This window comes from Camelus dromedarius, chromosome 19 (genome assembly GCF_036321535.1).
Source record: "Camelus dromedarius isolate mCamDro1 chromosome 19, mCamDro1.pat, whole genome shotgun sequence".
Taxonomy (NCBI): domain Eukaryota; kingdom Metazoa; phylum Chordata; class Mammalia; order Artiodactyla; family Camelidae; genus Camelus; species Camelus dromedarius.
The window spans coordinates 40,231,149-40,375,327 of NC_087454.1; the positions used below are offsets into that span (position 1 = coordinate 40,231,149).

At 42.3% G+C, this 144,179-nt stretch overlaps 1 protein-coding gene across 1 annotated transcript; it reads left to right on the plus strand.

Moving 5' to 3' along the window:
* The first annotated feature begins 18,581 nt into the window (after positions 1-18,581).
* On the plus strand, positions 18,582-112,637 carry LOC135318643 (trafficking protein particle complex subunit 9-like). The gene is made up of 7 exons (XM_064476617.1): positions 18,582-18,850; positions 103,031-103,216; positions 105,699-105,923; positions 108,952-109,123; positions 111,120-111,305; positions 112,063-112,262; positions 112,565-112,637. Exons 1-2 carry the CDS (start codon positions 18,591-18,593, stop codon positions 103,083-103,085), a joined length of 315 nt encoding a protein of 104 aa, XP_064332687.1. The 5' UTR covers positions 18,582-18,590; the 3' UTR covers positions 103,086-103,216; positions 105,699-105,923; positions 108,952-109,123; positions 111,120-111,305; positions 112,063-112,262; positions 112,565-112,637.
* The last annotated feature ends 31,542 nt before the right edge of the window (positions 112,638-144,179 follow it).

The window sequence follows — 144,179 nt, forward strand, 5'->3', positions numbered from 1 at the left end:
TGGGCAGGAGGCCTGCCCTGTTCACCTATGGGCCGTGGTAGTGGGGACACCTCCATGTCCAGATCCACCCGGAGCCTGTGCTGGCCCTCAGAAGTGTGGCGCACCAGCCCTTCACTCGGGGATGTGGAATGGGTGTCCTTGTCCACCAGCTCCTGTGGTGTCTGGCTCTGCAATGACAGTGACCAGCAGCCACCCTGGCCCAGAGGTCTCAGAGCCCTGCCCGGCCAGGACCACCCCTGCTTCTGCCCACTCGACCCTCTGCTGCCACATCAGACTGGGACCTTGGTCAGCTCAGACAGTCACCCGGGAGGGAAGAGACACACCCAGAGGGCATGGGCTCCACCTCGGGCATCAGGGCCCTGCCCTGGCTCTCCACATCCCAGCCAGCCATCTTGGACCCGAGTTGTGGACGTGACCGGCCTCACAGGCCTCTGACTCTTCCTCAGCCTGTTCTTGCTTGAGGCAAGACCCTCCCACCCCAACATGACGGCCCCATCTGCACCAGCCAGGAAAGGGCTGTGGGGCTACCCAGGTGGGATCTGAATGGTCACACAGCCTCGGTAAGTCTGCCCTGGGGCTCCCTGTTTTACCTTTGGGTCCCTCTGGCCAAAAGGCCAGAGGCGCCTGGGGTGAAGATTCACCCAGTGTCAGCACCGATGATACAGTCCCTTGTTGCAAGCATTCCACAGGCCGCGCCTCGGGTGTTGAGATGCAGCAGAACATCTCTGAGTTGCATTGAGTTGACCAAGTGAGCTGAGTAGGGTGCTCCCCTACAAAGTCGGTGTCTTGGAACTTGGAACTAGGTTCCAAGTTCTGTTGAGCTCTATTGTGAGGTCACTTCCTGGGGTCCCCTTCCCCAAGCTTCCTCCTGACACAAAGCTCCCCAAGGGCATTTCTGGGCTTCCGATGGCTCACTTCCCACCCCATGCCATGTCCACACACAGTGACACCAACTCAGCTCAGCCCTTAGCCCTGGGGAGACCTGGATGCAGCCAGGACACCAGCTCTGGACACACCTCTGAGGACACAGCTGGGTTCAGACCCGGCTCCCCTGTCACCAGTGCTGTCACCCTGGACAAGCCACGTGCCTTTCAGTGTCTCCCCAGTCCCCCATCAGTGCAGAGAGCATCATTCAGGCCCCTGATTCCTAGGTAAGCCATAAGACTGTAGACACATAAATGTCCACTGCATATGTCACCCCCATGGGCTGGGATCACAGGGAGCTTGTGCACAGACCTAGCAAATGAAGGACACCACACAGGGCTGGCAGAGCACAGAGCACACCCTACACAGGCTGGGGTCTGCCCTGAGGAATGGGGAAAGTCACCCTTCTTGCCGCCTGCTTCCCAGCTCCCTGTCCCCACGTTGAAATTGTCCACTCTGGCATACAACCTCCTAAGTCATTCTTTCATGTTCAGACTCAGGCTCAGTGTCTCATCTGGGCCTCTAGGTTGAACTGCCCCACAGTGTCTCCCTGCTTGTTTGCCTTCTGGTCACACGTCCTTGTGTGATCCCCACACCCTCCCCTGCAGGGTGGATGAACATTGGGACCAGGTTCTGACATGTAGACTGACTTGTGAAAACGTGCATGACTTCCACACATTCCCAGATCCAGTGTTCATTCTTTCTCTGTCTCTCAGTGCTCTCTGTCTGTTTTGTCTCTGTTTCTCTCTCTCCCTCTGCCTCTCTGTGTTTCATCCTGTCTGTCTCTTTCCTGTATGTATGTGTGCATATGTTTACGTGTATATGTGTGTATTCGTGTGTGTGTTTTTTTAGGACCCAGGGCAGATCACTTCTGAAAATGCCTTGATGACATAATATGTGGTATTCATGTTACTGAAGAAAAAAAAAATCTTTGAAAGTTGTGCAAACACTTTGGTGGGATCAGCTCTAAGAATCAGTACCGCTGGGGAAGGGATGCATCTGTGGCCCTTTGATGCGTCCTGCACACTGTTCCCCCAAAGAGGAGGGTCTGTTCGCTCTTCCCTCCAGGGGACCTGCTGGGGACTCTGCCTCCTCACGTTGTCACAAGGCTAAAGACATGCCAGTGCGATGGTGACCAGTGCTGCCTCCACAGTGTGTCCGTCTGCCTGTGTCCTCACCTGAGAGGTTGAGCATCTCGAGCACACTGGCCACCTGCACTCCCTCTCATTGGAACTGCCTGTGTGAGTTCTCTTTCTTTTTAGAACACTGGGTTTCATGAGGTTTTTGGCCCACAAGGATATGAAATCTTTCTCTGACCTTGGGTCATGAGGAAAGCTTTTTCCACGTTGTGGTTTGGCTTTCCAGCTGTCTTTCTTGGCTTTTGTTTGTTTTTTGGTTTTGTTTGATTTGTTTCACCACAGGAAAAGCGAAGCATCTCCCTTTTGGCTCTGGTTTCATAATTAGAACAGCAGTGCCTACCCCCAGACAATGCACAGAGTTATTAAAAGGGCTTTATTTTGTACATATCATCTTTAATTCATCTGAATTTTTCCTTTCAAAATACAAACATGCTAATTCATGTAAACACACACAAAAAAATCACCAGTCCCCTCTTAAGTTATGTGGGAACACACAAAAAGTCACCTTTTATATGATTTCATTAACAGGGAACCTCTAGGATAGGTAAAGACACAGAAAGAGAAAGGGGATTGGGGTTTTTCATGGGCTGGGGGAGGGAGGATGTGGGCTGTGCTTTGAATACAAGTTTTTACTTTAAGGAAGGAAATAGTCTGAAACCAAACAGTGGTGTTGGTCTCACAGCATTATGAGTGCACTTAATGTTCCTTAATTGCAGAATTTTAAATGGGAAAAGGCTAAACTTTATTCTTGTAAACTTAAAACATATAACTAGATGTTACTCTAATAGAAAAGAACAAACCTGACTCCATATTAGATCTGTTCTTTTGTCTTTAACCCTGTACCATGTCTTCTAGGCTCAGTCTTGCTGGCTCTGCACCTTTTGTAAAACAATGTTGCCTTTAGCCTCTCTGGTAAATGAAAGAGATTGTTCTCAAGGCTCTGACCTTTAAGCATATTAACACTTTTGCACTGATATAAAGACAATAAGTTGCCAAGTAGAAAATAACTTGTTTTGTTAGATGTTTTGCAGGGGCGGCATGACCTGACCCACGTGGACAGCTATAGACCAAGAAAATGGTAGACTATGTCCTGGAGAACCATCTTCCCCATGTCAGACTTCAGGTTCCTTTTCTATTGAAAAGGGGAGGGGCTGTGGTTCATTGCTGCAAACTTCTTGGCGTAGGATTTCTTTGTAGCGGTCCACGTGGGTCGGATCATGGTATACCTGTAAAACCTCGAAGAAAGCAAAGGTTATGTTCTATCCTGCAACTTGTTATCTTTATAGGAGGGCAAAAGTGTTAATATCCTTAAAGGTCAGAGCCTTGAGACTAGGCTCTCATGCATATTTCAGGCTAAAGGCAACATTGTTTTACAAAAGGTGCAGAGCAGGCAAGAATAAGCCTAGATAACAGAAGACAGGTTTAAAGGAAAAGGAACAGACCTAATATGGATTCAGATCTGTTCTTTTCTATTACAGTGCCTTTTGTTGAGAGGTAAGAGGATGTTTTCAGGTGGGTCCTCCTCTGCCCCAGGCTGGGGTTCAGGCAGGAGTCCTTCCAGGTTCACCATGAATGTGGACTTGATCTCCTGCAGAGAAAGTAACAATTATTGGTGATTAAAATTGCAGTGAAAGTCCCTTCAATTGCCTGTAAACCATACCATGGCAAGAGACATCTCATAGGCCAATGGTCAGTCTCCCCTGATGCAAGGGACCAGCAACATGGCGGGTTCCATGGTGGCCTGGCCATCGAAGCTGCCTGCTTTGTTCTCCAGCCTTGGCTTCCTAACATGAACAATTTAAAAGCTCCCATCCCTCTTCCCTTTGGCCCAGTGTGAATGAACAAGGTCCCTGCACCCACATGGGCTGAGCCCACGCCATGCACACAGCCCTGTGCACACAGCCAACTGCCTGCTCTCCATCTCTGGGCTTAGCTGCAACCTCCAAACTCCCAAATCCCTGCAGGTCTGCATTCCCAGTGCTTCTGCCCTAGGGGTCTGGATCACCATCAGGATCATCAACCACCCCAGGTCCACAGGCGAGTTGCGGGCAGCCAGATATCACCCTGACACTCAGACTCAGATGAGGCACAGCGCACAGGGTTCAGGACACCAGGGCGGGAATTGTATCTGCCTCCAGCTTGGCCCGCCTCACCCTGTAGCCTCAGACACTAGCTATGCAGGTGCACGCTAGGCCAGAACCCTCGTTGGTGGCAGTCACCATGGGGACTGGAGTCCGGACTACCAAACCCTAACCACGGGGTTAGTGCTGAGAGAGTCATCTCCAGGTAGGGATGCACTAGGAGTGAGGGGGGAACCCGCGGTGAAGGGGATACAGGCTGAGAGGTGACAGGCTGCTCAGAAGGAACTGACCCAATTGAGGGGTGAGGGGGACCACTTCGGGATGTTGGAGGTCCTGTGGTGAGGCATGAAGGGTGAAGTTGGGGTGTAGGGGCCATAAGTTAGGACCTAGCAGGATGGAGTATGTGGCAGGGACCTCAGTGTGAGGAGAAGGAGCCCCATCTTCGGGGTCTGGTGGGAGACTGGGCCTGTCCAGGATGGGAGGAGAGTATCGGGAAGGGAGAGGCTAGCAAGGGGAGTGGGGCTGGGGCTGTGGCCCAGCCCAGGGCTGTCATGGTTTTGAGCGCCAGGACCCCATTGGTGGCGGTATGGGGGCACTGGGGATGGAGATCTGGGGAATGGCGGGCAGCGGTGTGGCGGGCAGGAGGGTAGGCCCGCAGGAGAGTGGGCCTGCAGAAGGGTGGTGTCCCAGCCCACCACCCAACTGCAGGGCCCCACCCAGGTCCTCCTGGCCCCAGCCGCCACTTCCGGTACAGCAGGACCTCCAGCCGAAAGTCCCCGATGCCAGCGGGACGGGGTGGGGGAGGGCGCGCATGCGCAAACGCACAGACGCGCGGACAGCGGAACCCGCGCAGAACGTGTGGCAGCCAGGTGGGAGACGGGTGTTCCTGGAGCAGCTCCCTGAAAAGGAGCGCGGCCTGGAGTCTGGGCCAACGCTTACAGTCTCCTCCGCTGCCGCCGCCTGGGAGGTGAAGGGGCGCTGGATGGGGCACGGAGCCGGCGAGTGCGTTCTGAGCTGCGCAGCTGGGGAGGCGCATGGGTAGGGGTGCTTAGTTGAGTCCCGGGCCACGAGGCCCATTAGGACCCTGAGGAGGGTCTGAGGCCGCCGCCTGGTTCGTGGTGCTGTCCCCTCTCCTTAGTAGTCCCTGAACCCCGAGTCTGCCCTGACTCTTATTCCCGGGTTTGGGAAAGCGTGTGTGGCCCCGGAACATCTCCAATTGGCCCTCAGACCGTGGCCTGCTCCCTGGAGGCTGGTGCGGTGCAGTCAGTGGGTGGCGGCTGAGAGGAGGGGTGCCTGTCCTCAGGGGGAGAAGGTGGACTTGCTCCCATCTCCTCCAGGGCCTGTTCTCCGGGAGGCCTCTGCTGCCCCGGGTTCGGAGACACATATTCATGCAGCCCGCTCCTGGGAGGAGGGTACAGTGCTGTCTAGGGCAGCGTCAACAGCGGGCAAGGACTTGTGGAGGACCGGGCTCTAGCCCAGGGTAACTCACTCTCCTTTCTTCTCTTGCTTCCTCAGATGGTGGCAGTAGCGGCTTTTCCAGTATAGGTTATTGCCAGATATTGAATGTAAGTTTGTGTGCTATAGAGAAGAAACATTTTTTAAAAATCTATTTTCATATATAGTGGCTAACATTTGTAAGTCTCAAACTCCTAAATTTATCCCTTCTCACCCCCTTTCCCTGGTAACCATGAGATTGTTAACTATGTGTACGAGTCTGTTTCTGTATTGTAGATGAATTCATAGTGACCTTGTTTCTTTCTACTTTTTCTTTAAGATTCCACATGATATCATGTGGAGTGATATCATGTGGTATTTTTCTTTCCCCTTTTGGTTTGCTTCACTTAGAATGATATTCTCTGGGTCCATCCATCTTGCTGCAAATAGCATTATTTCATCCTTTATTTAATGGCAGAGTAGTATTCCAATGCATAAATATACCACAATTTCTTTATCCTGTCATCTGTTGCTACATTATAGGATGCTTCTATGTCTTGCCTGTTGTATATAGTGGTGCTGTGAATATTAGGGTACAGGTCCCTTTTCGAATTGGAGTTCCCTCTGGATATATACCCAGAAGAGGGATTGCTGATTCATAGTGTAAGTCTATTTTTAGTTTTTTGAGGCATTTCCATACTGTTTTCCATAATGGCTATACCAAACTGCATTTCCCAGTGACAGTGTAGGAGGCTTTCTTTTTCTCCACAACCTCTCCAGCATTTCTCATTCATGATGGCCATTCTGACTGGTGTGAGGTTATACCTTATTGTAGTGTTGATTTGCATTTCTCTGATAATGAGAAGTATTGAGCATTTTTTCATGTGCCCATTGGCCTTATGTCTTCATTGGAGAAATGCTTGTTTATATCTTCTGCCCATTTTTGGATTGGGTTGCTTGTTTTGTGTTACGAACTTGTGTGAGCTGTGCATATACTCAAGAAATTAGGCCTTTGTCAGTCGCATCATGGGCAGATATTTTCTCCCATCCCGTAGATTGCCATTTTGTTTGCTTAAGGATTCATTTGCTGTGCAAAATCCTGTAAGTTCAATTGGGTCCCGTTTGTTTATTTTTTGCTTTTATTTGCATTGCTTGAGTAGACTGCCCTAGGAGAACATTGCTGAGAAGTATGTGAGAGAATGGTTTGCTTATGTTTTCTTCTAAGAGGCTTGTACCGTCTTGTCTTATATTTAAGTCTTTAAGCCATTTTGGATTTGTTTTTGTGTGTGGTGTGGGGGTGTGTCCTAACATCATTGATTTGCATGCAGCTGTCCAGTTTTCCCTGCACCATTTGCAGAAGAGACTGTCTTTACTGCAGTTTGTGTGCTTGCCTCCTGTGCTGAAGACTAATTTACTGTAGGTCTGTGTTTATTTCTGGGCTCCGTGTTCTGTTCCATTGATCTATATGTCTGGTTTCATGCCAGTACCACACTGTTTTGATTATTGTATCTCTGTAGATTCATCTGAAGTTGTGGAAGGTCATTCCTCCAGCTTTATTCTTTTTCTTCAATATTGATTAGGCAATTTTGGGTCTTTATGAGTCCATAGGAATTTTAGGATTATTTGTTCTAGTTCTGTGAAAAATGTCCTGGGTAACTCGATAGGGATTCCATTAAATCCGTCGATTGCCTTGAACAGTATGGCCATTATAACAATATTGATTCTTCCAATCCAAGAGCATAGTATTTCTTTCCATTTCTTTAAGTCATCTTTAATTTCTTTAATCAGTATTTTGTAGTTCTCAATTTATAAGTCTTTCACCTGCTTGGTCAGATTTATTTGTAAGTATTTTATCATTTATTGGTTGTGATTTTAAAAGGGATTGTTTCTTTACTTTCTTTTCTTACTATTTCATTGTTAGTGTAAAAAATGCAACTGATTTGTTCATGCTAATGTTGTATCCTGCCACCTTGCTACATGTTTTTGTAGTTCTTCTCTGTCCTTCTTTCATACTCTTCCCTTATGGGTAGTTGATTTTCTTTATTGTTACATTTGTTCTTCTCACTTGTTTTTGCATATCTAATGTAGGTTTTTGATTTATGGACACCATGAGGTTCATATAAGTTGCTTTGTTACAATATCTGATTGTTTTAAAGTGATTGTCATTTAAGGTTACATAAGTTCAAAAAAGATCTGCTCTTTTACTCTCTCTCAACTCCTTTTTTGATTGTATTTTTTCCATCTTCATATGCATCCTATAAGTGTTTATTGTAAGTATAGTTTTTACAAATTTTGTCTTTTAGTCTTTGTAGTAGCTTGTTTAAGTGTTTGATTCACAGCCATTGCTCCATTTTTGCCTTTAAAGTGGGATTTCCCCCTTCACATAAGTTCTTACTTCTTGTTCTTTTTCACATAATGAAAACTTTTTAATACTTCTTGTAATGTCAGTTCAGGAATGATGAACTCTTAGTTTTTGCTCATCTAAGATGATTTTTAATTCTCTTTCAATTCTGATTAATAACTTTGCTGAGTAGGTGGCCTAGATTCCAGGTTTTTTCCTTTGAGTACTTTAAATATATCATGGCTGTTCCTTCTGGCTTGCAGTGACTCTGCTGAAAGCCAGGTGATAGGCTTCCACTATTTGCCTCTCCTCATGACTACAGTGAAACTACAACTGACTGCTAAACAAGCATCAAAAAAAAAAAAAAAGAATGGATCCTAGCAAAAGAAGATATTCAGTGGAAACACAGAGATGGAACCACAGCAGAATGGTAGGAGGGGCATTCTCATGATATAGGTGGACCCCATATCCCTCACTGTGGGCAACTCACAAGGTGAAGAATAAGTCACAACGAACCTCCAACAGGAGTGGGAATTATAAGCCCAGCATCAGGTTCCCCAGCCTAGGGTTCTGGCATTGGGAGGAGTAGGGGACCCCAGGACAACTGTTTCTTTTTTTAAAAAATTCTTTTTATTTTATTTTTTTTATTGAGTTATACTCAGTTTACAATGTTGTGTCAATTTCAAGTGTAGAGCACAATTTTTCAATCATACGCTTATTCATTGTCACATCCTTTTCCACCATGAGCTACCACAAGAACGTGTATATATTTCCATGTGGTATGCAGTATAAACTTGTTTATCTATTCTATATAAACCTGTCAGTATGTACAAAATTTGAACTCCCAGTCTGTCCCTTCCCACCCTCCTCTCCCCTGGCAATCACAAGTTTGTAATCTATGGCTGTGAGCCTATTTCTGTTTTACATTTAAGTTTATTTGTTTTTTGTTTTTAAGATTCCACATATGAGCAACATATGGTATTTTTCTTTCTCTTTCTGGCTTACTTCATTTAGAATGACATTATCCAGGGACATCCATGTTGCTGCAAATGGCATTATATTGTCATTTTCATGTCTGAATAGTACACCATCGAATAGGTATATCACATCTTCTTTGTCCAGTCATCTTTCTATGGACATTTATGCTGTTTCCTTGTCTTGGCTATTGTAAAGAGTGCTGCTGTGAACATTGGGGTGCAGGTGTCTTTTTGATGTCAGGTTCCTTCTGGATATATACTCAAGAATGGGATTCCTGGGTCATATGTTAAGTCAGTTCCTAGTCTTTTGAGAAATCTCCATACTGTTTTCCACAGTGGCTGCACCAAACTGTATTCCCACCAGCAGTGTAAGAGGGTTCCTTTTCCTCCACAGCCTCTCCAGCATTTGTCATTTGTGGACTTTTGAATAATAGCCATACTGACTGGTGTGAGGTGATACCTCACTGCAGTTTTGATTTGCAAATCTCTGATAATTAGTGATATTGAGCATTTTTCCATGTGTCTATTGATCATTTGTATTTATTCTTTGGAGAATTGCTTGTTTAGGTCTTCTGCCCATTTTTGGATGGGATTGTTTGTTTTTTTTTTCATATTAAGTCGTATGAGCTGCTTATATATTCTGGAGATCAAGCCTTTGTCAGTTTCATCTTTTGCAAAACTTTTCTCCCATTCTGTAGGTTGTTTTTTTTTTTTGCTTATGGTTTCCCTTGCTGTGCAAGAGCTTGTAAGTTTACTTAGGTCCCATTTGTTTATTCTTGTTTTATTTCTATTGCTTGGGTAGACTGCCCTAGGAGAACATATTGAGATGTATGAGAGATAATGCTTTGCCTAGGTTTTCTTCTAGGAGGTTTACTGTATCTTGTCTTATGTTTAAGTCTTTGATCCATTTTGAGTTTATTTTTGTGTATGGTGTAAGGGAGTGTTCTAGCTTCAGTGATTTACATGCTGCTGTCCAGTTTTCCCAACACCATTTGCTGAAGAGCCTGTCTTTGTTTCATTATATGTTCTTGCCTCCTTTGTCAAAGATTAGTTAATGAAAAGTTTGTGGATTCATTTCTGGGCTTTCTATTCTGTTCCTTTGGTTCATATGTCTGTTTTTGTACCAATATCATGCTATTTTGATTACTGTAACTGTAAAGTATTGTCTGAAATCTGGGAGGGTTATTTCTCCAGCTTCTTTCTTTTCCTTCAGTAATGCTTTGTCAATTCTATGTCTTTTGTGCTTCCATATAAATTTTATTATGATTTGTTGTAGTTCTGTGAAATATGTCCTGGGTAATTTAATAGGGATTGCATTAAATCTGTAGATTGCTTTGAGCAGGGTGACCATTTTAACAATATTGATTCTTCTACTCCACGAGCATGGGATATTTTTTCCATTTTTTTAAGTCTTCTTTAATTTCCTTAATCAGTGTTTGTATAGTTTTCCATGTATAAGTCTTTCACCTCCTTAGTTAGATTTACTTCTGATAGTTTATTAATTTGGTTGCCATTTTAAAGGGAATTGTTTCTTTACTTTCTTTTTGTGTTGATTCACCATTAGTGTAAAGAAATGCAACTGATTTTTGAATGTTAATCTTGTAACCTGCTACCTTGCTGAATTCTTCGATTATTTCGAGTAGTTTTTGTGTGGACCTTTTAGAGTTTTCTATATGTGGTATCATGTCATATGCATATAGTGACACTTTTACCTCTTCTTTTCCAATCTGGGTCCCTTTTATTTCTCTCTCTTGCCTGATTGCTGTGGCAAGGACTTCCAAAACTATATTGAATAGGAGTGGTGATAGTGGCCAGCTTTGTCTTGTCCCAGATTTTAGTGGGAAGATTTTGGGCTATTCACCGTTGAGTACTATGGTGGCTGTAGCTTTTACTATGTTGAGATATGTTCCCTCTATACCCACAATGGTGAGAGTTTTTATCATAAATAGGTGTTGAATTTTATCAAAAGCTTTTTCTGCATCTATTGAGAAGATCATTTTTGTTCCTTCCTTTTGTTGATGTGAGTATTACATTGATTGATTTGCTTATGCTGAACCATCCTTGTGTCCCTGGGATGAACCCCACTTGATCATGATGTGTACTCTTTTTAATGTGCTGTTGGATTCTATTTGCTAGTATTTTGGTATCGATTTTTGCATCTATGTTAATCAGTGATAATGGTCTGTAATTCTATTTTATTTTTGGTGGTGGCATTGCCTGGTTTTGGTATCAGGGTGATGGTGGCTTTATAGAATGAGTTTGGGAATACTCCCTCTTGTTCAGTCTTCTGAAAGAGTTTGAGGAGGACTGGTATTAGTTCCTCTTTGTATGTTTGGTAGAATTCCATTGTAAAGTTGTCTGGTCCTGGACATTTATTTGTAGGGAGGTTTTTTATTGTTAATTCAATTTCATTTCTAGTGATCAGTTTGTTCAAGTGGTTAGTCTCTTTTCATTCAATCTAGGTGGACTGTATGTTTCCAGAAACTTGTCCATCTCCTGTAGGTTATCCATTTTGGTCCCATACAGTTTTTCATAATATTCTCATATTATACTCTGTGTTTCCATGTTTATTGGTTGTAATTTCTCCATTTTCCTTTCTTATTTTGCTTATTTGTGCTCTCTCTTTTTTCTTCTTTGTAAGTTTGGCCAGAGGTTTGTCAATTTTATTTACTCTTTCAAAAAACCAGCCTTTGGTTTGATTGATTTTTTTCTATTTTTTAATCTCTATTTTATTTATTTTCTCCCTGAGTTTTATTATTTCCTTCCTTCTGCTGACTTTTGGGTGTTTTTGGTCTTCTTTTTCTAGTCCTTTTAGCTGGTGGATTATATTGTTTATTTGAGATTGTTCTTCTTTTTTAAGGAAGGCCTGTGTTGCTGTAAATTTCCCTCTTCGCATTGACATTGCTGCGTCCCATAAGTTTTGTGTGGTTGTGTTTTCATTTTCATTTGTCTCAAGGTATTTTTTAATTTCAACTTTGATTTCCTCAGTGATCCATTGGTTTTTTAATAGCATGTTGTTTAATTTCCATGCTTTCCTCTTTTTCTTCTTTGTTTCTCTGTAGTTGATTTATAGTTTCAATGGCATTGTGGTCAGTACAGATGCTTGAGATAATTTCTTAAAATCGTTGAGGCTTCTTTTGTGCCCAAGTACATGATGAATCCTAGAAAATGTCCCATGTGAACTTGAAAAGAATGTATATCCTATTTTTGGGGAGTGCAATACTCTGAAAATACCCAACAAATCTAATTTTTCTATTGCATCATTTAATTTCTCTGTTGCCTTCTTTATTTTCTGTCTGGAAGATCTGTCTAGTGATGTTAATGTGGTGTTAAAATATTCCAACAATGATTGTATTCCCGTCAATTTCCTCCTTTATCTCTGTTAGTAGTTGTTTTACCTACTTAGGTACTCCTATGTTGGGTGCGTATATATTAATGATTGTAATGTCCTCATCTTGTATTACTCCTTTAATCATTATAATATGTCCTTTTTATCTTTCTTTATGGCCTTTGTTTTAAAGTCTATTTTGTCTGAAATCAGTACTGCAACACCTGCTTTTTTTGGCTTTTCCATTTGCATGGAATATCCTTTCCATCCTTTCACTCTCAATCTATATGTGTCCTTCTCCCAAAAGTGTGTCTCTTATATGCAGCATATTGAAGATTCTTGCTTTATTATCCAGTCTGCCACTCTATGTCATTTGACTGGAGCATTTAGTCCATTAACATTTACAGTAATTAATGATAGATGAGTATTTATTGCCATTTTTAACTAATTTTTGCATTTGATTTAGCATTTTCTCTTTGTTACTTTCTTCTTCCTTTTGTGATTTGGTAAGTTTCCTGTGTATTATCTTGGATTTCATTTAGTTTGTTTGACTCACTTGTAAGCTTTTGGCTTGTGGTTACCCTTTTTTGTAAGTCTATTAACCTATTACTCTAAATGTTTGTACTAAACAGATAGTAACATTAGCTCAAACCCATCCTACCAAGAACACATACTTTTTTAAAGAAGAAAGAAAAACAAAATGCTGTATGTTTTCTTGCTTCCCTCTCCCACTCTTAATGATTTAGATGTCTTCTTTTACAATTTTGTATTTATTATATTTGTAATTCATGGCAGTCATCTCCTTTCCAGTTCTGAATTTCTCATTTTTGTAGCATCCTTCTTCTTTTCTATTTAGAGTAGACCTGTCAATATTTCTTTTAGCATGGGTTTAGTGTTGTTAAACTCTTAGTTTTTGCTCATCTGTGAAGTTCTTTATCTCTCCTTCTATTCTAAAGGATAGCCTTGCTGGATAGAGTATCCTAGGCTGCATATTTTTTCATTCAGGAATTTGAATATATCTTGCCACTCCCTTATGGCCTGTAGTGTTTGTGTAGAGAAATCAACTGAGAGCTTTATGGAGGTTCCCTTATAACTCACATTTGTTTTTTCTCTTGCTGCCTTTAGGATCATTTCTTTATCCTTGACTCTGGCCATCTTGATTAGGATGTGTCTTGGTGTGAGTCTGTTTGGGTTCTTCCTGTTTGGGACCCTCTGAGCCTCCTGTACTTAGATATCTGATTCCTTCTTTAGGTTTGGGAAGTTTTCAGTCATGATTTCTTCAAATACCTTTTCAATCCCGTTTGTTCTTTCTTCCCCTTCTGGAAACTCTATTATGCATAGATTAGCATGCTTTATATTATCCCATATGTCCCTTTATTGTTTCCATTGTTTTTTATTTGTTTTTCTCTCAGCTGTTCTGATTGGGTGGTTTCTGTTGTCCTGTCTTCTAGGTCACTTATTCATTCCTCTGCAATATCTAGCCTGCTATGTACAGCTTTTAGATCACTTCTCATTTCAGCCAATGAGTTTACCAAATATAGTTGGTTCTCTTTATAGTTTCTATTACGTTTTTGACATATTTTATATCTCTAAACACTATCTCTTTTAGTTCCTTCAGTACTTTGATCACTTCTTTCTTTGAAATCTTGACCTATTAGGCCATCAATGTCTATTTCCTTGATTGTGCTTTCAGGGGATTTCTCTTGCTCTTTTAATTGGGAGTGGTTCCTCTGCTTCTTCATATTGCTCATACCTCTCTGGCACTGTGACTTAAGGAGTATCAGTTATCTATTGTGGTCCATAAGGAGTGTATTTATTTATCTACCTAAAGCCTATGCAGGAATAAAACAGATTATTTCACTTCTTTGTCTTTCGAAGAAGGTGATGTTCTGTCTGCATTAAGCAGGTGATCTGGTTGGCTGAGTGGGTCTGTAGATGTGAGTTTTGGTGTATTTGTTGGAAAGAGTGAGCTACGAGCATTCTTCCACTCCTCCATCTTGCTTCTAAACTCCAATATCATGTGCTTTTATAGCGAGAGGTATTACAGTGTTGAAAGCAGGGCTTGGTTCAGTTAAAAATGAGCTGAGGGCATGAGGGATGAGACATCCTCCATCCTCTCCCCTCCTAGGGTGAAACATATGACTGTCAGTTTTGAAAAGATAGTCACAGTCCCTAACTAGCCCAGCTCAACTAGTGTATGTTAACAAGAGCAGCACCACCAGAGGCATTGGAGACCCAAGAATATTGCAGTCTTAAAGATCTCTTGGAAAATTTTTGTTCGGCTTTGGTTTTTTGTTTTTCTTAAAATGTGGGGCATACTACTAGTATAGAGGGAAAAATAGTTGTCAGGAAATGTTTTTTTCATATAACAGCTTCATTGCAATTTTGTTCACACACCATGAAGTCCACCCATTTAAATGGTACAATTTGGCGGCTTTTAGCATATTCACAGTGGTGCAACCATCATTATTCCAGAATGTTTTCATTGCTTCAAAAAGAGCTGTGGAAATGAATGACCCATCCAACCCTCCCCAGTTCTAAAGAAGTTTCTTGGCTGTTCCTGAGCATATATTAACTTGTTACATTCCATGAAAAATCTGGGGGGAATTCTAATCAGAATTGCATTGAATCTATATATTAGAATGGGGAGAATTAATGTCTTTATGACATAAACTTTTTCTGTCCATGAGTATATCTGGGACCCTATCTTTTTATCTCTGTAGAGCGTGGCTCATGGGAAGTCCTTACTAATTGTTGGGTCTGTGAATGATGAGATTATATACATCATTAGTTGTGACTGTAGCCTTTCACAGAAGAGAAAACTAACCTCAGTGAAGCCAAGTGCCTGATGGTCAGAAAGAGTGACAGCCAGTGCTGGAGTGATCCAGTGGACTTGGTGCTTGCAACCATTGTTCTCTCCCTCCTACAGCTAAGGAAATTACAGAGTTCTTTTAATTTTTTTAATGGTGTTGCTTTTATTTTTATTTATTTATTTGTTTCTTAAATTCTTATTTTTTATTGAAGTGCAGTCAATTTACAATGTTTGTTTCAGTAGTACAGCAGTGATTCAGTTATATTTATGCATATGTACACATATAAATTTCAGAGTGTTTTTAGTACAACTCATTACAAGAAATTGAATATAGTTCCTGTGTTATACAGTAGGTCCTTGTCATTTATTTATTTTATATATAGTTATGTGTATCTGTTAATCCTAAACTCCTAATCTGTCCCTCCCCCATTTCCCACCTGCTGACCACAGTTTGCTATGCCCATGAGTATTTCTAGTAGCATCCTTTTTGCTAGTAATATATGCTGGTTGGCTGCCTTCACTTTCATTAATTCCAACTTATCTGTAGGTGTTTTTCTTCTGGTGGGCCTGCATGTGGTTTGCACATGTGTTCATAGAGATCTGTATTTGGAAGAACTCCAGGCCTCGTGTAGTCCCTGGCACGGAGCTCCCGCTGAGCTCATGCTTCAACTGGGAAAAAACATAGTAAAGTTTGGAATTTCCAGTACAATTTAGACTTCTGGGTTTCTGTAACCTACGCTTAGCCCACCTTAATGTTGGCTGCACCTGTAGTGGATCATTTGATGGAACTTCATGGTATGGCAGTGTAGAGACAGGGCTTCCTTTTTTCTAACACTCACTTTCCTGGGCCTCCCAGATCCTCCCCCAGCAGCGCTCAGGGCTGGCTTGGTGCTGCACTGAGGCAATATTTGTTAATAAGTCCCTTTCCTCATCTCTTCTGAGACTCCAGTTCCTTCTCTGCACAGTGAGAGCTTGGACTAGATAAGTGCTTTTTGGTTTCTTTTAAACCCATGTCTCCTTTTGAGAAACCAAGAACTCAAACCCCTCCCCCACCCTAACTCTTCAGATTTTGATACGTCCTCCAAGGGGTGACACAGCTATTTCTGGAAAGTTGATGTGATTTTGGTTCTTTCCAAGTGGTGCAGAAAAGACTTCAGAGATTTATTTCAGGGAGGGGGCAGGAGAGGGACAGTATGTCAAACTTTTTGGTATAAGCGCTGGAGCAGGGGCTTTGGTTTAAATACAGCCTCTGACATGGCCTCTCTCTAATCTTGCACAATGTGATAAACCTCTCTTTTCCTCCGTTTCTTCATGTGTCAAGTTGGAATGTTATTATTTTAGGGTTTTCATGAAACAATATACACAGAAGTCATTAGTTTCTCAGTAGAAACATGACCTGTTAGAGAGTCAGGGATTTCTTAAAAAAAAAAAAAAAAAACTTGTCCATAGCATGTTGTCGATATGTATTTTGAAGTTCCTGGAGGGTGAGGGTTGAGTCTAAAGTCCATCATGGGACAGGTAGCGCCTGGGTCTGTGTGCCCCAGATTGCCCCCTCCTCCCCAGTCCTCTTCCTCTCAGTCCAGGATGAAGTTCCTGCCATTAAAATTACATAGAGTTCTTGTGGATATGGTTTTTAATTTTATTGTTTCACTGGGGAGGGCTGCTGTCATGATTTCCGTGGTCAGGTTTTGGTGACCTGAAGGCTATGCAATTGAAGGTTCGTATTTAAGAAAAAGAAAACAAAGTTACAAATACAACATTAGACCTAAGGTGGTGGCAGGGGCTCTTGAAAGTGGGGACAATTATCTCTGTTAGCTGCAGGTGCAGTGGCCTCTGGCCATGAGGACCCATCCTTGTGCTCTGGAGTTGGAGGGACCAGTAGGTTCAGTGGGAATATTTACTGAGAGTATATCATAGGCTGTGCATTGTCCTATTTGTACTGTGTGTTCCTTATTTAAGACAGTGAGCTCATTTAATCTCAATAGCCTCTTTAAAAAATTAGACTTTTTATCTTGAGATGTAATGAAGATTCCCATGCAGTTGTAAGAGCTGATACGGAGACAGCCTATGTACTCTTTGCCCAATTTTCCTTAATGTTTCCATCTTGCAAGGTTGGGGTACAATTCATTATTGACTTACTAACCCTTTGAGGTTTGTGTTATTACTCCCATTTCTATTCGTGATTAAAGTGGGGTTTAGAGAAGCACACAGGCCTGCCCAGGTCACCCACATGGTTAGTGTAGAGTCGGGAGGGAAACGGGCTTGGGATTTCCAGACAGTACCATTATGATTGTGGCAGGGAGCAGCATTCACTTGCTTGTTTATTCATTCATTCAACAAACATTTATTGAGTACACTCTGTGGGTCAGATGCTTTCATACAGTTATCTAATTCTTCAGCAGTACTGAGAATCAGCTAACGTTTTCTTTTTTCATCTGTGAAAATTAACTTTCAGAGGTCATAAAACCTCCCAAAGGAAATACAGCTCATAAAGGAGGGATTAGTAAATTTGTACATCCCCCCTTTTTATGCAGGTGGTAACCTAGGCGTTTTGCATTTGCAATCTGCCTTGATCTAGATATATTCTTGTAAGGCAAGGTTTGTTTTTTGTTTTGTTTTGTTTTGTTTTTAATTGAAGTATAGTCAAGTTTAGAATGTTGTGTTAATTGCAGTGTTTTTTCTTTTTAATTTTTAATTAATTTTTATGGGATAATTAAGTTTACTTTTTGTTTCATTTTTTTATTGGAGATACTTGAGATTGAACCCAGGACCTCGTGCATGCTAAGTATATGCTCTACCCCTGAACTGTACCCTCCTCCCCAGGGCGAGTTTTCTTATCCATTATTTTGCAGCATAGGAGTTCAAGTAAATTGGAGTTGAAATCCAGATCTTTCGATCCCACTGTGGTTCTTTTCATTATATTCTGCTGAGGGGTGTGGAAGCAGTTCCTTTGTTCATTCATTTATTCAGCATTTTTGAGCATCATTGCCTGGATAGATGTTGGAAACAGAAAACAAGAAATGACTCTTTTCTGCAGGGGCTGGAAGAAAGAGCAGGATAATGTGATCCTAGCTATGGTAGCCATGTGCAGACTCTGAGGACAGACTGTAACCCCAGGTTTGCTTGGGCTTCCCTTGCCTTCTGGCTGGTACACACAGGTCACCGCATCCCAGAGGGGCCTGCAGCCCACAGCATAGCGTGTACCTCAGTCTCCTCTCCCCTCTTGGCAGAGCCTGCAATATGAGCATTGCTGACTACGTGCAGTGTGCTGAGGACCACCAGACTCTCCCCATGGTGGTCCAGCACGTGGGGATTATCTTGGAGGAGAATCTCTTATGCATCTATAAACAGATATCCTCAGTGAGCCAGGTCAGGCTGTGCAGCTTCCAGCAGTCATTCTGTATCTGCTACAGGTACCACTACCCACACAAGAATGAGTGGGTAGACTTCAAGACCCACCGAAGGGTCATGAGCCTCATCACCATCACTGACCGTTTGGCCAAGGACTGGCTGCAGATCGAGGAGCTCCCTGTTCAGAGGAGATGTGTGGCAACATGCAGGACGATTCGCGGCTCTTCGTCTTTGTGCTGAAGGGCGAGCTCGCCGAGCAGCTGCGCACTGATGTGGCCTTGTACCCCAGCTATGAGGACTGTGGGACGGTGGAGAAGAGGATCAAGGAATTCATCGAGTCGCTCTTCATCGTGCTCGAGTCCGAGCTCCTGGACAGGGCCACCAACAATTTTAGGGACAAGATCCCCCTCCTCTGCATCCCATTTGAGAATAAGGACTTGGTGGGACTGGACACAGACAGCAGGTAAGCCTATGTGGAGTCCTGGCCGCCCTGGCTGTGTGCCTGGGTTGCTTTCCTACATCCAGAAAGGGATCAGCAAGAAGGGGAGCTGTCTTGCAGCCAAGGGGGGAGGGAGATGCAGCCTGACGGTTTTCATAGTTTTAAAAATGAATTCATCTTTAGTTCAGAGAGATCCATTTAGGGTTAGTTTGGATACTTACTCTCCCTTTCCAACCAAGACCCCTGGTGGGACCCCTGGAGTTGCTGTCCAATAGGGTAGCCACAGCCAAAGAGGCTGGGAGTGCTGGGGAGGAGGCTGCTCTAAGCTGAGAAGTGCAGAAGGTTAAATGGACATCAGACACTGAGACTTGTCTAGAAAAAAGAATGTAAACTATCTTGATAATTTCTATATTTACTACATGTCAAAATGATATTATAATACATATTACATTAAATTAGATCTGTTCTTAGAATCACTTTAAAGTATTTGTTTTTCTACTTTTTTAAAAGTGGCAACTGGAAAACTTTTTTTGTGTGACTCTCATTGCATTCCCGTTGTCCTGGTACAGTCTCGTCCATTTGATGTATAGGTTAGGGGCTGAATCCCTAGACGCAGCAGATCGAGGCACTAGCTGAGCTGGGTCTGGAGCCCATGTCTCCTGCCTCCCAGGCTGTTCTTCCTGCCCGACAGCCAGCATGCCAGGTAGGACATCAGAAACACCACCAGGGATTTCCGAAGGAGCTCCTTACACAGGGGAAGGCGTGTCATGGAGTATGGGACAGAGTATGGAAAAGTTCATTCTTACTTTGTCCCTGTGATTAGGTCAGTGGCCCCACTTTGCCCCGGAATTGCAGACGAGCTCTTCTGGGCCATCTGCCCCCTCCGCCACCCTCTGCTCTGCTTCCCTGTGTGGCCATTGTGCCGTCCCTCGGGAAGAAGAGGGCGAGATGCCTTTGCTGAGAGGTGGTCCCCCTTTGCTGCAGAGAGCGAGGGAAGCTGTGTCCTCCGGCATCGGGCCTCGGGCCCTGAGTCTGCTCTCCCCACGCTGGAGAGCACGCAAAGCGGTCTCATAGGTGACAGTTGGTGGTCCTTGCACATCCTACCGGGCCCGCTGTGGAGTCGAGGCTCCATAATTCTTGGACTTATCTAAGGTCAGACCATACTTTCTGGGTTTTGGTAAGTTAGAGGAGAAGACACCAGAGAACTGACAAAAAGAATGTCCCGGCCAGCCCTGCGAGTGAAAGGCACAGGGGACCAGAGTCCCAACTGCGTGTGGTGCCTGGCGGGCTCTGGATGAATTTTCAGTTCCTCCCCGGACATGCCTCTATGGCTTAAGGAAATGGCGAGACATGTTGTGGCCATGATGTGTACTTGTCCTAGCAGGGCTCTGTGATCTACACATCTAACTCCCTTCTGCTCCTTGGGGATGAGGTGTCACTTTAGGGTCCTGGGCACTGCTGAGGGCACAGCTGCCAGTACCAGGCCACTACCAGGCTGGCTCTGTCCACCTCACCTGTCACCTCCTGCCGAGCCCCCAGACGTTAGGCGAGAGAGGTACATCGGTGATGCATTAAGGTGGGGCTGCAAGTGCGCACAGTGCTGCAGCGTCAGCATAGACCACCTTCTCCCCCTGGACAGACTGGTGGGTGAGCGGTGGAAGCCTGGAGCCCTGCTCCAGCCCCCTGGCCAGTGACTCCTCTTTTGTCATAGGAAGCACTGGTGACATTTTTGCTCAGCAACTGCTTGGCTATGAGTCTGCGGACCCACCGGAAATTGCCAGCTTGTTTTTGCCTTTGGAAGTCTGTCCTCGGGATTTGGCGGAGGAACTAGTTTCAGGACAGTGTGCTTAGTGCATAGTGATTGACACTGTCACCATTGTTTACCCAGAACCTCGTCTACCAGGCACAGCTCTGGGCATCAAAATACAGCAGCACATTAAACCTCCCTCCTGTTGGATCTGTCTGTTCTGGTGCCAGAAGCACTCGGCCAGCATCTGAACGTCAGTGAGATAACGCAGCCAGTGAGCTCCAGTCAAACACGTTCTCCTCCCATCACTTTTACTCCATTGTTGCTTTTATTCCATAGTCACCGAACTTTTAAAACAATGCTTTGTTGCAGGAGCAGAGCCTAATTCTCTCCTGCTACTCTTGGTGGGAGTGAGCAAAACTGTCAAGCCTGAAATGCGACCAAGTATTGTAGATCAAAAGCTGTCGAGGTGCATGTAGGTGGAGTTTTTGTTTGGGGCGCTGACGACGTTGGGGTCCCCATGGCAGTGACGCTCCCCTCAGGCCCCTGGCTTCCCCGGAGCAGGAGGTGAGGGTAGGTCTCACTCTCCCCCGTCTCTAGCCTCACCACACTCACGTAAATTCTTATATTCATGCTGTCAAAATTATTTTGGTTGTTGTGTATTTCTAACTTTTGCTTGTTCCTCTTTTCCTTTTACTCTCGTACCACCCTGTGAGCGTGCTGTTGGGTCTGAAAAGGTGGGTTGTGCACACCCTGCATCGGAAATACCTACATTTCACTTCGTGCTGCCTCCATCGCTTTAAAAAGCAAAAACTTAACAGCAGCCTTGATCCATTTATTATCCTAGTCATCCTATTATTTTCTAAAATTTTGGAATTTTTGCTTTGTTAACACATCATGCACTGGTGTTTGATACCTGTTAAAATCCTTGCTTAGAGGAGCCTGTTTGGACCTCCTTATATTGGTGACAAATGAGCCATTAATAATTTTGCTTCTTTGTGTGTTTTGAGGAAGTGAGATGCAAATTTATTTAGGTGGCTTCTGAGGGAAGTTTTTCATGGGTATTTTCACTTGGAAAGTCAAAGTCTGCAGTACCTTGCTTGATTCTGGCTTTTACTCACACGCGGTTCCTGGCCGTCACTGTGTAATGAATCTGACTGGGCTTCTGGGCCGGCGGTCAGTGGAGAGGACGTGGCCGGCTGGTGGGGTTAGCAGCCCACAAGGGGCGCTGTTGGAGGAAGCAGTTTTCTTTTGCTTTTGCCTTCCCCATCCCATTTATTTTACTTTGCCTTCATAAAGGAGCAGAAGTTCGTCTAAAATCCTTGTCACTCTTTTGTTCCCTTTATGACACTGGTTTCTCTGAGAATCAGGAAAATGTGGCCTTCTGCTAAGTAGCTGGCTCACTTGGATCTGGTAGACACAGGGACCGCTAACGGGGACCGTAGCTTCCTCTCTGCTTCAGCCAGTGGGCATTCAGAGCCGGGTCTGTGGTTTGCTTAAGCAGCTGTGCAGGCCTCCCTGCACCGGCCTTTACTTTTAACCCATGTAGGCAGTAAATAGCTGACTCTGTTTCAGTTGATGTCCACCACTGACGGCCGTGTCATTAGTTTGCGGTAGTGAGACAACAACACCACAGTCAGCCGTGAAGGGAGATGCTTTGACCGACCTAGGACCTTGGATTCTCACCCCCACCCTGGTTCATCTCAGCCGGGGGAAGGGTTGGGCCACCACTGTCATGCTGGCCATGAGGCCTTGTTTCTCCTTTCATGCTCTGGTCCAAATGTGGACACTTCATCCTTCACTGATTTGGTCTCGCTTGAGACAGGCCAGACTTTCTGAAAGAGTCCATCACATTCTCGGGGGGAACAGAACAGAAGTGAGAGTTGCAAGTAGAAGGAGTCTAGGCTGTCCGGGTTGGCAAATGCAGCCTGGGATCTGTGATGGGTGGGCTGTGCCCTGGACACAGGCCTTTCTCGTGGCTCCTTAGAGCCCAGGGGTTGGAGTGAGAACAACCTTGCCTGGGTTCCTCCATCCTCATCTGTTCACTGGCAAGTGTGTCTGCTTATTAGGAGCTCCCCCAGACCTCGGGTCCTTCAAAGTTCAGACCACGGGAGAACCTTGAGTCCCTTCTCCTGGGCCTCCTGTGTGAGAATCCAGTGCCTTCTGAGGTGACCGGTGGCAGGAGATGCCTCCCCCTCCAGGGAGCTCCCTTCGGAGGTCTGTGACTCAGTGCAACTTGCTGTGAGCTTGTGGGGTTCCAGCCACGGTCTCTGCAGAACCACACTTGAGATGGGCTTAGCGACAGAAATGACAAGACTAATATTCCAGCCCAGGGCTGGAGGGAGGGAACAGGTGAAATTGAATGTGACTTCAAATATCTAGGTGGGTGCTGGGTCTGTTACTAAAATGGGGAGCCTGCGAGGTACCTGCCAGGAATCGAATTCCAGAGTAAATGGTGGACATGAGGCATTTTTAAGATGCCATTTGTCATCAAAGTTAGGACTTCAAAGAGGCACTCGGGTCTATGAACCTGGGTCTGAGGTGAAGGAGCCGGACTAGAGATACACGTTGGGAGTTGTCATTCTTAGCTGGTGTTCACAGCCGTGCACGTGGATTAGCTCATCTTGAGAGGTGCAGGCTAAGGCTGAGGGGGGACAGGGCTGTGCCTCGGTTGGAGTAAAGCCCAGACCATGCAACTTTGGTGTGTCAGTCAGTGGCGTTTCCGATTTTCAGAGCAATGCCATTTATCCTTAAGGGGCCGGGGGGTGGGCAGGGCCAGCCAGGAAGAAATCTGAAGGGAGGGTTGTGGCCACGTGTGTGCATCTTTGGACGATGTAGAGGCTGCAGGGTCCGGGAGGGGAGACTCATCAGAAGCTAGAGTTGGAGTGGGGAGTGGGGAGAAGGTAGTCACGCTCACTTGTGAGGGAGGGAGGGATGCCTAGGGAGTCCCCACCCTACTGGACTCGCTTTCCCATGAACAGAAGGCAATCAGACAGAGGATCTGAGGTGAGAATATATGGGCGCTGGGAGAGGAGCCAACCTGGAGAATGGTGCTTGGACAGTTGTGGAATAGTCTCCCTGCAAATAGAGTTAAAAAAGTCAGACTCTTAGGAACAGTGATAGTGACTGGGGAGGAGACAGTTCTTTTTCTGGCCTCCTAAGGGTAAGGCATGTATCCGGGGATATACAGAAGATTCGGGCAGTCTATTCTGGGGGCTTGATCCTTACCACGGGGAACAGTGCAAGTTTAAAGGGGGAGAAGGGCAGCGGAGGGAAACTAGCCAGGCCCCGTGTCAGGTACCAGTTGGCAGCCCTACTTGCGTGTTGCATTCACCCCCATGCCTCCCAGGTGGGCGGTGGCAGCCCCCTTTTGCGGATTGACAAGCCTTCTCAGAGGGGTTAAGGAATTGGTCCGTTTAGCGGCTAGTAAATGCTGTAGCAGGATTCAAGCAGGGCCTTGTCAGACTTCAAGGGCATGTTTTCTCTACTAATTCTGTACCTCCTTGTTGTATGTGGAATGGTGAAGTGGGTCAGTTTTGGAGCCTTTCAGAAAAAGTGCGATATAACTGCCTCAGGACTGTTTCACAAAGCTCAGTGTTTTTGACGGTTCGGAAGCACCGCAGTGCTTTACGCCCCACAGAGGTAAGGTCTTATTCCTTGACGATGACGTGGTTGCAAATGACGTACAGGTGCAAAACCAGACTTAGCCTCTTCTGAAGGTAAACTCTCCAGTTCTCCCTTTCTTCCACGGTATGTAACTGTGCTGCAGCGTAGGCCTGAGCTTTCCATATGGACTGAGGGTTTGATATCCAAAGTTAGCATAAAATGGTCAGATGAAGAAAATCGAAGTTGACAATTTATTTTTGGGTTTCATTAGACAAGATATACTATCATTTAATGGTCCATATAGCGAATGAAATTGAGTACAGAACATTGCATTTGTTACTTTCTATTTAGAGTTCTCTTACAGCATAAGTTTGCCTGCTTTGGAACATCAGCTCCACCACCAGGGCGCCTGTCTTTGTGTTGGTGTGATTGCATTTACACAGTGAATGTAATCTGGGCTTCCTCAGCCCCAAACACTCCAGTGCAGAATCACGGGCTGTAGCCATCTCTTAGTCACGCAAATACTTCTAAAATTATATGATGCCAGAAAAGAAAGAAGAGAGAGATTGCCGTTATCAAAATTCCTTTCAATTCTAACTGCAAACTGTTGTTGAGCAGCTCTGGTTTCCTTTGGATATGAATATATACATTTCTTTGCATGTAACCTGGGTTTTGGACTAGAACACCAAGCCCTTGCTTTCCGCAAGCCACAAAAATAGTAGCCAAATTGCACAAGTGTGAAATATTTTATTCTTTTTCTGAGAAAGAATCCTTGAATTTGGGATTTGGGCTGTGATTTTTGCTTTTTGCTTCTCCCACCCCTCTTGTAATGTCTCACTCCTTCTCACGTGGCCTCCAAGAGGTCGTGGTCTCAAAGGAGCGGGCAAACACCCAGTTTGTCACCATGCAGTGCTGCCGAAGAGGGAGACCAGCCAAGACCTAAAGGACATTATGAGAGAGGACTTCCTGGAAGATATGGGTTCTGCATTCATTTGTGAGTACAGAGTAAGTGTCAGCCAGGAGAAGGAATCAAGAGGGTGGCTCAGGTGGCAGAAGCAGCCGGGCAGAGGCCTGGAGGCTTGTGGGTGGGGACTTGGGGACAGTGCCCTGTGTGGTCCAGGGTGGAGGGTGCCCTGCTGGGGAGGACACTGGGGAGGGCCTGGGGTGGAGGGCTTTGGAAGAGCTTGGGTTTTACTAGAACTGACACAGGAGTCAGTGAAGGGTGTCAGCAGGAAGTGACCCTCAGGACTGGTACTCCTGGTTTTGCTTCTGATGTTCTACAGAATGAAGAGTTCGGGACAGGAGATAGCAGCTCTGTCCGTCCCTTTGAGACCCACCCCTTCATTAATTTATTCATAACATGTGCCCTTCTGAGTGTGTAGGGGAGAGGGATGGACCCACTGTAGTAAGCAAATCGTACTTGCCTCTTGCCAGCTTAGATGTTTCAGAAGTTGACCCAGCGTAGAATGTTCTAGGAACACAGCAGGGACACCTAACTAAAAGTGCGGGGGTTGGAGGCAGGGAAGGCTTCCTTTACATATAGTGAAAATGAGCCTGGAGGCGAGTTGGAAGAAACAGGTGGTCAGGGGGGCCCTGAGGTCACTGGGGACTTGGGTACTGCAGTGAGGCTAGGCAATTAGGGGCAGGGGGGGCTAGAACTCTACTAGGGAACCCTTGAAGGGCTTGAAGCAGGGGTGTGATGTAATCAAATTTGTGTTTTGGGAAGGCTGCTCTGGCTGTGTCTGTGTGTGTGTGCAGTTGGGAACAAGGGGAGGGTGCCACCAAGTGAGAGGGTCATTAGAATACATTTCACAGGCTGGGAGATGAACAGTGGGAGAGGGGTATCGGGGTTGCCTGGGGACGGCAGGGGCAGTGCAGATGCAGTATCTCCTTATGGGGAAGGCTTGTTAGAGGGGACGCCCTAGCGGCCCCTTGTGGCTGGAAGAAAACAGATGGAGGCCACCAAGTGGACTTTTCTCTTCTCTCCTTCCCTGCCTCCTGTGATGATATTTCCTCAGCCAACATTTGGAACAGAAGAGCTAAGTTCCAGGGTAGCCCAGGAGTTTGTTGAGCTCGTTCGAGTGAGATCTGATAGGATTTATGTGTGTGTTGAGATCTGCACGTTCACTTAGCTAGAAATGCCCCGTCTTTTGGATTTCCATAGGGGTTTTTATTCTTGATAAAAATTGCTTTCTTGGTGAGAAGAAATTGAATACAGCTACTGTTTTTCTCAAAAACAAAATCTTATCTTTAAAGAAATTTTATATTCAAATAATAGGAATATTTAAAAATGGTAAAGAAAGGTTTTGGTGTAATTTCTTTGGTTTCTGAGTTAATGTGGAGTTAGAGCCTTTGCATTACTTTATAGCACATCCTTGTCAGTATTTAAAGAGCCGTTAGTGAGCGCCCCAGGCCCCACCTCTCAAAACATCATTAAAGTTTGCTCTGAAATAGTGAGGTCATAAAGGTCTTTTTTGCAGAATCCAAAAAGTTGGTTTATAATATGCAGCATAGCTCTCTTTATAAAATAACAAAAGGCTCAAAATTAAGAAATTGGAACATACTTGATTTTTTTTAAAAGCTGAAACATAAACATTTTTGTGCTAATGTTGCGACTGGAAATTTTGGAAAGAAAACTCCTACAGTAATATTATGTATGTGAAATACATATATGCCTTTCATGTTTGAAAAATAACTACGCAGTATTTTTCGAAGTCAGGACCATTCCAGCTCAGATACTGGCAGTGATGGTTGCTGGTTTTCAATGGCAGAGTCTAAATTTGCCTTCTTTGCTTTTTTTTTTTTTTTTGTAGTGAGAGGGTTGAGTTGTGCTTTGCCAGCATGCTTTCAGGGCAATTTTGGGGCAGACGTCGTGCACCAGCAGTGAGACATTTCTGTGCATTTTACTTTCTGGACATCACCTGGCCGGGATGCTTTAGGACTCCCTGGTCCATCACCATTTGTCCTGGAGCTGTCAGAGACAGTGAATGACTTTCTGTGGCTTGGAGGTAAGGTGATCTGATGCAGATGATCAGATGTGTAGTTAAAGTGCTGTTACTTGAAATAAGAGGAAACCTAGAAAAATGGCTCTAACATACAGGATGAGGGAGGAGAATTGTCTGAGCTGCCTGCAGTGGGGAAACTTCTCAGGTGACTCCCTCACTATTTATCCTGTCACACTCCCTCACAGCCCTGCACAGCAGTCCTTCTGAAGCAAGCATGCACTTTCTAAGAAACACGCTGAATTTCCTTGTGCCTCTGTTTGTTGGCCTTTTTTAAAAGCACATCTTGCCCTTTGCTTAAATGCCATCCCTGTTAGTCACCTCTGACACATATTGTTCCAGACCTCATCCATATATAGCTCCTAAATTGATGAACAGAATGTAGTATCTCCATGTAGTGGAATATTATTCAGATATAAGAATGAAAAAAATGAAAAAAAAAAGGGGGGAAGATGAAAACAGCCACCTGCTCTTGGAACTCCACCCTGACTGCTCAACCCGCTCTTTTCCCTTTGAATCCCCACCCCTTATGCTCCACTCTACTCTTTTTGATAGTATTTACCACCTTCTGATAAACTTTAATATTTTCAAAAAAAACAAAAGAAGAAGATGCAGGTACCACTTCAACATGGACAAGCCTTGATAACAGCATGTTAAGTGAAAAGAACCAGACACAAACGGCCACATATTGTTGATTCCAGTGATCTGAAATGCCCAGAATAGGCACATGCAGAGGCAGAGAGCAGGTGTTGCTTGCAAAGGGCTGGGTGGAGGGGGGGTGGGGAATGACTTCTAGTGGACAGGGGGTTTCTTTTGGGACGATGGAGTGTTCTGGAAATAGATGGTGGTGAGGACTGCACAACCATGAGTGTGCAGAAGACTGCTTAGCGCTCTCTCTGGGAGTGCCTGTTGTTGGGGCTGCTTTATTTTGTTCTCACCCTGCAATGTGAAGGGTCATCTTGTGCTGAGGCCGTTCTACTCGTGTGAGTGGTGAGGGTCAGAGACTTTGCAGAGTCATGTTTCTTTTTCCCCCTTGCTAAGTGTAGGCAAAAAAGGTTTAAGCCTGAGAAAGTGCTCCATCTGCAGAAATGTCTTTCAGTTTGTATGGTGTAAAAGACTTGAGAGCTTTTTAATCATTGAAGACAGTCTGTGGGGGGGAAATAGCCCGTGAAGCCTGGGTGAGACCAGGAAGAGCCGCACTTCCCTCCCTGACACGGGTGGGGATTTCACCCCCGTTCAGGCATTGAAGGGCCCTGACCCGTGAGAGGAGTTGACAATCGTGAATATTTATGTGTATCCGCTGCTTCATCTTGGATATTAATTACAAGCTGAGTCAGTTTGTGGCGGCAGCCTCATCCTACATCAGGAATTTATAGTATCTGCTCTTTGAGGTGAAGACCAGACAGACTTGATTATTTAAGTCTCTCTTGAATTGTATCTCAGATTACTTTGTCAAAAGCAAAACAGCAGAAATACAGACGTCCTTTAATGCCGATGTGACCTAAAGCAGGTTTAGTCTCTGTGCCTCAGTGGCCTTATCTGCGGGTGGGGAAGATGATAACAGTGCTTCCCTCAGAGGGCCTGGTGAGGGGGGAGTGAGAAGCACAAACGGAGGACTTACACAAGATGCTCATGAATGACTGGATTTAATGATCTCAGCCTGGTGAGGCCTCAGGGGCAGAGATGTCAGAACAGAGCAGTCCCAGCCAGAGCTCGATCCATGTTGGCAGCTGTGATTATGATCCGTATCACCACTGTGGGTTATCAGGTAGTTTTAAGACTTGGTAATATGAATTCATGAATAATGTTAAAAGACTAGACATCTCAGATCCGGTTTACATAGTTTTCAAGATTTCCTCTGAGAAAAGGGTGTCTTTTTTCCCCAACTTAAATCTGAGTTGAGTCTGCAAAAGAATTCTGTAGTCCTCCATCTTTGTGCTTTAATTCTCCATTTCTTCAAAAAACGTTTTTAAATGGAGTTACTGGGGACTTAACTGAGGACCTCATGCATGTTAAACACATGCTCTCCCAACTGAGGTATAATCTCCCCCCTATTTTTTTTAACTTTACTTTCTTAGTATTCAGAGTTTAGAGGCCTCTAATTCTTTTTCTTGAGACTTGTTCATGAACCTGGAAGTCTATAAATAATGGGCAATACTTGGCTTATTAAAAAAAATCAATAGAACATTCTGCAATCCACCCAATAGGAAAAGCTCATTGACTTAAAATGTTTCTCCTTTATGGTGATTTCTACTTTTTGATCTAGCTTAATTTGTTAACATCCATCCTCATCATCATAATGACCAAATTCGCCCTGAATGGGCACCGACCAAAGAGTAAAATGCTTTCCTCATGTTTTACTTCATAGCAGGTGTTTGAGGGTAGGTACCAGTGTCTCCTTTTTTGCAGCTGAGGGATTGAGATATGGGGCAGCTTGTCCCAAATCACATGCAGCTGGTGGTGGCAGGCTCAGGGCTGGAACCCAGGCTGCACAGGATGCCTTCTCAATTGCTCCTCTAATCAGCCTCCTGATGAGTGGTTTCCCAAACCCCTGTGAGTCCATAAATGGCCAATTTTAGTGATCTCAGCCTGATGAGGCCTTCAAAGGAGAGACACCAGTGAGAATGTGAGACAGAGTGGCATAAATTAAAATTATACATTTTCACAAATGTTTTATTCTCGGCTAATGACTTAAAAAGTTAGTGTTATTTATTCTAGAGTTCTGCAAGCACTAAAAACAAAATATTAAAAATGATTATAATGCAAAAGAAAAGTGAACTCTGAAAGTCCAACCACTGCTAATGACTCATTGCTTGTTTTTCTCTAGGGGCGCTTATTGAGAGAAAAATTTACAAAGTCTGAATTGGTTTTATGTAGTTTTAGTATGGAAGGAAAGATTGTCAGTGAATATTGAAAGTAAAATCTTGACTCTCTTCTTTCCTGATGATGAATATGTAAGTTGTTTTTCATGGCTTAAGTACATTTCCTCATTTGTAAAATTTGAGTTATGCTGTTTAACTTGTCTTGACTGTGAGAGATCGACGCCTTGTATACAAAGCACCCAAGCGGTGCTCAATAAAAAAATGTGCTGTCACAATGACAGTTTAGGAGAATCAGCTCTGAATACTAAAGAGGGTGGCTTATTTCTGATACATATTCGATATGTATATATATGATATATATGAATATGATTTACAGTAATAAAGATTCAGTTGTTTTTTAGTGCAGTATGAAGTTTTGATGAAATCAATGTCATTCTTGTAAGATAGGGACTAGTGACATTGCCTTAAACAGACGACCTTGAAGATTATTTACACTGAATGTGTATTTTTACAACTCAGAATTCATATTGCCGTGTAACCATCCACTAGAACTTTTAAATTTGTAGGAATATGACCAGAACCATTAATTTAGAAAAATCAACATTAAATATTTTCAGGAAATAAGCTTATCTCTGTTGTGATTGAATAAAATTTTGATTTTTTTCTGTACTCTTAATAGATTTTAAAATATCAAAACATTGATTTGACATGTCACTTTTTAAATGGAGAGAATAAAGCTCAAGCTGTTTTAATACATAAATTAATCTTTTTGCATTTCAACAAAATGATATGATTTCCTGACTCTTTGGGAAGACTATTTTGCAAGACACTTAGATTACCTACTTTTGGAAAAATGCAGAAGTGACTTTTATGAATATAGGCCTAGTACATATATGTTGGCATTTGACATAGTGCAAGAAATGAGGACTAGGAGAGCTTTGCTGCTGATTGCCAGGAGGACAGATCCCAGGTCTCAGTCTCCCCTCCTGTAAAATGAAGAGGCTGGACTGGATTGTTTCCTCTTTTAAGATGAGTTTCCATATGCCTATGTCTTTTGTTTATATTCAGGGGTATTATCAATTTCAGATTAAATGCTGAATACCACTCTCTTCCCCGAAGCACAATTCAGTAAATGCTAGATAAGCTTTCAGTTATCTGATTATTCTTTATTTCTTTTTTTAAATTTTATTTTATTGAGTTATAGTCAGTTTACAATGTTGTATCAATTTCCAGTGTAGAGCACAATTTTTCAGTTATACATGAGCATGCATAAATTCGTTGTCACATTGTTCTTCACTGTGAGCTACCACAAGATCTTGTATATATTTTCCTATGCTATACAGTATAATCTTGTTTATCTATTCTATATATACCTGTCAGTATCTACAAATTTCAAACTCCCCGTCGGTCCCTTCCCACCCTCTTCCTTCCTGGCAACCACAAGTTTGTATTCTATCTCTATGACTGTTTCTGTTTTGTATTTATGTTAATTTGTCCCTTTCTTTTCTTTTTTAGATTCCACATATGAGTGATCTCATATGATATTTTTCTTTCTTTTTCTGGCTTACTTCACTTAGAATGACATACTCCAGGGACAACCATGTTGCTGCAAATGGCATTATGTTGTCATTTTTATGGCTGAATAGTATTCCATTGTATACCACCTCTTCTTTATCCAGTCATCTGTCAATGGATATTTAGACTGTTTCCATGTCTTGGTTATTGTAAATAGTGCTGCTATGAACATTGGGGTACAGGTGTCATTTTGAAGTACGATTCCCTCTGGATATATGCCCAGGACTGGGATTCCTGGGTCATAGGAAGTCTATTCCTAGTCTTTTCAGGAGTCTCAATACTGTTTTCCACAGTGGCTGCATCAAACTGCATTCCCACCCCAGTGAGGGTGGTACCCTTTTCTCCACAGCCTCTCCAGCATTTGCCATTTGTGGACTTTTGAATGATGCCCATTCTGACAGGTATGAGATGATACCTCATTGTAGTTTTGATTTGCATTTCTCTGATAATTACTTATACTGAGCATTTTTTTCCTATGCTTATTGATCATTCATATGCCTTCATTGGAGATTTGCTTGTTTAGGTCTTCTGCCCATTTTTGGATTGCGTTGTTGTTTTTTTCTTACTAAGTCATATGAGCTGCTTGTATATTCTGGAGATCAAGCCTTTGTCAATTTCATCTTTTGCAAAAATTTTTTTCCCATTCTGTAGGTTGTCATTTTGTTTTACTTAGGTATCCTTTGCTGTGCAAAGCCTGTAAAATTAATTAGGTCCCATTTGTTTATTCTTTCTTTTATTTCTATTGCTTGGGTAGACTGCCCTAGGAGAACATTTCTGAGATGTATGTGAGATAATGTTTTGCCTATGTTTTCTTCTACGAGGTTTATTGTATCTTCTCTTATGTTGAAGTCTTTAATCCATTTTGAGTTTGATTTTCGTTTCTGATCCTACAGGCAATTTTTGTGTTGCATCTTTCCCGGCAACCTGGAAAGGCTTTTTAGCCATAGGTGGCGCTGTTGCACCTTCTTACAGTCTTAATTTTCCTGTTTGTAAAAGAAGGCTTAAATAACGTTATTTTATTTTGATTTCTTTGCTTAATGCTTCAGGATAGCACAATGTCCATTGTGTCTGTCTACCTGGAAAAATTATTCTACTTGGATCTTACTTTTATTCTGTCATCTCACTGTGAACATTTCAGACTTGCTGTGCAAACAATGGCAAAATCGGACTTTTTTTCCAGTGTTAGAAACCAGTGAGCCAGGATTTTATTAAACAGCTAGAAGCAGCCTCTGGGGCACCTTAAAGCTGAAAAGTGTACTGAGTTCCCTGAGTATTGACCCCGCCGCTGTGTGTTAATTGGGAGGTGATTTGGTATATATAGGAAGGGGTGTAGCTTTGTTTTCATGCACGCGCTGCCATTGAGCCACGTGAATCCGAGTGAGTTCGTTCTGTTTTTCCCTCGTCTGTGTGATGGGGATGCTCATATTTGCTTTGTAGAATTGTGAGAATTAGAAATTATGTAAAGAGTTTAGCACAGTGGGTATCTCAAGAGGGCTCATAAACTTTAGCTCCTGTTTTGTATGAAACCATCATTTTATAGTCTTTGGCAATTTCTAAGAAATAGGAAAATAAGAAAGCTGGTTTTATGATGAAAGATATTTGAAGAGGTTCCATAGTTCCTATACTCATAATTTAGCATCAGCAAAGTCAGGACCATTACACGGTCACCCTGAACCAACGTTAAGTCACAGAAATTTTTGTTAATTAGTATACATTGGGGCTTAAGGGAACCCAATACTTATACACATGTTTTCTCCAGCAGCCAACTGAGAGATGACACAGAAAAGCAGGCAGGCGATTAACATCTCCTATATTACTGAGGAAGCCATGTTCTCCATGAACTTCAGGGCTGTGGGAAAATGGGTGTCATGGTACTGTGTCCCAGAACTAGAGACTCACCCTGTCCCAGGTAGCTCTGGGCCACAGCGAGCCTTCCCTTGAGAGGATCTGCCCCATTATGCACAGGGCTGTCCTGCCTTGGAGTTGAGCATCCCGGGTGCTTCCAGAGGGTGGCCAACAAAGGAGAGAAAAGAAGGTTTTCACATGCCCTGCTTGTCTCCCGGATTCACAGCTCACTCTTTTAGTGTGACAAAGCCTAGCTGTGGGCCAGGGGTCAGGGGTATGAAGGGAGAAGCACTCTCCATGGCCCAGTGGAGTGGGGAGGAGGCATCCCCTCCCTCAGTTTAAACAGGTGGTGGTATGGAACAGAAGGGTGCTTGCTCCCCAGCAGTTTATAAAAGGAGAAATAAGGATTTCCTTTGGGACTTTGTCGAGCCGGGAAACACTGACGATGATTAGAAGGAAGACTTGTAAATCACTTTAATCTAAGTTAACATTTGTTGAGCACCAAAAATACGCTACATTCTTTTCTAAGCATTTTATAGAAATGAATCCTTCAATCTTCAAAACAAGCAAATAAAAAAGGTTTGATTGTTATCCCAGTTTTACAGTGTGGAAATTGAGTCGCACAGAGGGTAAGTAATTTGGCCAAGGTCACAGAGCTAGTAAGTGGCAGAGCTGGCATTTAAACCCTGGCCGTCTGGTTTCCAGGCTCCCAGAGATGGGCTGTGAGGGTTTAGAAGTATCTGCATGCCTGGGTCTCTGTAACTCTGTACATCAGTTACCCCAGAAAAGACAGGGGAAGTAGAGTTACACAGGGGCTCACAGTTGTGTCTCAGCCACTGTCCAGGAGAGTGCACCGTGATTAACGTTGTTTTCCAGGCAGCATGTCTGTTTGTATAACATTGAGTTAACCTAGAAGCCCTCCCTGCATGCTTCTGTCCATGCTTGCCATATAACAAACTGCCCATGATTGAGCTGTTGAGGAGAAAATGTACTGATGGTTGAACTCTGATATTTCAGTCTGGTACATAGTTTCATGTCTCCTGTTACATTAATAAGTTAAACGTCTGGTTTTCTTGCATCAGTTTGGTTAATGTGAGACCAGTCCATTGGAGCCCAGGGATGCTGATGGTATAATTTCTGAGCACGTTGTGGCACTTCTACCCATGCAGACCTGGCTGGAGAATGTCCCCCTTCCTCACTGATTTCTCCCGACAGCAGCGTCTTCTCCCAGCCCTGCACGTGAGGCTGGGAGCTCTCTGAGTAGGCCAGTCAGAGGCAAACTCTACAAATCAGAAAATGATGAAATACCTGGAAGTGGGTTTAATATATGAAAAGGGCTTCCAGGTCGTCTGATGGACTCTTCGAGGCCGTTTGTTGAAAAGCTGTCCACTGTTTGTGGTTAAGCTACCTCTTTGCTGTTGAAAAGTCTGGATTAGATGAAAGGATTATAAAAAGCAGAAAGGAGTGATTTCAGGTGGTCCATCCACACTGGTGAGAAGTGATGGGTGACCGCCTGTGTGAGGCATTAACAGAGTCTTACAAGCTTCATATAACAGTTTTAAAAGCTCTGCCATCTGAGTGCACTTCATTTGGGGTCTAGTTCATCACTGGTCGTGCTAAGAGAGCAAAGAATTGATGATGGCAGAAAGGACATGGAGGCATCAGAAAGGTCTCAGTCGTGTTCCCTGTTTAAAGGATGTGGCACAGTGTAATATATTTCAGCTGGTTATTCACTGAACAGTTTTGAGTGTTTTCTGGGACTCCCCAGTACCCCAAGGTTCCATGCAGCTCGGTGTCCCCTCAGTGCAGCTCTGTCAGTGCTTGCCCTGGGCTGAAGTGGTGTCACGGGGAGCAGGACGGTCAGTGTCCCCAGCTCCTCCGAGCTCCATTTCCTCATCCGCAGTGCCAGGTTGCTCATCCGTGTCTACTTAGTAGGGTTGCTGAGAACCACACGTGATGGTTGTCAGGTGTGATTTGTGGTTGTCCCTGTGTTCGGCATATAGTCAGTATTTGATAGAAACACTTGTTTTAGTTTTTTGTTTTTATTATACTTGTGGCTCCTAGATTGCAGTGGTTTTTAATCTGCATTTTTTATAACTTTATTCTTATATATAAATAAGCACTTACTTTTATTTATTTTTATGTATGTACTGGGGATTGAAGCCAGCACATTGTGCATGCTAAGCAGGTGCTCTACAACTGAGTAATACCCACCCTCCTTGTCTGCACTTAAAAATAAATATTGCAATACACAAAATAGCTCTTAAACACAATCATGGGACCTAGTCTCTGTATAGACAATTGAACACGTATTCTATTTCAATAAGAATAAATGTTGGGGCATACCTTTCTGAATCTGTTAATGGGCTTAAAAACGATCATAGCTAGTGATAAACAAGAGTCATGCATCCAGTACTTCTTAGGGTCTGCTTTGTCATCATGGGAAATTACATTCTACAGAGAAGGCAAATTGGGTCTCATTGATAATTGGATGATTTAGCAGATGATCAAGGCTTTCAAAACCTGACAGTTTTGTATTTTAAACTAACTGCAAAGTTATCTTCAAGAAGTTGGAAGTCCTAAGCTTGTGAGGTGCCCAGTAATTCAGTGTGTATGTGTCTGTGTCAGTGTCTGAGAGAATGTGTGTGTGTGATTTCAGGAAGGTACAAATAAGTTCCATATAGCCTTCTGATACATTTCTCCTCCAGTTTAAGGTGTAGGCATATATTTACACAAATAAACTGATATTCTATTTTTATTTGACATATTGGTGGTAATACGAGGTTCTCACACTTGTTTCAGAAGTGTTGGGGAGCATGAGCTTAGAAAACGGGAGGAGATAGAGGCAGGGAGGTTCTTTACTCTTTGTGCAGGATGAGAAACAGTAGCTTTTCTTTCTTCTTCTAAAGCAAATTGGCACTGAATTGTAACATACTATTACTCAGAATTGCTTTTCTGATCAGATACAAGTGCCTCAGATTTTTCAAGGCAACATGAATGATGAAATGTGTTTTAGCAGTTATCTTTAAAAGTAGTTTTATTTTTCAAGTAAAAGGCTACAGCCTGTTCCTTCTTCCAGAGGGACAAGAAGTTCTCATTGATCTATGTACATAATCTATGTGCTTAGTTTCTTTGGTTTTTTTTTTTTATTTATTTAAGTGCTTGTTTCATTGTGGTTTGAATGAATGTTTAAAATTTCTGAATTTTGATCTTTAGAACATGCTGATTTATCAGAACTGTTAAAAACCTGATTGGTCTTTGGTCCTTGTTTGGTGGGGCTCCCTATTGATTTCTGTTGTCTGTTAAAGAGGGAATTTTTTCCTCTAGCCTGCAGATCATTAAGTGAATGGTTTGCAGTGTGCCTTTAAAACTCTTTGAATGCATTGAGCATGTTTGTCCAGTGAATTTTGAATTGACTCATAGTAATGACTTTGCATTGATTCTTTGGCTTTTCCTCCTCTCCACAAGAATTTGAATTCTCTGTTGCATTTTGTATACGTGTTCTTCACAGGGGAAGAAATTTTGCTTTTTTTACAGAGGTGGATTTTCCTATCCCCTCTGAATGCCTTCTGTAATTAATACAGCAAAAAATGTGTTATTGCAGTGCATAATTATTTCATAAACTATTTTTGTCTTAATCAGAAACAATGACAAAGAGTGATAATAAAAAGTATGAAAACCTTCCTTCCTTTGAAGAATAGAAATCAGGTGGTCAGGCTCACGCATGCTTTGTGCCTGACACACTCTCATGTCATTGTGTATCATGATTTGGAGATGGAGCTGATTCAGGCTTGTAGATTTTTGTTTGAACATTTTTGTTGAATTCTTTCTCCAGGCTAATGTTTCCTGTTGGGTTTGTGGAAAGTGTAGAAGAAGGGAAACAAATGCTTTGTTTTGTTTTCAGGAAGCCTGAGTTGCTGATGAGAAAAGAGTTGAGGGTGGGCTGAGGAACAGACACTCCCTCTCCTCCCGGCTGAAATCGATGAACAATGAAATCAATTAGGTGTATCGGTATTTGACCAATAGATTTCAGCGAGCCCAAACTGGCTAGTTATGCCCAATGGAAAGTACTGAATTCACCTGCAGAATTAGGTGCTTTACCAAGTAGAAGCAGCTTAGAGGAATCAGAAATATCAGTCCTATGATGAGATATAAAAAGAATATAATATCTTTTATTTCTGAAACTTTTCTATGTTAAGTTGTGTAGAGATAAAATTAAGTTTCAAGCACCAGGAGTTAAGAGTGTGAGTGGTTCTGTGGGATCGTTATTCAGGGATGTGCCTAGACCCTGCTAGAGTGGCTGAAGCTGGCAGGAAAAGACCCAGACCCAGGATTTGTCATCTCAGGGTGTTCTCCATAATGGTTCCATGTGGGAGCTCATGATTGGGTTAACAATTTATAACAGACCCCAGCTGCCTGTCAACTTTAAGAAGAAAAAACTGTGCTTAATAACTGCTTTGCAAGCAGGCGCCTGTGCATCCTCATTCCTGTCTCCTTGCCTTAAAAAGAAGAGACAATCCTTTGCTTGCATAGTTGAGGTTTAAGATAGCACGCTGCTCGTTGCAAAGCAAGGACCCAGGCCCTCAGTTATAAACGCTGCGCTTGTGTGTTGTTAGATATTCAATTATCCCCAAAACAAGGACCTGGCTGGTCTGGTGGTCTGCTTTCTAAAAACATATTTGTAGAGTGTATCTTGTTCCCTTCACCCCATGACTTCCTTAAAGATAAACTAAGCCTTTGTACTCAGTTTGGATTCTACAATCTCTATCTCATTCTGCCTTTCCCCAAGTTCCTGCTTACTATCACACAAGTCTTAATGACTTTTTCCTTTGATTATACTCAATAAATATGAGAGCACTTGAGAGGCTCATGGAGTTGGCTCTCTACTCCCTCTCGCTCTGTTAACTTTTTCCACATTGTCTTGAGTAATTCATTCCGTGTTGGTAAGACTTCTGCCAGCCAGTACCCACAGTTCAAGTGAGAAGGATGCAGGCTTTATCTCTCCTACCCGAGGGAGAGAGAGGAGAGAATTGAGATTTGCTTCCCCGGTGGTCCCTTCCTGCCCCAGGGCCACTCCAGTTCACCTGCAGCCTTCTGGCCTCTTCTCACAGGGCCTCTGTCCCAGGACTGACTGCAGCCCGTTCTTCCCTTGTCAACATTTCCTGTGCCTTTCAGAAGTTGGTCTCTTGTCTGCAATTCAACCTTGGCAGATGTGATGGTGGCCAGCGTGCTGGTGGGCAGTCACCTGGGGACAGCCAGGAGCCATGCTGATTCTCCTGAGTCTCTCATTCGGGGTTACAGAACTGTCGAGCACCAGAGGAAGCCCATTCACGTGAGGCCAGCACAGCATTGCATCACTTTCATTTTATTTTTGAGATTTCAGTGGAGAAATTATTTGTAGCAAACTGTTCCAGATTTTCGGCGGCCTGCTTTCCTCACCACCTTGTTGGCTCTGGTGCTCGTTTTAAGAACCAGATTTCTTCTCTGGTCATTTGTAGCAGCTGGGCTTGCCGAATCCTTGATCTGCGTTTGAAGCAGAATTCTTCTTCGTGATGTCAAACTGATTTCCCTTGTCATTTCTGAATATTTCGTGTACACTCAGCAACTGTTTCAAGTGAACTGCTCTTGTCCAATTTCGGTTAACTCACATTTGCTGATCTGCTGCTTTCATGCTGAGGGCAGTTTCTTCTTCCTGTAATAAAAGTTAGCAATTTGCATTTACTATGGGAAGGTACTGGCCCAAGGTGCTTTTGTTCTTAACAGTTTTAATACAACTCACCAATTAAAATGTACTGCGGTTTTTACTCTATGCCGAGAATTGTGCAACCTAGTCAATCTTAGAACATTTTCATCCCCCCAATAGGAAGCCCCGTACCCATAAGCAGTCATTCCCATCTTCCTCATCCTCCCCCATCGCCAGGCAGCCACTCTTCTCTCTCTGTGGATTTGCCTGTGCTGGACATTTCATGTAAATGGAGTCACTTAATGTAAGTGGAACCGTCTATTGTGACTGACTTCTTTCACACTGAGTAACGTTTTCTATGTTTGTCCACGTTTGTCCACGTTCTGGCCTGTCTCAGTACTCCTTGCTTTGCTATTGCTGAATAATATTCCACTGTATGGCTGGGTCCCTCTGTTTACCCATTCATCACGTGATAGACATTTGGGTTGTTTCTGCTTTTTGCCTGTGATGAATAATCGTGTCATAAACATTCCTGTAGGAGTTTTTATGGGGACATTTGCTTTCAGTTCTCTTCCGTGTGTCCCCAGGAAGCAGAATTGCTGGGTCATTCAGAAACCAAATGTTCAACTCTCTGAGGACCTGCCAGGCTGTTTTCCAAAGTGACCACTCTATGTTACATCCTCACCAGCAACTGCTGTGAGCTCCTCTTCCTCTGTGTCATAATCTTTTTTTGATTATAACCTATTGTAGTGAGTGTGAAGCAGTTTCTACTAGTGGTTTTGACTTGGTTTCCTTTACAGCTGATGATATTGAACATCTTTTCTTTGTGCTTATTGGCCATTTTTACATTTTCCTTTAAAAATATCTTTTCAGATCCTTTATTCATTTTTTAATTGAGTTGCCTTTTTATTGTTGAGTTGTTGGAGCTTTTTTTATCTTGGAATTACAAATTCCTTATCAGATAAATGATTTCACAATATTTTCTCCTGTGTGTTGTTTTTTCACTTTCTGGATGGTGTCCTTTGGAGCAAAGTTTTAAATTTTGATGAACTCCAGTTTATCTCTGTTTTCTTTGTTCCTTGTGCTTTGGGGTCATATTTAAGATATGAGGTATTTTATTTAAACTTTTATATATAAAATAACTGAATTCTTTGGGCCATTCTAGGGATGGGTGCTGTTGTTGTCCCGAGTCTATGGATGAGGAGACTGAGATGCAGAAAATTTCCCTGAATATCAGTGTCACAGCTACCCAGTGGTGCTGTGGGAGTTCAGACCCTCTTGTTTGTCCCCAGCATCTGTGCTCTTCACCACCATGCTCTACTCCTTCCTGGAATCGTTAATGAAAGTATTTCCTTCTTTGATTTCTTGTTAGATTTTTCTCATTGGGGACCTCATCTTCTCATTTTCCTTGCAGAGCTCAGTGTAGGTTTATTTTAGGTCTCATGTAGGCAGAAGCATTGCTATCAGTTAACATTTTTATTACTCACTCTGCAGTGATGGCTGTTGCTAGTTGGCCTAATCAAGTCATGCTTAAGTCTTTCCTGCTCATGACACTAACAGCAGAGTCATGACTTAGAGAATGCTCAAAGAAGAAAGTACTTGATTGATTTTATTTTGCTAACCAACCAAATAAAAACCCCAGAGTTGCCATAGATTATAAGCCCTCCAGAATAGGGTCAGTTGTCTTCCTTGTGCTTCATTTGTTTGGTCACAGTTTCTGGTTAGTGCCTTGCTGTCCAGCAGTATTGTTAGGATACGGTGCTCGTGAATCATTGTAAGGACAGACTGTGTTGTTTTCCTAATTATTGACAACAGACTGTGTTGTTCATTTGACAAGGGAAAGGATAACATAAAATACTGCTCAGATCTATTTTAAAATTAAGCTTGGAAATTTGAGAAGAGTTCGAGGAACCATACAAAGATATTTTTCACTAATTATAGATCTATCTTTGACACATTATGGTTACATAGCAGACTCACTTATCAACTAGATTTGACAAGAGGGGTGTATTATTGATTATTTGTTTTAGTTGAAATATTCTACCTGGGATAAAGTAATCAGTGCCCATAAATGAACAAATGTAACTTTGTATTTCTATGCAACATGGGAGCAGACTTCATACATTTAAATATAATATATATGGGTGTGTGTTTTAAACTGTCTTTCAGTGTTTTTATAGCTTTTCAGCAATGTTCTACCTTTAGAATTCTTCTAAGAAAATCACTCCCGTATCTACTGCAGTTTGTACTGTGTATCCTGTCTTATGCATGGAATCCCACTGTCCCCTCAGTGAGGAATTTCCTCTCCTACTGAGTTAGTAGCAGAGCTACAGAGACTGGGATTTCTAGGCCTTTGCTCTCCATGTGTTGGAAGTTGTGTGCTATCACGATTTTCCCTTTCTTGGGTTTTCATTGTTCAATTAGAATTTTTGAAAATAACTATTAATATGTTGCAGCAGTCTCCCTAGATACTTGATGTGTTTGTGCTTTCCAGTTTTCAATTTATGAAAAATGTAAATGCACTCTTGTTTTTAAGTAGTCCTTTTTCACTAGGTATTTATTTACCTCTTTATAGTTAATTTTTTTCCTCAATGAATGAATCGGTGTGCATGTTTTAAAAGATACATTACTTTTTATTTTCTTATTGTTACAGTTATATTCATTGTAGAGAATTTACAAAATAAGGATAAACACAGTAAATAAGTTAAAAAAGGCCTGTAATCTCACCTGGAGATACAGTTGTAAGTTTTGAAATTGAGAATTACAAGTCCTCTCAAGTTGTTCTACTTTTTCAAGGTCACTTTGGTTACTGAGACACTCGAATTCCCATATGATTTGTAGCAGCAGCTAGTCAGTTTCTGCAGAGGAGCCCGCTGGGATTGTGATCGAGACCACATTGAATGCACGGATCACTCTGGGGAGAACTGCCATCCCAAGAGCATTGTCTTCTGACCCAGGAATATGCGTGGTGCATCTGTCCAGGTATTTAGGTCTACTTTAATTTTTTCAACAATGCTTTGAGTTTACAGAGTATTATTTTACTTTTTTTTTTTTTTGCCTTTATACTGAGTACAATTGTGTAAGGCACCGGGATCAAAAGTGTATTTGAGCCCCGCCCCTTGCTGCCACCATGGTCTCTGCGCTCTTGCTTCACCCTCTGTACAATCTAGCACAAATAGGACCTCAGTAACTCTCTCTTGAATGAATGATTATATGATTGTTGGATGATGCTTGAGAGTCCTTGTGATGATTTTTTTCCCAGCCTTTCCCCACTTCTTAATTATGCCCTTCCCCTTCTTAAACTCCAGCCTTTGTTTCAGACTGCCTGTGTCATTGATTTTTCTTGTTGTAGACTCTTCCTTTCACTGGTTCACGGTAATGTTACATGTGGGCTGTGGAAACTTGCTAGATGTCAAGAAAGAGCAAATCCATTGCATGCTAGTATTTTTAGAGTGTGGTAATCTTTTATCGATTGAAATTAAATCAGGGTGACCCCCTGAGCCCTCCCGTGAGCTCTTTTCGCCTTCTCACAGGTGATACTGCTCTGGTTGCTGCATGTGCCCTTACCCCAGCCTTGGTTTTGGAGTTGAGTAAGTCATCATCAGTGCAGCCCTCACTTTAAAAGATAAAGAGAACATTTGCTCCTTCTCCCTGGTTGGGGACTTGGATGAGATGAGGTACCAGATAAAAATGGAGCCCCACCTCATTCTGACCCCTGCTCTTTCCGTTACTTTCTCCAGAGGAAAAGAGTACAATTCAACAGTATAAAGATTGATTTTGAGCTAATGAGACAGACAAGACAATCGATCATTTATTAAATATCCTTTCATGCCAGAAACAAATGTATTATACACACAAAAAAGCACATAAAGCATGGTACTACTGTGGTTACAATTGTGAGTCCGAGTTCGAGTCCTGATCTGGAGTGACCAGTCCTGTGAGATGGAGAACTGGTAGGTCGGCTTAGCCTCTCCAGGACTGGTTTTCTGTCCTGCAGAGACAGGGCTCGCTATCCATCCACCCCCGTAGAAGTGCTGTGGGGTGTAAATGATGCGCATGGGCAGCCCGAGCACAGCTGCTCGTTCCTCGTAAGTGCAGGATAGCATAGCTTTTGCGGTGACGGCTTTATGACCGCCCCGTGTAGACTCTCAGTGCTCCAAAGGGATGCATTGTGGTTTGGAGGTGGGATTCTCATTTCTGTAAATACCGAAGGATTGTGTTATTGGGCCTTGCTGATTTGAATCTATTCTTTAGAAAGTACATATTGTAGATTTTTTTTCAAGCATGCATGATTTTTTCTTTTAATATTTATAGTTCTACCCTCTCATCTCTTGGTGTGACTTTTCATGGAATCCAGGAAACAGCCCAAAGCTACCTGCCTCTTCACTCTTCTCTGTGGTGGATTTCCTCCCTGACTGGAAGAGGGTTTTGCATAGGAAATTTACTTTGTTTCCCTTTTCTTGGAGTCTCTCTGTCTGTCTGCCCATCTCTCACCTGTCCATCTGTCCATTTATCTACCCACTCACTCTTCTGACTTGTTCCAGCAATCATTTCAGGCAGCTTACAGAAAAACAGATAGCAAATAAGCAGGTGAGAAAATGGAGCCAAGTTCAGACCGTGAGGCTAGGAGGCGAGCCTGTGTGAGAGTTGCAGGGTGAGACACAAGCCTCTACCCTGTGACTTATAAGATCGACAGCAAGAGTGTGCCTGAGGCTCCCAGCAGACACAGGGAAACAGGGTTTGTGGGAGATGCTCACTGGCTGTGAAATAAATAAGTGGCTTAGGAGTAGCCCAGCCTTTCCAGCTACTAAGGCTTAGGAGAATATTTTGAGTGTCTTCCAAAATCAGTATTGCATCGTTTCTTTTGTCACAGTTCTACGTGTAGTTGGTTACATTCTATACCTGGAAATTTCTCCAAAACTCCTTCCCACGTGAGTCCCATGGCTCGGGAATGGGGTGGTTCTGCTCATTGACAGGTATTGGCCAGAAACAGAAAATGACATCCTCAAAGGAGACTGGGACTATTCAGTCATGTTTTGTCAGTGCTGTTGACTTCACAAAATGCTTTCACACTTTCTCTCCATCTGAGGCGGCAGCGTGCTCTCTTACCAGCATCAGGAGCTCAGGGCCACGGGATGGTGGGGGTGACTGCATTGCCATCAAGGCAGATAAGGTAGTCACTGCAGGCGTGGTGCTTTCACGTAGTGCATTTTATGTTCTTTAATAGAAGGTTTCAACAGGAAGTTAAGTAACTGAGTTAATTAACATTTTATAAATATGATGCTTTAGTTGAAAAAACCATTATTGGCACATTGTAAGTTGTGAAGGATTTAAAAACGGTTTTATTACTGAAATTTCAATAGGGAAGATACACAGTTTATCTTATTTATGCCTCTCTTTTAAAGTAACAAAGAAACAAGACAGAAAAGGCAGAGGATGATTTCTGTTATTCCTCTCAGCTTGCAGGTGTCCTCACATCCAGTTGCATCCATCCAGACACCAACACTGACACTGGCCATGCTCAGAACTGCCTCAGCCCTGAAGACACAAGTGACAAATAGAAGGGGGCCATGCCCTGTGCCAGCAGGTGCTCTCACTTTGTGGGTCCTTATGTAACTGCGCGGTGTTATTAAGGATCGCCCGTTCTACATTGTGTGACGCTGCTGCCGTGTATCCTAGTTATTTGTTTCTGTAAGTACTCGTGTATTTTCTCCAATGCGTGGTACTAGACATCTAAAAATGCTTTTTTCAGATGAAAAATAATGTGTATTCAATATAATAAGTCTGAAAAAAGGGGCAAAAGAAGCCATCCTGGTCCCACTACTCAGAGATAATAATTAACATTTTAACATCTATTTTCTGTTCTTTTCATCAGTGTGTATCACCTCTGTCATAAAAACCAGCGAGCACTCTGTGCCTGTTTACTGTGAGGAGACCTCCATTTTCCATTCAGCTTATTACATGTTTTTCTACAATATTCTATCTCCCCTGGCATGATTTTTAATGACCAGTATAGCATTCTGTCTTGTGGAGGCATCGTCCATTTTACTTCGGACTTAAATAAACTTTTAAATTCAAGTATAATTAACTGAAATACTGAAAAGAGAGCTGTGGTGGTAACGAAAGGCCCCTACCTCCCTTCCCCTTATTTCCTGAGTGTAAAAGCTGTTGACAATATGCTGTATATATTTCATGACCTTTATGCCTATGACATAAATATATATATATATATATATACACATACATACGTACATACATACACGTATATGAGAAATCTATTTATATGTGTGTGTATATATGCTTTATTGAAAAATAAGGCCATACTATATGTTTTCTGCAGCTCGCTTTATTCACTCACGGGTATATCATAGACGTCCTCCCACTCCAGACTCACCCAGCCCTTTCAGATAGAGTGGAGGGGTCTCCTGATGTGCAGGTGTGGTCTCTTGTGCGAGGACAAATTTGGTGGGAGAGTGCTGTGGACAAGGCCCTGGACCACGCCGAAACGCTGGCCCCCTCAGAGCCCACAGCTCACCGTGATTTACCGCATCATTGTCTTGATGGTGGACACTTAAGTTTTCTCCACTTTCCACTGCCAGAAAGGATGTTTGACTGGCATCCTTCTTGTACAAACATTCCTCTGATCTTGTATGAGTATTCCTTTAGTTAAGTCTTCTGGAAATTTAGTCCCTGGATGTGACATTTACATTCATCACAGGCTCCTTTCAAGTGACTAGAAATTCCTTTTCCAGTGGGGAATGAAAGATGTAAAATTACTTATGTAACCAATTCTCTATCACTGGATATGATTTCACTTCAGATTTTCTTCCCACCATTGTAAATAGTGCTGTGTAAATGCCCTGATGAGTACATTTTTTTGAGCTGATTTCTTTTTTTCTAAACAAAACGATTCCTAGAAGTGGAGTTGAGTCAGTGTGTACGCACGTTTTTTAGAGTTTACATATTCATTGACATGTCATCCTCCAAAAAGTTTGCTCAGTTTTTTCTCCTACAGATGGACACTAGCTAGAATACCTTTTACAAATATTTGCCAATATGATGAGCAAAAGTTCTTTTTCAATGTTTTAGTTTGCATTTGATGACCAGTGAGGTACTGAGCATTTTTCACTCATTAGCCATTTGGCTTTTTAAAAATGAATGGTCCCTTTTGTTCTTTGTACACAGTTAAGTGAGGGAGCTTCTTGTTGCTTTGTGACAGCTCTTTGTATGTTAGGAACATTAACTTCTTGTCTTCATCAACACGTGTCACAGAGGTTTTTCTTGTCATTTCTTGCCTTTCATTTTGTTCAGTAGGTTTTTATCTTCATTGTGGCCCAAAATATTCTTAAGATAGTAAATGTCTTCATTATGGGTTTTATCTTCAGCATTATTCTTAGAAATACGTTCTTATAATGGAATAAATCTCTTCTGTAGGTTTTTTAATCTCTAAGATGGAGATGATAATAGTACTTGTTATAGTGAGGGTAAGTTGAGTTAATATGAGCAAATTGTTGTATTTACTGTTATTATTACTTTTTAATATTTACATCACTAACTGTAACTTTTCTTGTGGTCATTATGACAGGAATATAATTTATTCTTTCCAGGTGATTGTCTGATCTTCCCAGGAGAATTATTGAATTCATATTTTTCTCTTTGATTTGAAATCCCACCTATACAAAATACTTATGTACACTAGAGTCTCTTTTTGAGCTCATGGTTCCTTTCTATCAATTTTCCTCTCTTATTCCCGCACCATATCTTACATATTGAAAAAATTTATTTAATATTTTACAATGAGATTTGTTTTTTATTCTTTTCTTGCATCCCAAATTTTCTTGGACAGTATTATCACTTTATTATTCCTGAAGAATCCAAAAATATTTTGCTCAAGTTAAAAAAATTCAGATAAGAGTTTTCATGGGATTTTTTAGTAAGTCTTCAATTATCTTTAGGAGAACTTATATCTTTACAAAACTGCTTCCCTCCATGCAATATGTTGATGTCTCTACATTTACACCTCTTCTTTACCCTTCAGTACAGTCCTGTATTTTTCTTCATTTAGAACATGGGCATAATTTTTGAGTTTATTCCAGATTATTCTTGATGTTTTTGTTAATTTTGTAAGTGAGAATTGTTTGCTATTGTATTTTCTGGCTGCTTAAAACTGACACCTAGGAAGGCAGATTCGGTTTATAAATACTCACTTTGTAACTTGTCATTTAAAATTGTAATTATTAAGTACTTGTTCCAGAATCCTTTCTATTCTGTTTTTAAAAATTTGTTTCCAATATTATCAAAATGGTCATAGCTAAGTAGTACAGGTGGGGAGACAGATGGAGAGAGGTAGTTTGACTCATGTACAAACTGTGAGCAGTTTCATGGCTGCCTTTAGGCTGGAGAAGCCCCAGAAGAACCCAGGTTAGACCAGGGGTGGCTTTGTATGCACTTGAAAGCCAGCTTTCCTGCCTTTATGGTGAAGCCTGGTGGGCGTGGCAGGTAGGTGATCAAGATCCGATGAAGGTCATTGGCTGCACAGAGTGATGTGTCTGTGAGAACTGGAGACCTCTGCCATGGGAAATGCTTGGTGCCAGGAACACTGCAGGGGAGCTGGGGAGCCTGTGTGTTAAGGATTTTCCAGTCCTGGGAGTGGGAAGATCAGACTCTGCATTCAGATCTGAGTTTGAATTCATCCTCTCTTGTTTACTGGTCCTCTGACTTTTGTCGTTATCTACCCTCTTTGAACTCCTGTTTTCTTGTCTCTCAAAACAGGAGAATTACAGCCTGCTGCTAGCGTTTGTTCAGGGTAAATTATCTGTGTCTATAAGATGCCACGTATAGTCACAAGCTCAGTGAGAAATAGGCTGTCGCTTCTTCTGCAACTCAGTGCTCGACAAGACATCGGGAGAAACACAGTTCCTAATTTGTATGTTATGCCAGTAGGAACAAAATTAATGTTTTGCCTTTCCCTAGCAGTATTCTTACTCCTTTGCTTCATTTACCTCTCCTCCTTTCCTTTCCCTTCCTCCACCAAAAGATCCTGAGACTCTCTCAGAACACTAGATTCAAATTACTTTAAAAGTTGGCTCATCCCCTAGAAATGACAGTGACATAAAAAAATCTGTTCACATCCCAGACTTGACTGTATTTGATTTACATACACACACACACATCTGGCTACCTCTCAATTCCTGAGGGAGAAGGACCACTTTTTCTGAGTTTTCATTCACTGAGCATGAGAGCAAAGTCTCTTAAGCAGACTTTCTCCTGGCTTCATGTATGGTTTTTTATTGGATTTCTCTGTGGCCATAGAATTATTCTCCTACTAGAAGAGAGGAAGTGGAGACATAGAGATTCTGCTTAGATATTGGTGTCATCATATTTGAGTTGGAAAGGACTTAAGACAGCATAGAGTCATAACTTTTTATGGGTGAGAATCCATGATGGTGTAACTTGGACAAGAACCTGGGTCTCCTGCCATTGTGTCCACGTGGATGAAGAGGCAAATGGGTGTGGGATGGCAGGGATCCTTCTTGCTTGAGTTCCAGGGTCTTGCTAGTTTTCACTGCTCAGCTGCCTTTAGTTTATGTCCATGTGGCCTCTCATGGGAAGGTCACTCTATCCTGATAGTTTGAGTTTCTTATCAGCAAAAAGCTCTGGACCCACTCACATTGCCCAGTTTTTCTGCTGACCTGCTGACACTTTATGTAAATGAGACCTAAGAAAACTGCTGGATATAAAACCCTTATTTTTATCATTTGCCCTCGAATTCCATAGGAAAGGAGTGCTGTCTCAGGCTGTCTAAGGCTTGATCTGAACAAAGATAGGGTGATAGTTTGTGCTGCTGGACCATCACAAATGGAATGGGATTTCCACCTTAGTTTTTAGAATCAGGCAGATGAGTTCAAATCTTGCCTTTACCAGTTAATAGCTTTGTGACATTGAGGAAGAAAGTTTACTTTTTTGTGTCCAATTTTCTTTATCTGTATATAAGTTCAGTATTTATTTTAGGGTTTTTGTTTTAGAATTGAATGAGCTAATTCCCTCATTTATACCTAAAATACTGATTGCGTGGTTCTATGCTGGTGCCTTGGTAGTTGATTACTAAGGGAGCTGGCAATGAGAATGGGGGTGGGGGACCCCTGGATCATAGAGCTTATATTCCAAGATATGCTTGTAAAAGACTGGATGTGCAGTGGGTTTTTAGTAAATGTCTATTCTTTTCCCAATCCCCATTGATTATATATATATATTTATACTAATATATGAACTTTTTTGTTGCAATTTAAATCTCTTTGTAGTATTTAAAATATGTAGCTATAACAAAAATACGTGAAATAAAATGATTTGATTTTTATTTTCCTTTCAATTATGAAAACAAAAGAAAATAGAAAAGAAAGAAATTTTTGTAGGACTAGAAATAATTTTATTTCCATGGAATCAAGCCTCAATATTAAGTTTTTTGGTTTTGTTGTTAAACGGCATGTAAAATTAATAGGTTGTGACTTCAGTGTTGATAGCTAGGTGAGTTTCTTGTTATTGTTGTCTTTGATGAATTATTTTCACTAGATCATAAATGATGTGCATGCCACATATTGGAAATGAGGAAGAAGTGGAGACATACTAACTCCAATGTATTTTGTTACTGGGTCCAAACTCATTCTGCTTGCTGCATGACAGGCCAATAAATCGGGAGATGAGGTGTTGGGGCAAAGAATAGTGACTTTATTTGAAAAGCTGGCAGACTCAGAAGATGGCATACTGATATCCTGGAGAACCCTCTTCCCCAAGTCAGAATTCAGTCTCCTTTTAGACTGCAAAGGGGCGGGGGTATGGTTGGTTGTTGCAAACTTCTTGCTGTACGAATTGTTTGTTCTTGGAATCCTTTGTTCTTGCAGCTGTCCATGTGTGTCAAATCATGGTGCCCCTGTAAAACCTCCAAAAAAAAAACAAAGATTATTCTCTATTTTGCAACTTGCCATCTCTACATAAGTGTAGAAGAGTTAACATCCTGAAAGTTCAGAGCCCGGAGAATAGGCTCTCCTGGATATTTCAGGCTAAAGGCAAGTTTCTTTCACAAAAGGTTTAGAGCTAACTAGTCTGAGCCTAGAAAAAAGGGCAAAGGATTAAAGCCAAAGGAACAGATCTAACACGGAGTCAGATTTCTTCTTTCCTATTATCATTTCTTTTTCCATCTCATAAATAATTTTAGTAAGAAACATAAGCAATTTTGTATTTTTGCTTCTTAATAACCGATAAGTGGGCTGAATACATTTTTGTAAGTAGGGATGCTGTGCGCTCCTTGGGGTCTCAGCAAACTCTTGTTGAGGGTGGTTGACTCCACAACATGTCTAATGCCCCCAGGAGTGTTGGTGAGGGTCCCCCCAGCCTGGGGCTCTATTCAGGAAACAGCGTATGGACATTGACCTCTGGAGACCTCTTTTTCGGCTGCAGGAAATTTTTTCAGATACTGTGATTGAAAAATCACTCCAGCTGGGGATAATTTGGGAAAAAAGGAAGAGGAAAAGTGTTTGGAGTAGAGTAGAAGAGAAATGCAGAAGATCAGGGAGACTGGGGGCTTGGCAGCTGGGCTTAGGGAGAGAGGGGAGCAGAGGTGTGCAGGGGCCCGGCTCCAGAAACAGCTCCTGCACCTGTCCCCGCACCCAAGACACACAGCTTTTAATTGGCCTGGGCCACTCTCCTAGCTGGATGTCACCCTGGGCAGAACCTTGAGAACTGAAGTTGATGGGTAGGCAGCACTCACCTAGGGGGTCACTGAGGACTTTGTTCAAGTCCACAGTGCCTTTTCTGGTCATGTGTCTTCACTTGCCCTTTATCTCAGGATCTGAGGAGCAGGAGCAAGGAACTCAGGGAGAGACATCCGACTGTGTTAAGAGAGGACAGACAGAGTGACACGGGAAGTGAGGACTATGGCAGCAAAGTAAAATGACTTCACAACTATTGCATTAGACCTGCAGGTGTGAGAGAGCCTAAGCCTGTCTCAGAATGCAGGGGACAAGCAGAAAGGAATGGTAAAATTTCCACTGACAATTGAAATTTTGCAAAATAGCCTGCTACTTTTGGTTGTATCACTTGAATGAATGCAGGTGTGTTTCTGTGGGCATTTATAGGTTCACTCAAACCCACCAGCCCCTCTTGCCCCCATCAGGGGTGGGTTTTCTCAAGCACAGTGTCCCTCCTGCTTTGAGGGGCCACGCTGCGGGTCCTCGCCTGGGGCCGGACTGCTACAGGGCACTGAGTCCCCGAGGCGTGGCCTGCGAAACACGACAGGAACACCTCTGCTCTTGACTGAGAGCCTCCTTTTCCCCCTGCAGTGTTAGAATGCCGGTGACTCAGTTAGAAGCTTGCAAACAAGCCGTTCTTCCTTGTCATCACCATCTGGAAGCAGAACCAGAATCTTCTGAATTTCTCCAGAATGTGGTTTACAATCAGCTTTGACAAGTGGTTGTGTGTCCTCTTACAAGTGGAGGTTTTACTGCCGTTTTCCTGGAACTTACTCACCACTAGTCCATCTGATTTTTCTGTGCTAGGATTCAGTATGGCCTGCTGAAAATTCTGCAGTCAGATCTTGAAACCCTGATGAAGAGGATTATTTTATTTTTTATATGATAGTCTTTTACTTTCAAAATTCAGAATTTTCTGTTCTTTCACTTTTTAGGGTGGATTTGGAGAAACAACTTTGCTCTTACTGTCCTTGCAACCTGTTGCTTTATGCCTCTAACCCGTCTTCTGTCACTTTTTAGGCGGTTGTATTCATGACCCTGTCCAGGTTGTTCATGTTATAAAACATAAAGTCTGTAAAAGTACAGTCCCTTTTACTTCGAAGACATTCCACAAATACTACTTAAATCTGGGTGTGGTTTTAAGAAGACAGAATCATTAGAACATGTACTTGCAGGTTGCTAGTGCAAAATCCCCAAATCAATAGTCTAGCTCAACATCTAAAATCTTTCTAATCTACCTTGGATTTGTATGGATAAGTGAAGCAGTTTGCTAAGAACTCAAGACCAGGTTTAGAATACAGGCTGGTGTAGCTCAGCAGGTCATTCCAAGCTGATGCTCTGCCAGAGGGCAGGTCCTAGGGGAGAGGGCGGGTCCTGCCCTCCCTGAGATGACAGTTTCATGGCAAAGACCTTCACCAGGTGAAGAAATTGGAGTTTCTTCTAAGCACAGTGGGTTTGAAAAGAGTCCAAAAAGCACGGGAGTGACACAATCCCATTTGTCTCAAGTATGGGAGAGTGGCTGTGGGGCCACTTTGGAGACCCGTGAGTCCAGGTGGGCAGTGTTGGTGGTTTCCACTTGAGCGGTGGGACAGTCAGTGGGTAAAAGCGAACAGATTGAGGGCATGTTTAGATGGTAAAAAGGAAAGGATGAATGCTGTCTGTGAAGTTAGAATGGAGTAAGGCCCAGGTTTCTGGGTAGATTAATGAGGTAAATGATGGTCCCGCTGTGCTCTGAGGAGGGAAAGCTGCAGAGGGTGTTCTGGGGAAAAACTGATGAGTTCAGCTATGGGTAAAGTGAAAGGCTGTTAGATGTGTGGTTTGGGAGCTCTGGTGAGAGCCAGTAGTGAGTAGGGGGAGGGGAGAGAGACTTTCAAATCAGTTTGTCTTGTGAACATACAAATAAGGATGAGTAATGACACACTTAAAACCTCTATATTCTGTATTTAAAGCCCAGTAACATTTTGCTATATTGACTGCAGAGGTTCTTAATTTTTTTAATAGAAATAAAATAAATAGAAACAAAATAGTGGAGTTAATGAACATCTTAGAGTTGATGTGTGTCCTTGTATGTATTTTGATACCTCATCTGTTTATAATCATAATCTAGAAAAAGTTAGCTTGCTTAGCATAAGAGTTAAACAGAGGGACGTGACACACAGTGTTGGGGTTTGAAGCTGATCTTCTCGGGTAAATTATGTCGCCTCTCTTTGCCTTAGTTGTATCTTCTGTGACTGCCCCCAGGCCCCTCGTCACAGCTGATTTCCTAGACTGGATGTTGGGAGGGAGGCTGCTGAAGGGAGTAAGAAGTGGCAACTTCTAGGGATACTGAAGGAGACAAAAACAGATTAAAGCCGATAAACTGAGTACAAATACCCTCCAAAGAGAAAGAATCCCGCAGTGTTTTGAGCCACTTAGCATAAGGGAAACAAAATCACGTAGACCCAAAGCTCTTGAGCATGTGAGTATTGTGGGTGGGAGGGTGTCATCACAAAAGTGTTGAGAAAAGGTCTTTTTGTTTCCCTTGACGTTTCCAGTATGGATGGGAGCAGAAGAGAAAACCCCCTGCTTCGCAGTTGAAGCTGCTGTTTTGTGCGAAACTGACCAAAGGTTGGAAACCTGCCGTCAGCGGTGCTGGCAAATGAAGACTTCGGGATTGGGTGGGGCACTTGCTGTGACTTCCAGGTGAGCTGCTGGCTGGGGGCTGTGAGGCGGGCCGTAGGTTTCCAGGGTGACCCGGGCATAATCCCTGGGTCTGAGGCTGCTGGTCTGACTAGCAAACCTGGGCACCCGCAGTCCTAATGGGGCAGCTCGGGATGTGGCCTGGGACACCTGCCGTGCTGAGGGCGAGAAGAGGGCTTCCCTGAGGGGGTGTCCCTGCGGAGAGTGGAAACGTCCTTCTGCAGGGGAGGAAAAGCCTCTGAGCAGGGGGCCAGATGCACAGGCAAGACCTGCCTGAGCACGGAGGCTTCTGGGAGCCGGAAGTCATACAGTGGCCTGAACCGCCTTGTTCCTGCGAGACTGCAGGGAAAAGATGCCGAAAAGGTAGGCTAGGGTCAGACACTGTGGTGTGTTATGAGTGACAGGAAAGGACTGGTCAGGCATGCACGAGAGAACCCTGTGGGCGTCCCAGCTGGGGCGTCACACCAGAGGGAGGAGCAGAGTTATAGACTTTGCCTCTTATTAGCTGTGTGACTTTGAGCAAGATCACCCCACCTCTCTATATATATCTTCATGTGTAAAGTGACACAGTGACAAGCTCGTGTCATCATAAGGCTTAGTTTAGCTCTGATCCTCTTTGTCCAGTCCTGTCACTGCTTCCCTGCAAGGTTCTGCAGCGGCTGCTCTTACCCTGAGAAGGGAGGGCGTACAGGGACATTGTAGCGCCCGAGGGCAGGAAGGGGTTGCTTTAAATGCAGACATGTTGCGGCCTGCAGCTGCAGACCTGCAAGCAGTTTGGTTGACGGCCCTGGAGAGTACTTTGGACGCCTTAGCTTCGTCTTAAGTCTTGTTTTCCCTTGCGGACTGGATTTGCCTTTGCAGATTTATGCTGAAGATTTGGGTTTCTGGCAAATCTGTTTTCAGAGATGGGTATATACGTAAAATATCGTATAAAATAAAATGATTTATTTAATAACGTGTGGGACTTCACAGCTGTTGGGAACAGCTCTGTTGGCCTGGTCTCCACGGAGGACACCAAGGGTCAGCAGAACGTGGAGGAGGTCAGGTAGCCTGCAGTGCTGCTGCGGGGTGTTCTCCACAGTAGAGCACTCTGCTGAGTTGACTCTTCTCTGAGTTTGGTTGCCAGATGAGCAGACAGCAAATTAATGAGTTCTGGTGGGATTGAATAATGACAGGAAGAAAGAGGAAACCGTAGTTTTTCCGGACTAAAACACACTTTTGGTTCCTGATCCAGTGTGTTCCATTACAGAATTTATGAGTTGTGACTATTCTGGGACTTCATTGAAATAAACGTTCAGCCTAAATGTTAAAAGTTATGTTTTATTTGGCTGGAGGACTCGAGCCGGGATGACAGCCTCTCAGATCACTCTGAGGGACTTCTCCCAAGAGGTAGGGGAGGAGATAGGATATATAGAAGATTTTCAAGAAAGACCAGGTAGTTGGAACAATAAAATATTGCTTGTTATCTAAAGAAAACCAGATATCTCAAGTTCAAGTATTTAGTGCTTTTCTATGTATGGGAGGAAGCAAACATTTGGGTCATTGAATTCATCCCTTTGGCAAGTACCTAGCTATCTAGGGCCAGTATCCTGTCCTTTCTTACCCTGAGTTCGCTCAGAGGGCACCACTGTGAGTGGCTGAGAGGCTGGGCTGCAGGCATGCACTCGCTGAGGGGTGGCAGCAGCCACTGATGACTTGGTTTCAGCACTATTTGTTTACTGACATGGTTGCAGTATTTTCATTCACAGTGCTCCCCTTTGGTCCTAAATTCGACCAATATTTTGAGAGACATTTCATGACAAATTTTGTCCCATGGTGCTAGGATGGCTCAATCCTAGTTCAGGTGAAGAATCTTCTGAGTTGCCATTCAAGGTGTTAGTTTTTTTATCAGGCCCTGTTGATACTAAAAGTTCTCTGGATCACCTGTCTTACTAGTCTATTATGATCCAGGAAGTGTTTACCCTTCATTGCTCATTCCCATACCTAGAATCACACTATTACAATTACTTTATTCAGGGTTATAAATTTTATCTATTTCTTCAAGATGTTTAGCCATCATCAATCTTGTAGGCCTAGTTACACATAGGGAAATGTAACAGACAACAATTTTATAAAATAGACAGTATATCAGTAATACAGCTAGTAACATAATAAAGTCACGAGTAAGAATTTAATAGTCAAGAAGTCGTATTTTTGGGTTAAAATTTTGCTTGTGTTTCTGATTGAGTTTGAGTGATCTTATGAGAAATTTCATATTTATGGTCAGGGTCAGAGCAGGTATTAATTGGCCAGGTGATGTCTCCCACCTTGTAAGATTAACAATGGCCTAAACAGAACTATAATTTATTTTTAGAATAACGTTTCTGAGGGCTATCTAGTTAGAGCCTTGGAGTAGGGAAACCCACCAAGGTAACACAGAAGTACTAGACATAGGTAATTTACCATAAACTTAACAATTGGAGTAGTTCATAATTAAAGGTAGGAGAAATTATCACAGTAATTGTTATGCAGGCCTGGTCCGGTTTCTTGGGTCAGCTGTCTACCTCAGATGTCGTCTTCTTCTCATCCTGGCCTGGTAGCTTTTTCTCCATTTGGGCATTGTTTTAAGGTGAGCAGTGCTCTATAGGCCAGTGCACTGCAGGGGCTATTTCTGATAGGAAATGAACCCGAAAGTCCATTTCCTTCAGCTTTGGTGTGTATGGTCTAGTTAAGAGTACCTGATAAAGGGTCCTTCCATTCAGGTTGGAGAGAGTTCTTTAAGTCATGCCTGTTCCAGTATGTATAATCCCCTGGCTGCAGGTCATGGGGCATTGGAAATTTACCCAAGGATAGATTACTGAGCTTCAGAAACAAACCTAGATTATCCAATTCATAATTCAATTAAACTGTACAGCAATATGACATAACAGCAAGGAATGATCTGGGAAGTGTCTTAGTAAATACAGACCTCAATTAACAAAACTAGAATTTAATATCCACTAAATTATAATCTTTTTTCTCTCTAAAGTTACCCTTATTTTTCTCAAATAAAGCCATGTCAAGATTAATTTGTTTACAATTTAAGTCTGATTATTTGATCATATAGGCTTTTTTAAATTGGCTGTGTTGGAACTCTTAATAAAGAGTCTCAGGGTAGAATGTTAATAGGCATTTTTAAATTGGCTGTGTTGGAACTATTAATTAGGAGTCTCAGGGTAGAATGTTAATAAGGTTTGCTAAGGCCAGGAAAGCCCTGTCAAGGGCTTGTCATGGATTTCTGCCTTACAGATTTAGGTAAATTATTTTCTCTTTAAAATCCTCAAAATACCTTGAGATTCCTATATCTGTTAGGAGATGATCTTCCTCATTTGTCTGATAGAGCCACTGGGGACCTAAGAGTTTTTAGTCGATTGAGGGATCAGATAGAGAGAAAAGATAACTATTCCAACTCTGATTACATAGGTATAATTTATCAAATTGCTGTCAATCATAACTAGCTTAAAGAGAAGAGATTCTTTATGTCTGGGAAACAGGTTAAAAGCCAGTAGTATTTTAAACAAAATAAAAAATTATAACCATATTCACCAGTTTACTCAGTCCCATGTAACTAATTCTTTTAATCACAGTTTTCATTGGAACTTTAAAATTTCTTACCCAGTTTAGTTCACTGCTATAGTTTGAAATTTATTAGAAACCAGTAAATCTCCTTGAAGAGAAAGCATTTTGCAAAACCATCAGAAGACAACCATTAACTGTCTATAAATGACAAAAGATTTAAAAGCATGGTTAAACTGTTACACTATAATCGATAAAGAAACCTGGTCACTATACCCAGAATTATCACTGGTAACATTTCAGATATACCAGAATTTTAGGGAGTCCATTTAATTTCTACAATATCTATATTAATAATATTTTCTCATACAATATAACCTTAGAAGATTTATTATTCATTTGACAATACCATGTTTTTTAACATGCCAAATGAAACTTAATAGATTAAAATCTCTCTTTGGGTTGTTTCAGGGGCCCTCTGTAGCATCCCAAACTTAACTGGAGATTAAAAGAACTTTAATTAGAAATTGATATTTGGGGAACTTGTTAAAAGATTTCAGAACACTTGGTCAGATAAACATATAGATCACTGTAACGTAGTACTAATTCATTAAGAACAAAGTACGTCAAAGCTAATGGCAGAACAGATCAGTTAATTGGTATAAGAAGCTTTACAATCTGTTACTGAAGGTGGATTAACATTTTAAGAAAATATTTTCCTCTTAACAGCGAGAAAACCAAATCTAGTCTTGTACCTGCTTACTTCTAAGATTCATTTACTTTGCCCAAGTTGATTCTAAACTTAGCCAATTCCGACCACGTACGAAACTCTTTCTTCAGGGTTCCTCTTCCACAAGCCTTCCACAGCTTTCTATACTCATATTAGTGTGTCCCTTATATTCTCTTCCATTCAGAAGTAACCAGCTTCAGGAGATATTCACTATTTTTCATTAACAAAATATAATTCCATTCTTATAACTTCTTTACACATTTATCTTATTTTCCTAGGATACTGAGATCATTCCCTTAATAATAGAGACTATTTCAGGGTGGCACCAACCATTTATTAATATTTCTAAACACCTTTATTTTCTCTGTAAGAGGAAGTTACATGTTAAGTAATTCATATTTCAATCTTATTTTATCTGAAAATGGCATAGCTATTTAATAAAATCCTATCATTTGACTTAATTTAGTACAACTCTAGAATTTAAAGATACCAAACATTTAGAGATTATCTTAAGCATACATTTTAAAAATATATTTTAAAAATTTACCAAAAGCTCTCATCTCATTTGCATTTAACTTACTTAAAATTTTACCACACCACATTACTGTTTTTTTTTTTCTTGACCAATCTGCAACAGATATAACAGGATCGTATTTGACTTTCATTAAACCTAGGTACAGTAAATGTATTATACTTAATATTGATGACTTTAAAGATGTCTATATTAATTAGAACATTCTTAAACTAAACAATATCAAATATTATCTTGATATTGAATATTTTCCAGTTCACGTGAAGCTGAAATTCAATTTGGTCAGTTTATATTTTAAAAATACTTAATTTGTAAGCTCTTATTTTTTACGTCAATTAAACAGAGCACTTTGACTTTGATTTTTTTTTTTTTAGCTGTAGAAGTATCTCACATCTATAATGTGTATGCAGTCTTATAAACAGACAAAAGCTAGAGATCTCATAGCTTCACTTTAAAACTTACTTATAAGATAGGTATAATAATAGTTGGAGTAAAGTGAATTTGCTTACTCAAATCACTAAGGCTTACTGTTTATGAAACAGACATTTAAGATTTCTTGACAAAGTCTGAAGGACCCGTCAGAGTTCTGAGTTCTAAAATGCCAAAAATTTCTTGGCCTTAAGTTTTATTTCTTTGAGCTAATTAGGCTCAGTCCTAGGTCACTGTTTGCTGTGTTTACATTTCTGATCTGCAAGACAAAGACACACTCTTCCAATTCCCCAGAGAACTGCTCTGTCACCCAGACCCAATTTTATCTCCTTAATTGGCATTTTTTTTATCAGTGAGAAGAGCTGTAAACAAAGAATTCCATGTTTTAAAACTTTAAGGTTTACTTTATCATGTCTTCCAAAGCTTGCATAAGGCATTTAGTAAGGTCTCTTTTCCTTGAGCTATAAGTTAAACCCAGGGTAAACCTCTTACTATATTTTTTTATTAGCCAACGAATATTAATTTTTAGTTTTACGTTATACTGGAAGACTCATGTTACTCTATTGGTTTCCTTTAATTTGTTCAATTAATATTTTCTGAGGGACAGATTTGTGCCCAGCCTTATAATACCAAGAAGGGGAAGCGTTTTTCCATTGAAACGTATCTATCCCACAACATAATTAAGCAAAAGTTTTATATAAAGACCATTTAAATATACCAATTTTACAAACTTTTATCTCAATTTGATTAAATCTTATACCTTTAATTTTTATATTTATTAGGTTTAATCAATAATTCTTATTTCTAGAAGGAGTGCCAGAGCCTTTTTTTTTTTTTTTGTGCATTGTATCTAATTTTATAGAAAAGTCTCTAGATGCCCAAGTTTCAGCCAAAGAGCTTAGACACTTCTCAGTTTTTAATTTGATTAATTGGTCTGTTGTCCCAATCATTGATCAAGTATTTCAGTCTATATATACATACATTTTAAACTGTGGTAAATAAAACGGACTTGTTTGAACTTTAATGTTGGGGGGCAGTAGGTGATCTCTTTGGCCTTTTTTTTTTTTAACTTTAAGTAGTGTATTATCAAAACCTTGTATCTAAATCCAAAAATGTCCATTTTATTTATCTCATTCAAAATAACCATATAAAAATATTTATCCACTTGGGATAAGCCCCTTATCTTTTTTTTTTGGACATTTTTACAATCCTTTTTCCAGTTATTCAATCTAATTAACATTAATTATTCTAAGTTTTTATTAACATCTCTAGAACCATTTATCGGAAAGGAAAAACACAAATGTAGCTTTTCAAACCAGTTTTATTTTTTTAACTAATTTCTTAGGTTAACAATTAGATATAATTTTCTACCTTTAAACTTGATTTTAATAGGTACAAATAAAATAGCTCTTTATAATGAGATCTCTTTCAACTATCACCAATTTAAAAGTTTTCCCAAATTAAAGGATCCATCATATGGCCATCAATTTATATATATATAGTGATTTTAAACCAATAAGATGAAGAGGCTCTTCCACATGAGAGTGGGGGTGTTGCCTAAATAAAATTCAAAGGTTTATTCTCCAAAAGCTAAAGGCCTTTGTGGTCCAGGCTGATGCAACAAAGTTTAAGATGGCAAAATATCTGAAAATTGGTACAATCAAAGAATTGTTTAGAATCCCAACTTATTTGCGTGGCCACCATATGTACACAATACTTGAACCTTTTGTATGGCAGAGTCCAAGGTTTCCTTAAAAAAGAAAAGTAAACATATATATACATACATACACACACTTAAAAGACACAGAGAAAGATAAAACGTTTATATTTCAAAGACACAGGAAGAGAAATCCAAGTTCCCCCTAACGGGGATTTTGTTTTTATAAGTTCAGAATTCCAAAAAATATTTTTATCAGGCCTCGTTAGTTACTTTCAGAGTGAGATTTTTTTTTCTAATTCCCAATTAATGTTGTAAGTTTTGTACGTACATAAACCTGGCTGGGGTAATAGTTGGAGGCAGGCAATCTGTTATTTCTTTTTCTTTTCTTTTTTGTTTTTTTATTTTTTTTTTTTGAAAGTTCTATTCCCCATTGTAAGGTCGGGTTCTCAGAATAAATTTGCTAGTAAGATTTCCAGCAGGGACAACTCTATGGCATGAAATCTTTGCCTCTACCACTCCTGCAAGTTTCTCTGTCACCCGAGAAAGCTGTTACCATCCAGGAGGAGGGTCCCATTTGTGGAGTTGAAAAGTTCCTCATAAGAGTTTTACTTTTATCCTGAAAAATTCAATGGAGGTAACCAAATTGAGGAAAACTTTAGACCAGCCTCTTACCTAATCACTCAGTCCTGAACCCAGTGTATTTCAACTTGGACCCACTCAGGACGTCTCCACTGGGTGAGTATTTTCCTGATAAGTTTCCACCAGCCCACTTCGGACGTCTCCTCAAGGTGGGTATTTCTCGTTATCTTTCAACCAGGTCCCACCCAGTATGTCTCCACTGGGTGGGTAATTCCCCCCAGTCTCCTTCAACTGGAGGGCCAGGTACCTGGAAACACCGCCAAATAAAACTCAGGATTATCAACCAATATGGGAGATCAGAGAACCAGGAGAGACTCACCCAAATTCATCTGGACTCCCCGAGGAGGTGGATGAGCACAAAGGGCCACTGCTGGTACAAAGGCCCCGGTTACTCGGAGAGTTCAGGTGGAAAGAGTCTGCTCTGGGTCCCTTCATGGTGTCCAAACTGTTGACTGAAATACATGTGCAGCCTAAAAGTTAAGAGTTATGTTTTATTTGTCGGGAGGACTCGAGCGGGGATGACAGCCTCTCAGATCTCTCTGAGGGAATGCTCCCAAGAGGTTGAGGAGGAGCTAGGATATATAGGAGCTTTACAACAAAGACCAGGTTCTTGGAACAATAAAAGATTGCTTGTTATCTAAAGAAAGCCAGGTATCTCAAGTTCAAGAATTTAGTGCTTTTCCATGTATGGGAGGAAGCAAAAATTTTGGACTCCCTGAATTCATTCTTTAAACAAGCACCTAGCTACCTAGGGCCAGTATCCTGTCCTTTCTTATTCTGAGTCTGCTCAGAGGGCACCATTGTGAGTTGCTGCAGTGGCTGGGCTGCAGGCCTGTCCTCGCTGGGGGTTGGCGGCAGCCGCTAATGACTTGGTTTCAGCATTCTTTGTTTACTGACATGGTTGCAGTATTTTCATTCCCATTGTAGTATTTTCGTTCACGGACTGATTATGGATAATCTGCAACCTTGGAAAGCAACCGAGATGGAATTACTGTAGGTACCTCCTACTTTAATAAGCCGTGTGCAAACATAAACATGGAGGAAGCATAAAAAAGTATTTGGTGGTGTAGGGAAGGGTTTCTGCACATTACAGGAGAACGCAATGCAGAATTTCTTAAGTCCACCTTTCTTTACTGTAGTGGTTTCTGAGAACAGTTTATGGTAATTAACCAACATTGACAAACGGTGGCACACATTGCATTTAAGAGCTGGCCGGCTGCAAACTTAGGTATTGGACAGGTGGAATTCATAGGCAAGTGGTCAGGTGGATGGGAGAGAGATGGAGCCAAGGCTTGGGCCCAGATTCCAGTTTAAATCACCATTTCCTCACCATAGGGCCTTGGAGTAGAATGTAACCTCTCTTAACCTGTTGATGAATCTGTGAAATGGGCATGATAATATTCGTTTCTTCCTGGGATTGTTGTAAGTTCTAAAGAGTATTGTAGGACACATGGAGCACTTAACACACTGGCACTTAGCAGTGTTCACTGTGTGCGGCCGCCCCGCTTGGCGTGTGTCAGAGCTGTAAAGGCAGCATTTGCCTGTTGAGGGCGCACTGGTAGCCCCTTGGCTAGGTTGTGAATTTGGTGATTTCCTTTAATCCTTGTAGCTCTGTGTGCCATGGGCAGTTATTTTCATGGACAGATGAGGAATCTCAGGGTAAAGAAGACTGTGTAATTTGCCGAAAGTCAGACCATAATTTTGGGTGCAGGGGCTTCGGTTCAGCATGGGCCCCTGGGCCTTCTGCCGTCTCCGTTCAGCACCAGAGCCAGATGTGGGGTCGGCTGTTTCCCAGCCCAGAATATCCGGCAGGCTGCAAGACACACCTGGCCCTGCGCTGCTTGAGCAAAAACTCCGGAGGAGAGGCAGTTACAAAAGGGATAAACATAAAAACAGATGACTGCAAACTGTGATCAGCTCTGAGAAGGAAAGGAACATGCCTCGCCGTGCAGAGCTGGGAGCTTCCCCGTTGGGGCTGCTCTGGGGGCGTTCATCTCAGCTAAACAAGCTCTGCTGCTGCACCAAGGCAGGAAGGCAGGGCGCATGTGACCAGGTAGACTGGGCTTCGTTGGTCATACTCATTCCCCATTAAGCTGCAGATTTCACGGGCACTTACCTAGTAAACAGTTGTCGGTCATAATCATCACGCACATTGCTTAGTAGTTTTATTGGCCCCACCTTTGAGATGAGGTCATTGAAGCTGGGGAGTTTGCTGCATGCCCGTGATTACCTGGGAAATACCCCCACTGGTCTTTCAACCTAGACTGGTGTGGCTGTCATGTCCCAGCACTGTGAATGGCATCCTGTTGCTTCTCCCGAGTGGCCCAAATGACTGACATTGATATTCTTAATTCGTAGGAAATGGTATGTGACAATAGGAGAAAAAGTTATTAAGAAATTGTTTGGAAAACTAGAAAAAAATCCAATTATTCCCCAGCTAGGGGAGCGTACCCTGTGTCACTCACCCCACTCACTGCCTGGCACCTCCTCCCTGCCGACTTCGCATTCAGAAGCCACTCTGAGCCTTTGAAGAACATTTTGCCTCATGACACTGTTGACTAGGACCTGCGACCTCTCTGTACCTGGTTAACTCTCGCTTCAAAGCCATTTAAATTTTTTGCAGGCTCCGCTGCTCAGATGTAAGAATAGCCTCTTTAAAATTCTTGATGCAGCTCCTTAATGAAGATCCTGTGAAGGAAACCTAGTCAAAACCTGGGAGGTATGCACACAGTGACTGCAACCTCAGCACTTTGTGAAGTTCAGAATCAGATTTGTGGGTGACTCAGGAAAGGATTTTTAAGGTAACAAGGGGAAAGTGAACGGATGCAGGCTGTGTGAGACTGAAGCATCTCGGTCCCAGCCGGCAAGGCACCTGCATTCAGGATGGTGTGTGTGGAGAGCAGAGTTCTCACAAAGAAAGAAGTGGTGGGATGGAAGGGAGGACAGTTAGGTACTTTACTGGGGAGGGAAATAGTGGGCTGTACATTTCCTGGTTGAACAAGAGGATTGTGACATGATGTGCTTGTATTTTGGAGAGAAGGGTTTTATGGGGACAGGCCTAGGGAGAACGCTGTCTGGCTGGGAAGTCAGCACAACAGGGAAACACAGAGAACTGGGCAGACCCCAGGGCCCCTGCTGGGGGAGAGGCTGCCCGCCAATTTGAGCCCTGGGGGCTGCTTCTGTCCCTTAGCTGGGGCCTCAGAGCTCCCTTCATAACCCAGTCCTGTTGATACAAGAAAAAAAATAAAAACGTGAGGCATGAGAAGGGCTGTGTCCCAGGCTTTTGTTGAGCCCCTGGGATGTGCCCCACCAGATTTTGTTCCTCGTCTTCGTGCAGTAAAGAATTCAAGAGCAAGCCAGTGTTGAGTAAAGGTAGATTTACTCAGAGAGATACATTGAAAGGCAAGAGAAACGTCACGAGATGTGGGGGTTTGATGCTCAGATTAAAAGTAGGTACACACTCCACAGACAGAGTGTGGGCCTTCTCCGAAGAGGGAGAGAGAGTGGTGACCGCGAGGTGGCGCTGTGTTGCTGGTTTTCATGGGCTTGGTGGTTTCATATGCTAATAAGTAGAAGGACCAGCCTAAGGGGAAGGGGCTGGGATTCCCGGGGAGTTGGCCATTTCCCACCCTGTGACCTTTTGTGGCTAGCCTTGGGACTGCCATGGTGCCTGGGGGCGTGTTATTCACCATGTTACTATTACAATGGGTGTATAATGAAGCTCAAGCTCTGCTAGAAGTTAAATCTCTTCATCCTAAGCCTCAAGGCCTACTGGGGGTTGAATCCATCACCATTTTGATGTTAATTGCTGTGGCCTTCCTTGAATGGCTGTGCTCGGCCCCCTTCCATCCTGCCTCACTGTGATGACACAGAGAGAGCAAAGGCCAGGCCCTGCCTGTGCTCCTGCATTTAATAGGGCGAGGGGTGGGGTGGGCTGAGGATGACTCTGAGTGGTGAGAAGGTTGTTTCAGATTTTTGCACGTGGGATATGGGGACCTTCCAGCAGCCACCGCGGATTTATCTCTCGGGCATTATCGCTTGTGTCACTCATCTTTTTCTATTTTCTTTAAAGTATTTAATCTAAATTTAATATCAGGTTTTCATAGGAAAGAAATTTCTCTTTTTCTTTTCTTTGGGTCTCTTTTGGGGGGGTAGGTAATTAGGTATATTTATCTGTTAGTGGATGCCCTGGGGCTTGAACCCGGGACCCCGTGCACGCTAAGAACACGCTCTACCACTGAGCTCTCCCACCCGCCCCATCATCTTTTTCTTTTTGCTTTAATGTTACAGAAACCACAGGCCAGCCAAGAAACAAGCACCACTCGGAGGGTTGGAGTACTCAGATTTATTACGCCGGCGGGCTCAGAGGGGCTTCTGCTCCGAAGCTCTGAGCACCTCCAAAATGTGCACATGAGGTTTTATAGGTTTAATTACAAGTATGGGGCTATTAGCTAATAAGGCTCAAACAACAAAAAGCAAGGAATCAGTACACTGGAGCTTATCAGTTTGGAACAGATCACGTTACTGACACTTGTTGAGATTGGATTTACGAGTTAGCTTGTTAGCCCAGTAAACTAACACTAAACTTCAGATTTACGAGTTAGCCCGGCACAACTTAGATCACTAAACAGACACTTATCACACTTAGATTTATGACTTAGCTCGTTAGCACAGCTGAGCTTTTCCTTCACATCAGCTGCCAGGAATCTTACAGCTGAATTTCTAGTAGGCCTTTAACACTTACCCTGGCTTAATGGCATCCATTTTTATGACTTTACCTCCCCATGGTTTCATTTAATTATTGAATCTCCATTTTCTCTTCACTCTCACTTTGTCTATTTGTTGTTATGGTTTTTAAGCTGTGTTTAAAAAAATTGTTTAATTTCTCTTTTAGCAGGAGGCTGAAAGTAAATAAATATGTAAACAAACATCACACTTTAATGCTTTTATACATTCTAAGCTGTTTAGTATTTACTTAAAAACCAAATTGCCTACTAAAGAGATAACATTTTTAAATTATTTTTAAATTTTTTTATAAAGATATAGCTGATTTACAATATGATATGTTTCTGGTGTACAATAGATGCACAATTTTTAATGTTATGCTCCATTTATAGTTATTGTAAAACATTGGCTATATTCCCTGTGTTGTAAGTTACATCCCTGTAGCTTGTTTATGTTACATGGAGCAGTTTGTATAAGAAAGTTGGTTATCGCAGAGTCTGGGGCATGGCTGTGTCTGACCCAGGGTCACCGTCACCCTGCCTGTCAGAGGCCAGGCTCTCACACCTCTCTGCAGGGAAGCGAGTGGAGGCAGCCCTCATCAGCGCTGGCACCACCCTCTGAGTGGCAGTGAAAGCAGTGACTGTCTGTGGACGTGCAAAGTGTTGTTCCAGGAGCTTTACTTGCACTTCTGCATTTAATAATTAAAGCCCTCCTTTAAGGAATCCTTTTATGTTTTTAATGAATAATACATTTTATTTTGATATTGATAGACTTCAAACCTCCGGAAAATTTACAGGAGTAGTACAGAAAACGCTTAGATACAGTTCATCTAAAAGGGCACTATTTGTCCTTTGTGTCTGCTTATTTTAGCATAAAGTTTCAAGGTTCATCCATATTGTAGCCTGAATCTGTACTTTATTCTTTTGGTTTGATAATATCCTTTTTCTTTTTTTTCCTTATTGGTCTATTTAAAAATATTTTCATTGAAGTCTAGTCAGTTTATAATGTTGTGTCAGTTTCTTGGGTACAGCACAATTCAGTTATATAGGAACATACCTGTATTCATTTTCATATTCTTTTTAAACATGTTACTATAAGATATTAAATATATTTTCCTGTGCTATACAGTATAAACTTGCTGTTTATTCTATACATAGTCAGTATCTGCAAATCTTGAAATCCCAAATTATTCCTTCCCACACCCTCTCCCCTCTGGTAACCATAGTTTGGTTTCTATGTCTCTGTGTCTGTTTCGGTTCTGTAGATAATTTTATCTTTTTGTTTCTTTCTTTTTTGTTTTTTGTTTTTTGGTTTTTTTTAGATTCCACATGTGAGCGATCTCATATGATATTTTTCTTTCTCTTTCTGGCTTACTTCACTTAGAATGACATTCTCCAGGTCCATTCATGTTGCTGCAAATGGCATTATTTTATTATATTTTTATGGCTGAATAGTAGTCTATTTTACAATTATACTAAAACCTCTTTATCCATTCATCTGTCAGTGGACATTTAGGTTGTTTCCATGTCTTGCTATTGTAAATAGTGCTGCTGTGAACATTGGGGTGTACGTGTCTTTTTGAATTAGGGTTCCTTCTGGATATGTGCCTAGGAGTGGGATTGCTGGGTCATATGGGAGGTCAATTTGTTGTCTTTTGAGGAACCTCTATACTGTTTTCCACAGTGGTTCCACCAAACTGCATTCCCACCACAGTGTAGGAGGGTTCCCTATTCTCCACAGCCTCTCCAGCATTTATTGTTTGTGAACTTCTGAATGATGGCTATTCTGACTGGTGAGAGGTGATACTTGATTGCAGTTTTGATTTGCATTTCTCTGATAATGATATTGAGCACTTTTTCATGTGCCTATTGGCCAATTGTATGTCTTCATTGGAGAAATGTTTCTTTAGGTCTTCTGCCCATTTTTGGATTGAATTGTTTGTTTTTCTTTCTTATTAAGTGTAAATCTGTTTACATATTCTGCGAATTAAGCCCTTGTCAGTCTCATTTATTGCAAATATATTCTCCCATTTCATAGGTTGTCTTTTTGTTTTGCTTACTGTTTCCTTTGCTGTGCAAAAGCTTGTAAGTTTAATTATTTCCCACTTGTATATTTTTGCTTGTATTTCTATTGCTTGAGTAGACTGCTCTAGGAGAACATTGCTGAGATGCATGTCAGATGTTTTGCCTATGTTTTCTTCTAAGGGTTTTATACTATCTTGTCGACATGTTTAAGTCTTTAAGCCATTTTGAATTCATTTTTGTGTATGCTGTGAGGGAGTAGTCTAACTTCATTGATTTACATGCAGCTGTCCAGTTTTCCCTACACCATTTGCTGAAGAGGCTGTCTTTACTCCATTGTATGTTCTCACATCCTTTGTCAAAGATTCAATGACCAAAAGTTTGTGGGCCTATTCTTGGTAATTTTGTTTATCCGTTCATTGATAGATGTGTATTGTTTGTAACTTTGGCTACTCTGAATGATACTGCTATGAATATTGATGTGCAAGCTTTTGTGAGAATATGTTTTCATTCTGTTGGCTGCACAGTTGGCCCGCCATATCTGTAGTTTCCACTTCATGGATCCAGATGGCTGTTTGTAAAGGGACTCGAACTTCCTTGGATTATGTTATCCAGGGTGGGGGGTTCCTGAACCAACCCCCCGAGGATACTGAGGGATGAATCTATATGTAGGAGAGGAATTGCTGAACCATAAAACGCTAACCTTTTGAGGGAACACCATAATTCTCCAAAGAAGCTACACCATTGTCCCTTTCCACTGGCTGCATATGAGGTTTCTCTGCCTCCTGAACGACACATATTATTGTCCATGTTTTGATTATAACCATCCTAATGGGTGTAAAAAGCGATCTCATTTTCATTTTGATTTGGCTAGTGATGATGAGCATCTTTTCATATGCTTATTGGCCATTTGTATATCTATTTAAATCCTTGGCAAATTTAAAAATTGGGTCTATTTTCTTGTATTGTTCAGTTGTAAGCATTTGTTATATATCCTGGATACAACTCTCTTATTAGATACACGCTTTGCAAAATTTTTCTCCGATTCTGCAGATTGTCCTTTCACTTTAGATTTTTTAAACATTAAAAAAAAATTCTTTATAGGGGAGGTAATTAGATGTATTGATTTATTTTATTTTTCTTGCTAAGCGTGCACTATATCACTTGAGATACCCCCTACCACTGTCATTTCACTTTCTTGATGATGTCCTTTGTAAGAAAAAGGTTTAATTTAGATGAAGTCCAGTTTATCTGCTTTTTTCTTCTATCACTTGTGCTCTTGGTATTGTATCTAGGAAACCAAAGCCTATCCTAGGACCACAAAGATTTATACTGTGTCTTCTTTTAAAAAGTTTATACATTTAGTTTTTATGTTTCTGTCTGTGATCCATTTTGAATTAACTTTATTTGTTATATAAAATATGGGGGTCCAGATTCCAGATTCATTCTTTTGCCTGCAGATACCCAGGTGTCCCTACACCATTTGTTGGATAGACTATACTTTCTATGAAGTGTTGTTGGCACCCTTGTGGAAAACTGAATGTAAATGTAAGTATTTTCCCCCCTGGGTTTTTATAGTGTCTCATAGATTTATTAATCCAAACTTATGCCAGTATCATACTGACTTGAGTACTATAGCTTTTTAGTACACTTTAAAGTGAGTCCTCCACCTTTGCTCTACTTTTTCAACATTGTTTTGGCTGTCCTGGGCCCCTTGCACTTCCATATGAATTTTGGGATCAGTTTTTCAATTTTTCCAAAGAAGTCAGCCTGAATTTCCATAGGGATTCCACAGAATTTGTAGATCACTTTGGGGAGTCTTAACATTTTTAACAATATTGTCTACCATTCCATGAACATGAGATGCCTTCCATATATGTAGATCTTTTAAATTTTATTTCGGTGATACTTGAAAATGTTCAATGTACAAATCTTGTAAATTTTTGTTAAATGTATCTCTCATTTTATTTTTAATGCTGTTGTAAATGGAAAGGCTGAGCTTCTTAAGGGTGGGACTATATATCAATTTGTTTATTTCTATGATTCCCACACAACAAATTCTCTAGGTTTATATTTGCTACATAAATCTATCCACAACTCTTCTGACCCCCATGTTATAAGAAACCAAGACTCACGTTAAGCTACCTGAACACCTATCAGGAAGTGAGAAATGAGACCCTTGGTTGAGGCTTTGGGCAGTTGATACTGAGAGCTTGTTCACGATGGCTTCATCTTAATTACTTTTAAACAACCCTTTCGGTGTATTTAGTCAGATACATTAAGAACATGGCCTTTTGATGTGCAGAGGAGCTGAGACTATCATTTTCAAATAATTTCGAGTCAGAGTGTTGTTCTTGAAACATAATTTGCATCAGCCTTTGAAGATTTATGTTTCAGGAGCTTTGACTAAAGAACACCTGTCTTTATTCAACAACGACAACTAAATGCTCAAGCAACATGTAAGAGTTTGAGCAAACTGCCCCCGCCCCGTAGTGCTGGTTGGCTGCAGCTGTAACTGGAGTCAGCACTTACCTCTCCCAGTAAGCTTGTGCTGATCTGCTCAAAGGGGTTCGTCCAACAGTTTGTCAGTCTGTTGGACAAAGCCATAAAACATTGATTTAAGGTTGCTGGAATGCAATATATTCTTATTAATATTAAGTAAGCACATATTGAGTGCTTACTGTATGTTGGGAATTGTCCCTCAGCCTCACATGAATATTATTTCTCTTAAAACCTCATATATTTCCTTGTTATTCTCACTTTACAGATAAGGAGACTGAGAATTAGGTCTTCTCTCTTTTGGGGGGAGCTCATTATCAATGACGGGAAGTTGTAAGGAAAAAGATATTGATTCATCCTGAGAAAATATTTTTGTAAGAGTCAGCATTGAAGAGGGTGACCACTGAAGAGGGTGATCATTGTTCGATTGAGACGAGACCCGGGTTGTAAGGAGTCAGCTTCCCTGTCCTGGACACGGCACGTGTAGAGCTGCATGGTGGGTGAGGCGGCACGGCCGTACAGGGAACACGGATGCTGGGCCATTGGGCTGTGCTCAGGCCCGGTGGGGCTTTCTCCTAAGGGCAGTGGACCGTCATTGACAGATTTTAAGTAGGGGAGTGGGGTGCTCTCGTAGATCACTTTTGTCTTGTAGAATGCTTAGAAACATTTAGAAGGCTTGGCAGGAGGTGATGTGATGAGTCAGAGTAGGGTGGCTGCGAGGTGTAGCAGTGTTCAGTTTTCAAGTGGTTTTCAGTCCCAGGTTTGTGGCTCAGTAGCCGTGTCACTTTGGATGACACACTAAAGGAAGTGAAACAATTTATCTAATCAATTAAAGGAGTGATGTACCGACTTCCCAGGACTGCTGTGAAGATCCAGTGAGATTACGTGTGCACAGTGTGCAGCATGGTCCCCAGCACAGAGTCAGTGCTGAGTGAGTGCCATTGAGTACCTGGTAGGACAGGTGTGGGTGGTGGGGCTCCATGACTGAGGAAATCTGGGCCCTGAACGAGGGGTCCAGTCACATCTGTGAGTGATGGGCCTGAGCTGGGAGATGGAGGGAGACCTTGCCCCCCAACCAGGGGCCCTGGGCAGGACGGCTATGGGAGGAGAACCGTGAAATCAGCTCTTTGCAGGTGGAGTTGGAGGTGCCCTTAAGACATCTAAGTGCAATGTCACGAGCTCAAAGAGGATGTCTGGGCCCGGGCTGTGCATTTTCCTATGATCTCAATCCCTGAGGATGCCGAAGTTTGATCACTGAACGTGAAGACATACTTTACAGGACAAGTGAATAGTAGTATCATCTCTGTCATCAAAGCTCACGTCTCTTTATTCATCACTCACTTTGTTAATTGGGTACTTACAGAGCTCACTTTACCGCCCTCACTTGGGCTAAGGCTCCACAGTAAAGAGCTGGTGAGCCTCCCTCTTTTCCAGAAGAAGACACATTTAGCTGGTAGCCTTCTGTACCTCACCAGACTTAGAATTTTAGTTTGTTGTATTAATTCTATTTTCTGTTGGCCATATCCTGACAGGAGAGACGTTTTACCTCATGATCATGTTTCAATTAGCTGTTACTGAGAATTGCTGATCTGATCCATAGTGTATGTATTATATTAATTTTGTACAGTATTTATCATTTTTCTGTCTTTGTCCTTTAATTTTGTATGCCCCTTCAATGTTCTATCTTATTTGGGGTGTAATTTTTTTTAATTAAAAAATGTCTTTTGGCAGTTCAAGAAACAAAAACAAAGAAAAATGCACATGATAGCTAAATTTAGAAAATATCTAGTGTGTTTTCTGTCTCGGCAATGGAGTGTTCTAGAATCTCGTGAAAACCTTCATTACACAAGTTCCTTGAAATGCTGAATAAGAAATAAAACCTTCCTTCCTCATCTTTCAAGCTACATGGCTAATTGTCAAGAAAGTGAGGGGAAATCCTCAGAAGCCAAGACAAACCAGAAAGCAGGGATTCTGGGAGATAAGCGAGCCTTAGAAGCCCTGGGGTCCCTGTTGGCTCCTGAACTGAGTTTCAGTTGCCTTGACAGGAGGGCAGGAATTGAACCCGAGGCCTCTCACACTGGGAGTTGGATGGCTGATCATATGTAAGGCCAAGCCCATCCCGAGAAGCCTGGTTAACTAAAGGTTGAACTAGGAAAAAAAATCCTCAAGGCAAGAAAGTAAGGAATGTCAATATTTCTGGAAGAGGGGAAAAATAACAAATCCAAAGTAAGGATATAATTTAAAGCTGTTCTGGCATGAGAGTGACCACAAACTCCTGGCAGAAAAGCACAGCTACTCCTGGAATGAGAAGTTGTGTTTTGAATGGTTCAGTGAACAGCCATTCCAAAAAAGGCCTCCAGAGTATTGTGGATCAAGATACTGGACCACAAACACCTCTCTTCCAAGGGTCATTTAAATTACCAGAAATGTTTTAAAGGAAAGAAGTCACAATCATATTTCTATTTATAGATATTACTATATGCTAGGAATTCAGAGGTGACTATGTGAAGGAAACTTAGCATAGAAGCTGTGGATGTGCCTGCACGCGGGACATTTCACAGAAGTGGCCGGACTTGTCTGCAAACAGAAATTCCTGCCATGGGACTTTGCCCGTTCCCAGGGGAAACATTGCTTGCAGAAAAGAATGTTTATTAGTTCCTCAAAAGGAACAGGCCTGGGAACAGGAGAGTCTGAGTGTAATTAAGACAAGGAAGCCTTAGATGTAGTGCGCATGCGTCAACCTAAAAACTGTTTACTCTCTGTGCTTGGCAAGAGTTACTCCTTTGTGTAGATGGTATAAAAAATAAAGGAACCCGAATCTCGGGAGACATTTTGCACCACAGCAGCTCTGTGATTCATTTCGTCGGCAACAACTATGGAGTTGTCTCCTATTTTATGGACCTTACTTTCTCTTTCGGGAGACAAACTGACATAGTCGGGGAGCTTGGTAGAGGGAGGTGTTAGTCTGTAGCAATTAGCCAGGAGAGGATATTAAGAAAGCATTGAAGGGTGGGTGACATTTTTAGCTGAGGACAGTCTTGTTTAGTTGGCTTTTAATTGCAGGCTCAATGAGTTGTCACTGGAGGGAATTGATCTTATGGAGGATGAACTTAGCTCAGGCCTCTTTAGAATGGACAAGTGAACCTGGAGAAAGACAGTCAAATCTGTGCAGACATTGAAGTTCACTTGAACGTGCTGTATCCCTGAGCCAAAGATCGGACAAGTAGAAAGCACTTCTTGAGGAAAGAGGAGTGGTGTTTAAGGTTCTCCAAGAATGAATCCCAGGGAACTGAGATGGCCAGTTGTCAAACTGTGACTTTGCTCTTTGGACGGTGTACCCACCAATGGTATTGGCATTTTATAGGTTTCCATTTCTCGTTAATACATGTTAGGTGATGAGGACATGGACACACGTGTTTGACACCTTGTCGAGGTGACTTTGGGTTCCTGCCTAGAAGCACGGGCACAGCTGCACCTGCGTCATACATCTTGCTGCCCATCCCGCTCCCCGGCTCCGTGATCACTGCAGAGTCATCCCTTGTTAACCTGTCCATCTCCTCTGTGACATCATAACCCATGAAAAGACCGGAGCGTATTAACTTGGCTTTCTTAAAGTCAAAGGAACAGATCTAATATGGAGTCAGATTTGTTCTTTCCTATTTCAGTAGTGCCATGGAGAAGGAAGTTTGGGCAGCTTTTTGTAGGGTCCTGGAGGCTTTCTCTCTCAGCCTCTGGGTGCCTCTATTGAAAACCCTTCATAGCTGTCTGGCCTGCTGGAAAACCAATCCTCCTATTTTGCCCTGAAGATGTGTTCTGTTTATAACTCATCTCTACTCCTTGGAAAACAACTCAATAAAAACTCAGTTGGTTTTCCACCAGCCATGGGCAGGGGTGAGGGATAACATGTTACTATTTTATAAAATAATAATAATAATAATAATTAATAATAATAATAATAATAATAATAGTAATAAAAGAAGTTTTAAAACAGCACTGGGCACATAGGAGAGAGTCAATAAATGCTTCCTGGCTGAAATCAAAAGTGATGGCTCAGTGATTCCATGGCTGCTGTATTTGGTGAGCTTGTTACTCTTTTGCTCCATTACACTTTTTTTAAACTGAAAAAGAAATACATGCATATGGTTAAAAACAATTCAAACAGCACAAAAATACACAAGTGAAAGAAGTTTTCCCTCATCCTCTGTTCTTCCAGCCCTCCCTGGAGATGCCACTGTTTACTATCCTTTGTGTGCTTTTCCAGGTATGCTATGCACATTCCCACCTATGTATGTAAATTCATTTTAAGTTCTAGTTATTTCTAACTTTAAGGGATTTAAATCCTCAAGTGGCTTCTGCCCCGTTAATAGAAAAGAACAAATCTGACTCCATATTAGATCTGTTCCTTTGAATTTAACACTTTGCTCTGTCTCCTAGGCTTCATCTTGCTTGTAAAACAATGTTGCCTAGAGCCTGAAATATACAGAAGAGCCTATTCTGAAGGCTCTGACCTTTAAGGATATTTAACACTTTTTCATTCATAAAATGATAACAAGCTGCAGAATAGAAAATAACGTTTGTTGGAGGTTTACAGAGATTTGACCCAGGCAGATACCTGCAAGAACAAAGGATTCTAACAACAAGGAATTCCTACACCAAGAAGTTTGCAACAACCAAGCACATAGGAAACGAGCCTGAATTCTGACTTGGGGAGATGGTTTTCCAGGACATTAGTTTGCCATCTAGCTCTACAGAAACTTGCTTTTCCATGCCCCAGCAGTGGGTCTCCCAACTTATTGGCCTGTCCTTCACTGAGGAGAATGAATTTGGACTCGGTAACACTCCTATCTACCTAGCAAGCTGGGCACTGGAACTGAGGACAGCTCTCCCACACCCAGGAACCTACTGTGAGCCCTTGATGGTTCCACTTGGGTTAGGTGTGTTTTACCCAGGAAGGATGGGACTATGCACCAACACTCAGGCAGTCTGCTCTGTCTGGGGCTCTGATCTTGTACCTCCCGCTCCCCACAAGGCCAACACCTGGGACAGTGGAGCTAAGGCAGAGATCATGCCTGCCTGTTTCCCAGTCTGTAAAAGGGGAATATGTACACTTCCCAAGGTAGTTCTGAGAGATAACACCTGCGGGTGCTTGGTTCCCAGAGCAACAGGAAACCCAGCTCCGCGTGGGGACAACGGGTGTGATCCCCGTAGGGGTTCTGCAGAGGCATCGGCTGGAGGGCTGGACCAGGGAGATAAAACTTGGGCTGTGGTCCTTGAAGGGTTAGAGAAAGGTACAGAGGCAGGACTGCCGCCTCCTTCGGGGTGCCCCAGAAGTAAAGATTTTTCTCTACATCTCCACTACTCCCCTCCACTCTCCAGATCCCTACCTACTATCTGCTCCTCCTGTCCATCTGTCTCCCTCCACTTTTCCCCTCCTCTCCTCCTCCTCACATCTTCTCCCTCCCTCGATGTCCCAGCCTCTATCACAGAAACAAGAGAGGATCTCTGGCCCTCCTGCGCATGCGCAGTCGGTGCCAGCTGGACCGCGGGTTGGAAGCTCCAGCTCCGAGCTGGGAATCGGCCCCAAAGTCTTCTCAGCTCTGTCGCTCGGTAGGCCTTTGGCTCCTGCCCGAGGCCGGGGCCTCTGGCTGTGGAAGTGCAAGTAGGGTGGCTCCCGGGAAAGGGGTCAGGAGGCTGCGGGAGGGCGGTCCTCGTGTCAAAGCCCGCGAGGGCGCAAGTCAGCGTGTGTTCAGCTGAATTGCTCGGGCCAGGCCCCTCTGCCCGCGCCACGTGCCCCGGCACCCCGGCCACAGCTGTCCAGGGCCAGGTGTGCACCTGCCGCCTCTCGCCCCAACCGGGCTCCCCACAGTCCGCGGCTGGCGTCCCCTTCCCCTCTCCCGCCCGCGAGTCCTCTCCTCCTGCGATTCCTCTCCTCAGATGCCGACCCGTCCCCGCCCCTGGGCGGGCTGTGTCCCGGCGGGCGGTGTCTGACGACCCGGATGGGGCGGGCGGCTGGGGCTAGGGCTGAGGCTGGCCTCCGAGCGGGGCTGCAGCCCGCGTCCCCCCCCCCGCTTTCCCTGCCCCGCGACCCTGGGGCTGCCCTCCTCTCCCTTTCCCGCTCCCTGAGGACCAGCTCAGCGGCATGTGCGCTGCACCCCCGGCTGAGAGCCTCCTGCTGTAAAGCCCAGCTTCTCCTGGTGGAGTCTGGAAAAGTGAGCGCCAGTGCTGAGCGAGTTTCCATCTCCCCCCTCAGTGTTTCTGCCCCAGGTAAGTACCTTGAACAATTTCAGGTGTTATGATGGCGGTGCTTGTTGATGTCACGTGTTTTTATAGTGAGAGGGATTACAGTGTTGAAAGCAGGGCTTGGTTTAGTTAAAAATGAGCTGAAGGCATGAGGCTGTGACATGCTCCTTCCTTCCCTCTCCCAGGGTGAAATGTGTGACCGTCGATTTTAAAAAGATAGTTACAGTCCCTAACTAGCCCAGCCCAGCTAGTGTGTGTTAACAGGAACACCACCACCAGAAGCATTGGAGACCCAGGGACATTGCAGTCCTGAAAAGCTCCTGGCACAGTTTGGTTTGTTTTGGTTTTTTGTTTTTCTTAAATTGTGGGGTAGACTAGTTGTATAGAGGGAAAAATAATTGTCAAGGAATATTTTTTCATATAACAGCTTTATTGTGATATTGTTCACACACCATGAATTCCACCCATTTAAATGGTACAATTCAGCAGCTTTTAGCATATTCACAGTGGTGCAAGCATTATTATTCCAGAACGTTTTCATCACTTCAGAAAGAACAGTGGAAATGAATGACCTATCCACCCCTCACCAGTGGTGGTTCTAAAGAAGTTCCTTGGCTGTTCCTGACCATAAATTAACTTGTTATATTCCATGAAAAGCCTGGTAGGAATTCTAATCAGAATTGCATTGAATCTGTCTATCAAAACAGGAAGAATAAATGTCTTTATGGCATAAACTTCTTCTACACATGAATATATCTGGGACCCTATCTTTTCATCTCTCCAGAGCCTGGCCCATGGGAAGTCTTCACTAATTGTTGGGCCTGTGAATGATAAGATTCTATACATCATTAATTGCCACTGTAGCCTTTTACAGAAGTGAAAAGTAACCTCAGTGAAGCCAAGTGACTGATAGTCAGAAAGAGTGACAGTCAGTGCTGGATTGATCCAGTGGACTTGGTGCTTGTAACCAGAATTCTCCACCACCTACAGCTAAGGGGATAAGAGTGTTCTTTTATTTTATCTTAATGGCGTTCATTTTATTTATACTTATTTTTTAAAATTATTTTTATTGATGTGTAGTCAATTTACAATGTTAGTTTCAGGTGTACAGCAGAGATTCAGTTATAAACATATGCATATGTATATACATATGTTTTAGATTGTTCTTAGCACAACTCATTACAAGAAATTGAATATAGTTCCCTGTGCTATATAGTAGGTCCTTGTCATTTATTTTATATTTATTAATGTGTATCTGTTAATCCCCCCTTTCCTGCCTGCTAATCACAGTTTGCTTTCTATGTCCATGAGTCCATTTATAGCAGCATCTTTTTTCCTAGTAACATAAGCTGGTTGACTGCTTTCAGCTTCAGTAATTCCATCTTATCTGTGGGCACTTTTGTTCTGGTGGGCCTTTATGTGGTTTGCACACGTGATAATAGAGATTTGTACTTGGGAGAACTCCAGGCCTCGTGTAGTCCCTGGAACAGAGTGCCCACTGAGTTGATGCTTGAACTGGAAAAAAGCAGAGTAAATGTTGGAATTTCCACTACGGTTGAGAATTCCATGTTTCTATAACCTGTTTAGCCCACCTTAATATTGGCTGCACCCATACTGGGTAATTTGGTGGAACTTCATGTTATGGTGGTGTAGAGACAGGGCCTTGTATGCTTCTTCTCTTTCCTTTTTCTAACACTCATTCTCCTGGGTCTCCCAGATCCTCCCCCAGCAGTGCCCAGGGCTGGCTTGATGCTGCGCTGAAGCAATATTTGTTAATAAGGCCCTTTCCTCATCTCTTCTGAACTTCCGTTTCTTTCTCTGCACAATGAGGGCTTAGACTAGAAAAGTGCTTTTCAGTTTCTTTTAAAGCCATGTTTCCTTTGAGAAACAGAAAATGCAAATCTCTCCTCCCATCCCAAACCTTTAGATTTTGATATGTCCTCCAGGGAGTGACATAGCTCTTTGTGGAAAATTGAAGTTATTGTGATTCCAGGTGGCACAGAAAAGACTCTTCAGAAATTTATTGCAGGGAGAGGGCAGGAAAGGGGCAGCATGTCACACTTTCTAGTGTGAGCACTGGAGCAGGGGCTTGGGTTTAAATACGGTGTCTGACGTGGCCTCTCTCTAATCTTGTACAATATGATAAACTTCTCTACCTTAGTTTCTTAATGTGTCAAGTTGGGGTGATAATATTTTAGGGCTTTTGTGAAACATTATACACATAAGCCATCTGTGTCTCGGTAGAAACAAGACCTGCTAGGGAGTCAGGGATTTCTTTAAAAAAAATCTTGTCCATAGCACTCTGTCGGTGTGTATTTTGAATTACCTGGAGGGCGATGGTTGAGTCTAAAGTCCATCGTGGGACTGGTGGCCCATAGTTCTCTGTGCCCCAGATTGCCCCCTCCTCCCCAGTCCTCTTCCTCAGTCCAGGATGAAGTTCCCTAGTAGATTTACACAGAGGTCTTGTGGAAATGGCTTTTCATTTTATTGTTTCACCAAGGAGGGCTGCCATCATGATCTCTGTGTTCAGGTTTTGGTGACCTGAAGGCTATGCAATTGGGGGTTTCTATTAAATAAAAAAAATTACAAATACAAAATTAGAACAAGGGTGGTGACAGGGGCTCTTGGAAGTGGGGACCATTAGCTTTGTTAGCTTCAGGTGCAGTGGCCTCTGGCCATGAGGACCCATCCTCATGCTCTGAAGTTGGAGGGATTAGTGGGTTCATTGGGAATGTTAACTGAGTGTATCTCATGGGCTAGGCATTGTCGTACTTGTACTGTGTGTTCCTTATTTGAGACAATGTGCTCATTTAACCTCAATAGCCTCTTTAAAATATTAGACTTTTTATTTTGAGATGTAATGTAGGTTCCCCTGTACTTGTAGGAGATAATATGCAGAGGGCCTATGGACCCTTTGCCCAATTTTCCTTAATGGTTCTATCTTGTAAAGTTGGGGTACAATTCATTACTGACTCACTAACAATTTGAGGTTTGTGTTATTGCCCTCATTTCTATCTATGATTAAACTGGGGCTTAGAGAAACACACAGGCCTGACCAGGTCACCCACATGTTTAGTGTGTAGTTGGGTGTAACGTGGGCTTGGGATTTCCAGGCAGTACCATTATGATGGTCTGTGGCAGGGAGCAGCATTCACTTTTCTTGTTTATTCATTCATTCAACAAACATTTATTGAGTAACCTCTGTGGGTCAGATGCTTTCACAGGCTTATCTGATTCTTCAGCAGTACTGAGAATTAAGTATTATTTTGGTTTTTTTAATCTGAGAAAATTAGCTCTGAGAGTTTATAACACCCCCCAAAGGAAATATAGCTCATAAATGAGGGATAGTAAATTTGTACAGTCCCCCCTCTTTATGCAGGTGGTACCCTAGGCATTTTACATTTGCAAACTTCCGTAATCCAGATATATTCTTGTAAGGCAAGGATTTTTTTATTTAATTGAAGTATAGTCAAGTTTACAATGTTGTGTCAGTTGCAAGGTGTTTTTTGAATTTTGAATTAAAAAATATTTTTTGAGAAGGGTAATTAGGTTTATTCATTTGTTTCATTCTTTAAAATGAGGTACTGGGGATTGAACCCAGGACCTCGTACATGCTATGTATGTGCTCTACCACTGAACTGTACCCTCTTCCCCAAGGCAAGCTTTCTTATCCATTATTCTGCAGTTTAGGAGTTCAAATAAATTGGTGTTGAAATCCAGATCTTTTGATCCTACTGCGGTTCTTTTCTTTATAATCTGCTGAAGGGGGGTGGGGAAAGCAGTTCCTTTGTTCATTTCTTTATTCAGCAGTGTTGAGCAGTGACTTTGCATCAGGGTCTTGCTAGGTGCCTGGAAACAGAAAACAAGAAATGACCCTTCTCTGCAGGGGCAGGAAGCCTAGACCAAAAGCTGGGTAATGTGATCTGAGCTACGGTATGTACAGACTCTGAGGACAAACTGTACCCCCGGCTTTGCTTGTGCTTCCCTTGCCTTCTGGCTGGTACACACCAGGTCACATCAACCCAGAGGCGCCCGCAGCCCACAGCACAACATTTACCTCGATATCCTCTCCCCTCTCGGCAAGGCCTGCAACATGAGCATCCCTACTATGTGTAGTGTGCTAAGGAATACGAGACTCTCCCCGTGGTCGTCCAACCCATGGGGATCATTTCAGAGGACAATTTCTTTTGCATCTATAAAGGAATCTCCTTGGTGAGCCAGATCAGTCCGTTCGGCTCCCAGTGGGCACTCTGTATCCACTACAGGCACCACTATGCATTCGAGAATGGGTGGAGTGACTTTCAGACCTACCGCAAGGTCGTGGGCCTTGTCACCATTACCGACTGCCTCTTGGCCAAGGCCTTCGAGAAGCTCCACATGCAGAGGAGCTGTATGGCACCACGCTTAATGACTCTCAGCTCTTTGTCTTTGTGCTGCATGGGGAGGTAGCCGAGCAGCCGCGCACCAACGTGGCCTTCAGACTACAAGTACTGCAGGGTGGTGGAGAAGAGGATCAAGGATTTCACTGAGTCACTCTTCATCTTGCTCAAGTCCAAGTGGCTGGATGGGACCCTGACAAGTCTGGGGAAAGGATCCCCCTCCTCTGCACCTTGTTTGAGAAGGAGGAATTCATGGGACTGGACACAGACAGAAGGTAAGTCTACCTGGAGGCCCGGCCACCCCGGCTGTGTGCCGGGTTCCTTCCCTACATCCAGGAAGGGATCAGCAAGGAAGAGGGCTGTCTTGTAGCCAAGGGTGGAGGGAGGTGCAGCCCGACGGTTTACAGACATTTAAAAGTGAATCTGCCTTTGTTTCAGAGAGATCCTTTTAGGGTTAGTGTGGAAACTTCCTCCCGCTTTTCAGCTAGGACCCCTGGTGGGACCCCTGGAGTTGCTGTCCAATAGAGTAGCCACAGCCACTGATGCTATGAGCGCTGGGGAAGAGGCTGGCCTTAGCTGAGATGTGCTGTAGGTCAAATGCACATCAGAAGCTGAGACTTGTCTAGTAAAAAGCATGTAAACTATCTTGTTACTTTATATATTGATTACATGTCAAAATGATAGTATTTTACATACAGCAGATTAAGATCTGTTCTTAAAATCAGTTTCTAGTATCTGTTTTTTGATTGTTTGATTGATTCTTTGTTTAGCGTTTTAAATGTGGCAACTGGGAAGCTTTCTTTACATGGCTCTCATTTCAATTTTGTTGGGCAGCCTGTCCTGGGACAGTCTCATCCCTTTGCTTATAGATGAGATGCTGAATCCCGAGAGGCAGAACGAGTCGCTGGTTGAGCTGGGTCTGGAGCTGGTGTCTCCTGCCTCCCAGGCCCAGCACCTGCTGGGTTCAGGCCCTCTCTTCCTCCCCGACAGCCAGCATGCCAAGTTAGGACATCAGAAACACCTCCAGGGAATTCCTGATGAACTCCTTATGCAGGGAAAGGTGTATCACGGAGTATGAGACAGAGCAAGGAAAGATTCATCCTCACTTTGTCCCTGTGATTAAGTCAACGGCCTCACTTTTGCCTTGGAAGTGCAGACGAGCTCTCCTGGGCTTACTAACCCCCCACCTTCTGCTCTGTTTCTCCGTGTATCTATCATGCTTTCCCTCGGGCAGAAGAGGTGAGATGCCTTTGCCCAGAGGTGGTCCCCTTTTGCTGGGGAGAGTGAGGGAAACTGTGCCCCCACGGCCTACGGCCTCAGGCCTTGAGTCTGGAGGGCACTCATGGCGGTACCACAGGTGATGGTCGGAGGACCTGGCACGTGCTGCCGGGCCCGCTGTGGAGGCGGTGCTCTGTGATTCTTGAACTTACCTAAGATCAAATCCTACTTTCTGGTTGTTGGTAAGTTGGAGGAGAAGATGCCAGAGAATTGATAAAAAGAAAGTCCAGACCAGCCCTGTGAGTGAGAGGCACAGGGGGCCCGAGTCCCACCTGCATGTGGTGCCTGGCTGGCTCTGGATGAATTTTCTTTTCCTCCCGGACATACCTCTATGGCTTTAGTAAGGGGCGAGACATGTAGTGGCCATGATCTGTATTTGTCCTCGCAGGGCCCTGTGATCTACACGCCCGCACCCCCCTTCTGTTCCTTGGGGATGAGGTGGCAGCTTTAGGTGCTTGGGCTCTGCTGTGGGCACAGCTGCCAGCACCGGGCTACACCAAGGCTGGCTCCGTTCACCTCACCTGTCACCTCCTGCTGAACCCCCAGGCGTTAGTCAAGGTAGGTGCATCGGTGCAACGTAAGCAGGGACAACCTTCTCCCCCTGGACAGACTGGTGAATGAGCAGTGGAAGCCTGGAGCCCTGCCCGAGCCCCATGGCCAGTGCCTCCTCTTTTGTCATAGGAGGCACTGGTGACATTTTTGCTCAGCAACTGCTTGGTTCTGAGTCTGCAGACCCACCAGAGAATGCCAGCTTGTTTTTGCCTTTTGAAGTCTGCCCTTGGGATTTGGCGTAGTAGCTGGATGTGTGCTTAGCCCATAGTGTTGACACTGTCACCACTGTTTACCCAGAACCTCGTGTACCAGGCATGGCTCTCGGCATCAAAATACAGCAGCGCATTAAACTCCCTCCTGGTGGATCTGTCTGTTTTGGTACCATAAGGGCTCAGCTAGCATCTGAACGTCAGTGAGATAACATGGCCAGTGAGCTCGGGTCAAGCACGTTCTCCTCCAGTCACTTTTACTCCATTGTTGCTTTTACTATTCCACAGTCATTAATTTATAAAACAATGCTTTTGTGCAGGAGCAGAGCCTAATTCTCTCCTGCTACTCTAGTTGGGTGTGAGTAAAACAGTCCAGGCTGAAATGCGACCACATTTTGTGGCTCAAAAGCTGCCTAGACGCATGTATGTGGAGTTTTGGTTAGGGGCGCTGACCACGTTGGGGTCCCCAAGCAGCGTCGCTCCCCTCAGACCCCTGCCTTCCCTGGAACAGAAGGTGAGGGTGGGTCTCACCATCCCCGCGTCCCTGGCCTCACACACTCACGTAAATACTTGTACGTGCTGTCAAAGTCACTTTTGTTCTTGTGTGTTTCTAATTTTCTCTTGTTCCTCTTTTCCTTTTTCTTTATTCCTTTTTCTCTTGTACTTCGCAGTTGCGTCTGAAAAGGTGGCTGTGCATATCCTGCATTGGAAATAGCTAGATCGCCCTCCGTGCTGTCTCCATCACTTTAAAAAGCAGAAACTTTTCAGCTGCCTTGATCCATGCATTATCTTAGTCATCTTGTTATTTTCTAATTTTTTGGAATATTTGCTTTGTTAGCACATCACCCACTGGTGTTTGATACCTGTTAAAATCTTTGCTTTGAGGAACCTGTTTGGTCCTCCTTATATTTGGTGACAAGTGCGCCCTTATTCAATTAGTTTGAATGTTTTGAAGAAGTGAGATGCGAATTGATTTAGGCGGCTGTTGAGGGATTCTTTTCATGGAGTATTTAAACTTGTCAAGTCAAAGTCTGCAGCATCTTGCTCGATTTCTGCTTTTACACAAACTTGCTCAGCATGCGGTTCCTGGCTGTCTCTGTGTGACGTGCGTGACGGCACTTACTGACCGGTGGTCACTGGTGAGGAAGTGGCAGGCTCGGGGGTGAGCAGCTGCAGGGGACGCTGTTGGAGGAATCAGTCACCGTTTGGTTATTTAACTTTTTTTTTTTTGCATTCAACATCCCCATGCCATTTACTTTAATTTGCTTTCATAAAGGGGCAGAAGTGGGTCTAAAATCCATGCCACTCTTTTGTTCCCTTTACAAGGCTGGTTTTTCTGAGTATTAGGAAAACATGGCCTTCTCCTAAGTAGCTGGCTCACTTGGATCTGGTGGGCACAGGGACTGTTAAAGGGACCGTAGCTTCCTCTCTGCTCCAGTCAGTGGGCATTCAGAGCCGGGTCTGTGGTATGCCTCAGCAGCCATGCAGGCCTCCCTGCACCGGCCTTTACTTTTAACCCATGTTGGCAGTAAAGATCTGTCTCCGTGTCTGTTGCAGCTGACGTCCACCACTGACGGCCGTGTCTTTAGTTTGCGGTAGTGAGTCTCAAACCCCCAGTCAGCCATGAAGGAAGATGCTTTGGCCGATCTAAGACCTTGGATTCTCACCCCCACCCTTGTTCATCTCACCCGGGGGAAGAGTTTGGCCACCAACTTCATGCTGATCATGAGGCCTTGTTTCTCCTTTCATGCTCTGGTCCAAATGTGGACACTTCATCCTTCACTGACTTGGTCTCGCTTGAGACAGGCCAGACTTTCTGAAAGAGTCCATCACATTCTGGGTGGGGAACAGAACAGAAGTAAGTCTCGCAAGTAGAAGGAGTCTAGGCTGTCTGGGTTGGCTAATGCAGCCTGGGATCTGTGATGGGTGGGCTGTGCCCTGGACACAGGCCTTTCCCGTGGCTCCCGAGGGCCAAGGGGTCGGAGTGAGGACAGCCTTGCTTGGGCTCCTCCATCATCATCTGCTCACTGGCAAGTGTGTCTGCTAATTAGGAGCTCCCCCAGACCTCGGGACCTTCAAAGTTCAGACCACGGGAGAACTCTGAGTCCATTCTCCTGGGCCTCCTGTGTGAGAATCCAGTGCCTTCTGAGGTGACCGGTGGCAGGAGATGCCTCACCCTCCAGGGAGCTCCCTTCGGAGGTCTGTGACTCAGTGCACCTTGCTATGAGCTTGTGGGGATCCGGCCGTGGTCCCTGCATAACCAGACTTGAGATGGGCTTAGCGACAGAAATGACAGGACTAATACTCCAGCCCAGGGCTGGAGGGAGGGAACAGGTGAAATTGAATGTGACTTCAAACACCTAGGTGGGTTCTGGGTCTGTTACTAAAATGGGGAGCCTGGGAGGTACCTGCCAGAAATTGAATTCCAGAATAAATGGTGGACATGAGGCATTTTTAAGATGCCATTTTTCATCCAAGTTAGGACTTCAAAGAGGCACCCGGGTCTATGAGCCTGGGGCTGAGTTGAAGGAGCCGGACTAGAGATACACGTTGGGAGTCGTCATTCTTATCTGGTGTTCACAGCCTTGCATGTGAATTAGCTCATCTTGAGAGGTGCAGACTGAGGCTGAGGGGGGTCAGGGCAGTGCCTGGGTTGGAGGAAAGCCCAGACCATGCAGCTTTGGTGTGTCAGTCAGCGGTGTTTGGGATTTTCAGGGCAATGTCATTTATCCTTAAGGGGCCGGGGGGTGGGCAGGGCCAGCCAGGAAGAAATCTGAAGGGAGGGTCGTGACCACGTGTGTGTCTTGGGAAGTTGCAGAGTCTGCAGGGTCCGGGAGGATAGACTCCTCAGAAGCTGGAGTTGGAGTGGGGCGTGGGTTGAGGGTAGTCACACTCACCTGTCAGGGAGGGAGGGAGGCCTAGGGAGTCCCCACTCTTCGTGACTCGCTTTCCAATGAACAGAAGGCAGACAGAGGATCTGAGGTGAGAAGGGATGGGCGCTGGGAGAGGAGCCAACCTGGAGAATGGTGCTTGAAAAATTCTGGAATAGTCTCCCTGCATAATAGAGGTTAAAAAATCCAGACTCTTAAGAATATTGATAGTGACTGGGGAGGAGGTAGTTGTTTTTCTGTCCTCCTAAGGGTAAGGCATGTATCCAGGGATACACAGAATATTCGGGCACTCTATTCCGGGCATTTGGTACCGGGGAAACAGCACAAGTTTAAAGGGGGACAAGGGCAGCAGAGGGAAAATAGCCAGGCCCCGTGTCAGGTACCAGTCGGCAGCCCTAATTGCGTGTTCCATTCACCCCCATGCCTCCCAGGTGGGCGGTGGCAGCCCCCTTTTGCGGATTGGCAAGCCTTCTCAGAGGGGTTAAGGAATTGGTCCTTTTAGAGAGTAGTAAATGCTGTAACAGGATTCAAGCAGGGTCTTGTGAGAATTCAAGGGCTTGTTTTCTCTACCAATTCCGGTACCTCCCTGTTGTACGTGAAATGGTGAAGTGGGTCAGTTTTGGGGACTTTCAGAAAAAGTACGATTTAAGTGCCTCAGGACTGATTCACAAAGCTCAGTGTTCTTTGATTGTTCTGAAGCACCACAGTGCTTTATGCCCCACAGAGGTAAGGTCTTACTCCTTTGACGATGACGTGGTTGCAAATAACGTACAGGTGCAAAACCAGACTTAGCAGCTTCTGAAGGGAAACTCTCCAGTTCTCCCTTGATAGACTTTCTTCTACGGGATGTAGATGTGCTGCAGCATAGGCCTGAGCTCTCCGTATGGACTGTGGGTTTGATATCCAAATTTAGCATAAAACAGTCAGAAGAAGAATATCAACGTTCACAATTTATTTTTGGGTTTCATTAGACAAGATATACTATCAGTTAATGGCCCATATAGCTAATGAAATTGAGTACAGAACATTGAATTTCTTACTTTTTATTTAGAGTTTTCTTACTGCATAAGTTTGCCTGCTTTGGAACATCAGCTCCTCCACAAGGGCGCTTGTCAGTGTTTTGGTGTGATTGCATTTACACAGTGAATGTAATCTGGGCTTCCTCAGCCCCAAACACTCCAGTGCCGAATCACGGGCTGTAGCCATCTCTTAGACATGCAAATATTTCTAAAATTATATGATGCCAGAAAAGAAAGAAGAGAGAGAGAGAGATTGCCTGTATCAAAATTCCTTTCAATTCTGACTGCAAACTGTTGTTGAGCAGCTCTGGTTTCCTTTGGATATGAATATATACATTTCTTTGCATGTAACCTGGGTTTTGGACTAGAACACCAAGCCCTTGCTTTCTGCAAGCCACAAAAATAGTAGCCAAATTGCACACGTGTGAAATATTTTATTCTTTTTCTGAGAAAGAATCCTTGAATTTGGGACTTCAGCTGTGATTTTTGCTTTTTGCTTCTCCCACCTCTCTTGTAATCTCTCACTCCTTCCCACGTGGCCCCCAATAGGTCATGGTCCCAAAGGAGCAAGCAAACACCCAGTTGGTCACCATGCAGTGCTGCTTTAGAGGGAGCCCTGCCAAGACCTAAAGGATATTATCAGAGAGGACTTCCTGGAAGAAATGGGCTCTACATTCAGTTGTGAAGACAGAGTAAGGGTCAGCCAGTAGAAAGCGTGAAGACTGTTGCTCATGTGGCAGGAGAAGCCCGGGTAGAGGCCTGGAGGCTTGTGTGGTGGGGACTCGGGGAGAGTGCCATGTGTGGTCCAGGGTGGTGGGTGCCCCTGCTGGGGAGGACACTGGAGAGGGCCTGGGGTGGAGGGCTTTGGAAGAGCTTGGGTTTTACTAGAACTGACACAGGAGTCAGTGAAGGGTGTCAGCAAGAAGTGACCCTCAGGAAAGGTACTTCTGGTTTTGCTTCTGATATTCTACAGTAAGAAAGGTCGGGACGGGCGAGAAGGTCTGGCTGTCCCTTTGAGACCCACCCCATCATTCATTTATTCATAACACGCACACTTCTGAGTGTCTAGGGGAGAGAGTTTGGACCCAAATTAGTAAGCAATATGCTCCTTGGGAGCTTAGCAGTGTCAGAAGTTGACTTAGCCTAGAATGTTCTAGGAACAGAGGAACAAATTGCGGAGGTTGGAGGGAGGGAAGACTTCCTTGAGAAACAGTCAAAATGGGCCTGGAGGCAAGTGGGAAGTAGGAGCAGGTCAGGGGGCCACTGAGGTCACTGGGGACCTGGGTACTGAGGTGAGGATGGGCGAGCATGGTCGGGGGTGGGGCTAGAACTCTACCAGGGAGCCTCTGAAGGGTTTGAAGTGGGGTGATATAATCAAATTTATGCTTTGGGAAGGCTGCCTTGGCTCCACGCACGTGTGTGTGTGTGTGTGTGTGTGTGTAGCGGGGAAGAGGGGGAGAGTGCCACCAACTGGGGAGTGACATTAGAAGACCATTCACAGGCTGGGAGACCACAAGTGGGAGAGGGGCGTCGGGGCTGCTTGGGGACGGCAGGGGCAGTGTGGATGCCGGTTTTCCTTATGGGGAGGGCTTGTTAGCTGGGCCGCCCTTGTGGCGCCTTTTGGCTTGAAGAAAACAGATGGAGGCTGCCAGGTGGACTTTCCTCTTCTCTTCTTCCCTGCCTTGTGTGATGATCTTAGCTCAGCCAACATTTGGAATAGAAGAGCTAAGTTCCAGGGTAGCCCAGGACTTTGTTGAGCTCGTTCGAGTGAGATCTGATAGGATTTATGTTTGTGTTCAGATCTGCATGTTCACTTAGCTAGAAACGTCCTGTCTTTTGAATTTCCATAGGGGTTTTTACTCTTGATAAAGATTGCTTTCTTGGTGAGAGGAAATTTAATACAGCTGTTGTCTTTCTCAAAAAAATCATATCTTTTAAGAACTTTAATATTCAAAAAATAGGAATATTTAAAAATGATAAAGTAAGGCTTTGGTGTAGTTTCTTTGGTTTCCTAGTTAATGTGGACTTAGAGCCTTTGCATTACTTAATAGCACATCCTTGTCAGTACTTAAAGAGCTGTTAGTGAGCGCCCCAGGCCCCACCTCTCAAAACATCATTAAAGTTTGCTCTGAAATAGTGAGGTCATAAAGGTCTTGTTTGCAGAAGCCAAACACTTGGTTTATAATATGCAGCATAGCTCCATTTATAAAATATTAATAGGTTCAAAATTAAGAAAGTGGAAGATAATTGAGTTTTTTAAAAGCTGAAACATAATCTTTCTTGTGCTAATGTTGAACTGGAAATTTCGAAAATAAAAATCCTACTGTAATATCATCTACATGGAATACATATATGCTTTCCCGTTTGAAAACTAAGTGCGCAGTGGTTTTTGAAGTCAGGAGCATTCCAGCTCAGATACTGGCAGTTATGGTTGCTGGTTTTCAATGGCAGAGCCTAAATTTGCCTTCTTAGCTTTTTTTGTTTTTTGTTTTTTGTAGTGAGCGGGTTGAGTAGTGCTTTGCCAGCATGATTTTGGGGCAATCTGGGGGCAGATGTCGTGCACCAGCAGTGAGATATTTCCATGCATTTTATTTTCCGGACATCACCAAAGCACATGTGGGGTTTGTGCCTGCAGGCTGGGGTGCTGCAGGATTCCCTGGTCCATCACAGTTTTGTCCTGGAGCTGCTCCGGTCAGTGAATGATTTTCTGTGGCTTCAAGGTAAGGTGGTCTGATGCAGATGATCAGATGTGTAGTTAAAGTGCTATTACATGAAATAAGAGAAACCTAGAAACATGAGGGAGGAGAATTGGCTGAGCTGATTTCGGTGGGGAGTCTTCTCAGGTGACTCCCTCCCCGTGATTCCTGCCAATATCCTCCCCAGCCCTGCACGGTAGTCCTGCCGAAGCAAGCATGCAGTTTGCTCAGAAACGCACTGAATTTCCTTGTGCCTCTGTTTGTTGGTTTGTTTTTTGAAAGCACATCTTGCCCTTTGCTTAAATGCCATCCCTGCTAGTCACCTCTTACACTCATTCTTCTGGACGTTGTCCATACATAGCTGCTGAATGGATGAACTGAATGTAGTATCTCCATGTAGTGGAACATTATTCATACGTAAGGGTGAATAAAAAGGAAAAAAAATAAAGGGGAAGATGAAAAAGGCCACCTGTTCTGGGAAGTCCACCCTGATTACTCAACCCGCCCTTTTCCCTTTGAATCCTCACCCCTTATGCTCCACTATACCCTTTTCGATAGTACTTACCACCTTCTAATAAACTTTAACGTTTTCAAAAAAAAAAAAAAAAGAGAGAGAGAGATGCTGATACCACTTCAACATGGACAAGCCTTGATAACAGCACGTTAAGTGAAAGGAACCAGACACAAACGGCCACATATTGTTGACTTCAGTGATCTGAAATGTGCAGAATAGGCAAATGCAGAGGCAGAGAGCAAGTGATTGTTGCAAGGGGCTGGGTGGAGGGGGATTAGGGAATGACTGATAGTGACAGAGGGTTTCTTCTGGGATGATGGAGTGTTCTGGAAATAGATGGTGGTGAGGGCTGCAAAACCGTGAGTGTGCAGAAGACTGCTGAGAGCTGTCTCTGGGAGTGCCTGTGGTTGGGGCGGCTTTATTTTGTACTCACCCTGCAATGTGAACAGTCATCTTGTGCTGAGGCAGTTCTACTCCTGTGAGTGGTGAGGCTCAGAGACTTTGCAGAGTCATGATTCTTTTCTCCCCCTTGCTGAGTGTAGGCAAAAAAAGGTTTAAGCCTGAGAAAGTGCTCCATCTGCAGAAATGTCTTTCAGTTTTTCCTGGTGTAAAAATCTTGAGAGCTTTTTAATCGTTGACAACAGTCTGTGGGGGTAAACAGCCCGTGAAGCCTGGGTGCGACCTGGAAGAGCCGCGCTTCCCTCCCTGACACGGGTGGGGATTTCACCGCCGTTCAGGCAGTGAAGGGCCCAGACCCGTGAGCAGAGTTGACAATCGTGAATATTTACGTGTATTCGCTGCTTCATCTTGGATATTAATTTCAAGCTGAGTCAGTTTGTGGCGGCAGCCTCATCCTACATCAGGAATTTATAATATCTGCTCTTTGAGGTGAAGACCAGGCAGACTTGATTATTTAACAGTCTCCCTTGAATTGATATCTCAGATTCCTTTGTAAAAAGTAAAACAGCAGAAATACAGACGTCCTTTAATGCCAGTGTGACCTGGATCGGGTTTAGTCTCTGTGCCTTAGTGGCCTTATATGCGGGTGGGGAAGATGATAACAGTGCTTCCCTCAGAGGGCCTGGTGAGGGGGGAGTGAGAAGCACAAATGTAGGACTTACACGAGATGGTCATGAATGACCGAAGTTAGTGCTCTCAGCCTGGTGAGGCCTCAGGGGCAGAGATGTCGGAACAGAGCAGTCCTAGCCGGAGCTCGATCAGTGTTGGCAGCTGTTATGATCACTATCACCACTGTGGGTTATCAGGTAGTTTTAAGACTTGGTAATATGTATTCTTGAGTAATGTTAAAAGACTAGACATCTCAGATCCAGTTTACATAGTTCTCAAGATTTCCTCTGAGAAATGGATGTTTTATTCCCCATCTTAAATCTGAGTTGTGTTTCTAAAAAAATTCTGTATTCCTCCATCTTTTTGCTTTAATTCTCCATTTCTTAAAAAAAAAAGTTTTTAAATGGAGTTACTGGGGACTGAACTGAGGGCCGCATACATGCTAAGCACATACTCTCCCAAATGAGGTATAATCTCCCCCATAATTCTTTTTAAACTTTACTTTCTTAGTATTCAGAGGTTAGAGGCCTCTAATTCTTTTTCTGGAGACTTGTCCATGAACCTGTAAATCTATTATTAATGGACAAATCTTGGTTTATTAAAAAAATCAGTAGAATATTCTGCAATCCATCCAAAAGGAAATGGTCATTGATTTAAATGTTTCTCCTTTATGGTGATTTCTACTTTCTGGTCTAGCTTAATTTATTAACAGCCATCCTCATCATCATAATGACCAAACTCGCTCTGAGTGGACACCTACCTAAGGCTAAAATGCTTTCCTCATGTTTTACTTCATAGCAGGTGTTTGAGCGTAGGTATCAGTGTCTCCTTTTTTGCAGCTGAGGGATTGAGAGATGGAGCAGCTTGTCCCAAATTACACACAGCTGGCAGTGGCTAGCTCGGTGCTGGAACCCTGGCTGCACAGGATGCATTTTTAATTGCTCCTCTAATCAGCCTCCCGTTGAGTGGTTTCCTGAACTCCTGTGACTCCATAAATGGCCAATTTTAGTGATCTCAGCCTGATGAGGACTTCAAAGGGGAGACACCAGTGAGAATGTGAGACAGAGTGGCATAAATTAAAATTGTACATTTTTACAAAAGTTTTATTCTCAGGTAATGACTTAAAAAGTTAATTTTTTTTAATTTTAGTGCTCTGTGAGCACTAAAAACAAAACATTAAAAATAATTATAGTGCAAAAGAGAAGTGGGCTTTGAAAGTCCAACCATTGCTAGTGATGTTACTTGCTTTTCTCTAGTGGCCCTTATTGACAGAAATACTTAGAAAGACTGAATTGGTTTTATGTAGTCTTAGTATGGAAGAAAAGCTTGTCAGTGAATATTGTAAGTAAAATCATTACTCTTTTCTTCCCTGATGATGAATAGGTAAGTTGTTTTTATGGCTTAAGTACATTTCCTCATTTGTGAAATTTGAGTAATATCGTTTTCCTTGTCTAACTGTGAGAGTTAGAAGCCTTGTATACAAAGCATCCAAGAGGTGCTTAATAAAAATGTGCTGTCACAATGACAGGTATTTTAGAAGGATCAACTCTGAATACGAAAGGGGGTGGCTTATTTCTGATGCATATTCAATATGTATATATATGATATATATGAATATGGCTTAAAGTAACAAGGATTCATTTATTTTTTTTTAGTGCACTATGAAGTTTTAATGAAATCTGTATCATTCTATTGAGACAGGGACTAGTTAAATTGCCTTAAGCAGACGACCTTGAAGATTATTTACACAGAATGTGTATTGTTACAACTCAGAATTCATGTTGCCGTGTAACATCCACTCAGACATTTAAATTCGTGGATTCTGACCAGATCCATTAAGTTTAGAAAAATCCACATTTATCATTTTCAGGGAATAATGTTCTCTCTTTTGTGATTAAAGAAAATTTTGATTTTTTTCCCTGCACTTTTAACAGGTTTAAAATATCAAAACATTGATTTGACATGTAACTTTTTTAATAGAATAAATCTCATGCTGTTTTAATATGTAAATAAAAGTTTTTGTATTTCAACAAACTTGTACGATTTCCTGGCTCTTTGAGAATTATTTTGCAAGATACTTAGATTACCTACTGTTGGAAAAATACAGACGTTACTTTTATGAATATAGGCCTAGTAAAGATCTGTTGGTTTTTGCTACAGTGCAAGACATGAGGCCTAGGAGAGCTTTGCTGCCGATTGCCAGGAGGACGGATCCCAAGTCTCAGTATCCCCTCCTGTAAACTGAAGAGGCTGGACTGGTTTCTTTCCTCCTCTAAGATGAGTTTCCATAAGCCTATGTCTTTTGTTTATATTCAGGAGTATTAGCAATATCAGATTAAATACTGAATACCCCTCCCTTACCCCGAAACAAAGTGCAGTATGTGCTACATAAGCTTTTAGTTATCTGATTCTCGTTTCTGATCCTACAGGCAATTTTGTGTTGCATGTTTCCCGGCAACCTGGAAGGTCTTTTTAGCCATAGGTGGCGCTGTTGCACCTTCTTACCGTCTTAATTTTCCTGTTTGTTAAAGAAGGCTTAAACAACGTTATTTTATTTTGATTCCTTTGCATAATGCTTCAGAATAGCACAGTCTCCATTATGTCTGTCTACCTGGAAAAATTATTCTGCTTATATCTTAGTTTTATTCTGTCATCTCGCTGAGAACATTTCAGACTTGCTGTGCAAACAATGGCAAAATCGGACTTTTCTTCCAGTGCTAGAAACCAGTGAGCCGGGAAATTATAAAACAGCTAGAAGCGGCCTCTGGAGCACCTTAAAGCTGAAAAGTGTACTGAGTTCCCTGAGTATTGACCCCGCCACTGTGTGTTAATTGGTGGTAGGAGATTTGGTACATATAGGAAGGGGTGTAGTTTTTTGACTTGGGTTTGCGTGCACGCGCTGCCACTGAGCCACGTGAGCCTAAGTCAGTTCGTTCTGAGATTTTCCCTCGTCTGTGAGATGGGGATGCTCATATCTGCTTTGTAGAATTGTGAGAATTAGAAATTATGTAAACTGTTTACCACAGTGGGTATGTCAAGAGGGCTCATAAACTTTAGCTACTGTTTTGTGAGAAGCCATCATTTGATACTCTTTGGCAATTACTAAGAAACAGGAAAATAAGGAAAGCTGGTTTTATGATGAAAGATATTTGAGGAGGTTCCATAGTTCCTATACCCATAATTTAGCATCAGCAGAGTCAGAACTGTTACACAGTCGCCCTGAACCAACGTTAAGCCACAGAATTTTTTGTTACTTCAAATATGTTGGGGCTTAAGGGGATCCAATACTTATACCCATGTTGTCTCCAGCAGCCAACTGAGAGATGACAGAAAAGAGTAAGCAGGCGATATATGTCTTCATTTTTACTGATGAAGCCACGTTCTCCATGAACTTCAGGGCTGTGGGAAAATGTGTGTCATTATACTGTTTCCCAGAAGTAGAGACTCACCCTGTCCCAGGTAACTCTGGGCCACAGCGAGCCTTCCCTTGAGAGGATCTGCCCCATCATGAACAGGGCTGTCCTGCCATGGAGCTGAGCATCCCAGGTGCTTCCCAAGTGTGGCCAGCTCTGGAAGGAAAGGAATGTTTTCACATACCCTGCTTGTCTCTCTGGACTCACACCTCACTCTGTTAGTGTGATAAAGGCTAGCTGTGGGCCATGGGTCTGTGGTGTGGAGAAGCACTCTCTGTGGCCAAGAGGAGTGGGGAGGAGGCATCCCCTCCCTCAATTTAAACAGGTGGTGGTATGGAACAGAAGGGTGCTCCCCAAGAGTTTATAAAAGGAGAAATAAAGATTTTCTTTGGGACTCAGTCTAGCCAGGAAACACAGAAGATGATTAGAAAGGAGACTTGTAAATCACTTTAATATTAAGTTGACATTTGTTGAGCACCAATAATGTGCTACATTCTTTTCTGAGAGTTTTACAGAAATGAATCCTTCAATCTTCTCAACAAGCGAGTAAGGAATGTTTGATTTTTATCCCAGTTTTACAATTTGGAAATTGAGGCACACAAAGGGTAAGTAAGTTGGCCAAGGTCACAGAGCTAGTAAGTGGCAGAGCTGGTATTTAAACCCTGGCTGTCTGGTTTTTAGGCTCCCAGGGATGGGCTTTCGGTGTTTAGAGGTATCTGCATCCCTGGATCTCTGTACCTCTGTGCATCAGTTTGCCCACTAAGGACAGGGAAAGGAGAGTTACACAGGTGCTCACAGTCGTGTCTCAGCCACTGTCCACGAAGACTGCAACGTGATTAGCGTTAATTGTTTTCCAGGCAGTAGATCTGTTCGTATAACAGAAATTTAGTCCATTGAGTTAATCTAGAAACCCTTCCTGCTCTGCTTCTGTCCATGTTTGCCATGTGACTGCCTGCCCTTGATTAGGCCGTGGAGGAGAAACTGTACTCATGGTTGAAATCTGATATTTCAGTCTGGTTCACAGTTTCACATATTCTGTTACATTAATAAGTTAAGTTTCTGGTTTTCTTGCATCAGTGTCTCGTGAGTTTGGTTAATGTGAAACCAGTCCATGGGAGCCCAGGGGTGCTGACGGTATAATTTCTGAGCACGTTGTGGCACTTCTACACGTGCAGTCCTGACTGGAGGATGTCCGACTTCCTCACTGATTTTTCCCAAGAGCAGGGTCCTCTCCCACCCCCGGATGTGAGGCTGGGAGCTCTCTGAGTAGGCCAGTCAGCGGCCAAGTCCACCAATCAGAAAATGATGAAGTACCTGGAAGTGGGTTTAATAGAAGAAAAGGGCTTCCAGGTAGTCCGATGGGCTGTTCGAGTCCATTTGGTGAAAAGCTGTTCACTGTCTGTGGTTGAGCTGATTCTTTGCTGTTGAAAAGTCTGGATTAGATGAAGGGATTTTAAAAAGCAGAAAGGAGTGATTTCAGGTGGTACGTCCACACCAGTGAGAAGTGATGGATGACCGCCTGTGTGAGGCATAGACAGAGTCTTACAAACTTCATAAAACAGCTTTAAAAGCTCTCTCATCTGAGTGCACTTCATAAGGGGTCCAGATCATCACTGGTCACGCTGAGAGGGCAAATAACTGATGATGGCATAAAGGACACGGAGGCATCAAAAAGGTCTCAGTCATGTTCCCTGTTTAAAGAATGTGGCACAGTGTAATATATTTGAGCTGGCTTTTCACTGAACAATTTTTCGTGTTTTCTGGGACCCCCAGCTCCCGAAGTTTCCACACAGCTGCATGTCCCCTCACTGCTGCTCTGTCAGCACTTGTCCTGGGCTGATGTGGTGTCATGGGGAGCAGGACGGTCAGCGTCCCCGGCTCCTCCGAGCTCCGTTTCCTCATCCGCAGTGCTGGGCTTCTCATCCGTGTCTACTTAGAAGGGTTACTGAGAACCACACGTGATGGTTGTCAGGGGTGATTTGTGGTTGTCCCTGTGTTTGACATATAGTCAGTATTTGATAGAAACACATGTTTTTATTATAGTTCTGTCTTCTACATTGCAGTGGTTTTTAGCCTGCATTTTTTTATAACTTTTTTCTTATTTTTAAATAAGCACTTTTTTGGGGGGGGAATTACTGGGGATTGAAGTCAGCACATTGTGCATGCTAAGCAGGTGCTCTACAACTGAGTAATACCCACCCTCCTTGTCTGCACTTAAAAATAAATATTGCAATACACAAAATAGCTCTTAAACACCATCATGGGACCTATTTTCTGTATAGACAATTGAATACATATGCTATTTCAATAAGAGTAAATGTTGGGACATACCTTTCTGAATCTGTTTACGTGTTTAAAAACGATCACAGCTAGTGATAAACACGAGTCTTGGATCCAGTACTTCTTAGGGTCTGCTTTGACATCATGGGAAATTACATTCTACAGAGAAGGCAAATTGGGTCTCGTTGATATTTGGATGATTTAGCAGATGATCAAGTCTTTCAAAACTTGACAATTTTGTATTTTAAACTAACTGCAAAGTTATTGTCTAGAAGTTGGAATTCCTAAGCTTGTGAAGTGCTCAGTATTTCAGTGTGTATGTGTTTGTGTCTGTGTGAACGTGTTTGTGTGTGATTTCAGGAAGGTAGAAATAAATTCCATGTAGCCCTCTGATACCTTCCTCCTCCAGTTCAAGATGTAGGCATATATTTACACAAGTAAATTGATATTCTTTAGTCATTTGACATATTGGTGGGAAAACGAGGTTCTCACACTTGTTTCAGAAGGGTTGGGGAGCATCAGGTTTGAAAACAGGAGGGGAAAGGGGCAGGGAGGCCCTTCACACTCTGTGCAGGATTTGAGGAACAGTAGCTTTTCTTTTTTCTTCTAAAGCAAACTGGCGCTGAATTGTAACCTACTATGACACAGAATTGCTTTTCTGATCAGATACAAGTGCCCCAGAGTTTTCAAGGCAACATGAATGATGAAATAGTTTTTAGGAGTCATCTTTAAAGTAGTGTTAATTTTCAAGTAAAAGGCTATAGCCTGTTCTTTCTTCGAAGGGTAAATGACGTTCTCATTGATCCAAGTGCATGATCAATGTGCTTAGTTTCTTTGGGTTTTTTTTCTTTTTTTTAAGTGCTTGTTTTATTGTGGTTTGAATGAATGTTTAAAATTTCTGAATTTTGTTCTTTAGAACATGCTGATTTATCAGAACTGTTAAAAACCTGATTGATCTTTCGTCTTTGTTTGGAGGGGCACCCTTTTGATTTCTGTTGTCTGTTAAAGAGGGAAATTCTTCCTCTAGCCTGCAGATCATTAAGTGAATGGTTTGCAGTGTGCCTTTAAAATTCTTTGAATGCTTTGAGCATGCTTGTCTAGTGAATTTTGAATTGACTCATAGTAATGACTTTGCTTTGATTCTGTGGCTTTTGCTCCTCTCCGCAAGAATTTGAATTCTCTGTTGCATTTTGTATACGTGTTCTTAACAGGGGAAGAAATTTTACATTTTTTACAAACGTGGGTTTTCCTATCCCCTCTGAATGCCTTCTATAATTGATACAACAAAAATCTGTTATTGCAGTGCTTAATTATTTCATAAACTAATTTTTGGCTTAATCAGAAGCAATGAGAAAGAGTGATAATAAAAAATATGAAAACCTTCCTTCCTTTGAAGAATAGAAATGAGGTGGTCAGGCTCACGCATGTTTTGTGCTTTACACACTTACTTTCATGTCATTGTGTATTATGATTCGGAGATGGAGTTGCTTCAGGTTTTATAGATTTTTGTTTGAACATATTTGTTGAATTCTTTCTCCAGGCTGATGTTTCCTGTTGGGTTTGTGGAAAGCGTAGAAGGGAAACAAATTCTTTGTTTTATTTTCAGGAGGCCTGAGTTGCTGATGAGAAAAGAGTTGAGGGTGGGCTGAGGAACAGAGTGACACTCCCTCTCCTCCCGGCTGAAACTGATGAACAATGAAATCAATTAAGTGTATCAGTATTTGACCAATAGAATTCGGCAAGCCCAAACTGGCAAGTTATGCCCAATGGAGAGTACTGAATTCACCTGCAGAATTAGGTGTTTGCCAATTAGAAGCAGCTTAGAGCAATCAGAAAAATTAGTTCATATGATGAGATATAAAAGAATGTAATATCTTCTATTTCTGAAACTTTTCTTTGTTAAGTTGTGTAGAGCTAAAATTAAGTTTCAAGCGCCAGGAGTTAAGAGTCTGGGTGGTTCTGTGGGATCGTTATTCAGGGATGTGTCTAGATCCTGCTAGAGTGTCTGAAGTGTCTGGGTCTTTGGCAGGAAAAGACCCAGAGCTAGGATTTGTTATCCTAGGGTGTCCTCCATAATGGTTCCATAATGGTTACATGTGGGAGCCCAAGATTAGGTTAACAAATTGTAACAGACCCCAGCCGCCTGTCAATGTTCAGAAGAAAAATGTGTGCTTAGTAACTGCTTTGCAAGCAGGAGCCTGTGCATCCTCACTCCTGTCTCCTTGCCTTAAAAAGCGGAGACAATGCTTTGCTTGCATAGTTGATGCTTTAGATAGCACTCTGCTCATTTCAAAGCAAGGACCCAGGCCCTCAGCTATAAAAGCTGAGCTTGTGTGCTTTTAGATAGTCTATTATCCCCAAAACAAGGACCTGGCTGGTCTCGTGGTCTGCTTCGTAATTCACATATCTAAAGAATGTATCTTATTCCCCTCACCCCATGACTTCCCTAAAGATACACTAAGCCTTTGTACTCATTGTGGATTCTACAATCTCTGTCTCCTCCCATCTTTCCTCAAGTTCCTACTTACTATCACACAACTGTTAATGACTTTTTCCTTTCGTTATACACAGTAAATATAGGAGCATTTGAGAGGCTCGTGGAGTTGGCTCCCTACTCCTTCTCTTTTTCTGGACTTTTCCCACAGAGTCTTGAATAATCATTCCGTGTCTGTAAGACTTCTGCCAGCCATAACCTACAGTTCCAGGTGAGAATGATGCAGGCTTTATCTCTCCTACACAAGGGAGAGAGAGAAGAGAATTGAGATCTGCTCCCTTGTGGTCCCTTCCTTCCCCAGGGCCACTCCAGTTCACCTGCAGCCTTCTGGACTCTGCTGTCAGGGCCTCTGTCCCAGGATTGACTGAAGCCATTTTTTCCCTTGCCAACATTTCCTGTGCCTTTCAGAAGTTGGTCTCTTCTCTGCAATTCAACCCTGGCAGATGTGATGGTGGTCAGCGTGCTGGTGGGCAGTCACCTGGGGACTCCCAGGAGCCATGCTGATTCTCCTGAATCTCTCATTCGGGGTTACAGAACTGTCGAGCACCGGAGGAAGCCCATTCACGTGAGGGCAGCGCAGCATTGCATCACTTTCATTTTATTTTTGAAATTTCAGTGGAGAAATTATTTGTAGCAAACTCTTCCAGTTTTTTGGCTGACTGCTTTCCTCACTATTTCCTTGTTGGATGTGGTGCTTGTTTTAAGAACCAGGTTTCTTCTCTGGTTATTTCTAGCAGGTGGGCTTGCCGAATCCTTGATCTGCATTTGAAGCAGAATGCTTCATCTTGATGTCAAACTGATTTTCTTCATTCTGAATATTTCGTATACACTCAGCAACTGTTTCAAGTGAACTGCTCTTTTCCAATTTCGGTTAACTCACATTTGCTGATCTCCTGCTTTCATGCTGAGGGCAGTTTCTTCTTCCTGTAATAAAAGTTAGCAATTTGCATCTACTATGGGAAGGTACTGGCCCGAGGTGCTTTTTTTCTTAACAGTTTTAATACAATTCACCCATTAATATTTACACCGGTTTTTACTCTATTCCAAGAATTGTGCATCCCAGTCAATCTTAGAATATTTTCATCCTCCTAACAGGAAACCCTGTATGCATAAGCACTCATTCCCATCTTCCCCATCCTCCCCCAGCCCCAGGGAGCCACTCTTCTCTCTCTATGGATTTGCCTGTGCTGGACATTTCATGTAAATCGAGTCAATTCATGTAAATGGAACCTTCTATTGTGACTGACTTCTTTCACACTGAGTAACGTTTTCAATGTTTGTCCACGTTGTTGCCTGGGTCAGTACTCCATGCTTTGCTATTGCTGAATAATATTCCACTGTATGGCTGGGCCCCTCTGTTTACCCATTCATCAGGTGATAGGCATTTTGGTTGTTTCTGCTTTTTGGCTGTGATGAATAATGGCACCGTGAACATTCCTGTAGGAGTTTTTATGTTGACATTTGTTTTCAGTTCTCTTACGTGTGTGCCCACAGAGCAGAATTGCTGGGTCATTCAGAAACCAACTGTTTAACTCTCTGAGGTCCTGCCAGGCTGTTTTCCAAAGTAGCCACGCAGCGTTACATCTCACCAGCAAGGGCTGCTATCTCTGATTCCTGTGTGTCCTCATTAGTTCTTGTTATTCTTTTTTTAAATATAACCTAATGTAGTGAGTGTGAAGCGGTTTCTCCTAGTGGTTTTGACTTGATTTCCCTTACAGCTAATGATTTTGAACATCGTTTCATTGTGCTTATTGGCCATTTGTATATTTTCCTTGAAAAATACCGTTTCGGATCCTTTATTCATTTTTTAATTTAGTTGTCTTTTTTGTTGAATTGTAGGAGCTCTTTTTTATTTGGAGATACAAATTGCTAATCAGATAAATTATTTGAAAATATTTTCTCCTGAGTGTTGTTTTTTCACTTTCTGGATGGTGTCCTTTGAAGCAAAGTTTTAAATTTGATGAACTCAAATTTATTTCTGTTTTCTTTTTTCCTTGTGCTTTTGGGGCAATATTTAAAATCTGAGGTATTTTATTTAAAATTTACATATAAAATATCTTAATTTTTAGGACCGTCCTAGGAGACGGGTGCTGTTGTTGTCCCCACTCTATGGATAGGAGGCTGAGATGCAGAAAATTTCACTGACATATAAGTGTCACAGCTACCCAGTGCTGTGGGAGTTCAGAGCCTCATGATTGTCCCAAGCATCTGTGCTCCTCACCACCATGCTCCACTACTGCCTGGAATCGTTAATGAAAACGTATTTCCTTTTTTGGTTTCTTGTTTGTTTGTTTTCTCATTGGGAACCTCATCTCATTTTCCTTTCAGATATCAGTGTAGGTTTATTTTAGGTCTCATGTAGGCAGAAGCATTGCTATCAGTTAACTTCTTTATTACTCACTCTCTGGTGATGATTGTTGCTATTTGACCTAATCAAGTCATTCTTAAGTCTTTCCTGCTCATGACACTGAAAAGAGTCATGACTTACAGAATGCTCAGAGAAGAAAATAATTGATTGATTTTATTTTGCTACCCAATCAAACCAATCAAATAAAAACCCCGGTGTTGACACAGACGGTAAGCCCTCCAGAATAGGGTCACTGTCTTCCTTGTGTTTCATTTGTTTGGTCACAGTGTCTGGATAGTGACTTGCTGTCCAGCAGTTTTGTGAGGATACGGTGCTCGTGAATCATTGTAAGGACAGAATTTTGACAACAGACTGTATTGGTCATTTAACGAGGGAAAAGATAATATAGAAATACTGCTCAGATCTATTTTAAAATTAAGTTTGGAACGTTGAGAAGAGTTCAAGAAACCATACAAAGATCTTTTTCACTTATTTTAGATCTATCTTAGACACATTATGATTACATAGCAGAGTAACTTAACTAGATTTGACAAGAGGGGTATATTATTGATTATTTGTTTTAGTTGAAATATTCTACCTGGGAAAAAGTTATCAGTGCCCATAAATGAACAAATATGTTTGTATTTCTATGTAACATGGGAGCAGACTTCATATGTTTCTATATTATATATATGACTGTGTGTTTTAATCTGTCTGTCAGTGTATTTATAGTTTTTCAGCAATGTTCTAACTTTAGAATTCTTCTAAGAAAATCACCCCCGATTCTAGCGCAGTTTGTACTGTGTATCCTGTCTTATGCATGGGATTCCACTGTCTCCTCAGTGAGGAATTTCCTCCCCTACTGAGGTAGTAGCAGAGTTAAAGGAACTGTGATTTCTAGGCTTTTGCTCTCCATGTGTTTGCATTTGGCTGTCAATCGTGATTTTCCCTTTCTTGAATTTTCATTGTTCAATTAGAATTTTTGAAAATAAGTGTTAATATGTTGTATTTGTCTCCCTAGAAACTTGATGTGTTTGTGCTTTTCAGTTATCAATTTCTTAAAAATGTAAATGCACTCTTGTTTTTAAGTAGTCCTTTTTCACTAGATATTTGTTTACCTCTTTATAGTTAAAATATTTTTTTTCCAATGAATGAATCGGTGTGCATGTTTTAAAAGATATCTTACTTTTTATTTTCCTTATTATAACAATTATATTCATCCTAGAGAATTTAGAAAATAATGATAAACACAGTAATAACTTAAAAATGGCCTCTAATCTCACCTAGAGATACAGTTGTAAAGTTTCAAATTGAGAATTACAAGTCGTTTCATGTTGTTCTTCTTTTTCAAGATCGTTTTGGTTACTGAGACCCTCGAATTCCCATATGAATTATAACAGCAGCTAATCAGTTTTTGCAGAGGAGCCCGCTGGGATTGTGATCGAGACCACGTAGAATATACGGATCACTCTGGGGAGCACTGCCATTCCAAGAGCACTGTCTTCTGATCCAGCAATGTACGTGGCGTGTCTGTCCAGGTATTTAGGTCTTCTTTAATTTTTTTTTCAGCAATGCTTTGAGATTACAGAATATTATTTTACTTTTTTTCTTTGCCTTTTTACTGAGGACAAGTGTGCAAGGTACCGGGATCAGAAGTGTATTTTAGCCCCGCCCCTTGCTGCCAACATGGTCGCTGCACTCTTGCTTTGCCTTGTGTACAATCTTGCACAAAATAGGACCTCAGTAACTCTCTCTTGAATGAATGATTATATGATTGAAGGATGATGCTTGAGAGTCCTTGTGATGATTTTTTCCTCCAGCCTTTCCCCAATTCTTAACTATGCCCTTTCTCTTCCTAAACTCCAGCTTGGGTTTCAGCCTGCCTGTGGCATTGATTTTCCCTGTCTGTAGACTCTTCCTTTCACTGATTCACTATAATGTTACATGTGGGCTGTGGAAACTTGCTAGATAATCAAGAAAGAGCAAATCCATTGCATGCTAGTATTTTTAAAGTGTGGTATTTTTTATCGATTGAAATTAAATCAGGCTGACCCCCTGAGCCCTCCCGTGAGCTCTTTTCACTTTCCTACATCTGATACTGCTCTGGTTGCTACATGTGCCCTTCCCCCAACCTTGGTTTTTGGGTTGAGTAAGTCATCATCAGTGGAGCCCTCTCTTTAAAAGATGAAGAGAACATTGGCTCCTTCTCCCTGGTTGGGGACTTGGATGAGATGAGATACCAGATAAAGAATGGAGCTCCACCTCATTCTGACCCCCGCTCTTTCCGTTCCGTTCTCCAGAGGAAAAGAGTACAATTCAACAGTATAAAGATTGATTGTGAGCTAATGAGATAGACAAGACAATCAATCATTTATTAAATACCTTTTCATGCCAGAAACAAATGTATTATACACACAAAAATCACACAAAGTATGATAATATCGTGCATACAGACGTGTGTCCGAGTTCGAGTCCTGCTCTGGAGTGACCAGTCCTGTGAGATGGAGAACTGGTAGGTTGGCTTAGTCTCTCCAGGACTGGTTTTCTGTCCTGCAGAGATGGGGCTCGCTAGGCTTCCCTCCCCCGTAGAGGTGCTGTGGGGTGTAACTGTCACGCATGCACAACTGATCGTTCCTTGTAAGTGCAGGATAGCATAGATTTTGCGATGATGGCTTTATGACCGCCCCGTATAGACTCTCAGTGCTCCAAAGGGATGCCTTGTGGTTTGGAGATGGGATTCTCATTTCTGTAAATACCCAAGGATTGTGGTATTGGGCCCTGCTGATTTGAATCTATTCTTTAGAAAGTACATATTGTAGATATATTTTTCAAGCATGTGTGCTTTTTTTCTTTTATTATTTATAGTTCTTCCCTCTCATCTCTTGGTGTGACTTTTCATGGAATCCAGGAAACAGTCCTAAGCTACCTGCCTCTTCACTCTTCTCCGTGGTGGTTTTCTTCCCTGACTAGAAGAGGGTTTTGCACAGGAAATTTTAATTGTTCCCCTTTTCTTGGAGTCTCTCTTTCGGTCTGCCCATCTTTCATCTGTCCATCTGTCCATTTATCTACCCACTCATTCTTCTGACTTGTTCCAAAAAGCATTTCAGGCAGCTTACAGAAGAACAGATACCAAATAAACAGGTTAGAAAATGGGGCCAAGTTCAAACTGTGAGGCTAGGAGGCGAGCCTGTGTGAGGGTTGCAGCCGTGAGACACACGCCTCTGCCCTGTGACTTATAAGATCGACAGCAAGAGTGTACCTGATGCTCCCAGCAGACACAGGGTAACAGGGTTTGTGGGAGATGCTCACTGGCTGTGAAATAAATAAGTGGCTCAGGAGAAGCCCAACTTTCCCAGCTACAAAGGCTTAGGAGAATACTTTGAGTGTCTTCCAAAATCAGGGTATTGCATTGTTTCTTTTGTCAGAGTTCTACATATAGTTGGTTACATTCTATACCTGGAAATTTCTCCAGAACTCCTTACCAAGTGAGTGCCATTGCTCGGGAATGGGGTGGTTCTGCTCATTGACGGGGGTTGGCCAGAAACCGAAAATGACAGCTTCAAAGGAGCCTGGGATTTGTCAGTTATGTTTTGTCAGTGCTGTAGATTTCAGGAAATGCTTTCACACTTTCTCTCCATCTGAGGCAGCAGCGTGCTCTCTTAGCAGCATCAGGAGCTCAGAGCCACGGGATGTTGGGGGCTGACTGCACTGCCGTCAAGACAGCCAAGCTAATCACTGCAGGAGTGGTCCTTTCACATAGTGCATTTCATGTTCTATAGTAGAAGGTTTCAACAGGGAGTTAATTAACTGAGTTAATTAACATTTAATAAATATGAAGCTTTGATGAAAAGACGGTTATAGGCAGAATATAATTTATGAACACTTTGAAAACGGTTTCATTACTGAAATTTCAGTAGGGAAGATACACAGTTTATCTTATTTATGCCTCTCTTTTAAAGTAACAAAGAAACAAGGCAGAAAAGGCAGAGGATGATTTCTGTTATTCCTCTCGGCTTGCAGGTGCCCTCACATCCAGTGGCATCCATCTAGACACCAACACTGACACTGGCCATGCTCAGAACTGCCTCAGCCCTGAAGACACAAGTGACAAATAGAAGGGGGCCACGCCCTGTGCCAGCAGGTGCTCTCACTTTGTGGGTCCTTATGTAACTGCGCGGTGTTAATCAGGATCGCCCGTTCTACATTGTGTGGCGCTGCTGCCGTGTCTCCTAGTTATTTGTTTCTGTAAGTACTCGTGTATTATTCTCCAATGTGTGGTACTACACATCTAAAAATGCTTTTTTCAGATGAAAAATAATGTATATTTAATATAATAAGTCTGAAAAAAGGGACAAAAAAGGCTATCCAGGTCCCACTACTCAGAAATAATAATTAACACTTTAACATCTACTTTCTGTTCTTTTCATCAGTGTGTATCAGCTCTGTCATAAAAACCAGTGAGCACTCTGTGCCTGTTTACTGTGTGGAGACCTCCATTTTCCATTCGGCTTATTACATGTTTTTCTACAATATTCTATCTCCCCTGGCATGATTTTTAATGACCAGTATAGCATTATGTCTTGTGGAGGCATCGTCCATTTTACTTCGGGCTTAAATAAACTTTTAAATTCCAAGTGTAATTAACTGAAATACTGAAAAGAGAACTGTGGTGGTACCGAAAGAGCCTTACCTCCCTTCCCCTTATTTCCTGAGTGTAAAAGCTGTTGCCAATGTGGTGTATATATTTCATGACCTTTATGCCTATGACATATATATATACCCATACATACATACATACATACATATGTGAAATCTATGTATATGTGTGTATATATGCTTTTTTGAAAAATAAGGCCATACTATATGTTTTCTGCAGCTCGCTTTATTCACTCAGGGGTATATCATAGACGTCCTCCCACTCCAGACTCAGCCGGTCCTTTCAGATAGAGTGGAGGGGTCTCCTGATGTGCAGGTGTGGTCTCTTGTGCAAGGACACATTTGGTGGGAGAGTGCTGTGGACAAGGCCCTGGGCCACGGGGAAACGCCGGCCCCCTCAGTGCCCACAGCTCACCGTGATTTACCGCATCATTGTCTTGATGGTGGACACAAGTTTTCTCCATTTTCCACTGTCAGAAAGGATGTTTGACTGGCATCTTTCTTTAACAGACATTCCTGTGATCTTGTATGAGCATGCCTTTAGTTAAGTCTTCTGGAAATTTAGTCCCTGGATGTGACATTTACGTTCATCGCAGGCTACTTTCAAGTGACTAGAAATTCCTTCACCAGTGTGGAATGAAAAATGTAGAATTACTTAAGTAACCAATTCTCTATCGCTGGATATGATTTCACTTCAGCTTTTCTTCCCACCAGTGTAAACAGTACATCTATTTGAACTGATTTTTTTTCTAAATGAAACGATTCCTAGAAGTGGGGTTGAATCAGTGTGTACACACGTTTTTCAGAGTTTACATATCCATTGACATGTCATCCTCCAAAAAGGTCGCTCACAGTTTTTTCTCCCACAGATGGACACTAGCTACAATATCTTTTAAAAATATTTACCAATAAGATGAGCAAAAGTGCTTTTTCATTGTTTTAGTTTGCATTTGATGACCAGTGAAGTATTGAGCATTTTTCACTGATTAGCCATCTGACTTTTGAAAAGTGAATGATCCATTTTGTCCTTTGCACAAATTTAAGTGAGGAAGCTTCTTTTTGCTTTGTGACAGCTCTTTGTATGTTATGAACATTAATCCCTTGTCTTCATCAACATCTATCACAGAGTTTTTCCTTGTCATTTCTTTCGTTTCATTTTGTTCTGTAGGTTTATTTTTGTTGTGGCTCAAAATATTCTTAAGATAGTAAATGTCTTCTTTTTGGGTTTTATCTTTGGTATTATCCTTAGAAATACTTTCTTATAATGGTATAAATCTCTTATGTAGGTTTATTTAATGTCTAAGATGGAGATGATAATAGTACTTGTTATAGTGAGGAGAAGTTGAATTAATGTGAGCAAAGAGTTGTATTTGCTGTTATTAGTATTTTAATATTTACATCACTATCTGTAATTTTTTTTGTGGTCATTATGACAGGAATAGCGTTTGTTCTTTCCAGGTGATTCTCTGATTGTCCCAGGACAATTATTGAATTCATACTTTGCTCTTTGATTTGAAATCCCACATGTACAAAATACTTATGTACACTAGAGTCTCTTTTTGAGCTCATGCTTTATTTCTGTCAATCTTACTTCCTTACTCGGAGCGCTATATCTTACATATTGTAAAAATTAATTATTATCTGACAGTGCGATTTTTTTTTGTTCTTTTCTTCCATCCCAAACTTTCTTGGCTATTATTATGACTTTATTATTCCTGAAGAATTCTAAAATATATTTTTCAAGTTAAAAAAAATCAGATAAGAGTATTCATGGGATTTTTATTAAGATTTGAATTATTTTTAGGAGAACTTCCATATTTACAAAACTGTTTTTCTCCATGCAATATGTTGATGTCTCTACATTCACACCTCTTATTTACCCCTCAGTACAGTCCTGTAGTTTTCTCCATGTACAACATGAGCATTAATTGTGAGTTTATTCCAGATTATTGTTGATGTTTTTGTTAATTTTGTAAGTGAGAATTTTTTGCTATTATATTTTTTAACTGTTTAAACTGACACCTAGGAAGGCAGATTCGGTTTGTAAATACTCACTTTGTAACAAATCATTTAAAATTGTAAGTATTAAGTAATTGTTCCAGGATCCTTTCTTTTGTGTTTTTAAAAATTTGTTTCCAAGATTATCAAAATGGTCATAGCTAAGTAATATATTTGGGGAGACAGATGGAGAGAGGTAGTGTGGCTCATGTACAAATTGTGAGCACTTTCATGGCTGCATTTAGGCTGGAGAAGCCCCAGAAGAGCCCAGGTTAGACAAGGGGTGGCTTTGTATGCACTTGAAAGCCAGCTTTCCTACCTTTATGGTGAAGCCTGGTGGGCGTGGCAGGTAGATGATCAAGGTCTGATCAAGGTCATTGGCTGCACAGAGCGCTGTGTCTGTGAGAACTGGAGTCCATCGCCATGGGAAATGCTTGGTGCCAGGAACACTGAAGGGGAGCTGGGTAGTCTGTGTGTTAAGGATTTTCCAGTCCTGGGAGTGGGAAGATGAGACTCTGCATTCAGATCTGAGTTTGAATTCATCCTCTCTTGTTTACTGGTTCTCTGACTTTTGTCAATTTATCTACCCTCTTTGAACTCCTATTGTCTCTCAAAATAGGAGAATTACGGCCTGCTGCTAGAGTGTTTGATCAGGATAAATGATTTGTTTCTATAAGATGCCACGTACAGTCACAAGCTCAGTGAGAAATGGGCTGTCACCTCTTCATCTGCAACTCAGTGCTCAACAGGACATCGGGGCAAAGCCAGTCCGTAATTTGTTTGTGATGCAAGTAGGAACAAAATTAATGTCTTGCCTTTCCCTTGCAGTATTCTTACTCCTTTGCTTCATTTACTTCTTTCCTCCTTTCCTTTCCCCTCCTCCACCAAAAGATCCTGAGACTCTCTCAGAACACTAGATTCAAATTAATTTAAAGGGTGTCTCATCCTCATGAAATGACAGTAACTTAAAAAAAATCTGTACAGATCCCAGACGTCATTGTATTTGATTTACACACACACACGCACACCTACCCACACACACAATCAGCCTACCTCCCACTTGCTGAGGGAGAAGGACCAATTTTTCTGAGTTTTCATTCACTGAGCGTGAGAGCAAAGTCTCTTACGCAGATTTTCACCTTGCTTAGTGCATGGTGTTTTTAATTGGATTTCTGCTTTGTGGACATAGAACTATTCTCCTTATAGAAGAGAGGATGTGGAGACATAGACATTCTGCTGAGATATTGGTGTCAACATATTTGAGTTGGAAAGGACTTAGGACAGCATAGAGTCGTAACTTTTTATGGGTGAGAATTCATGATAGTGTAACTTGGACAAGAACCTAGGTCTTCTGTCTTTGTGTCCACATGGATGAAGAGGCAACTGGGCGGGAGATGGCAGGGATCCTTCTTGCTTGAGTTCCAGGGTCTTGCTAGTTTTCATTGCTCAGCTGCCTTTAGTTTAGGCCTGTGTGGCCTCTCATGGGAAGGTCACTCTGTCCTGATAGACTGAGTTTCTAATCAGCAAAAAGCCCTGGACCCACTCATATTTCCCAGAGTTTTTCTGCTGTCCTGCTGACAGTTTATATAAATGATACCTAAGAAACTACTGGATATAAAATCCTTATTGTTATCATTTGCCCTCAAGTTCCATAGGAATGGGGTGCTGTCTCAGGCTGTCTAAGGCTAGATCTGAACAAAGATAGGGTGATAGGCTGTGCTGCTGGACCCTCCACAGTCATAAGGGATTTCCACCTTAGTTTTTAGAATCAGACAGATGAGTTCAAATCTTGCCTTTACCAGTTATTAGCTTTGTGAACTTGGGGAAGAAACTGTACTTGTTTGTGTCCAATTTTCTTTATCTGTAAATAAGTTCAGTATTTACTTTAGGGTTTTTGTTTTAGAATTGAATGAGCTAATTCCCTCATTTATACCTAAAATACTGATCACGTGGTTCTATGCTGGTGCCTTGCTAGAAGATTACTAAGAGACTCAGCAGTGAGAATGCAGGTGGGGGACCCCTGGATCATAGAGCTTATATTCCAGGATATGCTTGTAAAAGACTGGATGTGCAGTGGATTTTTAGTAAATGTCCATTCCTTTCCTTATCCACATTGATTGTGTATATATCTTTGTACAATATATGAACATTTTTTTATTGCAATTTAAATCTCTTTGTAGAATTTAAATTACGTAGCTATAACAAAATATGTGAAATAAAATGATTTGTCTTTTATTTTCTTTTCAATATGCAAAACAAAATAAAATAGAAAAGAAAAAAAGGTTTTGAAGGAGTAGAAATAATTTTCTTTTTGTGGAATCAATTCCCTATGTTAGGTTTTTTAGTTGTGTTGTTAAACAGCATATAAAATTGATAGGTTGTGACTTCAGTGTTGATAGCTAGGTGAGTGTAGTTTCTTTTTGTGGTTGTCTTTGATGAATTATTTGCACTAGATCATAAATGATGTGCATGTTACATATTGGAAACGAGGAAAGAGTGGAGACATACTACCTCCAATGCAGTCATCTTGATACCAAGTTGAAACTCGTACTGCTTGCTGCATGACAGACCAATAAATCAGGAGATTGAGGTGTTGGAGCAAGGAATAGTGACTTTATTTGAAAAGCTGGCAGACCCAGAAGATGGCAGAATGACATGCTGGAGAACCGTCTCCACCAAGTCAGAAATCAGTCCACTTTTATACTAAAAAGGGGCAGGGGTCTGGTTGGTTGTTGCAAACTTCTTGCGGTACGAATTGTTTCTCCTTGGAATTCTTTGTTCTTGCAGCTGTCCACGTGGGTCAAATCATGGTGCCCCTCTAAAACCTCCAAAAAAAAAAACAAAGTTGATTCTGTATTTTGCAACATGCCATCTCTACATAAGTGCAGAAGAGTTAACATCGTGAAAGATCAGAGCCCGGAGAATAGGCTCTCCTGGATATTTCAGGCTAAAGGCAACTTTCTTTTACAAAAGGTACAGAGCTAACAAGTCTGAGCCTAGAAAATAGCAAAGGTTTAAAGCCAAAGGAACAGATCTAACATGCAGTCAAATTTATTCTTTTCTATTACAATTTCTTTTTTCACCTCATAAATAATTTTAGTAAGAAACATGAGCAATTTTTTTACTTTTGCTTCTTAGTAACGGATAAGTGGGCCAAATACATTTATGAGAGCAGGGATGCTGTGTGGGCATTGGGGTCACAGCAAACTCTTGTTGGGGGTGGTCGACTCTGCAACATGTCTGATGCCCCGTGAGTGTTGGTGAGAGTCCTCCTAACCAGGGGCTATCTTCAGGAACCAGCATATGGGCATTGACCTCTGGAGAGCTCTTTTTCAGCTGCCGGAAATTTTTTCAGATACTGTGACTGAAAAACCACTTCAGCTGGTGATAATTAGGGAATAAAGGAAGAGGAAAAGGGCTTGGATTAGATTAGAAGAGAAGGACAGAATATCAGGGAACCTGGGGGCTTGGCAGTGGGTCCTTGGGAGAGAGGGGAGCAGACGTGGGGAGGGGCACGGCTCTGGAACCAGCTCCTGGCCCTGTCCCAGGGCCCAAGTCACACAGCTTTTAATTGGCCCAGGACGCTCTCCTGTCTGGATGTCACCCTGGGCAGAACCTTGAGAATCGAAGGTAAGGGGTGGGCAGCACTCAACTAGGGGATCACTGAGGACTTCTTTCAAGTCCACGGTGCCTTTTCTGGTCATGTGTCTTCACTTGCCCTTTATCTTAGGATCTGAGGAGCAGGAGCAAGGAACGCAGGGAGAGATCCAGGAAGACATCTGACTGTGTTAAGAGACGACAGTCACAGCCACACGGGGAGCGAGGACACTTGCAGCAAAGTAAAATGACTTCACAACTATTGCATCAGAGCTGCCAGTGTGAGAGAGCCTAAGCCTGTCTCAGAGTGCAGGGGACAAGCAGAAAGGAATGGTAAATTTCCACTGACAGTTGAAATTTTGTTAAATAGCCTGCTACTGTTACTTGTATCACTTGAATGAATGCAGGCATATTTCTATGGGCATTTATATGTTCACTCAAACCCACCAGCCACTCTTGCCCCCATTGGGAATGGGCTTTCTCAAGCACTGTGCACCTCCTGCTTGGGTGGGTCATGCTGCGGGTCCTATCCTGGGGCCAGGCTACTGCAGGGCACTGAGTCCCCGAGGCAAGGCCTGCGAGACACGACAGGAACACCTCTGCTCTTGACTGAGGGCCTCCGTTTCCCTCTGCAGTGTAAGAATGCTGGTGACTGAGTTAGAAGCATGCTTCAAAGCTGTCCGTGTCCTTGCCATCCAGAAGCAGAGCCTGGGAACTTACGAATTTCTCCAGAATGTGGTTTACATTCATCTTCGACAGGTGAGTTTATGTCCTTTTACAAGTGGAGGAATTACTGCAGTTTTCCTGGAACTTACTCGCCACTAGTCCATCTGATTTTTCTGTGCTAGGATTCAATATTGCATGCTAAAAATTCTGGAGTCAGATCTTGAAACACTGATGAAGAGGATTATTTTATTTCTTTATATGATAGTATTTTACTTTCAAAATTCAGAGTTTTCGGTTCTTTCAAAAATTTTTTTAGGGGGTTGGAGAAACAACTTTGCTCTTACCATCTTTGTGACCTGTTGCTATATGCCTGTCACCTGTCTTCTGTCACTTGTGAGGCGGTTCCACTTGTGACCCTGTCCGGGTTGTTCATGGTATAAAACATAAAGTCTTTAAAAGTACAGTCCCTTTTACTCTGAAGACATTCCACAAGTACTACTTAAATCTGGGTGTGGTTTTTAGAAGACAGAATCATTAGAACATGTACTTGCAGGTTGCTAGTGCAAAATCCCCAAATCAATAGTCTAGCTCAACATCTAAAATCTTTCTAATCTACCTTGGATATGTATGGATAAGTGAAGCAGTTTGCTAAGAAATCAAGACCAGGTTTAGAATACAGGCTGGTGTAGCTCAGCAGGTCCTCCCATGCTGATGCTCTGCCAGAGGGTGGGGCCAAGGGGAGAGGGCGTGTCCTGCCTTCCCTTAGCTGACAGTTTGATGGCAAAGACCTTCATCAGGTGAAGAACTTGGAGTTTCTTCTAAGAAAAGTGGGTTTGAAAAGAGTCCTAAAAGCGCGGGAGTGACACAATCCCATTTGTCTCAAGTAGGGGAGAGCGGTTGTAGGGCCACTTGGGAGACTCGTGGGACCAGGTGTGCAGTGTTGGTGGCTTCCACTTGAGCGGTGGGACGGTCAGTGGGTAACAGCGAACAGATTGAAGACATGTTTCGATGGTAAAAAGGAAAGGATGAATGTTGTCTGTGAAGTTAGAATGGAGTAAGGCCCAGGTTTCTGGGTGGATTAATGAGGTAAATGATAGTCCTGCTGTGCTGTGATGAGGGAAACCTGCAGAGGGAGTTCTGGGGAAAATCTGATGAGTTCAGTTGTGGGTAAAGTGAAAGGCTGCTTGATGTGTGGACTGGGAGCTCTGGTGAGAGCCAGTAGTGAGTAGGGTGAGGGTAGAGAGACTTTCAAATCATTTTGTCTTGTGAACATACAAATAAGTATGAGCAATGACACACTTAACACCTCTATATTCTGGATTTAAAACCCAGTAACATTTTGCTTTATTGACTGCAGAGGTTCTTAATTTTTTTAACAGAAATAAAATAAATAGAAACAAAATAGTGGAGTTAATCAACATCTTAGAGTTGATGTGTGTCCTTGTATATATTTTGATACCTCATCTGTTTATAACTATAATCTACAAAAAGTTAACTTGCTTAGCATAAGAGTTAAACAGAGGGACGTGACACACACTGTTAGGGGTTGCAGCTGATTACCTTGGGCAAATTATGTCGCCTCTCTGTGCCTTAGTTGCATCTTCTGTGACTGCCCCTGGGCCCCTCATCACAGCTGATTTCCTAGACTTGATGTTGGGAGGGAGGCTGCTGAAGGGAGTAAGAAGTGGCAACTGCTAGGGATACTGAAGAGAGAGACAAAAGCAGATTAAAGCCTATAAACTTAGTACAAATACCCTCAAAAGAGAAAGAATCCCGCAGTGTTTTGAGCCACTTAGTGTAAGGAAAAGAAAATCACGTGGGCCCAATTCTCTTGAACATTTGAGTATTGTGGGTGGGAGGGTGTCATCAAAAAAGTGTTGAGAAAAGGCCTTTTGGTTTCCCTTGACGTTTCCAGTAAGGGTGGGTAGCATAAGCAAAACCCCCCCGGTTCACAGTGGAAGGTGCCTTTTTGTGCAAAACTGACCAAAGTTTGGAAACCAGTCTTCAGTGGTGCTGGCAAATGAAGAGACTTCTGGTTTGGGTGGGGCACTTGCTGTGACTTCCAGGTGACCTGCTGGCTGGGGACTGTGAGGCGGGCAGCAGGTTTGCAATGAGACCCGGGCATAATCCCTGGCTCTGAGGCTGCTAGTCTGATTAGTCCCCTGGGCACCCGCAGTCCTAATGGGGCAGCTCGGGATGTGGCCTGGGACACCTGCCATGCTGAGGGCGAAAAGAGGGCTTCCCTGAGGGGGTGTCCCTGCGGAGAGTGGAAACGTCCTCCTGCAGAGGAGGAAGAGCCTCTGAGCAGGGTGCTGGATGCACAGGCAAGACCACCCTGAGCACGGAGGGTTTGGGGAGCCGGAGGTCATACAGTGGCCCGAGCAGCCTTGTTCCTGAGAGACTGGAGGTAAAAGATGCTGAAAAGGCAGGCTAGGTTCAGACCCTGTGGTGGGTTATGAGTGACAGTAAAGGACTGGTCAGGCAGGCACGAGAGAACCCTGTGGGCGTCCCAGCTGGGGCATCAAGCCGGAGGGAGGAGCAGAGTTATAGACTTTGCCACTTATTAGCTGTGTGACTTTGAGCAATATCACCCCAGTTCTCTCTATATATATCTTCATCTGTAAAGTGACACAGTGACAAGCTCGTGTCATCAGAAGGCTTAGTTTAGGTCTGATCCTCTGTGTCCAGTCCTGTCAGTGCTGCCCTGTGAGGTTCTGCAGCGGCTGCTCTTACCCTGAGATGGGAGGGCGTAGAGGGACATTGTAGCACCCGAGGGCAGGATGGGTTTGCTTTAAAAGCAGACATGTTGCCGCCTGCAGCTGCAGGTCGTGGAGAGAACTTTGGAGGCCTTAGCGTCGTCTTAAGACTTGTTTTCACTTAGGGACCGGATTTGCCTTTGCAGATTAATGTTGAAGATTTGGGCTTCTGGAAAAGCTGTTTTCAGAGATGGGTATATACGTAACATATCGTATAAAATAAAATGATTTTCTTAACGTGTGGGACTTTGCAGCTGTTGGGAACACCTCTGTTGCCCTGGTCTCCACGGAGGACACTAGTGGTCAGCAGAGCGTGCGGGAGGACAGGCAACCCACAGTGCTTTTGCCGGCTGTTCTCCCCAGTAGGGCAGTCTGCTGAGTTGACTCTTCTCTAAGTTTGGTTACCAGATGAGCAGACAGCAAAGTAATGAGTACTGGTGGGACTGTATAATGACAGGAAGAAAGAGGAACCAGTAGTTTTTCAGGACTAGAACACGCTTTTGGTTCCTGGTCCAGTGTATTCCATTACAGAAGTGATGAGTTGTGTCTATTCTGGGACTTGATTGAAATAAATGTTCAGCCTAAAATTAAGAGTTGTGTTTCATTTGGTGGGAGGACTCGAGCCGGGATGACAGCCTCTCAGATCACTCTGAGGAACTGCTCCCAAGAGGTATGGGAAGAGCTAGGATATACAGGAGCTTTACAACAAAGACCAGGTAGTTGGAACAATAAAAGATTGCTTGTTATCTAAAGAAAGCCAGGTGTCTCAAGTTCAAGTATTTAGTGGCTTTCTATGTATGGGAGGAAGCAAACATTTGGACTCACTGAATTCATACTTTAACAAGCACCTAGCTATCTAGGGCAAGTATCTTTTCCTTTCTTATTCTGAGTCTGCTCAGAGGGCACCTATATGAGTGGCTGAGAGGCTGGGCTGCAGGCCTGTCCTCGCTGGGGTGTGGCAGCGGCTGCTGTTGGCTTGGCTTCAGGATTCTTTGTTTACTGACATGGTTGCAGTATTTTCTTTCACATTGTAGTACTTTCATTCACAGTGCTCCCCCTTGGTCCTAAATTCGACCAATATTTTGAGAGACGTTTCATGACCAATTTTGTCCCACGGTGCTAGGATGGCTCATTCCTAGTTCAGGTGAAGTATCTTCTGAGCTGCCATTCAAGGTGTTAGTTTTTTATCAGACCCTGTTGATACTAAAAGTTCTCTGGATCGCCTGTCTTACTAGTCTATTATGATCCAGAAAGTGTTTACTCTTCGTTGCTCATTACCATACCTAGAATCACACTATTATAATTATTTTACACAGAGTTATAAATTTTATCTATTCCTTCAAGATGTTTAGCCATCATCAATCTTGTAGGCCTAGTTACACATTGGGAAATGTAATAGACAACAATTTTATTATATAGACAGGATATAAGTAATTCAGCTAGTAACGTTTATAAAGTCATGAGTAAGAATTTAATAGTCGAGAAGTTATATTTTTGGATTAAAATTTTCCTTGTGTTCCTGATTGAGTTTGAGTGATCTTATGAGAAATTTCATATTTATGGTCAGGGTCAGAGCAGGTATTAATTGGCCAGGTGAGGCCTCCCACCTTGTAAGATCAACAGTGGCCTAAATAGAACTATAATTTCTTTTTAGAATAACGTTTCTGAGGCTATCTAGTTAGAGCCTTGGAGTAGGGAAACCCACCAAGGTAACACAGAAGTACTAGACATAGGTAATTTACCATAAACTTAACAGTTGGAGTAGTTCATAATCAAAGGTAGGAGAAATTATCAAAGTAATTGGCATACAGGCCTGGTTCGGAGTCTTGGGTCTGCAGTCTTCTTCAGATGTTGTCTTCTTCTCATCCTGACCTGTTAGATTCTTCTCCATTTGGGCATTGTTTTAAGGTGAGCAGTGCTCTATAGGCCAGTGCACTGCAGGGGCTGTTTCTGATAGGAAATGAATCTGAAAGTCCGTTTCCTTCAGCTTTGGTGTGTATGGTCTAGTTAAGAGTACCTGATAAAGGATCCTTCCATTCAGGTTGGAGACAGTTCTTTAAGTCATGCCTGTTCCAGTATTTATAATACCCTGGCTGCTGGTCATGGGGCATTGGAACTTTACCAAGGATAGATTACTGAATCTCAGAAACAAACCTAGGGTATTCTTTTCATAATTCAATTAACCTTTACAGCAATGTGACATAACAGCAAGGAATGATCTGGGAAATGTCTTAGTAAATATAGACCTCAATCAACAAAACTAGAAATTAATATCCACTAAAATATAATCTTTTTTCTCTCTAAAGTTACCCTCAGTTTTCTCAAATATAGTCAAATCAAGATTAATTTATTTACAAGCTAATTCTGATTATTTGATTATATAGGCTTTTTTTAAATTGGCTGTGTTTGAACTTTTAATAAGGACTCTCAGGGTAGAATGTTAATAAGGTTTTCTTAGGCCCGGAATGCCTTGTCAAGGGCTTGTCATGGATTTCTGCCTTACAGATTTAGGTAAATTCTTTTCTCTTTAAAATCCTTAAAATACTTTGAGATTGCTATATCTGTTAGGGGATGATCTTCCTCATTTGTCTGATAGAGCCACTGGGGACCTTAGAGTTTTTAGTCTCTTGAGGGATCAGATAGAGAGAAAAGATAACTGTTCCAAGTCTGCATACATAAGTATAATTTATCAAATTTCTGTGAATCATAACTAGCTTAAGGAGAAGAGTTTCTTTATGTCTGGGAAACAGGTTAAAAGCCAGTAGTATTTCAGACAAAATCAAAAATTATAACCATATTCACCAGTTTACTCAGTCCCATGTAACTAATTCTTTTACTCTGAGTTTTCATTAGACCTTTAAAATTTCTTACCGAGTTTAGTTCAGTGCTATAGTTTGAAATTTATTTGAAATCAATAAATCTCCTTGAAGAGAAAGCAATTTGCAGAATCATCAGAAGGAAACAATTAACTGTATATAAATGACAAGTGATTTAAAAGCATGGTTAAACAACGTTACACTATAATCAATAAAGAAAGCTGGTCACTATAACTAGAATTATGACTGGTAACATTTCAGATATACCAGAATTTTAGGGAATCCATATAATTTCTAGAATATCTATATTAATAATATTTTCTCATACAATATAACCTAGGAAGATCTATTATTCATTTGACAATACCATGTTATTTAACATGCCAAATGAAACTTACTACTTTAAAATCTCTCTTTGGGATGTTTCAGGGGCCCTCTGTAGCATCCCAAACTTAACTGGAGATTAAAAGAACTTTAATTAGAAATTGATATTTGGGGAGCTTGTTAAAAGTTTTCAGAACACTTGGTCAGATAAACATATAGATCACTGTAAAGTAGTTCTTTTTCATTAACAAGAAAATACATTAAAGGTAAAAGCAGAACAGGTCAGTTATGTGGTATAAGAAGCTTTACAATTTGTTACTGAAAGTGGATTTTAAGAAAATTTTGTCATCTTTACAGAGAGAAAACCAAATCTAGTCTTGTACCAGATTACTTCTAAGATTCATTTACTTTGCCCAAGTTGATTCTAAACTTAGACAATTCCGACAACGTACAAAACCCTTTCCTCAGGGTTCCTCTTCCACAAGCGTTCCACAGCTTTCTATACTCACATTAGTGTGTCCTTTATTTTCTCTTCCATTCAGAAGTAACCAGCTTCAGAAGAAAGTCACTATTTTTTATTAACAAAATATAATTACATTCATATATCTTCCTTTACACATTTATCTTGCTTTCCTAGGATACTGAGATTGTACCCTTAATAATAGAGATTATTTCAGGGTAGCACCAACCATTTATTAATATTTCTAAACACCTTTAGTTTCTCTGTAAGGGTAAATTAAATGTTAAATAATTCATATTTCAATCTTATTTTATCTGAAAGTGTCATAGCTATTTAATAAAATCCTATCATTTAACTTAATTTAGCACAACTCTAGAATTTAAAGATACCAAACATTTAGAGATTATCTTAACCATACATTTTAAAAATATATTTTAAAAATTTACCCAAAGCTCTCATCTCATTTGCATTTAATTTACTTAAAATTTTACTGCACCACATTACTATTTTTTTTTCTTGACAATTCTGCAACAGATATAACAGGATCTTATTTGACTTTCATTAAAACTAGGTACAGTAAAGGTATTGTACTTAATATTGATGACTTTAAAGATGTCTATATTAATTAGAACATACTTAAACTAAACAATATCAAATATTATCTTAATATTGAATATTTTCCAGTTCACGTGACGCTGAAAGTCAATTTGGTCAGTTTTTATTTTAAAAATACTTAATTTGTAAGCTCTTATTTTTTTTATGTCAATTAAGCAGAGATCTTTGACTTTGATTTTTTTTCCAGCTGTAGAAATATCTCACATCTATAATGTGTACGCAGGCTTATAAACAGACAAAAGCTAGAGATCTCATAGGTTCACTTTAAAACTTACTTATAAGATAGGTATAATAATAGTTGGAGTAAGCTGAATTTGCTTGCTCAAATCACTAAGGCTTACTATTTATGAAACTGACATTTAAGATTTCTTGACAAATGCTGAAGGACGCGTCAGAGTTCTGAGTTCTAAAATGCCAAAAATTTCTTGGCCTTAAGTATTATCTCGTTGAGCTAATTAGGCTCAGTCCTAGGTCACTGTTTGCTGTATTTATATTTCTGATCTGCAAGACAAAGACAGACGATTCCAGTTCCCCAGAGAACTGCTCTGTCATGCAGGTCCAATTGTATCTCCTTATTTGGCTTTTTTGTATCAGTGAGAAGAGCTGTAAACAAAGAATTCCATGTTTTAAAACTTTAAGATTTACTTTAGCATGTCTTCCAAAGCTTGCATAAGTTATTTAGTGAGGTCTCTTTTCCTTGAGTTATAAGTTAAACCCAGGGTAAACCTCTTATTTTATTGTCTATTAGCCACTGAATATTAGTTTTTAATTTTACGTTATATTGGAAGGCTCACGAAACTCTATTGGTTTCCTTTACTTTGTTCAATTAATGTTTTCTAAGGGACAGATATGTGCCCAGCCTTATAATACCAAGAAGGGGAAGCGTTTTTCCATTGAAATGTATCTATCCCACAATATAATTAAGCAAAAGTTTTATATAAAGCCCATTTAATATACCAATTTTACAAACTTTATCTCAATTTTATTAAATCTTGTACCTTTAATTTTTATATTTATTAGGTTTAATCAGTAATTCCTATTGCTAGAAGGAGTGTCAGAAGCTTTTTTTTTTTTTTTTTTTGTGCATTGTATCTAATTATATAGAAAAGTCTCTGGGATTCCCAAGTTTCAGCCAAAGAGCTTAGGCCCTTCTCAATTTTCAATTTGATTAATAGGTCTGTTGTCCCAATCATTGATCAAGTATTTCAGTCTATAAATATGTATTTTTTTTAGCTCTATAAATACATATATTTTAAACTGTGCTAAAGCGGACTTGTTTGAACTTTAATGTTGGGGGACAGTAGGTGATCTCTTTGGCCCTTTTTTTTTTACTTTACATAGTGTAGTATCAAAACCTCGTCTCTAAATCCAAAAATGTCCATTTTATTTATCTCATTCAAAATAATCATATAAAAATATTTATCCATTTGGGATAAGCCCCTTATCTTTTTTTTTTTCCGACATTTTTACAATCCTTTTTCCAGTTATTCAGCCTAATTAACATTAATTATTCTAAGTATTTATTAGCATCTCTAAAACCATTGATCGGAAAGGAAAAACACAAATGTAGGTTTTCAAACCAGTTTTTTTTTTTTAACTAATTTCTTAGGTTAACCATTAGATATATTTTTCTACCTTTAAACTTGTTTTTAATCGGTACCAATAAAACGGCTGTTTATAATGAGAGCTCTTTCAACTTTCACCAATTTAAAAGTTTTCCCAAATTAAAGGATCCATCATATGGCCATCAATTTATATATATATAGTGATTTTAAACCAATAAGATGAAGAGGCTCTTCCACATGAGAGTGGGGGTGTTGCTTAAATAAAATTCAAAATTTACTTTCCAAAAGCTAAAAGCCTTTGTGGTCCAGGCTGATGCAACAACGGTTAAGATGGCAAAATATCTGAAAATTGGTACAATCAAAGGAGTTTTGAGAATCCCAATTTATTTGCGTGGCCACAATATGTACACAATACTTGTACCTTTTGTATGACAGAGTCCAAGGTTTCGTTTAATATAAAAGAAACACATATATACATACATACACACACATAAAACACCCAGAGAAAGATAAAACATTTACATTTCAAGGACACAGGAAGAGAAATCCAAGTTCCCCCTAAATGGGATTTTGTTCTTATAAGTTCAGAATTCCAAAAAATATTTTATCAGGCCTGGTTAGTTACTTTCAGGGTGAGTTTTTTTTTTTCTAATTCCTAATTAATGTTGTAAGTTTTGTACGTATATAAACCAGGCTAGTGTATTAGTTGGAGGCTGGCAATCTGTCATTTCTTTTTCTGTTCTGTTCTGTGTTGTTTTTTTTTTTTTTAATTTTTTTTGAAAGTTCTATTCCCCATTGTAAGGTCGGGTTCTCAGAATAAAATTGCTGGTAAGATTTCCCGCAGGGACAACACTATGGCATGAAGTCTTTGCCTCTACCATTCCTGTAAGTATCTCCATCACCCAAGAAAGCTGTTACCAGCCAGGAGGAGGGTCCCATTTTTGGAGGTGAAAGGTTCCTCATAGGAGTTTTACTTTTATTCCAAAAAATTCAATGGAGGTAACCAAATCGAGGACAACATTAGACCAGCCTCTTACATAACCACTCAGTCCTGAACCCAGTGTCTTTCAACTTGGACCCACTCAGGACGTTTTCACTGGGTGAGTATTTTCCTGGTATGTTTCCACCAGCCCCACTTCAGACGTCTCCTCAAGGTGGGTGTTTCCTGTTATCTTTCAACCAGGCCCCACCCAGTATGTCTCCGCTTGGTGGGTAATTCCCCCCAGTCTCTTTCAACTGGAGGGCCAGGTACCTGGATACACCGCCAAATAAAAATCAGGATCCGAGTTGGGAGATCCGAGAACCAGAAGAGACTCGCCCAAATTCATCTGGATTCCCCAAGGAGGCAGATGGGCACAAAGTGCCAATGCTGGTACCAAGGCTCTGGTAATTCGGAGAGTTCAGCTGGAGAGAAGTCTGCTCTGGGTCCCTTCCTGGTGTACAAAACTTTTGACTGAAATACATGTGCAGCCTAAAAGTTAAGAGTTATGTTTTATTTGGCAGGAGGACTCGAGCCGGGATGACAGCCTCTCAGATCGCTCGGAGTGACTGTTCCCAAGTGGTTGAGGAGGAGCTAGGATATATAGGAGCTTTACAACAAAGACAAGGTTGTTGGAACAATAAAAGATTGCTTGTTATCTAAAGAAAGCCAGGTATCTCAAGTTCAAGAATTTAGTGCTTTTCCATGTATGGGAGGAAGCAAACATTTTGACTCACTGAATTCATTCTTTAGACAAGCACCTAACTATCTAGGGCAAGTATCCTGTCCTTTCTTATTCTGAGTCTGCTCAGAGGGCACCGTTGTGAGTGGCTGTAGAGGCTGGGCTGCAGGCCTGTCCTCGCTGGGGTGTGTTGGCAGCCACTGATGATTTGGTTTCAGCATTCTTTGTTTACTGACATGGTTGCAGTATTTTCATTCACACTGTAGTATTTTCTGTCACAGAATGATTATGGATAATCTGCAAACTTGGAAAGGAACCGAGATGGAATTACTTCAGGTACCTTCTAATTTAATAAGCCGTGTGCAAACATAAACATGGAGGAAGCTTACAAAAGAATTTGGTGGTGTAGGGAAGGTGTTCTGCACATTACAGGAGAAGGCAGAATTCCTTTTCTTTGTGGGCAGGGACGTAAGCCCACCTTTCTTTTCTGTAGTGGTTTCTGAGAACACTTTATGGTAATTAATGAACATTGAGAAACGGTGGCAAACATTGCATTCAAGAGCTGGCCGGCTGCAAACTTGTGTATTGGACGGGTGGATTTCATAGGCAAGTGGTCAGGTGGATGGGAGAGAGATGAAGCCCAGGCCTGGGCCCAGATTCAGGTTTAAATCGCCATTTCCTCACCATGGGGCCTTGGACTACAATGTAACCACTCCTAACCTGTTGGTGAATCTGTGAAATGGGCATGATAATATTCGTTTGTTCCTGGGATTGTTGTAAGTTGTAAAGACTATTATAGCACACATGAAGCACTTAACACACTGGCACTTAGCAGTGTTCACTGTGTGTGGACGTCCCACTTCGCGTGTGTCAGAGCCGTAAAGACAGCATTTGTCTGTTGAGGATGCACTGGTAGCCCCTTGAATACGTTGTGAATTTGGTTATTTCCTTTAATCTTGGTAAATCTGTGTGCCATGGGCAGTTATTTTCATGGACAAATGAGGAATCTCAGGGTAAAGAAGAATGTGTAATTTGCCCAAAGTCAGACCATAATTTTGGGTGCAGGGGCCTCAGTTCAGCATGGGCCCCTGGGCCTTCTGCCCTCTCCTTTCAGCACCTGAGACAGATGTGTGCTCGGCTGTCTCCCATCCCAGAATATCCAGCAGGGAGCAAGACATACCTGGCCCTGTGCTGCTTGAGCAAAACTCCAGGGTGGAGGCAGTTACAAAAAGGATAAACATAAAAACAGATGACTGCAAACTGTGATCAGCTCTGAGAAGGAAAGGAACAGGCCTCGCCGTGCAGCGCTTGGACCTTTCCCGTCAGGGCTGCTCTGGGGGCGTTCATCTCAGCTAAACAAGCTCTGCTGCTGCACAAAGGCAGGAAGGCAGGGTGCGTGTGACCAGGTAGACTGGGCCTCGTTGGTCATACTCATTCCCCATTAAGCGGCAGCTGTCATGGGCACTTACCTAGTAAACAGATGTTGGCCATAATCATCACGCACTTTGCTTGGTAGTTTTATTGGCCCCACCTTTGAGATGAGGTCATTGAAGCTGGGGAGTTTGCTGCATGCCCGTGATCACCTTGGAAATACCCCCACTGGTCTTTCAACCTAGACTGGCGTGGCTGTCATGCCCCAGCCCTGTGAATGGCATCGTGTAGCTTCTCCCAAGTGGCCCAAATGACTGATATTGATTTTCTTAATTCGTAGGAAATGGTATGTGACAGTAGGAGAAAAAGGTAGTAAGAAATTGTTTGGAAAACTAGAAAAAATTCAATTCTTCCCAAGCTGGGGGAGCGTAAGCTCTGTCACACACTCCACTCACTGCCTGTCACCTCCTCCCTGCCGACTCCGTGTTCAGAAGCCACTCTGAGCCTTTGAAGAACATTTTGCCTCATGACACTGTTGACTAGGACCTGCGACCTCTCTGAACCTGGTTAACTCTCGCTTCAAAGCCATTTAAATTTTTTGCAGGCTCCTCTGCTAAGATGTAAGAATAGCCTCTTTAAACTTCTTGATGCAGCTCCTTAATGAGGATCTTGTGAAGGAAACCTAGTCAAAGCCTGGGATGTATCCACATAGTGACCGTAAACTCAGCACTTTGTGAAGTTCAGAATCAGATGGGTGGGAGACTCAGGAAAGGCTTTTTAAGGTAGAAAGGGGAAAGTGAAAGACGCAGGCTGTGTAAGACTGAAACATCTCGGTCCCAGCCAGCAAGGCACCTGCGTTCAGGATGGTGGGTGGGGAGTGCAGAGTTGTCACAAAGAAAGAAATGATGGGATGGGAGGGAGGACAGTTAGGTACTTTACTGGGGAGGGAAATAGTGGGCTGAACATTTCCTGGTTGAACAAGAGGACTGTGACATGATGTGCTTGAATTTTGGAGAGAAGGGTTTTGTGGGGACAGGCCTAGGAGAACGCTCTCTGGCTGGGGAGTCAGCACAACAGAGAACCACAGAGAACCAGGCTGACCTCAGGGCCCCTGCTGGGGGAGAGGCTGCCCGCCAATTCGAGCCCTTGGGGCTGCTTCTGTCCCTTAGCCAGGGCCTTAGAGCTCCCTTCACAACCCAGTCATGTTGATACAAGAAAAAATAAGTGGGGCATGAGAAGGGCTGTGTGCCAGGCTTTGGTTGAGCCCCTTGGATGTGCCCTGCCAGATGTGGGTACTTGGCTTCATGCAGGAAAGTATTCAAGCGCAAGCCACTGTTGAGTAAAGATAGACTTATTCAGAGAGATTCATTGAAAGGCAAGAGAAATTCCACGATGTGTGGGGGTTTGATGCTCAGATTAAAAGTAGGTACACACTCCACAGAGTGTGGGCCTTCTCTGAAGCGGGAGAGAGAGGTGTGACCCCTAGGTGGTGCTGTGTTGCTTGTATTCATGGGCTTGGTGGTTTCATATGCTAATAAGTAGAAGGACCAGCCTAAGGGCAAGGGGCTGGAATTCACAGGGAGTTGGCCATTTCCCACCATTTGACTTTTTGGGCTAGCCTTGGGACTGCCATGGTGCCTGGGGGCGTGTTATTCACCATGTTACTATTACAATGGGTGTATAATGAAGCTCAAGATCTGCTAGAACTTAAATCTCTTCATCCTGAGCCTCAAGGCCTATTGGGGGTTGAATCCTTCACCATTTTGATGTTAATTGCTGTGGCCTTCCTTGAATGTCTGTGCTCTGCCCCCTTCCATCCTGTCTCACTGTGATGACACAGAGAGAACAAAGGCCCGGCCCTGGCTGTGCTCCTGCATTTAACAGGGGGAGGGGTGGGGTGGGCTGAGGATGACTCTGGGTGGTGTGAAGGATGTTTCAGATTTTCCCACGTGGGACATGGGGACCTGCCAGCTGCCACCGCAGAATTATCTCATGGGCATTATCGCTTGTGTCACTCATTTGTTTCTATTTTTCTTTTTTTTTTTTTAAGTATTTTATCTAAATTTAATATCAGGATTTTTTAGGAAACAAATTTCTCTTTTTCTTTTCTTTGGGGCTCTTTTTTTTGGGGGGGGTAGGTAATTAGGTGTATTTATCTGTTAGTGGAGGCCCTGGGGCTTGAACCCAGACCCCGTGTATGCTATACACACGCTCTAACACTGAGCTCTACCACCCGCCCCTTCATCTTTTTCTTTTTGCTTTAGCTGCCAAAAATCTTACAGCTGAATTTCTAGTGGGCCTTTAACACTTACCCTGACTTCATGGCATCCATTTTTATGAATTTACCTCCCCCTGGTTTCATTTAAGTATTGAATCTCCAATTTCTCTTCACTCTCAGTTTTGTCTTTTTGTTGTTATGGTTGTTAAGCTCTGTTTAAAAAATTGTTTAAATTCTCTTTTAGCAGGAGGCTGAAAGTAAATAAATATGTAAATAAACATCACACTTAAATGCTTTTATACATTCTAAGCTGTTTAGTAGTTACTTAAAAACTGGACTGATATTAAAGTTATAACATTTTTACATTATTTTTTAATTTTTTCTAAATGTATAGCTGATTTACAATATGATATGTTTCACGTGTACAACAGTTGCTCCATTTATAGTTATTGTAAAACATTGACTGTATTACCTATGTTGTAAGATACATCCCTCTAGCGTGTTTACGTTACATGTAGCAGTTTGTATAAGAAAGTTGGGTAACACAGAGTCTGGGGCGTGGCTGTGTCTGACTCAGGTTCCAGGTCACCTTGCCTGTCAGACCTCAGGCCCTCACACCTGTCTGCAGGGCAGCGAGTGGAGGCAGCTCTCATCAGCGCTGGTACCAACCTATGAGTGGCAGTGACAGCAGTGACTGTCTGTGGACGTGCAAAGTGTTGTTCCAGGAGATTTACATGCATTTCTTCATTTATTATTTAAAGCCCTCCTGTGAGGAATCGTTTTATGTTTTTAATGAATAATACACTTTATTTTTAATTTGATAGACTTCAAATTTCCGGAAAACTTACAGGAGTAGTACAATGAACACTTAGATACACTTCACCTAAAAGGGCAGTATTTGTCCTTTTGTGTCTGGCTTATTTCAGCATACTTTTTTAAGGTTCATCCATGTTGTAGCCTGAAACAGTAATTTATTCTTTTGGTTTAATAATATCTTTTTTCTTTTTTTTTGTTTTTGGTCTATTTAAAAATAGTTTCATTGAAGTCTAGTCAGTTTATAATGTTGCATCAGTTTCTTGTTTACAGCACAACACTTCAGTTATATAGGAATATACATGTATTCATTTTCATATTCTTTTTCAACATAAGTTACTATAAGATATTAAACATATTTCCCTGTACTATACAGTATAAACTTGCTGTTTATTCTATACATAATCAGTATCTGCAAACCTTGAACTCGCAAGTTATCCCTTCCCACACCGTCTCCCCTCTGGTAACCATAGTTTGGTTTCTATGTCTCTGTGTCTGTTTCTGCTCTGTAGATAAGTTTCTCTTTCTTTGTTTTTTTTTTTTTTTTTAAGATTCCACATATGAGCGATCTCATATGGTATTTTTCTTTCTCTTTCTGGCTTACTTCTCTTAGAATGACATTCTCCAGGTCCATTCATGTTACTGCAAATGGCACTATTTTATTATTTTTTATGCCTGAGTAGTAGTCTATGGTATAAATATACTGCAACCTCTTTATCCAGTCATCTGTCAGTGGACATTTAGGTTGTTTCCATGTCTTGGCTATTGTAAATAGTGCTGCTGTGAACATTTGGGGGAAGTTGTCTTTTTGAATTAGGGTTACTTCTGGATATATGCCCAGGAGTGGGATTGCTGGGTCATAGGGGAAGTCAATTTTTTGTCTTTTGGTGAATCTCCATACTGTTTTCCACAATGGCTCCACCAAACTGCATTCCCAGCACAGTGTAGGAGGGTTCCATTTTCTCCACAGCCTCTCCAGCATTTATTGTTTGTGAACTTCTGAATGATGGCTATTCTGACTGGTGTGAGGTGATACTTGATTGCAGTTTTGATTTGCATTTCTCTGATAATGATATTGAGCATTTTTTCATGTGCCTATTGGCCATTTGTATGTTTTCATTGGAGAAAAGTTTCTTTAGCACTTCTGCCCATTTTTGGATTGAATTGTTTATTTTTCTTTCTTATCAAGTGTAAAAGCTGTTTATATATTCTGGGAATTAACCCCTTGACAGTCTCATTTATTGTAAATATTTTCTCCCGTTCCATATGTTGTCTTTTTGTTTTGCTTACTGTTTCCTTTGCTGTGCAAAAGCTTGTAAGTTTAGTTAGACCCCACTTGTATATTTTTGCTTGTATTTCTATTGCTTGAGTAGACTGCTCTAGGAGAACATTGCTGAGATGCATGTCAGATGTTTTGCCTATGTTTTCTTCTAAGAGGTTTGTAGTGTCTTGTCTACATGTTTAAGTCTTTAAGCCATTTTGAATTTATTTTTGTGTGTGCTGTGAGGGAGTAGTCTAACTTCATTGATTTACATGCAGCTGTCCAGTTTTCCCTACATCATTTTCTGAAGAGGCTGTCTTTACTCCATTGTATGTTCTCACCTCCTTTGTCAAAGATTCAATGACCAAAAGTTTTTGGGACTATTCTTGATAAATTTTTTACCCATTCATTGGTGGATGGATATTTTTTGTAACTTTTGGCTACTCTGAATGATACTGCCATGAATATTGATGTGCAAATTTTTGAGAGAATATGTTTTCATTCTGTTGGCTGTACAGTTGGCCCGCCATATCTGTAGTTTCCACTTCATGGATCCAGATGGCTGGTTGTAAAGGGACTCGAAGATCCTTGGATTATGGAATCCAGGGTGGTGGGTTCCTGAAACCAATCCCCCGAGGATACTGAGGGATGACCCTATATGTAGGAGTAGAATTGCTGAGTCATATGATAACACTAAACTTTTGAAAAAACACCAGACTTTTCCAAAGAAGTTGCACCATTGCCCCTTTCCAATGGCTGCATATTGAGGGTTCCCATTCCTCTGCCTCCTGACCGACACTTGTTATTGTCCGTGTTTTCATTATAACCATCCTAGTGGGTGTAAAATGAGATCTCATTTTGATTTTGATTTGACTAGTGATGCTGAGCATCTTTTCATATGCTTATTGGCCATTTGTGTATCTATTTAATTCCTTGGTAAATTTAAAAATTGGGTCAATTTTCTTTGTATTGGTCAGTTGTAAGCATTTGTTTTATATCCTGGATACTAGTCTCTTATTAGATATATGCTTTGCAAATTTTTTCTACTATTCTGCAGATTGTCATTCCACTTTACTTTTTTTAAATATTAAGACAATTTCTTTATAGGGGAGGTAATTAGATTTATTCATTTATTTTAATTAATTTATTTATTTTTTGCCAAGCATGCACTCTATCACTTGAGCTACCCCCTTCCCCTTTCATTTCACTTTCTTGATGATGTCTTTTGTAACAAATGGTTTTAATTTTGATGAAGTCCAGTTTATCTGGTTTTTTTTTTTATCACTTCTGCTCTTGGTATTGTATCTAGGAAACCATAACCTATCCTAGGACCACAAAGATTTATACTATGTCTTCTTTTAGAAATTTTATAGGTTTAGATTTTACGTTTCTGTCTGTGATCCATTTTCAATTAATTTTTATTTGTTATATACAATAGGGGGTTTCAGATTCTAAATTCATTCTTTTGCCTGCAGATACCCAGCTTTCCCTGCACCATTCGTTGAATAGACTATTCTTTCAATGGAGTGTTGTTGGCACCCTTGTTGAAAACTGACTGTAAATGTAAGTTTCCCCCCTGGAATTTTTATTGTGTCTCATAGATTTATGTATCCAAACTTATGACAGTACCATAATGACTTGAGTACTATAGATTTGTAGTAACATTTAAAGTGAGTCCTCCCACTTTGCTCTTCTTTTTCAAGATTGCTTTGGCTGACCTGGGTCCCTTGCACTTCCATATGAATTTTGGCATCAGTTTTTCAATTTTTCCAAAGAAGTCAGCCTGAATTTTCATAGGGATTCCACAGAATTTGTAGATCACTTTGGGGAGTCTTAACATTTTTAACAATATTGTCTACCATTCCATGAACATGAGATGCCTTCCATATATGTAGATATTTTAAATTTTATTTCGGTGATACTTGAAAATGTTCAATGTACAAATCTTGTAAATTTTTGTTAAATGTATCTCTCATTTTATTTTTAATGCTGTTGTAAATGGAAAGGCTGAGCTTCTTAAGGGTGGGACTATATATCAACTTGTTTATTTCTAGGATTCCTACACATCAAATACACTAGGTTTATATTTGCTACATAAATCTATCCACAACTCTTCCCTAACCTGTGTTATAAGAAACCAAGACCCAGGTTAAACTACCTCAACACCTATGTGGAAGTGAGAAATGAGACCCTTGGGTGGGGCTTTGTGCAGATGATACTGAGAGCTTATTTAGGATGGCTTCATGTTAATTTCTTTTAAACAACCCTTTCGGTGTATTTAGTCAGATACATTAAGAACATGCCCTTTTGATGTACAGAGGAGCTAAGACTATCATTTTCAAATAATTTCTAGTGAGAATGTTGTACTTGAAACCTAATTTGTATCTATCTTTGAAGATTTATGTTTCAGGAGCTTTGACTAAAGAACACCTGTCTTTATTCAATAACAACAACTAAATGCTCAAACAACATGTAAGAGTTTGAGCTGTAACTGGAGGCAGCGCTTACCTCTCCCAATACACTTGTGCTGATCTGCTCAAAGGGGTTCGTCCAACTGTTTGTCAGTAGTCTGTTGGACAAAGCCATAAAACATTGATTTAAGGTTGCTGGAAGGCAACATATTCTTATTAATACTAAGTAAGCCCATATTGAGTGCTTACTGTATGTTGGGAATTGTCCCTCAGACTCATGAATTTTATTTCTCTGAAAACCTTACATATTTCCTTGTTATTCCCACTTTACAGATAAGGAGACTGAGGATTAAGTCTTCTCTCTTTTTGGGGTAGTTCATTATCAATGACTGGAAGTTGTAAGGAAAAAGATATTGATTCATCCTGAGAAAACATTTTTCTGAGAGTCAGCATTGAAGAGGGTGACCACTGAAGAGGGTGATCATTGTTGGAGACGAGCCCCGTGTTGTACGGAGTCAGCATACCAGTCCTGGACATGGCAATGTGCTGCGTAGTGGGTGAGGTGGCACGGCCGCGCAGGGAACTAGGATGCCGGGCCGTTGGGCTGTGCTCAGGCCTGGTGAGGCTTTCTCTGAAGAGCAGTGGACCGTCATTGACAGATTTTAAGTAGGGGAGTGGGGTGCTCTCGTAGATCACTTTTGTGTTTGTAGAATGTTTGCAAACATTCAGTAGGCTCGGCAGAAAGTGATGTGACGAATCAGAGTAGGGTGGCTGCGAGGTGTAGCAGTGTTCAATTTTCAAGTGGTTTTCAGTCCCATGTTTGTGGCTCAGTAGACGTGTCATTTTGGATGATGCACTCAAGGAAGTGAAACAATTTATCTAATCAATTGAAGCAGTGATGTACCGACCTCCCAGGAATGCTGTGGAGATCCAGTGAGATAACGTGTGCACAGTGTGCAGCGTGGTCCCCAGCCCAGAGTCAGTGCTGAGGGAGTGCCTGTGAGTACCTGGTAGGTCAGGTGTGGGTGGTGGGGCTCGGTGACTGAGGAAATCTGAGCCCTGAAGGAGGGGTCCAGTCACATCTGTGAGTGATTGGCCTGAGCTGGGAGGGGCAGAGAGACCTTGCCCCCCGACCAGGGGCCCTGGGCAGGACGGCTATGGGAGGAGCACCATGAAGTCAGCTCTTTGCAGGTGGAGTTGGAGTTGCCCTTGAGACAACTAAGTGCAGTGTCACGAGCACACAGAGGAGGTCTGGGCCCCGGCTGTGCATTTTCCTATAATCTCAATCCCTGAGGACGCCGAGGTATTGATCACTGAACGTGAAGACATACTTTACAGGACAAGTGAATAGTAGTATCATCTCTGTCATCAAAGCTCACGTCTCTTTATTCATCACCCACTTTGTTAATTGGGTACTTACAGGGCGGTTCTTCACCGCCCTCCCCTAGGCTCAGGCTCCACAGTAAAGAGCTGGTGAGCCTCCCTCTTTTCCAGAAGAAGACACATTTAGCTGGTAGCCTTCTATACCTCGCCAGACTTACAATTTTAATTTGTTGTTTTAATTCTATTTTCTGTTGGTCATCTCCTGAGAGGAGAGACGTTTTACCTCATGGTCATGTTTCAATTAGCTGTTACTGAGAATTGCTGATCTGATCCATAGTGTATGTATTATATTAACTTTGTAGAGTACTTATCACTTTTCTTTCTTTGCCCTTAAATTTTGTTTGCCCCTTCAAGGTTCTATCCTATTTTGGGCCTTATTTTTTTTAATTAAAAAATGTGTGTTAGTAGTTAAGAAAACAAAAGCAAAGAAACAATGCACATGATACCTAAATTTAGAAAATATCTATTGTGTTTTCTGTCTCAGCAATGGAGGGTTCTAGAAACTCATGAAAACGTTCATTACACAAGTTCCTTAAAATGCTGATTAAGAAATAAATCCTTCCTTCCTCATCTTTCAAGCTGCACAGCTAATTTTCAAGAAAGTGAGGGGAAATCCTCAGAATCCAAGTCAAACCAGAAAGCAGGGATTCTGGGAGATACGCAAGCCTTAGAAGCCCCGGGGTGCTGGTTGGCTCCTGAACTGAGTGTTAGTTGCCCTGGCAGGAGGGTGGGATGTGAGCCCCAGGCCTCTCACACTGGGAGTTGGATGGCTCATCCTATGTAAGGCCAAGCACATCCTGAGAATCCTGTTTAATAAAGCGTGAATTAGAAAGAAAGAAAAATATCACTCCTCAAGGCAAGAAATTAAGGAAAGTCAATTTTTTGGGAAGCAGGGAAAAATAACAAATCCAAAGTAAGGATTTAGTTTAAAGCTCTTCTTGCATGAGAGTGCCCACAATCTCCTGGCAGAAAATCACAGCTCCTCCCGGAATGAGAAGTTGTGTTTTGAATGAATCAGTGAACAGCCATTCCGAAAAAGGCCTCCTGAGTCTTCTGGATCAAGATACTAGACCCAAACAGCTCTCTTCCAAGGTCTCATTTAAATAACCAGAAAGGTTTTAAAGGAAAGAAGCCATAATCATAGTTCTTTTTATTGACATTAGTATATGCTAGGAATTCAGAGGTGACTATGGAGTTGTCTCCTCTTTTATGGACCTTACTTTCTGTTTGACATATTTGGGGAGCTGGGTGGAGGGAGGTTTTAGTCTGTTGCAATTAGCCAGGAAAGGAAATTAAGAAAGCAGTGAAGGGTGGGTGACATTTTTAGCTGAGGACAGTCCTGTTCAGTTGGCTTTTAATTGCAGGCTCGATGAGTTTTCACTGGAGGGAATTGATCTTAGAGGATGGACTTAACTCAGGCCTCTTCAGAATGGACAAGTGAACCTGGAGAAAGACAGTCAAATCTGTGCAGACATTGAAGTCCACGTGAACGTGCTGTATCCCTGAGCCAAAGATCGGACAAGTAGGCAGCACTTCTTGAGGACAGAGGAGTGGTTATTAAGGTTCTCCAAGAATGAATCCCAGGGAACCGGGATGGCCAGTTGTCAAACTGTGACTTTGCTATTTGGACAGTGTGCCCACCAAAGGTATTTTCCATTTATTAGTTTTCATTTCTCTTAAATACATCTCAGGTGATGAGGACGTGGGCACAAGCATTGGACGCCATGTCGAGGTGACTTTCGATACCTGCCTAGAAGCGCGGGCACAGCTACGGCTGCGTCATACATATTGCCGCCCACCACGTTGCCCGGCTCAGTGATCACGGAATGGTGGTTCCTTGATGACCTGTCTGTCTCCTTTGTGACATTGTAACCCACCAAAGACCAGAGCGTATTAGCTTGGCTTTGTTCTTTTCCATCCTTCTCTTTAAATGGACTGATAGTGGACCCAGATATGTTAGCAGATGTTTTACAAGTAGGGCTCTCATTACAAACCTTGTAATCCCTGCTGTGTGATCTAGAGAAGAAAGTTACATTCTTTCCAAATTGTTTTGTTGCACTTATGTGGGAAAATGGTGTACGTTTGAATATGTATTTCCTCTCTGAATCATCATGGCTAGAGATGAATGTGGGCAGACATGGAATGTGTTTTCTGTATTTGAACTGTATGGTCCCCTAAATTCTCCCCAGCTTTTTAAAGTCATCACTGGAGTGCTACCTCCAGAGTGTCCCAAAGCATCCACTACTGCCTGTTCTTCAGACACTGTGAGTTTCCAAGTTGGAGAAGGCTGCTAGTTGGTGAGGCATTCTCTGGCACATTTCTGGCTGGCTGATGTGGGCATAGCACCCAAGACTTGGCAGACAGTAAATAACCACGATCACTTCCATTTCTGGGACACTCATGAAGGATTTTAGACGTATGCTAGTGGCATACGTTATTTCAATTAGTTTTCCCAACAATCATAATTAGATTTTTTCACCTGTATTAATAAGTAAACTGTCAAAGTGAGTGACGTGCAGACTTTGGACTGGAACACGGGTCTTTCTGATCCCAGTCTCTGTTCCCTCCCCGGGCTATCCTTCCAGATGGCCAGGAGACTCTTCCTCAGTCTTGAGTTTCCTGCTGATATTACCACTCTCTTTGTTTCTAGGAGAGGAAAACAAGTCTAAACTTACTTTCCAGTTGAAAATGGAATGGAGAGTTAACGTTGGAAGCCGGGAGAGTCTGTTCTGTGATGAAGCGGCCTCCGAGCCACTTCCACTGGGACGTCACGTCACTGTCTGGGCCCCTTGCTCAGCCTGTGCACAGGTGATAAGCCAGATGTGCCGAGCAGTCCTCCCAGACAGGGCAGTGTGTTGGAAATGAGTTTGGGGATTTGGTTTCATTTCATAGGTTTCTGAGGGCCTTGGCCTGGCACTTCGAGTGGGACCATTCCCTGTCCAACATACTCGTGCTCTGGGCCCGTGCAGACCTGATGTGGCCTCAGTGTGAGGCTCAGGGCCCGTGGTGAAGTGGAGCATTTTAGTCCAGGGTCTGTGGAGGCTCTGACAATTCTCGGTCGTTGGACATTGTCCAGGATGATAATAATTCCTCCCCGAGTTTCAGATTTCCTTGCCTGTGAGCCGTGGTAGTAATAGTTTCTGAAATGATTGTAATGATTCAGTAAGGGGCGCATCGTGTGCTGGCAGGTAGCTGGTGCTTAAGGAGCAGAAGTCGCAGTCACACTGTCAGCCTCTCACTGTGTGCTCTGTGCTTTGAGAAGATGTGTGTTTGGTGAAAGTCCCGCCCAAATACTAGGGTCAAGATGAAACGTTGTTCCTTTATTTTCCCTTTCTATTGCTCCTTCCTTTCTCTGCGTCTCATGTGTAGGGAGCAGATTCCTCTGTTTCAGGGAATACAGGCCTTTCTAGGAAAAGGACAGGATGAACGTGGAGAGGTGGGGCCGGAGGGGGTCTGGAGCATCTGCACAGCGCTGCTTCCCTGCATTTCTGCATCCGGTCCCATCAGTGCACAAAGTCAGCCTTCCTCTTCCTTCCTGTGTCATCAGGTCTCTGTTTTATGGGAAAACCTTTTTTACGTGTCTTTTTTCACTTACATGTTTCGTTCAGATGCTTGTTGCTTTTCTCCCTGTGCTTCAGCGTTCCTAGGAGAGAATTCAGCAGTGCAGCATCCTCTCCGAGCTCTATGAGTTGATCGGCTTCCACTGCAAGTCCGTCTTCTTCAAGTGGGTGGCCCCCGTGCAGCGCGCAGCCCCCGGCATCCAGGAGCCTGGCGGGAAGGCCTGCTACCGACTCCTTCTGCAGATGCTTCCTGGCTACATTCTGTCGCTGGATCTGCAGGACTTCAACAAAGGTTTAGGAACTAAAACATTGCTTCAGTCCGATTAACCATGCCTTGTTTGGGCCCTGCTCTCCTGTCTCATCAGGGTGAATTGTGATTCGTGTAGAACAGGACACAGCAGACTTTTTTCTGTCAAGGGCTTGGGAGTCAATATTTCAGGATCTGCAAACCTCCTGATCTCTGGTGCAGCTGCTCAGCTCTGCTGTTCAGACGCCAGAGCAGCCGGACAGTCCACACACCCACAGAGCTTTATTCACAGCAGTGGCTGGGGCTGGATTGGGTGTATGAACTGCAGTTTGTCCCCACAGCCTCCTCACTATTGACGCCTGCACCTGAGCGTGCATTTGCCACAATAGGTGAACCTACACTGACACGTCATCATCACCCAGAGCCCATACTTGACACTAGGATTTACACTTGGTGGTGTGCACTCTGTGGGTTTGGACAGATGTACAATGACACGTTTCTACCATCACAGAATCATACAGAGTAGTCTGTCTTAGTGACCCTAAAAATGCTCCGTGCTGCACCTCATTCATTACTCCTTCCCCTCTAGCCTCTGACAGCAACTGATCTTTTAGTCTCTGTGGTTTTGCCTTTCCCAGAACACCATACAGTTGGAATCAGACAGTTGCAGAACCTTCCCAGATTGGCTTCTTTCACTTAGTAATATGCATTTAAGGTTCTTCCATGTCTTTCCATGCCTTGAAAACTCATTTCATTTTAACACCATAAATAGTCCATTTTCTGCCTGGACCACAGTTTATTTATCCATTCACCTACTGAAGAACAGCTTAGTTGTTTCTGAGTTCTGGTGATTATGAATAAAGCTGCTATTAACATCTGTATGCAGATTTGTGTGTGGACGTAAGTTTCCATTTTGTTCAGTGAACACCAAGGAGCACAGTTGCCAGATCATATGGTAGGAGTAAGTTTAGTTTTGTAAAAAATTGCCAGACCGTCTTCCAAAGTATCTGGGCCATTTTTCATTCCCACCAGCAATGCAAGAGAATTCCTGTCGTTCCACATCCTCACCAGCATTTGGTGCTGTCAGTGTTCTGAGTTTTGGCAGTTCTGACAGGTGTGCAGTGGTACCTCGCTATTTCAGTCTGCAGCCCCTTGGTGACAGATGCTGTGGAGCATGTTTCCATAGACTTCTTTGGCATCTAGTTTCCTTCTATGATGAGGTGTGTGTTGAGGCATTTTGCTCATTTTTTAAGCAGGTTATTCATTCTTCTTGTTGAGTTTAAAGAGATTTTGGTGTATTCTGGATATCAGCCCTTTATCAATGTGTCCCTGCCCTTCACCTGCAGCACCAGAGTTGTCCTTTTGGTCTCAGTGGAGTGTCAGCTCTTCAAAGAGGTTCCCTGTATTCCCTCAGCCTAAATACTGTCCTTGAATTTTTCACTTTCATTGACTCACTTTGTTCTTTTTAAATAGCATTTCCCATAATTTGTAAGTACATTAAAAAAAAAAGGCAATGATTGAACACCGCCTCCCCCACCAGGCTGTGTGCCCTGTGAGAGCAGAGACCCTGTCCCCACTCACCATGTCCCATGACAGCACATGTCACATGTCCATGTAAATGTGTGTAACATGGGGCCAAACCTGATGAGCAGCTATGATGACATGTGTTGGCTACCATTCATTGAATAGTTTGTTTCTTGATCTTAATTTTAAATCACATGAATGAAACATGTTTCTTTTGAAAAATAAAACAACAAAGCACACCTCCATGTGATTGGTACTTTCTACTTAGCCTTCTGACCCAGGATGGGACGTTCATCATCATTTTGTGGAGGAGGTTGGGGAGGTAAAGTAGGAGAGTGAGATCAAATAAAGTAAAAATGATAACTATCAGCTGGCTTTATTTTCACTAAGACAAAATTTACTTTAAACCATATCTCAGCTGTTGTTCTCTTGTTTTAAACACTTCTCATAGAATTAAATGGAAGCCCACTAAACCCTGAAATGGAAATTATGTGCTCAGGTCCTGAAAAGTGTTTATGTCTATTTCTTGAAATGCACATTTTCCCTGCTGGTTACAGAAAGCCGTGGCGGGAACACAGCCGTGAGCTGTGTGTGTCTGCCGGCTTCACCGGCTGCTCACTGTCATTTTCATTTTCTTGTGTTGCAATGTATGAAGGTTTTCCATCAGACTGTTTGCTCAGCCCCTTCCTGAATGAGGGATTGAATTTTCCACAGGAAATCTTATGGAAGAGAGTGACAAGGCACATGGGTTTCCCAAAAAGCAATAGTTGTAATAAACTCTCACATTGGTGAACTTTTTGAATACAAGCGAGTTGAAAATTTTATCACTAGGTCATATGCCACAAATCTGTCTTAAGAATAAAAAGATTCAGATTTTATAGAAGAAACAGTTTGAATCAAGTATAAATTACAATTTGTACACTAGTTGGTGTTAGAACTTATACTCACTCTTACCATAATTGCCTGTGGTAGGAACTGGATCATTATTTATTTATTTAAAAAAAATCCTCAAGGTTCTACTTGTCCCATTCTTGATGCGGCAGTGCTGAGGTTAGTTAAGTTGGGACATTTAGAATTCTTGGCTAGGTTTTCAGGACATTGATTTCAGCCTCTTTATCTTTTTTAGAATCTCTTCTTTGTGTCGGTCTTTGGTCTTTTGACAATGTGGAAATACTGCACGGATCTGTCTTTCCCTTTTTTCCTGTCTTTATGGGAAAAGATTTCTGTAAGACACACTACTAGGACATTAAGGATTTTGTGTGGGGTAAATTTGGTCGGCTCAAAGGATTTCAATTAATACATATTAATACTTGCTATTCAGCTAATGATAAGAAAATTATAAAATAACTTAAGTATACATCAATTAATATAGTACAATAAGCCCATCACCCAGATTAAGGAATTCACAAACATTTCCATATTTCCTTTATTCAGACCTTTGTTCTTTTACTTGTCCTTTGTTGAAGTATTTGACAGCAAATTCAAGAAAACATGTCATTTTACCCTATGTACTCAAGTAGGCATGTCTGAAAAATGAGGGCCTTTTCTTTGATCAGGTTTTTCCATTTGACCCATGTGCTCGTTAAGTACCAGCTGTATCAGGCATCTCACTAGGCATTAGGGACCCTTGGGGCAATGAGACAGTCCTGGCTCCCAAGGAAGTTAAGGGTTGATGGAAGAAACCAACACAGGAGCTTGGGTGCCTCACTTAAGGTCTCTACTGGATGACACCAATTGGACAAAATTTGTGCACAATACAGTAGGATTCACAGAAGGGACTGGTCAGACTTGTAGGGCAGGCCGTGAGAGAGGCGGTCAGCAGGGCTACAAGAGGAGGAATCATTTGATCAGAATCTGAAATCCTTTCTGCCAACCTTCCTACCAAGCCTCCAGGGCCCATCACAAACAACCCTGTGCTGTAACTGTTTTTGATTCCAGTTACCACATCTCCTTCAGGAAGGATTTTAAGGTGGAAAATATTTAAAATCAGTAATTGTTGCCAGAAGGTACATAGAACAAGGAACATGGAAACAACACAAATGTCCATCAGCACATGACTGGATAAAGACAAGGTGATACATATCTACAATGGAATAATACTCAGCCATAAAAGATGCAATTTGCAGCAACATGGATGGACCTGAAGACTGTCATTCTAAGTGAAGTGGGGTGGAAAGAGAAAGAAAAATGCCATATGACTTCATTTATGGGGAATCTAAAATTAATAGCAATAATAATAAGACCACAAATGAACTAATTATTATTTTGATTTCTTGAATATGCTTAAGCATATATGACTGTCCTTTGTGATTGGATTACCATATTCTGTTTATTATTCTTTTGTAGTTGGCTTTATTCCTCTGGTAACTATGTAAGTTTAAAAATCTGAAACTCTAATCTGTTCTTAGAAACAATAATTAGTACATATATGTAAACTAAAAAAATGCAGTATACTCTATACATGTATTTACATGCAATGTGTATGTGGAGTTGAACTGTAATAATTATACCTAATAATACTGAAAAAGGAAAAAAATAAAATAATATATAAAAAAAACTAATCACCCCTCTTTAAATATTAAAACATTCAGTTCTGAGATTCTGTGAAAGACAGCATGGAAGGAGGTTTTTAAGATTTTCTCCTTGTTCCTCGGTGAGCAGCCTGGGCTGCACAGCTTGGCCGCCACAGGCCCCCAGGACTTGCCGGCTTGCTCCTCACTTGTTGGGAGGAAGATTGGCTGCTTCAGGAATATTTATGCTCTTAGAAGTTGCTGACAACCCCACAGAGCTTCTGTTTACATGGAGTGTATCTGTCAATATACCCCATTTTAGAAATTAGAACAGAAAATTTAAACCCAAGAACTGACAAGCACACGCTGTCCCAGCACGTGGTCAAAGCGGTGCTGCCATGGTGGCGTGTGTTGGTTCTAGAAAAAATGCACCATACACTCAAGAATGAGGGTGAACCCACAGATCTCATCTCAGCAATGCTATGAAGAGGTGGGACCCAAAGCCCCTAAAACAATGCTGAAGTCCCCAGATGTCCCAGAACACAGAGCCATTGGACCAAGAATCCAGTGTCTCATGGATCATCAGCCGTGGACACCGCATCCTGGGTCAGGAGAAGCAAAAGTAGGGATACCAGGCACACAGTCCTATTACAGCAAAGCTTTAAAGGTGTTGAATTGACTAAAAGAGTGGCAAAGATTTGCATTTAGAATACTACATTTCCTCTCCTGGAGACGTTAGAATGATAACACTGATTAACAGAGGATGATTGTAATGGATTAACTATGATACTGATGACATGAGCTGCTCACACTAACCCTGCACTCAATGTAGACTAAGCCTTTTATGCACACACTTCATTAGGTCTCCACATCCCTGCAAGGTGGCATTAAGCACTCATACAACCATGAAATCAGTGACTATAAAACAGTCACAAGGCTTCCTCTCCAGCATGAGGTAGCAAAACCAGCAAGGATTTTCAATGACAAAATCCAAAATCATATATATTTGGGAAAGAAAGCAAACAAAACACTGAAGGACAATAAAACAAAAGAGCAGATGGAATGGAAATTTTATTGAAGAAAGCAATGATTGATTCAATTACAACAGGTAATGTCCCTGGTATAACTGAACCATCAATCCAAATTTTTGGAATAGTGAGTTGTGAAATTACTGTCTCATTTAATATTGGAATTCCTAGTTGGACCAATTTGATATACATCACTGGTGTGATGTTATCTATTTAGGTAAATAACAATATTCATATTTTTTAAGTTAACAGGAATCATAACACAGGACTCCAGATTTAGGGAGAGAATGCAAACAACTACTATCATATTCCATCTAGTAAGGACAAGTGTCCCTGCGTCACCAAAGCAATGAGAATTTGCACACAGAAAACACAGTTCTCCAGTTGTGACAAATACAAGACCGTGAACCATGAATTACGAGAAGAAGCAACTGTTTAAATGCCATGGGCAAAATTTTTTATCATCTTGAAAACATCTCTGATGCACTAAGTAAGAAAAAAAAAATTGTTTTACTAGCAAATCTAACTGACACAGGGGATTTTCCAAGTGAGAAGGTAATTCCAAAAAGTGCAGTAAAATGAGTTAAGATGATCTGTGCAGTGACGAAACTGATATTAGACTGACCAGCATCACGATTTCCGGTTTTACACTTGCTCTCTTCTTGTCACCTCTGACACAAGAAAGCATCATATGATTTTTTTTCTTTAGGGAAAAAAAAGATAAATAAAATCTAACTAGAAGATGTGGTATGGAAAGCAGTAATGAAGTTGTCTAACCTAATAATGCAGCCAGTGTAATGTAGCACTTATTCGGGCACTAGAATTTTTTAAATCATGATTTATTTTATACCCTATTTCTATCCTAAAGGAGGCACTTAAAGTTTTCTACTTTATTCAACATATCTTGTGGTGGTTGTGATATACACTGGTATGGCAGTTTTCAGAGATTCAAAATCGCCTCTGTGGTTGTGGTCAGGAAAGGCAAGGCTCCCTCCCAGCTGCGACGGAGAAGGAATCCCCGGAGTCAGCCCCCGGGCAGCTTCCGAACCGCATCTGCTTGCACTTGGCACAGGACACCATCAGCAAGTGTAACTCTGACAAGGAGATTTCCCCGGGGACCTGGGAGGTGCTCTAACATTCTGAAGCCACTTGTTTCCCAGTTAGGTAAGGCTTGGAAAAACAGTTTATTAGAAGTGACTCCCTTTGTATGTGCCTTTTGTCCTGAGAGGTCACTAATTAGCATAAATATAAAATACCCCATAATATAAGAATTTAGGTACCCCATTTTTCCATCTACCTGTCTACTTGTTTATCATATTTATACTTAGGTTACACTTTCCATGATGTTCAATTCCGGGCACCAAAAAAGAAAGGTTGCAAAATATTTCTTATAAAAAGCGGGAATGGGTCAAAGGTTTAAAAACCACTACTACTAACAATAAAAGCCAGATAATATTTTTAACCTCAATTGCATCAGACCTTCCCGAATTCCTCCCTTAAGTTCACTGTTAAAACAATAATGGAATCTCTGTCCTTCCAAGACTCGGGCCTGATCGCCACCCATCCAGATATCTTTCTGTGGGTCCCTACTTGTCCTCGAGGCCCCCAAACACAACTTATGGGTTGAAATTTCTTCAGTGTTCCTACTGTAGTGGAAACCTGGAAGTCCCAGGCACTGTCCAGGAGTCACACTTACCTGCAAAAATCAAAGTCATGTGACTGAAACGGGACAACCCAGGTTGTGTGGTAGGGCTGAAAGCTTACCAAAAACAGGTTTGGGGGCCTTACCCAAGCCCTCCAGCTCCTAACATGAAGAAGGACAGGGAGGCCAAATTAACCACCAGACTGTGTGGCTTAATTACCCCATGAATAAAGGATTTGTGCCAGTGCCACCTTTAGACAGGGAACCCCAGAACCCAGACTTGGAAGCACCCTGTCCCCTACCCTCTGAACAAATATTCTCTCAAGACACATAGTGAGAGATGGGAGCCCCGGTGAGCTCTGGAATAAGATGCGACCTGAAAGACTGCTGGTAACAAATGGTGTGCAGCTCGGGCAGCCCCCAGGACCACCAGCCATTCTGGTACCACTGATGCCCACACTTCCATCCACAACAGTTTCTTCAGGACACTTCTGCACATATAACCATCACACAAAAATGATTGCTTAGACATATTTTAAGAGAAATAACATTATGAGAATGCCAAATTCATGATATGTCAGAGTCAAGACCCCAGAGTATTTACTGGATGAGATCTCACGTGTGCTCCGCAGTGAGCTTTAAACCCTTAGGACACAGTCATGGAACAGTAGGCATTTTCTTTCTTTCCTCCAAGTTGGCTTTACTGGAGAACTCTGCAGACACAGGAAGACTCTGGATCCCACCTCTACTACTTACACAAAGGGCTCATCATGTGGTGAGGGATCAGCGCTGGTGTGACCGGCTCCAATGTGAGCACTCCAGTGCCCAGCTCCTCGAGGAGCAGAGCTCCCCCCACAGGAGCAGAGACCCCCCAGGAGCAGAGCGCCCCCCACGGGCACTGCAGTGCCTGCAATAATCAGGAGTCTGATGAGTGAGCCTGGGGCGGGCAAGTCAGGAAGCAAGCACCGCTCCCTCAAGCTCTGCAGGTGATCTCTGTGTCATTTTGAATAAATACAGTCAGCATTAAAGATGTTTGACAAGAGGGTAAAAGGTAACGCCTCCCCAAATCTCCTCACATTCCTTTAGTTGGAGACCTGGTAGAACACATGGCAACAAGAGACGCTGGCTTTTCATGCCCACTTTGGCCTCAGGGCTAAAGGGGAGGCCACGGTGCTGCCTCCGCCCCACCTCCTGCCTTCATCCTGCAGACCTCACAGGGGCCGCTGACTCGTTTCTCTGACTTTCTCTCCTTGGTTGTGCTGCTCTTCCAGCTTTTAAAAGCTCACAAAATCCTCACAGGAAAATCTTTAACAATGAACCCAAGTCAAATGAAATCAACCAAAGAGACACACTGTCTTCTTCATTACTTTATATTTTAGGATGAAATTCTTGAAGACGACTCCCTGACCTGAAGGGGTG

Bases quoted from the DNA above. Each gene is read 5' to 3' on its own strand.
- LOC135318643 (XM_064476617.1), top strand. From the start codon at position 18,591: ATGCAGGACGATTCGCGGCTCTTCGTCTTTGTGCTGAAGGGCGAGCTC. The intron at 18,851-103,030 runs GTAAGCCTATGT...TTCTTTTTCAAG, and splicing joins GGACTGGACACAGACAGCAG to ATCGTTTTGGTTACTGAGAC.